The 130017-nt window shown below is 31.4% G+C and overlaps 1 protein-coding gene and 1 long non-coding RNA gene across 3 annotated transcripts; one reads left to right on the top strand and one right to left on the bottom strand.

Annotated features, from left to right (window-relative positions):
• Positions 1-37637: 37637 nt before the first annotated feature.
• On the top strand, positions 37638-126672 carry LOC136981111 (neuroglobin-1-like). 2 transcript variants are annotated; one of them, XM_067277387.1, is made up of 4 exons: positions 37638-37740; positions 120711-120986; positions 122366-122597; positions 126129-126672. In XM_067277387.1, exons 2-4 carry the CDS (start codon positions 120787-120789, stop codon positions 126303-126305), a joined length of 609 nt encoding a protein of 202 aa, XP_067133488.1. In that variant the 5' UTR covers positions 37638-37740; positions 120711-120786; the 3' UTR covers positions 126306-126672. The 2 variants fall into 2 exon arrangements, with proteins under 2 accessions (XP_067133488.1, XP_067133489.1); XM_067277388.1 differs by lacking the exon at positions 37638-37740 and adding an exon at positions 111068-111083.
• LOC136981114 (uncharacterized) lies at positions 43518-87819 on the bottom strand. Its single transcript, XR_010881647.1, has 3 exons — positions 87745-87819; positions 48862-48941; positions 43518-43950 (listed from the first exon to the last, which is right to left on the bottom strand). It is a non-coding gene; the product is annotated as an uncharacterized lncRNA (long non-coding RNA).
• Positions 126673-130017: the final 3345 nt, after the last annotated feature.

The following is a 130017-nucleotide window of genomic DNA, read 5'->3' as shown; positions in this document are numbered from 1 at the left end:
ATGGCATACCGCGCATTCTTTTATTCAGCAGTGCGCTGAGCAGTTGCTACCGGAAGTGACGTTTTTGCTGCTGACGGTCGAAAACACTTTTGCTGGAGAGAAAGCTATTTCAAAATGGCCGATGTAAACGATGATTCTCTTACTGCTATATTTACGCGCGTTTGTTCAGTATTATTAGAAGAAAAGCCATTAAGTTCGATGTTTTTTATAAGAAAACGTAGAAATGATGATTTATTTGTGTCATTGGCGTTGACTGATTCCCAACAACGAAGAAAGCGTGCAAAAATCGTTGGTTACGTTCACGTATCGTACCACGATATTCGAATGAAATTTTTAAAAGCCATTTTCGCGTGTCACGATTAACAGTCGAGGTAAGTGATTATTACTTGTGATTTAGCTTGTTACGCTGCACTAATTTTTATCGAAATATTCAGATTAGATATACTTTTAATAATAATAATAGCATTGATAATGAAATAATTAATGAAATAATAATAATAGCATTGATTTCGGCTTAAAATGATAATTTTAAGCCGAAATCGATGCTATTATTATTATTATTATTTCATTTGAATTCTTAAATTTCTTTAACCGATTTCAAAATAATTTACTGTTATTTAATATTTTTATGACTATTTTTTAAAAGTGTTTTCTATAATGTCATTTCGTTCAGGAGAAACTGCGTGTTCCCCATCCTCTATATTTTACCATATCTTATACAAACTACACAGTTAAGTATGAATATACAATACATGATTTTTTCTTTTCGGATTTTGATGAAAATGCTACCGACAAAAATATCTACGAGAAAACCGTATACACCAAAAGAAAATATAGTGCTCGTGTGTCTATGGTTATTAGGAAACCAAGAGAGTTTCCGTGGTGTATCAGATCGATTTGGAATGTCCCAAAGTCATGCAAACACAGAGTTCACCAAGTTTTGTTATCAACTACTAGAACTTGCTCCACATATCATAAAATGGCCAAAGGGTGAAGCAGCCCAAGAAGCAATTAAGGAATTTGCTGATTTAAGAGTTAATAGTTTGCCCAATACACTTGGTTGTATTGATGGAACACATATTCTGTTTTCTGTAAGAAAACATGAGAAGAATGCTCATTTTAATAGAAAACAAGTGGCAAGTGTGATTTTGCAAGCTATTTGCACTGCAGATTTAAAATTTATTGATGTATTCGCAGGATGGCCAGGATCAGCAAACGATGCTAGAGTATACCGTAACTCTCCAATTGCTCAAGCCATTGCGAATGATCTAAACCTTTTACCAAACGATTCACACATTTTAGGTGACTGTGCTTACCCACTCAGCAGACACCTTCTTACACCCTTTAGAGACAATGGTCATCTTGGAAGAAAAGAAAAAATTTATAATAAAGTTTTAAGCTCGACTCGAGTTGTTATTGAGCAGGCATTTGGTCATCTATTTGGCCGTATGAGGAGACTAAAATATTTATATATTTTAAGAAGGGAGCTTGTGCCTGTCGTCATTACATCAGCATGTGTTATACACAATTTGTGTATTATGTATAATGATGGTCCTCCACCAGAAATTGATAATGACTATGAGGAAATGAACACATTTCCTCATAGTCATTATCCTGTGGACTCATTGCAACCCTGTGAAACTGGGTTCACAAAACGAGCAAGGATAGCTGAAGAGGTATACCTGAATTATCAACTTTTTTTATTAAACAACAGAAATTAGTTTATTTTAAATACTGTAAAGTATTTTTTATAAATTTATAAAGCAAAAACCTTTGTAAATTTAATTTCAATAAATATATAAATTTTAAAACAAATCTTTATTGTTATTTTCTTTTTACAAGCTCTTTTATTGCTTCTGTTAAATTTTCCAATGCTTGTACTCTTCTTTCCTCTAGCATCTTCATTTCAGCCCACATCTTTTGATCAAATTCATTTCTTTTTTTCATTTCTTCAACAAACCAAGCTGGTGCCTGTGCAGATCTGTCTTGCTTTCTTTTTTTCGGTGGTCTTGAAATGTTTTCTGATGAGTTAAGGGAAAAGGGATTATAATTTTCAGATGGTACATTAGAGCAAGATGAAGATGGGGATGAAGAAAGTACAGAAAGAGACTGTGAAGGGGTAGAAGTAGGCGAGGATGCAGAAAGTACAGAAAGAGACTGTGAAGGGGTAGAAGTAGGCGAGGATGCAGAAAGTACAGAAAGAGACTGTGAAGGGGTAGAAGTAGGCGAGGATGCAGAAAGTACAGAAAGAGACTGTGAAGGGGTAGAAGCAGGTGAGGATGCAGAAAGTACAGAAAGAGACTGTGAAGGGGTAGAAGTAGGTGAGGATGCAGAGGACTGTGAAAGTACAGGAGAGGGTACAGAATGATTGAAAGATTCGACAGAAGACAAGTATGGGGAAGGAGCTGAAGAGAGGTTTGACTGTAAATAGTTATCAGGAGGTACATTGTTACATTTCTTCCCAAAAGCCATTGTAAAAGTCTCAAAATAAGGCCAACTAATACTGCTTTCACCAGATTTTCTTGCTTTGTCTACATTCTTTCTATAAGTTCCCATTAAATTTCTCCACTTATGTGCACAATCTTCACCAGTGAAAGAATATCCTTTTTCACACATAACGCCTGATATTTTGTTCCATAATTTCTTTTTTATTACAGGCTTACAAAATTCTTTTTCTAACTCGATGCGCTGAGAAATTAATAATTTTGTTGCATTATCTGACCACACTTTCTCTGTAAATTATAAACCACATGTTTTACAAGTTACCATCATTAATTAATAGCAATGACTCTAAATAATAAATTGTACTTACCTGCAGTTTCTTTTGGTTCACATTGTTTTGTGCTATGATGCATATCATTAAATGTGAATTCTACTCCATTATCAACTTCTATCAAAAAGAAATAAAAAGTTATTTACGGTGCTCCAAATTAAATTGACAGTTACTTTAGCAGAATATAACTAAAAATAAAGGTGAGCCCATGTATTAAATACAGTTAACTTTTTAAACTGTATTTAAAAGTTAACATTTATTGTCAAGCTATAGAATGTTTATTTTCAGAAGCATATAATAATAAAGGACAAACTTCTAAATAATTTAACAAAATAAAAATAATAATCTACATATGAAATATGATAGAATGAATCCTCAAAATGTCTTTCTAATAGTAGTAAATTTATTTATTTTGAATGCCAAACGTCCTATAATCAAAATGATAATTATACATTTAATAAGAAGTTACAATTTTAATTAACACGCATAATACAAAATTAAGGTTACAGAAGAATTTTATATTTTACATATAAATAACTAGGACAATAATGAGTAAATATACACCTACCTATGGTATCCTTATCTTCTATTAACACTTTATGTATTTTTAAATGATTTAATGATGATAAGTCTACTTCAGAAGGCAAAATTTTATTCTCTCTCAAATATTGCAGTAAATTGCTAGAATCTGTAAATAAAAATTAGAAACAGTATTTCATAAACCAACTTTTAACGGTAGGTTTGACTTCATAAACAAAGACAATAATAATAGATTCTTATATTTCGTTTTGTTATTATACATTTCACATTTATAAAAAGATACTTACTTGAAGCAAAGGAGTTAAAAATCTGCTCATTTAATGTAGCAAAAAACTGTTTATCGTTTGGTAATCGAAAAAGATACTTCTTCACGGAGGCGTCCATCTTGTAAGCAGTATTTTTAGCGTGGTCGAGAGGTGCTGCCAGTGCGCTGAAAGCGCAGCTTAAGCGCGCTGGCAGTAGGCTTAATAATTGAACACATGCGCTAAAAGCGCTGCAAGCGCGCTGAATAAAAGAATGCGCGGATAGGTAGGGCGAAATATTTTTTAACGGCATAAGGCGAGATGGTAGGGGCAAGACGGGGTACCCCATCTTGCCTCTACCATCTCGCCCAAGGTTGGCCACGAATTCTGCCGCTGGCTAGAGGCACTGCAATATAGTGCAATGAACTAGTTTTAAATTCGTTGTCATTGATAATTCTATATTACCTTTTCGAATATATAAAATAATAGTTTTAAAAAGGATGTTTTTATAGAAAATGAAATATTCCATTTTTAAATCATATCTAACAGTAATAAATCTATACAGTATATACTGTATTACTTTATTATTTATGAAAACACTTTTTTCATTTAAATACTATCTTAACAAGAAATAAAATGTGAGATAACAATCGAAAAAAAATATCGTCTGCTTACAAGATAGCTAAACTGAGCATACGCGAAGTGACACTCGTATTTACTTTACCAGACGATACTAAGTTCAAACTTTTATATTTATTTATTCGGAAAATAATAATAAATGTAGCCGTTGCGATAAACGGGCACACTGTGCCAATATTGAAGAAAACGACAGTTTAACCATTTTAATTTGTCCTTCTCGTCTATAAAAACAATATCCCCATCTTACCCCGTGGGTGAGGCAAGATGGTGCATTTACATATCATTTTAAAATATTAAATTTTCTTGTTTTTAAAAAAGTTTTTCAAAAATTAAATTTTGTATTATATATTACCGAATGTCGTAGTTGCCGAGAATAAAAAAAATATTGTTCTCATTAAAGTAGTTGCCGTCTTATGACTTTTCAAAACTTAACTTCCTCATCCTGCCCCACCTTCCCCTACAGAATTAAACAAATGGCTGAAACACTAGGATATGGAACTAGCACGATAGACTGTCTGATTAAAAGGTTTGAAGATAACGAACCTAGGACAAAAAAGAGCAAACCTAGTGGAACCACGAAATTCACCTTTAACAGAGGTTATGAAAGAAATTGCAGAACGTAAAGGGTCTAACACGATTGTAAAAGAGACCCAACTATGTATCGAATTTTAAGAAACGATAAGGATAGATTAGAAACAGAAAAGATGGCAGATATGTACTGTACAGGGTACCGTACGAAAACATGCGTTTGGGGATAGACAAGAATTACGTCGGTGTCACCACAAGGAGCTTGAAAATTAGACTTAAAGAAATTCAATATAATGTGAGAAAGAGACGCAATAACACGGTACTCTCCAGAATAAAACAGGAAGAGACAAACGTGGTTAAGTCTGTATAGTCCCCTACATTGGCACAGAACGCTGAAAAATTGATATATACGAAAGCGGGTCGAAGGATAAGCGCATTAATGCGAGAGATGCCGACAGCTTAGCAACGACACGGAAATACATTGCGCGGAATAAGTTTGTTACAAGGTCATAATTGCTCATTTCTACAATATTTTTCTATATTTTTTAGTTATTTACTTTACATTTTAATGTTATTTGTTATTTATATTAATTGTTAGTTCGTTTAGCTTTATATTCAAATAGTTTAACGTAGTTATTCTTTTTGTTTTATTTTGGAACGATATTTAAAGGTAAAACATGTTCCAAGAAAGATCGTTAGCCTAAATATGGCCTATTAGACTAGGTAAAAGCGAATTCCAGCAGCCTAAAAGGTGTTTGTTGATTTATTTTGAGTACATAAGACTATTCATATTCTTGTTGGCTGAAAAGGCTTCGTTAAAAACATATTGAAGTACAAAGAATGTCGATAGTTCTATATCGGTTTTTTAAAAATATGTTTCTTTTTATTAGGGAGAGTATCTCAAAAAACTAATAAACTTCGATAAGCACAAACCCAAGCACGGCTTTTTTAGCAGGGAATCTCGAAAAGGTATAGGCAACAACCGCGTCACGTTTCTCGCCGAATACTTCCTTATCATTTATTACAAATTGGCTACAGTTAACGGACACCAAAGACGAATTCTGATGGCTGGAAACGACGTCGTGTATTCCAAGTAGTTACGGTATTTTATATTCTTAAATTACCATATATTTCAATAAAACATAACTAAAATATCTAATTGATATTTTCTCGGAAAATCTGCAATTGCTTGATTCGACCGTCATACATTTTATAACTGCGTCTCAATAAAACAATTTATGATGATAATTTTCTTTTGTTGAGACGCGTTTTTCCGTAATCCCGTGGGTACGAGTGTTTTAACGGCTCTTTCGGTGAACGAGTAGTCCCCCACTTTGGAACCTTTACTTCCTCTGATATAATAAAGAAAGTACACAATCAGAGAAAACAAAGGTTAAATTCTAAAGTTGCGAAATGTCGATTTACCGAAAGAGTTATTAAAACACCCGTATCCACGGGATGACGGAAAAACACATTTCGAGATAATTGTATCCGATGTTCCCAAAACGATATTATCTTTATATAAATAACCCATATAAGAATAATTCTGTAGAATTTCCGAAAAAAGAATCCTTGGATATTCTACTTGTATAATATTTTATAATTTCTACTGCATGTACTGTACCTAATAGCCGTAACAGATGTCTAGAGATTTATTTAGCAGTCGAATGCGACCAAATTTGCTACGGAGGCGAGGAAGAAATTTCTGTAAAGAAAGTAGTACAGAAACTCACTACTTCGACACTTTTGACGCTGTCGGCAACAAACGTGTCGTTTGTACAGAACGCTCGCCCCGTACAGAGAATTTATCGATGCGGTCCTCACTCCGAAGGTGTAAATTCTGAAAATGGTAAACAGCGTGCGTTCGACGGTCGACCGTAATAGATCTACGATAGTGTCTGTCGAGGCTGCCAAATCTGTAACGTGTTTACGACAAACCATACTCTTTAAGTGTTCCCACAACCAAAAATCGGACGGATTCGCAGCGACGAAATTGGTGAGTTTCGGTACGAATCTTTTTACACAAATGTCTTCCCGACGTCTCGAAATGTCACCGTACGAAATTCGGTTGCATTTGGATTGTCAAAAATTTCTGTTGGCGGCGTCGAATCGTAATCGGCGGGTAGATAATTGTAAACATTTTACACTATAAAATGTGTATTGAAATGTAAAATATAATTGTAGCAATCTGATTATAGAGCCTACTCGTAAAGATGATCGGAATCATTACGTTAGTGCAAACTGTTGGACTTTTCAAAAGCTCTCTACGCCAGTTCGGCAGACCTTCGATTTAAAAGACAGAAAATTTAAAACCTTTTCACTCGGCGAATGGAATATGTCGAAAGGTTGGATCGACCAGTCAACGAGTATTATTACTCGTATTTCGTATATTATTGTTTTATTTGTACTTATTCTTTATAATAATCTTTTAACACGTTATTAATATGTTTTTACAACGCATCGGATTTAACGGCTTTCGGCGACAGCGGACACCCCAAATACTCCGTTAAAACCAGAGTCTACTCAATATATAACTTATTTATTTCATATTTAAACTTAGGAAATTTCTGATCTTAATAAAATGTTCGTGTTATAAGTTTCGTTTTTTCTTTTGTCTGAAGCACGTTTACTCCTTTATCTATCTTTTATTTATTCTAGCATTTCTATATATTTCTACTATATTGGCCGAAATGATTTTCTTTATTTTCTCTCGACAATCCCAAATTAAATACTTAACCCAATAATCCATAAAGGCCAAGTATTTCTTCTCTATATGTATTGTCTTTCCTCTGCAGCCGTACGACATTCTGGACACAAAACTTTTCCGAATGAGCGTCTCTTTTTATTTTCGGGATTTTGAATTTACTGGAATTTTTTAATTACGTTAGATAATAAAAGAAACCCGGAACGATATTATTTATTTATTTATTTATCTGTTCGTAGTTTCGTTATTTTCCGACCGGCGTGGCTTTATTGGCTTCCGATATTTTACTATAGAAAATCAAAAAGAGGAATTCGATTGGTTTTATCTGGCCGACGATTGTCAATAATATAAATTTACCGGGTCGACCTTAAACTTCCAATCCAGAACTTCGCACGCACCCATTTTTCGGAAATTCAACCGACGAAAGTCGGCAAACGAATTAAATGGCTACGGAGAAGAAAAGCAATAAAATATTCTTCGGGTGGCCAAAAATTCGAAATAGAAACGAAATTCTTTTAACTTTAAAAAAACGAGATAAATGATTCGTTTCGAAACATCAAAATTTATCGATCGAAACGTTTAAACTTTAAAGAAAAAAATTATAAAGTATAACTTTGCCATTCTTCACATCTTCAACTGTATAAATCATTCATTATCTGGCTCTTAGAATCTTGAAATCCTCATTTACTTCTTTTTGACGTCTGCAGTATATCCAGAAAAAGATGTACGGAACTACGCAAAAAGCTTTCTAAAAATATATATATACAGTATATATAAGTTTTACAAGAATTCTGGGACAAAATGTATTCCGGGACGTGCATTTAATTTATGTATAGTTATACAAACATTAATATTTTATTTCCTGTACACGTATTATTAAATATTACGAACGACTTATATACTCCATTAAATTTAAGATTATTTAAAAATTATAAAAAGAAAGGAATACGGTAAAATAAAACTTGTCGAGAACATTTGTAAATTAGGTTTTACGTATAAATAATACGCTTATCGATTGCCACGAACGAAGAGCCTATTATTCGTATGGGATTTTTTTCATAAAACCCTAAAAGCCAACATATATAATTAGTTAATTAATATGTACTATTATTTATAAAAGACTACGCGAACAAATTTAAAAATATAAAAATTTACTGAATTCGAATGAACAATTTATTTTAAGAACTTTATTTTTTAATTATTAACAGTCTTTTTATTATTATCATTCATCAACGTCATAATATTCATTTTTATATTAATTTTAATTTTCACAAAAGGACGCAAAAAACTTCGACAGATCGACCAGCCAGTGCACGTGTAAACGGAAACTTCATACAAAATAAAACAAGAGAGAATAGAAACCACATTCCGTTGCCATATTGGTCACATCTTTGGCTAAGGCCAAGAAAATGTGCTAGGTGCACCGGGGGACTAAATCATAAAGCTTATAAAACTCTATATATAATGGGGTAATACTACCAATGCTACTTTACGCGGCATCAAGCTGGGGTCACGTAACTAGTAAGTAAATTACTCTCTTTTCAAAGATAGTTTGCCATCAGAATTTCAATGTGCTGCAGAACTGTTTCTACTAATGCCTCTCTGATTCTAGCGGAGCTCCTTCCTTTGCCACTATGTATCGTAGGAAAGGTTCTGAACTATTACACCAGAACTACAAACATCGAGGCTCGACAACGGTTTCTACTTCTATCTACGGCTGTTCAATGCTACCGTATTGCAATTACCCTATCTCTGATTACTGAAGAAGCTGTTCGGTGGGCCACTTCACTACCAAACAAAACTCTGTCTATCGACATTTACAGTGATTCTCAGTCTGTCCTAAAAGCTCTATTAAATCCCAATTGCAATAGCAATAAAATCACATATATCCAGCACCATATTAAAAATCTTGTAAATAAGATAACTTTTATGTTTGTTCGTGGCCATACTAGCATACTAGGAAACGAAAAAGCCGACTTTGAGGCTAAGTCAGCTGCGAAGGACACTGACTCGGACTACACTCGCATCCCACTCTCACGCAGCAGCCTTAAAAATTATGTTTGTGACAACGCTATGCAAAAGTGGAATCAACAATAGTTGAGCAATAATAATAAACAACGCTTTTAGCCCACGACTATAAATTGGATAGAGTTAGAAAACCTAAATAAATAGGACTTAACAATTGGAGGGCTTATCGCACCAAGGCCGACAGAAAGAAGGACTAGATCTTTAATAAGAACGTTAGCCTTTAATAATCATATTCAAATTTAGGTAAGTATGCATTTCGGGTACAGGACCCCTCATCAGCTTACAAACACATGGCACAAACATAATAATCATAACACCGATAGTTAACCGATACAAAGTGTTATCTAATATATACAGCGCACTGTATTTACAGTATTTAATGTAACCCATATACTACAGAACTATAACAATCAAGCATAAATTTTAATACAACGACAATGAGATATATGATATTATTTGGGACCAGTAAATGCCTTATTTTCTCCCACGTTTTCCAAATTCTGGTAGACGGTTCAACTATTAATAATAAATATTGTTTAATTATATTAAAAACATAACGGGAGGAAAACAAACCAAAGAACTTACTATTATTGATATAATTGGTTTCTAAGCTTTAAACAAAAAGCATTTTTTTTTTTTTTTTTTTTTTTTTTTTTTTAAATTAAAGATTTAGTCCTTCTTTCTGTCGGCCTTGGTGTAATAAGCCCTCCTATTGTTAAGTCCTATTTATTTAGGTTATCTAACTATATCCAATAGTTGAGCAGTAAAACTGGTAGAATAACAAGACTTTATTTTCCTAGTGTTGAATGCGGGTTCTCGTCACCACTTAGAGATTTAACGTTTGCTACTGCTCAACTACTTACTAAGCATGTATAACCGGGCAGAAACTGCCTCTCGCTTTTGCTCTACAGAAAACCTAAACACCGTCGACCATATGATCTATTATCGTCCAATTTACGATCAACATAGACTTATTCAGAAATTAGAAATCTTTACGCTGGGTTTCGGGTGGCCATATCCACTGGATAAGCTTGTTCGGAAGCCACTGTTTGATGCTTTTTACAATTATGTTCAAAATATGGAAGATAAGACTATTTATAATTTCTAATTTCTAGTTTTGTATTTTAGTTTTCACTAAAAACCTAATACCAATTTTATGTTCAGTTTGTATCATGTATTTCGGTTTATGTATTCTTAGTGTTATACACCCATAGGAGTGGGGCACTTATTCTAATATAAAAAAAAAAAAAAAAAAAAAAAAAACAGAGAGAAACCACCACACGGCCTTTCTTCCATCATAAAAATGTGTCTGCTAGCGTTATTATTTTATCACGTCACACTTGATGGCGTTAGTACAACGAGCGTTCTTAATAGAAACTGCCAAATTAAAGCCAAATTGAAAACTCCACCACTCAACGAGATCAAAAAATAAAAATAAGAATATTACGTAAGACGAGATCTATTACCCCTCTACCCCCGAGTAAGAAATCGTAGGAAATCCTTGACCCCACCCACCCCAAAATACCTTACGTAATTTATGGACGGCCACGAGATGTTAGACTATTCGCAATTTAACACTCGTTACAGTTCAGAAATGAACTTGTTATAATACACATCTTACGTATAAAGTGGATACATTCTTTTAGTTTTCGCATTTTACCTAAACGGATTACGTAGGATCCACGTATTAAGGCGAGGCAACCATCGGCAGATCCGCCGAGGGGGCCGCCTCCCGGGAGGACCCCTATTTAGACGTTAGACACCGGAAGGAAACCCGGAAAACAATAGGCGGTCGGCAGTCTACGACAAATTTTATAAATTATATAAGTAAAATAAAAATAAAAAAAATACGTTTACGGAAAATCGTAATTATTTCCAGGCGACGAATGACAATAATTGAAATATCACATTTAATTTACTTTGACTTCTATTAGTATAATAATCTTGGAAAGGAAATATATAATTACTTCGAAGAAAAACTTTCTTAAATTTAATTACTTAGTAGATTGATAACATAACCGTAAATTGACGTTTTTAAATTTCTAAATCGCTAACTCGGTTACAATTTTGAAATTATTATTATTATTACGGCAAATTGTAACGAAATCGTTAGAGGCAAAATTATTTTAAGCTCCGGCAGCAAAACCGAATTTTGTGTAAACGTAGGGAAAGAAGAAACTATAAACACTTGGGATTAAAGATTTACTTTAGTATCCGCTAGTTTACCTTCTATGGCCGGGTCTAAATAAGATATCAAAACTAATCTGGAGATTGCTGCAGGCGTATTTACACGACTGGCATTTCCAAAGCAACGTTTAGGTAATAACCGAGAAAATTCCCACTCTGTTCGCCGTTAATTTCGTACCTAATTGTTTTCGTTTTCATTGTTTACGATCTATTTTGTACGTTATTAATTTTTTCGACTTAAATTTTGGATATACAATATTAAATACAATATTAAAAACTTGCATTCCTTCGTGGAGCGAGTCTTATCGATATCGAATGTTTCGGTTTGGCGCCAATGCAATTGTCGACTGCACAAATCACTTATATTTTTAAAATGAATAACTCGTAAATAAATTAAGTCCGAAGAAAGAACGACGGGTTGCCATGGTTGGTCCGTATCGTTTTCGACGTGTCTAATCATTTTCGTAAAGAACAGTTTTTAATCTATTATTTTTTGCCAGGAATTATTCGATTTTATTATTGTTTTAATATTCTAAGACAATTTTTCACTTTCGTTATTAGAAAACTGAAGAGGGGCAAATTTTACATCCAGAAAAATCCCAAATTGGATACTTTGTAGTAATTGGGAAGGCGAATTTACAAACGGTAATATATATAAAATAAATTAAGTCAAAATATATAAACCCGCGGGCGAACAATTTCGATAGAAGAAATAAGTTATTTTGTACATTAGTGCGTGAAGTAAAGATCTATTTCGTGACTATTTAACACGTACTCGTATATTCGCCTTATAACTTATAACTCTTTACAAGATTACAGTTCACGCTTGTAATTTTTTAGGAACGGGGTCTGAGCCGTACGATTATTATTATATAAATAGCGCTTAATTGTTAAAATCTGTTTAATTTCTCCGCATGGCGTAATATATTAGGATTTCAATTATTCTTTGCAAAGACTTAATTCTTATTTTTCGATGGCGTATGAAACAACAATTTTATTGGTCGAGTGCATTTAAGAAATCCTTACTTCGCGCACTATTTTCATTGTACCGACTGCAAATAATTACACCGCATACAAAATATCGAGACACAAAAGTCTTCGAACTGTTAATTCGTGGAATAAAATATCTGATAAAACAAAAATAAGTTTTTATAAAGATTAATTTATCACGTAACTGACGAGTTAAATATATTTTAATAATCGTACAAATTTACGCGCAATTTATATAATAATACTTGACAAATATCCGTATATTTGTTAAACATTTATACTTCGACTAGATCTTTAATTCGTGCACCGAATATACAAAATAAGTTATTTCCGAATTGCAGCACTTCGACAGTAAACAAATTTTAACCAATAAATAACGATTTTATTCTACGAGTAAATCGTTTGTTACGCTTTAAACATTATTAAATTGTTTGCAGTATTTAAGTGTACGAGGTAAAAATAATTTAAACCAGGTTATTGTCGTAACGTGTAAAAGCCGAAAGACTTAAGAGCGGATGATGTGTCTCCACTCGTAATTATTTACGAGAGAAACTGTACGAATGGTCGACGTGTCGCCATATCGGAGACAGACGAGCGCTGTGTTTGTTTGCCTTAGTCTCGGGGCTATTGTGCCTGGGCTAAAATTTCCCACGCGTAGCCATTCATCGTCACTGTACAGGTACAGTACAGGACGTGGAGTGCAATGCAAATACTCGAATGGTACGATGTGTCGTTTAAGACCGCTTCGTTTGCCGACACAAGTTTAGTAATAAAGGAAAGTATAAACGGGTTAATCGAGTATTAGACAAACAATTAATTTTCGGTTTAGCAGAAAAAACATTTTATACCGAAGTGAAGAACGAAGTGATATAATTTTCGTTCGTCCTAACTTCGACTGCTTTTTCGTTTGTTTGGTGTTTTTCTTTATCGCAATATAATCTGTAAAATGTTATATTTATCCATTCACCGTTGAAAACAGAAACGTTTACGAAATTAATAAACCGAAAGAAAATCTGTAAGTTATATTCGTTTTTGTTTTATATACATATAAAACGAAAATCAGCACGCAATTGATGTAAAGTTTCTTATATTTATATGTACGCAGTATTGTATATTTATATATATATGTTTTTATATATTTTGTATATTTATAAAGTATTCAAATACTTCGTTAGAGTGATAACACGTACAAACGAAACTACAATATCTTTACACCAAGAAGCACTCGTTCGACACTTTAAAATTTCCGAGTTTTACACGTTTATATTTGTATAATGCACTAGATAGACTATATGTAAAAGATATCTTATCAATTTTATAATTTTATTCGATTTATAATTAATATTATAAGTTTAACAAATATTTATTTTCACCGTATAAATCTCGAGAAAAGACTTATTATTTCTTTAACAGCTAAATAAATATTTTTCAAAAAGAATTACCCATTATTTTTCGGAGAAAGAAAGAACCGAAACAAATGAAGAGTTGGGAGAGAAATTCTTTAGCTAACTGCAAATAATTATCCTCTAGCAATTTTATAAAGATCAATATAAAGCGAATCATAATTATTGCTTAGGTTTCATACCATTTCGGTAAGACGAGCTCGGCTCGTACCGTCCTCGTATCGATTCGAGGGATGCAATTTCCGCCTGCATCACACAATAATAGAAGCCGAAGACAATGGCTATTGTCATAGGAGGCCTACTCACTCATTTTGATTGTTTCCGAAACTTCACGTGGTCGAGCCAACGACATACTTTATCGTTTGGCAGATATCCACTCGGTTAGAATTGTATTTTGTTTTTTAATCTTCTAAAGACCAAATTCGAAATTAAATTATAAACTGTAATATTATAAAATGATTAAAGTAAATGGAAGGATGCGGTGGTGTCTGTATCATTAGCTAATTGTAAACAGATCACTTTCATACGCAGTAGATAAAATCCGATTTAATTCCGACGAGGAAAGCAAACACGGTCACGAAATAAAAATTTAATTTATAGGGTTTTAACCAGCCCATTTCAATGACATTTAATCGAGTAGAAAAAAGTAATTTCATTCGATTCTTTTAATAGAATTTGCAATTAATTAACTTCTCTCGACTCTATCCTTTTCATTTAGTTTCTTTAAATGAACGACTAAAGCCCACCTTGGAAATTCTTTCATTTTTTCCTCTTAGTTTTTTGCTTTTTAAATAACGTTATTCTCTGTAGAAAATGTTCAAATGCTAGGATTAAATAGTGACGTAACGAAGAGGAAATTTAAATATATTCTTTACATAGAATACATTAAATACTTTTTAGAAATTTTGCGTTAATTTCTATTCATAAATTTAATATAAATCATTATTTGAATGACTTTTTACCGACTTTATTAATTACACTTATATTTACAGTAATAAACTATTCGTAAAAATTTACACGAAAGTTAATTAAAATATATCCCAAATAATAAAAATTATATTAGGCGGAGCGTTGTTAAACGGAATAATACAACGAGCTCAATAAATGAATTAATTAAACGAAATTATAATAATTTTTTTCGAGACAATAATTACTATTAATTAACTTTTAATAAAGTGTACGAAATATTTTAATTTTCTTCGATTGTGTGGCATAATATTTGTCTTTTATAAAAATATGTAATTTAGTTGTCGTTACCGTCTCCCGCACGTATACAGTAGTAATTCATTCCGTTAACGACGTCTACAATACCGGGCAAAACCTCATCGATGGTAGGCCTACATTTGTAATTTTAGTGTATTAACAATGTGGCGAGAAGGAGAATAAGCTCGCGCTTAAAGAAAATTTTATACTTAAATCTAATAAAGCCATTAAATGCAACTGTGATTTAGCTATTAAGAACTGACCAATTTTTTCGTTAAAGAAAGAATATGTCAATGTTATAACTTATTCGTACATCTCTTTCTTCGTACGAGTACTTCTAGAAAAATATTACACACAGACGTTTTTCACAATTATATCTTAATATTTTTCTTTTTATATCTACATTAATTTATAGACAATAATAACACGTAGATCATACCATGGTATCGGTATAGTATTATACATATATATTCATTTATTTATAATAATATACTGACGCAATAGTATAGTTTCTCTTCACAGACTGTTTTATATAAAAATGGTCCCGACATTCTTTATTTCTTTTCGTTCCTAGTAATTGCTATCGTTACGTTTCAATCTTGGGATTTAAGAAAAATTACTAATACGAATGATTACGAGTAAAATGGAGTTCCTTTAACTATTTTAAGAGTATTATCTCCCCTACCTCTTCGACGTATAAAGATCTTTCGGTCTAATTTCCTTGAAAATTACATTAATAACACAGAAAATGATATTTATTTCAAAGAATTTCATTTAAAAAAATAGTTTTTTATATTTTTATTCCGGACCTAGAGTCGGGGATTGGGAAAATATCAATTTGTTAAAACTATTTTACTAATATAGGCCTATATATATTAAAAAAGTTAGAATTCGATCGGAGAGTTATAAAAACAACATCTAAAAACATTAATATTAAGAGTGAGAGTGGTTTTTAAGAAAAATTTGGAATCGAATGCACTTATTTTTGGTAAACTACAAATTTGTACGAGGGAAAGGATTTTAAGATACGATTCCGACCCCTTAATATCTCCCGATGCAACGATCTTATTTTTTATGGAAATTTCTAAAAACATTGCCTCTAATACGCAAACCTCCGGGCAGAGTTTCGGAAATCGTCACGCCAGTTATTAAGATTCAAAAGGGGTGAACAAAAGCGTGCCCCACACAAACATCGATACGTGCGGTAAAATCCCCAACTCTTTTTTGTGTTTCTCGGCATTTCAATCTTCCCTCCAATCCAAAAATGTAAAAACGTTTATCGACCGATGGCCGTACTCTTCCTCCGTTATATATAACAAAGGCGGGAAAGTAAAATGAATATTTAAAAATATTTTTCTCGATTTCAGAACCGCACTCACAATTTCATAAAAATAAAATTTTTCGCGTCTGGTACGAGTCTATTTACAAAAAAGAAATATATCGAAATAGTCCACTCCATTTTCTCTATTCTTCCAGCAATTTTTAAAAAAATAAAACTTAGAAATTATATGTATTTTAACTTTGAAAATAATGAATACGAATGAAAAAGGAAAGTTGCAATCGTTTTTATTGTGGAAAGAAACTTCTAAATTGGTTGGTCTTCTATAAGGGAATTCCTTTATTGATATCGAAGATTACTACGACAAGGAACATTCTATCATTTCCGAGAATCTATTATTATACTTGCCCATCGAAAATCATTTCACCCAACCTTTTCAATCGTTCGTATTTCAATTCTGATTAAAAAAACATTATTATTATTATTATTATTTTCCTAAGTATTCATTACATATTATATTATCGCGTTTTCTAGTTAATTAGAAAAATAAACTTAAAACATTTAATTACCTTAAGAAATTCATCAAAATTAAATATTGTAAAAGCCACCGTCAATTTTACTTCTTGGGTAAGGAATTTCGTGGTTTCAATTTAGAAAATAATACCGCGGGAGATTAGAAATCTAAAAAAAGGATAGACGAAAGCGGTTCGAAGCCTTTTCTCTCGTAAGATTATACGTAATTTTTATTCAATTTACAATAGTCGATTACGTAAATACGTCGAGTTTCGATAGAATATCGTAAGGTCTTTCAAAATTTAAAAAAAGGAGCGTTAATTACAATGATGGAGCGATGGTCTTAATCGCTTCTCCACGGAGACGTTCTCGTCATTTTAATTACGTCGGGGTGATTATAGAATCGTGAAACAGTGTTTTTAAATTAACGAAACTGCGTAATTTTTACATAGGTGACGCCGTTAGCCCGGCGAAAGACACGATTTTACAGGAAAATAATTCTACAGTTTTTTACTACTTCAGTTTAATCGTAAGCTTACGTTTTCTCTAAAGTAAAAATGTATTATTACTACTTAAATTTACAAACTTCGGTAACGACGAGCTCTTTAAGATAAAAATTGAAAATTTAATATATGCTCGATAAATATTTTAATATTCTTAAAATAAACTTCTTTACAGCTTATTATTATGTTTTCTTTAAGATTTTAGAATTATAAAGGAAAGCGACAATAACTTTCGAATCGTTCTTTTTCTGGAAATCTTTGTTTAAACAAAAGGAAAACAAAAACAAAATTATAGAATTTTAATTAAAAACTCTTCATTTTTTTCAAATTATACAATTAAATATTTTTAATTTGTTAAAATAAATATAAGAAAGTATTTTCTTTATTAGTCAGAAAAATAATTTACTTTCGGTACAATTATTTAGTTTTTTATTTTCTTAACTTTTTAAAATTTAATCTCATTTAATTGCGATCGAACCGTAGAAGGTCAAAACAAGAAAAACTCTATTAACTTGTGCCGAGTCGTAAGTAAATCAAATTCTTTATTTCTTACTTATTTATAAAACTATTTCAAAGACTCTGCGTGATTATAAAATATTAAAACGAGTAATTCAAACTTTTAAAAATTTAAAAAAAATTCAAGTTTGTCAATTAAAGAATGACGGGTTAATCTGTCGGGCAAAAATTCTTTGATAATGGCTGGGAACTAATAAAGGAAAGTTTAGAGATATTTTTTAAAATCAAACTTCCTTTTACGATTAAGTCCATTCTTCAATTTAATTCCGAACGAACCAAGATGTAATTTCGATTTTAAAACGCTCGTTATTATCGTTGTGTTAAGATAAAATTCTCCGGCAACTTCTTTAATTTCGCCTCCTCTTACTTTTAACTATTTTTAACTTTAACTATAAACGCCACGAATTCGTCGAGGTGACATTTCGGAACACGTAAAAGACATTTCCGTAAAAAATTTGTACCAAAACTCGCCATTATGCACTTTTGACTCCGAAAGCGACTAATATTTCGCTGGTACGAGACACTGGTAATATATAGAGATCTTAGCGGGGAATATTACTCGGAGTCATTTCCATTCTTAACCTGTGACGTTCGAAAGACGAGAAGGGAATGTATAACGACAGACCGCAGTTAATCCCGCGCTTCTCGCGCGGCGTGATACTTTTTTCTAGGCTCTCGAATTTGCAACGTATAAAAAGTGTTCTCGTAACCGAAACGCCCACCCAAAGCGCCAAAAGTGCCGCAGTGGCGAGTTTCGGCATTAATGCTTTTCCTTAAATGTCTCGCGCCTATCCCGAAACGTCATTCGGTTTCGTTCGGACTGCCGAATATCTCTTCGGACAGCGTGGTAGGGGGTACTTTAATTACGATTAGCCGGTATTTAAATACGCTCGTAAATCATTCGAATAAATAAATTTCTTACATTTCCTCCCGCTTCGCATCTTTAGTCATCGTGGCGGTGGAAAAGAAAATATATTTATTAATTCTAATAATCATAAAATAAAATTTTTTATAATAATTAAAAAAACGTATTTAACGATAATTTTGTATTTTGCATTTAAAGAAAGAACAGAAAAATTATGATCGACGAAAATAATCAAACTCATTAGCGATAAATAAATATTAGAAACTTAATTACGGTTGGCAGAATAAAATAAAAATTCGTTATTCTTATATTCGAACCTTCACAAATATATATATTTTTTCCATTGCAAGTTCCAATTTACAATTCGTGTACTGGATTACAAAGGATAGGAAATAAATCACCGAGTCTAAAAATTAAAAAAATCATCCGCAGCGAATAAAAACCGGCGTGAAGTTCTGATAATCAGTTTTGTCTGATTGAATTTTATCAATGGAAAGGCACATATAATTTGATTTTTGAATAGGGAAAATCGTGAAAGAAAATATAAATTCTACTTCTGTATGTGCCTGTATATGTGAGAATTTAGAAAAAAAAATAATAATAAATTTTAGTTAACGAAAAGTATAAGCAAAATATTATCTGTATCAAATGTCTTTATTTTGATTAATTCTTTTCCATCCGCTATCGATTGTCGTATTTATAAGACTGTTACTTCGTACAATTTGAATAATATTTATAAAATGCTTTATAACTTTTTCCTGCTGTTGTTTAATAGCAAAAAACAATAATAATAACGCGACGTTAGTTAACAATGTTACTAATTAACGTAATTGAATATTAAATATTTGTAATTTTTAAATAAGTTTTTTAAAAATAAATTTTAATTGTCACCGAGTAGTCGAGTAGGATTTTTTCTGCCATTTTTTAAATTCCTTTCGAACGTCGACTCCGCAGAAGGAAGGGTTACGTTCAATACAGTGAAATAAATACGGAGTCGAAGCAAATTTCATTTAAACCTTATACAATATAGTATTAAATGTCAGTATCGTTTTTATAATTTTTTATAATTAAAAAATTATTAAAATACTATTGGAAAATTTAAGCGAAAATATTCTAGAGAAAGTATATTATAAATACCGACAAAGAATAAAATTTTAATAATACATTAACTTCTGTTAGAAAGCTGTTTTGACTAACAAGTAAGTCAAAATTTTATATAACAGCCTGCCATCTGGCGTGAAAAATTATATTTATTAATATTTTAAAGTTTTTAAAAATATTTTAAAACTAAAAATTTTTAATATAAAATAATGTAAAAAGTTACGCGAAAAATTCGGAAACGTAAAAAATTTTCTTTGCGCTAAAGTTAAAAATATTTTTGTCTAATTTGTAGCGTAAGAAGTCTATTGTTTAAATTCTCCCCAACTCGAAATAAATTCATCATATAAAATTTGAATAAATTGTATACGATTATTACAATATAAATTTCTTCTTATCGTATAAAGTAAAGAAATAACCGGAGAAAACGTATTCGAGGCGTAGAAATATATTATTTAGACTTAGAAGTTACTTCATAAAATTTTTATACCCGATAAAAATTCTTACTTGGGTAGATTCCGGCCATATTTTAAGTAAAACCGTGAGAATAACACTTAAAAAATTACTTAAGTTTTTAATTAGTAAAATTTGAATTTAAGTATTAAAAAATACTCCAGGCAGAGGTAGAAGATCCCGAGTCGGAGAAATAATTAGGGTTTAAACAGATAATTAATTAACTAAGAATTTTAATTTGATATTGAAAATAATTAAAAACACGGCTATTTAAGAAAGCCAAACGTTTTCCAAATCCGGGACACCGACGATAAATAAACCAGCAACGAGTTGCGCGACTTTCCCGGCCGCATTTAAAATTTTGGTAACGCCACCCGTTATCGTATTTTATTAAAAAATTTTTTTATAATTTTAACTGTTATAAAACGGCAAAAAGCTTGATTTTGAAAGTAGGGATAAGTTTTATTTAAAAAAATTATAAAGGCTAATAACCAATAAAATCGCAACTAAGTTAGATCCTACTGGAGATACACACGATCCCGTTATCTCTCCATCCCTCCACCTTTAACCACCAAAATTTACTAGCATCAATCCCCCTAATAAATAAATATCTCTGTAAAATTTCAGAAATTTTCGACAAAAAGCGCGAGATTTATCGAGGGGTGAACGAAATCGTGTCACACCCGCCGATATCCATACATACAGAAATTATTCCCGAATTCTTCGCATTTCTCGAAGTTTCGAAATGTACCGAGCCCAAAAATGAAAAAATTTGGAGGACATTTTTTACGGTCATTTTATACTTTCCCTCTGTTATAACAGCCGGAAAAGTAAAAATAAGTCGAAAACTACGAATACCCGCAATACGAGCCGTACTTCCGTCACATCGGCTGATGCGGAAGTACAGTAGAAAGTCGTTAATCCGAACCCCGGTTATCCGAATCGCCGTTATCCGAACGATTTTCGGTCGGACTGCGTCGTGCCGAATCGAACGTTTTTGATACTAGATTTACTTCTAAAGTACAATTTTCATGTTTTTATATTCTTCAATATATTTATTTTGTTTGTACAAAATAAAGAAATAATTTTTAACGATACGATAGCCTCGATTATTATTATAAAAAATTTTCCTTAGGCTTAAAATCGACGAAAATTCGACACGAAGCGACACTGCGACGGAGAAAAATTTCAACATCGGACGGGTTAATATATTTTTTCGTACATAATCGGTAATCCGAACAAATCACTAATCGGAACAACCCCAGTCCCCAATTGATTCGGATTAACGACTCTCTACTGTATCCAAAGGAGAGCTAAGTCAAAGTTTTTATATATATTTGAATAATTAACGAGAACTTTTAACGCCCACCCCACCGTGGTGCGACGGACGGTGCTATAAACCGCGGTAAACATTTTTGGAAAACAACGTTTTTCGGTCGAAAGGAGATTTTAATTTTTTTCTGGTTTCACGATTACCTCCCGACATCCGCCACCTTCCGGCATTTCCGGTTAGATTGGTGAGCGTTTTCCAATTTTTATTGTGTTAAGTAACGACCGGCCAGAACGAGAACCGTCAATTTTTGGCGGAGACGGCAGAACCGCAAAGAGTTACTTTAAAATTCAGAGTTAAAAGTTCGAAGTTTTCTCTTAAAATTTAGTCGAGTGTTTTTCTTCGTTTTATGCGATTATGCAGAAATTATGCACAAAACAAAACTTGCAGAAAATCTACGCAACGGCGTATTCGTACGAAGAAAATTTCCAGCAAAAGATTTGTAAAAACGTTTTTAACCACGGTTGTTTGCAAAAGAGTCGAGAAATCTTACGCGTCGAATTACTATAAAAAACAAAGATATAGAAAGGAAACTAATGTTCTAAGACGACGTCACAGCGGGCATTTACCCAAACAGAAAAACTTGTATCGATTAAAAGCGGGTAACGACGAGAAGTGTACGACGTATTGAAAGTAACTGATGCGCATCGAATATCCATCAAAAAATAAAAGAAACGGCAGATCTCCGTAGAAGCGAAGCGATTATATAAAGCCGGGCCGGGATGGCTCGAAAAGAAATTTATGCCGTGTCCGGTTATTCCCAGACGCGCCAGTAACATTAAAGAAAACTTATAACGACTAACCACCGTATTAATGGCTTATAATTCTCCATTAGAAAGAAAGAAAGAGATAAAGCCCGGCTCTCTATATCCGTCTATTATCGAATATCCGACGAGTAATCATTGATTTGCAGGGCGGCGAACTAGCGAGCGTGCAAACTCTGAAATTTATGCGTTAAGTGGTAGTCGCATTGGCTATTATCCTCGGCAGACGTCGGCGAGTCGATAACCGCTCGTCGGCCGTCCATATCTTTGCACAAATATATGTAATTATATCGTATGTTAAAATTATTAATCCCAGCAACGTCGAAAAGCGTTTCCGTCCTAAAACTTACCTCCGTTCATTTTTAAATGGTTCGGCCAACAATAAACGTCGTTTAATCGCCTTAAATTCGACGAAAAGCAAATCGGCGGTAAAATGAAGCAAAATAAGCAAACTCCGCTATTTAAATTCTCTAGCAAATTTACACGTTTTCCGGAATTGTTATCGCGTATATTAAATTGTCTTATTTCCGATTACGAGCGATTTCGTTTAGAATTCGTTCGTTGGCCGACCAAGTTTTATAATTGGTTAAACTTTGGATTTAAACGAGAAAGCCAATTTGCGTGTAAAATATATTTTCCTCCAATACACTAATCGGCAATGGTCCGACTTCATTACCCGCACAAACAATAGCAATTATCTTTAACACTAATGCGCAAACTTTCCAGACTTTCGTTACGTTTGTCCTTGGATAGTTCGCATTTACGAGTTTCGTTGGCTTAACAAAGACATTTAGATAGGAAGATACTAGGAAACTACGGCCGGTCTCGGCCTATGCTATTAAAATAAAGCATTAAATGTTGCTATAAAAACACCGATTAAATTTTAAAATAAATTCGCTTTTATTTTAAATTAATTTCTCGACAAGTACTTCTTATTAAAATTTTCACAATATACGGAATACGAAAAACACAAAACGTTTTTATCACTCGAGTATATTAGTTTTGTCGATTAGGAACAGGTTTTTTTCACTTAGGGGAGGTGGAGATGCGCATTCGGACTTTTCAGACCCTATTCGATCAGATTTTTAAGAAATTCCCATTTAACATTACATTCGACATAATACTTGGCAAGAATAACGGATCATATTTTACATATTTGGGCGTAGTACCACTATAGGGTTGCCCCTGTCGGAAGTACAGTACTGTACATATCCCTAACTAAAACAAAAAAGAAAAAAGGAGTTCGAGTGTGGATTCTTAAATAAAAGATAACTAATGCGTAAGTTGTGAAAAATAAGAAAAAAATGTGAAGGAAAAGAAAACTAAGGGAGACAGAATATTTTAAAAATCGCTGGTAAACTAAGGCATTTAAAATAATTAATTTACGTAACACAGTTTCGTATAAAGATTAACTTCTTTTCGAATTAAACAAAACTTTATAATTTATAAAATATATTTTAAGTAATTAACTTACGTTTCCTCGTTGTTTGTATTATTCACGCTATTCAATAAAGAATTAACAATAAATTATCAAAGTATATTTTATAATAAACGGAATATTTAAAATTTTTTTATTTTATGGAAAATGAATTTTCCCGTACTCGTAAACTTATCTTTAGAAAATGAGATATTTCGTCAACTTACGATAAATAATCGTATTCTTTTAAAATAAGAGCTTTAAATTCTACGAGTTTTCGACATTTCGGACTAACTTGTAAGATCATTTTTGGTGGATTACGTACTTAAAATAACTAGAAATACACCAGAGGTAGCGTGGCACCGAACACCACCGCCTCTGCAAATGTTATACAGAAAAAACAGGCAATTATAAAAAAGAAATTTACAAAAAACACTTTGAAATTACGAAACACAAACGTAACACAAATTTAACTAATAGTATAATAGTTAATGCGGATCGGGGTAGTTGGGATAGTAAAGCGTAGTAAAAAGAACCGTTAATCCAGTTTGCCGCCGGCTTTGCGGAATTACGCGCGGGTACGTAGTAGTGTTATATTTTATGTACTCGATGGTTCCGTTTATCGTATCGTCGTAGAACGTATCCCGGTAGCCACGGGCTAAGCCCGAAATGCGTATACACCCGGGATTTTAGTAAAATACGTTAGTACTATCCTCGTCTGCCTAGTCTGAGCTATTCGGAAGAGGCCTTGTCTGTTTACGGAAGGAATAGGTAAATACTATATTTGGTTTTACTAAATTTATCGAGTGTCGGTGGATTAACGAAAACCTCTCGTTTACCGGTTCTTTTTTCTTTTGTACCGCAAAAGCGAATGGATAAGTGTATAAAACTGTTTACGTTTACGGCGGTACGGCTTATTCGGGCACCATTTACTTACCTCGATTCGTCGACAAAAGCATAAAAATGTATAAAATTACTCTAAAACGTTGACGACCCGGTCTTCGTACTTTGGCGGGAATTGGAAAAGTGCCTTTTTGGCAGGCGAGATCTCGAAAGCCGAGTGGAATTTGAAAAACAGTAAAGGATTTTCGGCTCGTTTTTCATCCCAGAATATATCCTTAAAATATCGGCCCGGAGATGGGTTATATCCCGTACGTCCGGTGCCCGGGTTATTTATTCGAAATTGCCTATAGAAAAATCTGCCCATTTAAAAGGGTTCCTCTATTCCAGACGCCTTCGTGCCTGGCCAGACTGCCCTCGTCGCGGCACTCGGGAGACGTCTCACCATTTCCGGTCGACGCGCCGGCAGTATAAGGAAGCCGCCAAGACCTCGGCCGTACTCCGAGGATCGACTTCGCAGCCGTCCAAAATATAACACCCGTATACTGGGCGAGAACGGACCTCCCGCCCGACAGCGCACGGAGGCCCTCGAGCGCTTCGTATATCGCGCGCACCGCTTGGCCTAACCGCGGAACGGCGCGCATCGGAGGAAAGGCGATCCGGCTAGAACCTCCGTATAAACCAACGAAGAAAGAAGATGGAAAAATCTAGCGACGAAAGCGACGTAACTTTCCGGTCGTTACGAAATTTTATTTTTAAAAAACTTTTATATTTAAGCGGAAATAAAATTGTATGTGGCGCCATCTGTTATTAGATTCCGTCGTAAAACCTTTTATGTATTTTTACTTACTATAATATGGCAAAAAGCTTAATTTCGAGAGGAGAGGCGAGTTTTATAAAAAAGTTTAAACGTTACTAACGAATAAAATTTTCATTAAGTCCTACCCTCTCGAGATACGCCGCCCCTCTATCTCGCCACCCTCTCCGCCTTTCACCCCCAAAACTTAATAGCATCGATGCCGGCACATTCGAGCCAACGTGCCAATTTTGTTTCTTAACCTTTGCCCCGTCCCGAAATATTTGCGTGGTTAAAAATTGTCGATATATTAATCCCGATGTTTAATTTTAATCGTTTCCGTACGGTAACCAGGGAAACGCTTAGATTTCCAAAACGAGAAATGAAGATAATTGATTTTTAGAAGAGGAGACGCATCGTCGAAATCGAGACGAATGACATATTAATCGCGCATCTGCGCGACGTCGGCGTTTGTCGATTTAATTACTCGGACGGACCTGCCAATTATCCGTCACTCGACAGAAGATTTTCAATTTTAACATTTTAGTTTAAATTCGTCTACCGATAGCTCCGTCCGGTCGATACTTTTAACACGCGACCGACGCGTTAATAAAACAGTGATATAAACCTAATAGTTACCGAAACCTTACGGAGGCTTTTGACCGACGAGGTTCTACCCGCCACGTACGCGTACGGGCACTGCGAGTGAAACCTCGTTTCTTTCGAAAGCCAAATAAATAAATACAAATAAAACCAGATTTTTGCCGTTTAATCGTTTATAAACTATTTCGTTAGGCGGAAGTCGAAGCAAAGTTTTGGAATATTTCGAGGAAATGCGTTGCGCCTACGGAAAATGGCTCTTTATTGGGCGGTTTCGGAAAATAACTTTTTAACTGGTGAAAAGTTCTCCGAACTTTGCCCGGACTTTTCGCTTAAAAAGCGAGAAAGTGGATTTTAGATAAACCGGTCCCGCATCGAATTTCCGAATCTCCGTCGTTAGGGATTTTTCTTTATTTTCAAATTGCCCGTTTTCCGGCTTTCTTTCTCGGTAAAGAAATTTTGTAAAATGTTTTAACGGCGTACAATTACGTCAATTATTCTTCTTTGACTAAATCGTTTCGCTCCCGTACTTTTTCGATACGCGGCCGTACGGCGAATAACTCGTATAGTGTCTGCCCAGATACGGGAGAACTTAAAGAACGGTTAACCGAGATATTCTTTTTTTCAAATTATTCTAACCCGGGCTAAAACAATCCGGGTTAACCGCGTTTTCGACGGCCGGTACGTTCTTCTTTTATAATAAATGGCTTATAAGGTTTAAGTACCCCGGACGACGCGAGGTTTCCGGGAATTTAACTACGAACGTGTTATAGAAACTTGAGTTTAATTTCCATAAACAAGATGATAGCGTCGAGTAATTAAACATTTCGTCGCGAGTTTTTAATAAACTTTTAAAAACGTATTTAAATAATTAGCGGTTAATCCGGCAAAAAGATCTTTAACTCTTAAAATAAACTCGTTGCGATATTGCGATACGGGTCCATAAATAATAGATTTTGTATAAACTCGAAAAATTACATTTTGCCGTTAGGTTTTATTGGGCGCGATTTGAAAAAATACGGAAGGGACGGTTCGCCTCGGTGGGAGGCGGACACTGGCTTTTCCCGCGACTGGGTCGGGACCGGGCGGAAGCGGACCGTACGTACGTACGGGGGTAGCGGCTGCCGGACACAGAGACGCGCCGATACCGAAATGACGAAATTAATGGCGTTTAATAAAATGAAGGAGGTACTACGCCGTCTGGTCGAAGAATGCCGCGAAAAGCGAAGGAGAATTCGTCTCGGATAATATATTGTCACCCAAACGGAAGTTCGTCTACGTCCGTTTCTGATGTTTCTGGAGGTTGGAGAGAAGAAACGCCCACGCTAGGAAGTTCGATCCCGAGACGTATTTCGCGAGTCCACCTTCGAGTCTCCTAGTCCTCGCCGTATTCGTCCGCGTTTCGGGTCTTCTCTTCCGTCTCCGGTAACTTCTTGGGCGATCCGGGTGGTCTTAAGGACTAACCGTCTCGCCCCCGACCTCTTCCCGACCTTGTAATTTCGGGTTTTTATACCATCTTCGTCCGAAATCCCGCTTTTTGTCGGTCCGAAACGGTCCCACCAAAAGGCGGTCCGCCATCTGTCGCTAGGGGCGCGATTCGGGCCTCGTCCGGATCGCTCCCCCCGGGGTCGAATCGTGCTCTTCCCCCGGCCAACTGTTCCGTAAATTTTCACCGATGTGTTTTTCTGTTTAGGAGAAGACGCTGCTAGGTTCGTACGGTTTCCGCCGCCGCTCCTCCTTCGGAGGGATCGGCGGCGGGAACCGTACGAACCTAGCATTTCCCGCTTTGGAACTCGGCGTAAGGTGACCGTCGAAACTTCCCCGGTCGTCCGTCTCTCGCTCTACGATCGGAGACGCGTCGATTAAATCGTATCGCACCCCGTTTCTTCGCGGTCCCGGTTCCGTTTACGACGATAAGTCCCGGTTTTTTGATTGCTTCGACGGCCGGTTTCCCGTCGAAGGGTGAAGTCCGGCCCGACAAATCGTAGACCTATATATTCCCACCGTCGTCCGTCCGTGCGTCTTTCCTTAATCTCGAGAATGGAATTATCTAGACGAAATCCCGATTGACTACGTACGGAACTTCCGGTTTACGCGGGAAGTTACGTTGTTTCGATTCGAAGGTTTTCCCCGAAAGTAGTTACTAAATGACCGGCACGAACTCCATTTTAAAGGAAAAGTATGACGTACGGAGTCGAGCCACTACTAATTTTGATATACTTTAAATGAAATAAAATATGATTAAAAATTGCAATTCGGCATTGTCACCGTGTCACAATAAATAATATCCGGTTTAATAATTTATATACGTGTTTAAACTTATTTATATACGCGTGTGGGGAACGGGGCGCGCAAGATTTTGCCGGTAGCAGACCCATTACGGAAAAATTCGACTTTTTAAAAATATAAACCGACACTAAAAATCTGACTAGCTTTTTTGCTCAGAAAATAAAAATCTAGTCAAATAAGCAATATTTTCCCGCCACAAGGACAAACAACTAGAAAACAAACAAAATTTTGGGGATAAAGGGAACAGAGTAATGAAATATAATTTATTTGGGGCCTACACGCATTCGTTACGAATGGAAACAACAGTAACGGTCGGTACATTTTTTTCCGAAACAGTTAGAGACGGAGCTAATAACCAAGTTTCGCTCATTTTCCGCGACTGGAAAATCGGCAGTTTTTGAGACGGGGAACAAACGGGCTTTTTAATTGTACACCTTTTGTAATAAGTCACAGTTTCTTAAACCTGTTTTCGACACGCGGGTCAGTTTCTTGTAAAAATCCGATTTGTTTTTGCCCGAAAGTTTCCTCGTGTCTCGTCCCGTCCGATATTTGGACCGGAGGTTGGCAATAAATTCAATTCTTACTTTTCCGAAAGCGTGTCCTTTTTGCGGCCATCTCTTTGCGCGTGTATCCCACCGGTTTCCCGAGTTTTGGTGAAAACGAGTTATTCGATCCTTCGACCTTATCGGCTTTAGGAGCGTGTCACCGAAATTCTTCGCAGGCTGCAAATCTTTACGCCGGTCTTGGCCGAAACGGTCGGCTTCTACGAACGCGTCGACGTCCGTGTCGGGGAACGTTTTCGTAAGATTATTACGTGTGAATTACGAGACGTATTAAACCTCTTTCCTAGACGAATAAACGTCAAAAAGGTAGATATTTTCGACATCTAATTGAAGTAAATTTCGGAATTTACTTTCGTTACTATCGGTTTTCTGCCGCGTAAAGCTTTTTCGTAATTAAACCGATAATAGTTCCCGGCGCGGGCGACCGCGGCCGCGATCGCCCGCGCGGTTGGAAATCGCGCGGTGTAATCGGGACTTAAGAAAATGTCATCCATATTGTCGCCCACGATTCGTATAATGGCTAAAAACACCCCTTAAAAACCTGTTTTGTTCCGTATCTCAAAAACCGGGGGTTTTCCGGGTGGCGGAAAACTGTCTCCGTCTTCTCTACTAGTCCCGTCTTTCTGTCTCTAAGGGTTTCGGCGAAAAAATTACCGAACGCCACCTGTATATAAAAAAGGATATCCGCGATCCTAAATCGCTAGAACTTTGGATTGCCGTTATCGGGACCCGCACCCCACGGCGGAGACTCGAATATTAGAGTATTACGAGAAAAAGCCATTAAATATACCGTAAAGTCGGTGCCGTCTTTAGGGCAGGGTCCCTTACGGTCTAGAGACGGCACTGCTAAAGCGAAATCCCGGGAATACCGTAAAGCTACGCGATTGCTCCGAAGAAATATCCGCGGTCGTTCCGAATCACCGGGTTCGATTCTAACCGGCTTTGGAAGGAGAGACGTTTCCCTATCTACATTTCGATGTATGGTAAATAAATGCATTATTATCCACTTTTATATAAAATCACAGGCCATACCCGCGACAGGCACTCGCCGAAAGAGCGGCGATGTTTCAAAAAGAAGAAATTTTCGGCCGCACGAAAAGTGGACGAAAATGCCCCAGCGCGAAGTAAACGGCGCTACTGACCTTTGGCGGATATTTCGCGTCCGGCAATATTCCCGTATCATTTGCGCAAACTTATATAGGTTTTACGGATAAAATTCTTTTTTGTCCCGTTAAATATTAACGCTTAAGCGGTTAAGCGGATGGCTTAATAATATAACGTAATAAGCGACATAATACGAAAGTTTCTTTTGACGAGTATCGAAAAACAATGGTTTTTATACATTTTTGTTAGTTTTATTCGTATATTTTTTAGCGCTTTCGAATAATCGATAAGTATACTCATTCGGCACGTAATATTAAATACGACTTCGCTAACGTTTTAAGCAAATTATCATATTTCTTACCAGAAAATATACGTCGGTTTAGTGTTTAAGAGGCGGCGTGTGGCTACAATAATGCAATTTCTAATCTTAATCGCGACTCTTAACTCAAAACGCGTGTTCGTTCCGTTCGAACACGGTCGATAAATATTCGTTCGTTCCCTAAATATTTAAACGAAGCGTCGGCGTCGGTTACTGGCAAATAATTAAGGCGAATACGATCGATATTTACAAATAACGTCGGGCGGATCAATCTTTCGAGCGATCGATCCGTCTCGCGTACAGAAATTAGGCGGATAGTCAATAATTCGTAACCATTACGTAGATGCGACCTCCCCGGGCGAAAGTATCCGGGTGATAAATTACGAGGAGGAAACGACTCAATTAACGCGGTGTCGGAGCGAAACGAATGCGCGGTCGTATTTACAACTCCGAGAAAAACTAAATATACGGATGGCGTAAACGACTCCCGGCTTTTTTAGATAGGATATACTTGTCTATATTTATAACCCCGTGTTTGTCTAGATAAGGCTACTAATCCGAGGACACTCGCTTATCTAATAGCGCGCTTCCTATTTCTTTTTCCTCCCGGCGAAAATAGCGTAGGTTATATCTAGGTCACGGTGGTGACGAAAGTACAGAAATATATCGAAGATTCCTAAATAATTAATTTAATCGCTAAGGGCGAATTAATTCGTTTTAAACGGCGCGAAACTCCAAAAATTGAACGGAATAACGATCGAATAGCGGTAAAACTCGGAAGCACGCGATTAATTTGCATTACGCCAACAATAATTTATCCAACACTTTCGATTTCTGCGGTAGATACTAATTACGAGCGGAGAGCGGCGGCGATTAAAGAACGTCGTCGACGACGAAAATGTCGAAAATATTTAAATTAATTCTACTTTAATTTTTAAACTATTCGAACCGGCGAAGACGTACTTAATATTATTAAAATCGAATTATTATAAAGTTTGTACGGCCAATTCGAGATAAATATAATCGTTTTACCGACGTAAAAATTATAAAGTATATTTCGTAAAGTTTACGGTTGTAAAAAACCGTAAACTTATAAAATAAAACGAGTGCTAAACCGTTACAAAAGATGGCGCCACGAGATAAATTTACTACCGCGGCCGTAATGCCTTTTAAAAGTACTTTTACCTTATCCGTTCTACTCTGTAAATTTCCCCCGTCGTCCATTCCGTTCGTTTTCTTAACGTTTAGAAACTGTACGAATAAAATAGCAACCGACGAACGACGAAAAAAATACGACTTAGCCGGCGCTTAGTCGTTCGGGGACCGTTTCGTCTTCGATCTAAACCGCTTTTTCCGCATTGGCTAATTTCTATTCTTAACCGGAATATCGCCGGGCGACGTAAATAGCGTTTTTGCCGACACGCTCGACTCGGCATTTAAATTACTAACGTTTATTATTACGAAACTAGTGCGTCTTTTAAAAGAGAATCGACACGCTTTCTTTAAAATACACCGTATTAATATATTAACGAGTTATTTTTATAATTCCGGCAATTTTATCTACGAGTCGTCTTTCTCCACGAATTTTATAACGGCGTTCGATTAAATCGTCCGTCCCGTAAAAATTTTAAACGCATTATTCCGTACGAACGTAATAATGTTAAAATTAATTAACGTAACGACTACTGATAACTATTTTCTACGGTCACTTATTCGTCGAGAAACTTAGTTAACGCGGAAAATAAAAATCCAGCCGGCGGTCGCGTAACTTTTCCGGCAACGTTTAAAATTTCGGTGGCGCCATCCGTTACGATATTTTATTTAAAAACTTTTTATATTTTTAATTACTATAAAATAGCGGAAAGCTTAACTTTCGGCTTAGGAACAAGTTTTATAAAAAATCGTAAACGCTAATAACCACCGAACTCTTCGTTAGGTCCGACTCCCCCGGAGACGCGATACGCCGTCCCCCTACGTCCGCATCCCCTCCGCCTTTAACCTCCAAAAGTGAACGGCGTCGATCCCCGATACACAAATTTCCCTCAAAATTTCGAAATAGTAGAATTAGACGAAAGTTTTTCGGGCCCCGTCGGCGGGAGCCCGGACCTTTTCGTCGAAACGAATTTTGACTTTTCGCGTTACGTTTCTTCCGATCGTCGACAATTATTTTACAAATACGAAAGAAGTGGCTTAACTTATACGAATAATGTAGGCCGTACTTAACGCGAAAAGCCGAACCGCTTACTTTTCTACGTAAAACAGATAATTTACTATTTTACCAGCGGGAAAGACTAGTACGAGTTGACGCGTACGAAGAAAAACTACAAAATAAATGGCCACGACCGTTTCGAATTTTTTTTCCGTCGAACGGTGTTCTCGGCCCCCGTCACTTTTCGACCGGTGTACAAAAATCCGATTAATATCGACGTATAAAAAGAGTAAAATAGTTATTTTACGCAAATAAAAGAAGCGGGTCTCTTCCGCGTACAGATACGCGAATAATAGTTTCGATTAATGGGTAGAAACAAAAGATAAGTATCCGGATGGAAAAACATAACCGCGCGCTAAATTAATATTCTAAAAGTATTACTCGTATGATCTTTTGGATAAATTCCGAAGGACCTATCCCACCGTTTTTGCCAATTGACATAATTACGAACAGAAAATCCCACGCGAGAAACGTCTTTAAAGCGAAAGGTTTGCCTTTGTTATTAATTTTAATAACAGAGTCGTAATTTTAAAAAATTAGTAAAAAATGAAATTTATCGAGTAACAAAGAGCGAATTTTTAGCCGGTCTAAAACGACTCTCGGAAGAAAGAAATTTTCATTTATAACTTAATAGGATTATTTTACGAACGAGATTAAAATTTATTTAATTACGAAACTTTCCGAAACTTCGTAATAACATTATCGACTTTCGAAAATTGTTCGATAAATAAATTACAAACGGAATAACGTTCTTATTTTTTCCGCAATTGTTATTCCCCGGAAACGCGGAGGAAATTATTACAAAACAATTCGCTTAATTAAATAATATTTAAAAAGAAAGAATCCGGCCTACGAAATTCGGAAACGACGACGATAAAAATCGAATCTATCTACGCCGGGCGCGTCGAATACTTCGATTTCGTGCCGGTACGCGGGCACCCGAATGGCGCTTAACGACTGTAAATATTGCGTCGTCCCTTATTTAAATACTTTATTATTTATAAACTTTACGAAAACGTACGAAGGTTGTAAATACTTCGACTCGAATCTCGCGCTGTTTGTGTATAGTTGTCGAGTAGCCGTCGTAACGACGAATTTTTACGCGAAAGATTTCCGAGCTCGGCATACTTTAATTAATAAGATTATTCGAATATTTTAATACAAACTTTAGAAAAATACGAACCGATGTCTTTCTCGTTCCGTTTATGAACGACGATGCTTCGACACGCTTCCGCCACTCGCCGACCTTCTTACAAATAATACCGTGTTGCCGGCGGAAATACTCGCTCCCTCGACTTTTGGGTGGCGCTTTATTCCAGATTACCGACGTAAATTAAAACGAAATAAAAATAATTAAAGTTGGTCGAATAAAACAAATTCGAGCTAACTCGTCCGACGTTAACTACCGGTCTCGGACCGTACGGTGGCTTAAGAGACCGACGTTTTATTCTTCGGCCACCCGCGGCGAGAAAAAGTGACTTACCTAATTAATTCGAGAAAAACAACGAATACTAACGCGTTGTTTAAATACAATTTTACGATATCGAATTAAACTTTTTATAATTTAGCTATTCCGGTACTTTTTATACCTTTTTTTATAGCCGCTTTTTATCGATGACGCCATCTATTTTATATATCGCCTATCGAATTTTTAAAAAATAGACATATTTGAAAGGAACTATTTTGCCTTTATTTTACGGGCTTTTTCACTTATCCGGTTGTAGTTTTAGGCCTTTAAGTCGAGTAATTGGTTAAGTATACGGTTCGTGTTAAAGTATTCGATTATTAAATGTCTACAAATGCAATCGCGATACGACCTCTCGACTAAACATTAACAATTATTTTTTAATATTTCCGTATTGATTTCGAATAAAAAAAAATGATAATTTTCGCTTAAAAATAAAAGATTTTTTAAATAAAATAATATCTAGCTGTAAATACTAAAAGTTTAATGTTATTTGAAATAAATTTATTCGAATAAATCGTCGCTAAACTTAATTTCAAAATGCCGAGCCGAGTATATAAAGATTAGATACTCGAATCGTCGCGTACGTAAACTTAATATATATTTTTTAAAATAAGTGTTCGAGATCGGATTTAGACGTGGTAATGTTCTAAGTTGTAACGCGTAACAGATCCTCCCCTTCACCAATTAGTACGAATGCCAACGTACGAATCCCGAGTCCTAGCTTACCCGTAAACTCGGCCCGGCGCGTGTTTCCGAATAGTAACGACATACCGGCACCACCGAACAATTACGAGTTAAGGTGATTTTAATAACTACGAAATCCGAAGACAAAAAGTTACGATTAAATATATAATTTTAATTATTTAATAAATTTTTAATAATTATAATTTTCTAAAAGTTTCCTTTATCTTACGATAATCGTCGATTTTTCTTTTTGTAAATTAATATAAAGTCGACGGGCTCGAATAGTCGAACGGCGGAGAAAAAACCGAGAACAAAAAGAAACGAAGAATATTTGCGTAAAAGAAACGACACGAGACTAAGAAGATGCCGAAAAAGACGGACGGACGATAAAAAAAGAAAACCTAGAAAACTAGGAATAGGGAAATGGCGAGAGAAGACGAGAGCCTCCGAGGCTGGTAATGCGGAAGAAATTAACGCAATTACAGTAACGAGAAGACCCGTAGAAAACGAAGATTTCTTCTACGAATTATAATGGAAACTGGTTTATTCCTCTCGTTAACGGTGTTAATCGATTAATAATGCGCGTCGTCCGTCGACGCGCATTCCACGTATTTGTCGATTGTAAAGTTATAAGGCCGCCGTTCGGTTCGAAAGGCGTCGGAAGCCGACACCCGCTTAAAATTCGACGCGTCGATATGATTTGGCAATTTTTCGAAAGGTCTTTGTCCCGTCGCGAATCGCCGTAACACCGAAAACAGCGTTCGACTTATTCACGATGAAAAATGTTTTTTAACGTATCGATCGCTTTCGGTACACATTTTGTTATCGCTATTCACTCCTACCGTTTTCGTATTCGGCTCCGGCCGCAGTTTTCCTCTTATAAAAATGCTATTTGTTTGATTTTAAAACACAAATTTTTAGGTCGAATTATTATTAAAGGAGCGATTGTAATTCTGTTTCGTATCAGACATTATTACAGAAACGAAACTTTATTCTGAATATTTTTCTTTGTATCTATTAAGAAAATTAGGAAAAAATCCACATTCTATTTGGTCTAACAATTTCGATGTTAGTTAAATCGATAAAAGGCAGTTGTTTTTTCCTCTCTCTCTCTGCATTTTCTTTAATGAAATGGGTTTCGCAGCTTGTTGATCTTTATTTTCGTTCTCTCTTATTTTTTATTTTTCTAAGCTAATACCAATCGTGAACTCGAATCTAATTAATTCCGACATACGGTATAATAATAATAATGATGATAATAATAATAAAGTATAATAATATAATATAATAATATAAAGTTCGATACTTCCGAGCAGAGAATTGAAAAATTAGACTTTGTTTGAATAAAAAATTCACTTCTCGTTTTAACTTTGTTTTCGAATCCTGGTTCGTTCAAATCTGGAAATTTGTATAAAATTCCTACATTACAATCAAAATTTTATTCATTTATACGCGTCATTATAAACTATTTTAGATAATAAACAATTCAAAATGCGTTTTTCGCACTGTCACTGTACTCTTCGCTTCTTTTAAATTAATTGATTGTGACGTAAAAGAAACTTACGAATAACAAAAAGAAATAATTAACATATTACAAATTTATTTATTCACGAAAATTCTCATTTGCATTCAATTCTAATAGTAGAATTCTGGAATATTTTTAAACTAACTTTATCTTATTCGACAGACTGACGAGAGAGACGGAGCCGCTTCTAGGTGCAATTTCTACTCGTTTGTCGTTGCCAACACAATCGTATTTTATCGTAAGTTCGGCGAGTTTAGACACTTTTAGTCGCCAAATATTGGAATATTTTAAAAATTTGGCATTCTGTAAATATTTTGCTAAAAATCTTTCACCAATAAATTTACTGTAACGTGTACGATATTCAAATATAGGCCCTACATATATGCAAAGTGATGCGCACCGTACGGCGAATTTGCAGATTTAAATATATACATATATATTAAAAATTAATTACTTTCGAAGCGTTTTTGTTCTTAATTAAAAATGAATTTGAAAAATAAGCTTTACTGCGCTCGTATATCGAATAACAAGAAACCGTATCGCAGAATTTACTTTTACTTTCTGCAGCTTCTTTCCAGCTATTGTTTCCCTTATCTAATTTTTTTCCTCTTATAATTTTTCTCTACATTTTCAAATTTAATCTTTCTCTCTCTCTTTTATGTTTAGCAAATTGCTTTTTATGGCCTACACACTTTCTAGAAAGCGCGTAGGAGAACGTCGGTACGTAAAATTGTTCCTGTACTGTACATCCACAGAACGACTTTCAAACCCGATTATACTTAAAATTTAAAAATTACCAGTAATGAATTTGCATTTATATAATGACGGTAGCCGGAGGGTCGAGTGTGGGATGAAAACTACTTTAAAAAATGTCCTCGAGCAGTCAACGACCTTCCACTCGCGATTCAGCTTTAATAAAATACATAATTGTCGTTCTAAACTTAAGGAACTGTTTCGTATCGATGCGCCTTATACGTTTGAAAAATTACACTCGACATTTTTATCTAGACGATTATTTAAAATGGCAAAGGAGAAAAATAAAATCGATATCGATGTGTAAATAAAGCCACGCTTGTAGCTTACAGTTTGTAGTTATCGATTTTCGTGCCCTAGCATTTGTTGCCAATAGATACAAACCGACTAGTTTTGTAAAATGTATCATTAAGTTCGACTCGGGTTTCTCTAATTATCCAGCTCTTTGCTACATCATTAGTGTACGACGTAAATCGTCCACCTGAAGCCTCTTATCCAATCGGATGCGAGGAGAAGAATCGAAACACTCGAGTGCGGGGTTACTAGCTCACTCTGTCGGTACGAACAGTCGTGGAATGTAGCTTACTCTTCTTCAACACGTTGGAAATTAATAAGGTAGGTACTGTACTTAATATTTATATTTGTAGTCGAATCGATTACGTCGCCAGCCGGCCGACTTAATGGACGATCTAAACACCTAAATGCTTAATGACCTAATGTCTTAATGATTTTTTTCATCTTTAAAGTGTATTTACTTATAAATTATAAGCTATAATATAAGTTAACGATAGCCGTAATCTTATTACCATAATATAAAAGAAGTCGAAATTATCTACAGCTACGAGAAACCTTTTAAAATGTAAACAATTACGAAGGGAATCGTACAAGAGATTGGCACTCGAAAAGATAAGAAGCCGAGCGGATAATTTATATTCCTATACTCCAGTTACGTATAATGTTGATACACGGATAAGAAAGTACTAAACTATATTTACAAAGCTCTAATTTAAATGTAACTCATTTTGATATATTAAATCGGCAATAGGAGAGATAAAGTGGGCGAAGTTGCTCTTTCAAATTTTTAAAATATTTTTCCAAAAGAAAAAGCCAAAATCGAAATGTCTCTGGCATCTTCGCACGACTTTCTTCAGCAATCTCCACGATTTACGATTTATTATCGTACTTTGGAAAAAATATACGGGTTACCCTTACTATCATTTTCCTGTATTATTTAGAATATATAAATCATCCTCGTCACACGTACTAAATTATCTCGCTAGTTCTATCGTAGTCGAATTAATCCGATTCGGTTTTATTACAATTAATAATAAATAAGAAAATAATTGTTCGATTGTATCGTTTAAATTGGCCATTCCTTACGCCAAAACTATACTTTTTATTCTTCTTTCTGGATGTATTTAAAGAAAATTTTATATTTCGATGCCGATAAAATTAGAGGATTCGAGCTCGAAGCCGATATTTAGAAAAACGTTCGATCGACTTCGTCGCTTAAATTAATGCGTTTGAGAAATTACGCGCGTGCGGACAGAAACGGTTGAGCGTGTCAAAGGAATTACATTAGAATTTTACAAGTTCTAAAATTTAATTTAAAAAGCTGCGTTTATTTGAAGGACACTCCTCTTCTACACACGCGCTTGTGTGTGACTGGCTTCCTAACGAGAATCTCAATATTCTTAATGGAATGTAATGTACAGTACTTTGATAAGTTTTAACGCGTTGCAATACTCTAACGATCCGAAATTTTCTCTTGAAAATTTTTCTTATTTTTTTTGAATTTTAAGATATAAAAACCAAACTCGAAAATTAAATTTTTTCATAAATATCGTGCTGTAAGTATTGTACAATTCTGTGGAAGAAAGGTTCTCAACCTAACTTTGCTTCTCTTTTTCCAAAACAATATTACAGATTATATTACGAAAGAATAAAACTCAATTCTCATTCTATATTTAATACGAAGTAAGAATAAATTGTAAATAGGACGAATAAAAAACAATTACGAATTAAAAATACTTTTTTTTATTAAACATAGATCAAAGCGGATTTTACTGAAATGAAATTTAAAGCTATATCGATATAAATATTGTGCACCAATCTCCAAATGACTCCTCCGAGATGGCCGGTGATTAGATCGAGAACTTCACTTTAGATTTTTTCTAATTTTTTGATATATCTCGAGATCGACTCATTTATATTAACAGTTTTACTTACGGCTTTTCAGTTTTAGTATTTTGAAGGAAAATATCTGTAAAAGAAATTCATTTTCTTTCCACAACGGGAGATTAATCGTAAATCCACCCGCACTAAAAGTTAATAAAACGAATAGAAAATCCACCCAGAACGGCAGCAAATTTTTAATATATCTTCTTTAGTACGTTGATGAAACGTCTCGAGCAACTGCGATTCGATTTAGAAAACTGAAATATTTACCGTCGATTGTATCGAACGAATTACTGGCCGAGGAATAAAGTTTCGCACGGTTGAGCAAACCGCAAAGTTATTTCCAAGATATTGTAATATCATTTCTAAATTTAGACGATAAAAAGCCACGCTTTATTGCCGTTCGGATGTAAATAATTCAACTTCTCTATCGACGTCCACAGAACTCCCAAGCAGAAATTACTACCGTAAATAATTAAAATAAGAATAAATTAACGTAATTAAAAATGATTATTTTCAAATAGCCGCCGAAGCTAACATTTTTTAAAAATTTAACATCTTTCTTATATAAAATACAATAAAAATACCGTAAAAAATTCCAAAAATTTAATTTATTTAAAATTTGCTTCGTAATCATTTTTAGTCGAAAAATGGAATATACATTATCGTCGTATCATTCGGTTTAATGTCGACTCGAAGAATTCCTGTCTGGCTGCTTCCGGGGGGCTACGGGGACTTAAGCCGTGCCATTGACACAAAAGACTATTAAATATTTGTTTGTTCGTAAAATTCGTACTCGCCGTCGTAGGTGAAAACCCACGTTCTTCACCTACGACGGCGATTGTGATTTGTCGGACCGTCCGCGTACAGTACGCGTTAATAAAAGATATATATGAATTGAGATATTTTAAATTTTTGAGTTAGGTAGGCCTACTGTACGAGTGTACTGTAGGTCCTCCTTTAGGTGCTTCGGGATCCGCTCCCGATTCGAGTATACGACGAATGTACGTTAAATGTAACGTTAAACTCCCACCCTCTTTAAGGTAACGACGATAATTTAAAACTTTATTTATATAAAGAAAATATTTATATGGAATACGTTCGGTATATCGAACATTTTTTGTTTCTTTACGTCGACACAGATTTAACACGAGTCTTCTTATTTCTTCTTATCTCGTCCAGTTTTCTTTTTACCGTCACTCTATATGCTTTTATGTTTCTTTCCAAACCGCTTCGCCATTTATCCGACTCGTCTTTGATCCACTACCAACCTTCTATTTTCGTAATTTGTTGTTTAACAACCTTGTGTAATGAATTATCTTCTTCGTCTAAGGATTTCTTTATTCGCCAAAAAATTTTTTCAATCACAACATTTCTATTTCATCCATATATATTTTTCTCGTTCTCTCCTTTTCATTTCAATTTGTAAAGCTTCGAGTCGAATGCCAAATATATGTTTCGCAGTATACAGTAAAATATTTCAAACGTTCGCAAAGCGTGCGTTTTAAAAATATTTTTTCCCCTGCCGTATATTAAACTTTTTATTTTAAAATTTAAATTGTAGACTTACTTATAACTTAAAATATCGATAGAATCGTGAAACTTTTAGTTTCTTCGGCTTGTACGCCTACTCCAAATCTTCTAGTATTAGGTATCGATTATCTGTGAAATATTAAACAGATTTTAGAAGTAGACGGTACAACGGTAATGCGAAAGAAATGTCCTAGAAATAGTATGTAGAAATCCAATATAGATAAATGAAAGAGGATATTCTTTTCATAATTTATATTTAGGTTTTGATGTATGCACAAATGTAAATGAAAGAAACTCTTAAACTTCTCTTTTCTCTTAAACTGTGAATATATACTTTGAAATCTTTTAAAATAAATTTTTAATTAAATATTTTCATACCAGAATTTGCCCGTTAAACTTTGTTTGCCTAGTGACGTACAAATCTCGGTAGTAGAACCTCCGAGCAATGAATACATATACTAAAGTTTAATCTCTAAGTTTCTGCTTAAAATTACCATTGAAATTATTAATAGATTTAATTAATAAAGTTGGAAATAATCTAAACATTAAATAACGTATAAATGTTCCAATCGGTTTTTTATAGCTTTAATTAAAAAATAATATCAAATCTTATGGAATATTTACGATTAAACTAAGTTCCGTTGGAACGTTTTCTACTTGTAAAGTAAAAATTGAAAAGTGGAGCATTTCAATTGCAAATTAGAATTATTTTACTTGAATTTTGTACGATAAATTTTCGTCCGTCTCGAGATACTAGATTTATTGATCATTTTCTCAGATTTCATGGAAGAAAAAATTGGTCACTTCTCTTTTTAAAAAGAATTTTCCAGTGTTTCATCCAATGTTCATAAGTTTGGAAGATAATCCAATAAATTTTAAAAAAATAAGTTTCAATCTGATTTATTCACAGATTAAAGTATGTCAAATTGTGCATAAAACTGTAAAACAGAACTCTTATATATTACTTTCTACCTTTAATAATACTTTAAAATAAAAATAGATTTATAATTACAATGCGTTAATATTTCTACGTAGTTTCTTCACAGCGTAACGAGGGAGTTATCGAAATACTCTGTAACGGGTTTTTTCTAAAACTGTGTTTGAAATTTTCAAATGGATTTTTTTCCAAAACCGAATCAAATGTTTTGCATTTCTACTCAAAGAATTTTTATTTCTATTGTACAGAACATACAACATTATTAAACCGACAAGTTTCTTTATTTTAAAAAATTGTTTTCTAGATTTGCTTTTATAGTTTTTTCTTTACCGCGCAAGTATAAAATAGCTTATACTTAAAATATATAAAATTGATCGAAAAGGATATAGGCCTACATAAAAAAGATTTTAAAAAACTGTTTTATTTTCCGCACAAACTGCGTAGATAAATTTTACTAATCACTCGCAATAAAATCAATTACGTGATTTAATTAAATTAATAAAAAATTTACCCTGTATAAATTCTTTAAAAATAAAAATAAATGATTCACAGGAGAATAGTAATTATCGTATTAGTAATAATTAATTTATTATAACAACGTACGTAACTTTCCTATTGTATCTGCCATAACTATAGCAATATAATTTATATTATAGCAATTATTGTTTCTGGGACCCCGAAAAAGTTAAGTAAACTAAGCCTTTCAGAGGTCGAGAGGATCCTGGGCCACTTATCTTTTTCTCTCGGTATATTAAAAAACAAAGCGGCGTTACAGAAGTATATTATGTATTTTTATTTATTTGACTTTTAAAATAAAGATGTTTTTCTTAATACACAACGAACAAATAGTTTGTAACATTTTTAAGGCTCTCGTAGGCCTATGCAGTGGTTTTGTTGGTCTTCCCTACGATATCTGTCGTAATGTAATTTATCTTTTATAATAAATTATTGATAATTGTTCGAATGCTAACTACAAATAATTTTTATTAATAATTTATAATGTAATTAATAATCAGTAATTTACACCATATTTATGTTATTTATTTAATCAGATTTTATAACTGGAATGTAATAAATGATAATCTAATTATAAAACTGATTAAATAATAAAATATACGGACGAATACCGAAAATATAAAGTATTATTTTCTATATATTCACGTAAAATGTAAATTTCAATTATATATTAATATTTATAACGTATTATAATAACGTATGCATATATATTAATATATATGCATACGTTACTTACCGAAAAAAAATGAAAAAACTGTTATAAATTTGCAATAACTTTATTTATTTTTCACTAAAATAAAAAAAAATTAATGTTGGTTAAAGCTAATAACTCAATATTAAATTTAAATCTATAAGTAGTTCATTAAGACTTATAAAATATTATTATTAATCGAACTTAATTTGTATACTTAAGAGAAATGGCAGAATTGCCAGGGTTTCAATCTTTAAAATGAAAAAGTTTAAAGATTTAACTTATTAAGTAAACAGTAATGAGAAATTCTGTAATTAGATTTAATTAATTATCAATAATTAGGCTCGTCAATTATACTGATGAGTTAAAAAGTAAAGACAAATCGCCGACTATCTTTTCCCTTCTTTTAAGATGCTTTAATGTCTAAATTCTCCAGCCATTAAGATTTCAATTAAAAGACGTAAGACAATTTGCAGTGAATTATTAAAGTTTCTTTATGAATGTAAACAAGATTACTTTAAAAAAGAATTAAAAATGAAGAGAAAACTCAGTTATTTAATCAATTCTAATTATAATTACGTTTTTAGGTTTATAAAGACAAAGTAATAATTTTAAATGAAATTTCAAATATGTAAGTTTAATTGATTACTCCGTAACAAAATTAAGCATAAAGCATTTTAATTGATTACTAAACAAATAACACAATAACTTTTAAGAATTATATTTTAAAAATACAATAATAATTTATCAGAATCTAATATAAAACGTTTACAAGATGCGAAACTTCGAGTTAAATTTTACTGGTTTAATTATTCAGCTCAATTGGGTTCTTTCAAACATAAACATAATTTATTCAATTCGGCAACTTTATCCAAAGATCCACATCTTCCAGCCCAGAAACCATATTCTTGGCAACGGGTATGACATTTATCTTGCTCTTTTGGGCAAAATGTCCATATGCTTGCATAACCTACAAAAAATGAAGAAAAAGGATAAAATTCTCAACTATACCATTCATATATCAAAGGTATAAAGAAACTTTTAAGGAATTAATTAGTTTTTTTTTCAAATATGAAAGTAACTAACTAAATTACACTTAAAAAATAAGCTGCCCCTTATTCTATAACTTTTTTTTTACACAAAATGCGTTAAAGTAATGATTTTTCTCTATAAATACGCTTTAATTAGCCCGCAGTTGCTCCTTTCTAAAATATAAAAATATGCTAATAACAATTACATTTTTTATTGATTAAATTTTTCTTTTCAATCTTTTATCGATTCTCACTTTGTTTCTAACCATCCGAATTACTGGAATATTTCTTAAGAGTAATATAATTTAAAGTATAAAATTTAATATCCAGTTCCTTTATACAATATTCCAAAATTAAATTTTCTAAGTCTCAAAAAAATGTTTCATAAATACTAGAAGCCCGGAAAGCTTCCCGTCTTTTAGAATTCTGCTAGACACATCCTTTACAAAAATGCCATTAGCTTTTAAAGCAGAAGTAATTGTGTTCTGGGCAACTGTATCGCTGTATCGGTTAGAACATTGAAAATTAATGTTATGTTACGTCATAGGTATATGGTATATGATTTATTGCGTAGAAACAATCTTATCGGCCTACTTAAAATGAATTGAGAGGCTTTCGAGGTCTTGAAACTTGTTTCGTTTATAATGGTCTTAGCTATAAATTAACTTTTCGTAATTGAGGTTATGAAAATTAACGGTTCCGTGCGGATTTTAAAATAGAAACACGAACAGCTGATTACAAAATAAAACTAATTGCAACAATTATCGTCATTAATTATAAGAAATTAGCAATTCTTAACAAAATTATCTTAATAAATATAATTAATAATTGAATAAATAACAAACATTTATTATTACTCAATTATAATGAATACTAGTGAACTTCCTCATAAATATTAGAGAATCCTCTAGTATTTGTGAATTACTATACGCACGATTTTACACCGAAAACATTGTTAATCACCAAATCACACGGCTTTGAAACTCGAACTCGGACCTGTGTTGGCCCGATTACTATAATGCTTATTGCGCGTTGACTTTGTGATAATACTTATTGTTTGAGGTACAGTAATTCAGTTTACTTCTACGCTCGATTTAGTACCAATTTCATAGGCGAACAAACAATGGTGATAAGTTGTGGAATTAATGTATTGTAGGCTATAATGCAACAGTCATCATCGTTATCGTCGTCGCTGATTTACTTTCATCAATGTGTATGCGAATACAGAATAAGAAAAAGGATCTTCAGAAAGTAAAGAAATAAAACATCGGTCTAATGATTTTTGTTTAAGATAATCTGTCCGTTGATCCCTATCTTCGGCCAACTGTCTCGCTACAGTAAAAATTCTTTACAGTTACTAATTAAACTTTACTAATATATTTTACGAATTTTCTCTTAGGAGTGCCTTTCTATTGAAATCCACTTTAAGAATGTAATGTTTATTATTAGAACCGCAATTCATTTCATAAATCGATAAGTTTTCAAATATATAAATTAATTAAATAAATTAAACATATTATATGACTTGTTTATAATACAATATTTCCATAAGAAAAATTATAAAACTAATTATTTATTTATTACTTTAATTATTACTTATTTATAATTATTTATTTATTTACATACACATATAATTTTATATATAAGTTTAATTTATTTAACAAGTATGAACAAGAATACCGTATAGGGCCTAATAATGTTATACAGAGAGGTGCTACTGCAGTAGCGCAATTAATTATAAAAAACGAGTAAATGTGAGGCGCAGTTAAAAACACGAATAAAAATGAAAGTAAAATTGAATGCATAATTACGTAAACGAAAATGATAGAAATCAGAAAATTTTGGAAGGTAATTTCATAAAAGCAATTCTGATGAGAAAAGCAGTAAGAGCCGGGGGAAAAAAGAGCGAACTTAATAACAATAGATAATTAGGAAATACGAGAGAACGGTTTTATATTTCTAATCTTTACAAACATTATTTCTTCATTACGATTTTTGCAAGTCCCCGAAATGCTTTTTCATTTTATCTAATACATACCGTAATAAGTAATCAGATCGTTCTATTTCTAATATCGCCCGCCCGTCTATAAAAATACAAGATTTTTTTATACGCAAAGTTTGATTAGTATTACTCAGTACACATCAGCTGTAGAATATATTTAAATAATACGATCAATATATTTCGTCTAATTAGGGAAACAAACTTGTAAAATAATCAACTTCTGAGAGATAACGATTTAAAGGAAGCGTGAAAACAGTGCATTTGTATTAATTAAAAGATGCTATCCGAATACGTCGAGCATTTCAAATAATTGAGAATATGTTCTCTTAAGATTAAACAGAGTCGCTTTAAACATTTGAAAATTTAGGTAAGCAAATATTTTTAATTAAACTGGGAAGAGATATAATTGATTTCTATTTTAATCCATTGTTTCGTTAGGTAAATAATTTGTATTTTAAAAATATTTGGCTTTTATACCGAAATAACGCAGTAATCAATATTTTTTACACGTTTTGCTTAATGTTACCCTTGGTGGCAAGATGGCGACCAGAGGGATTTTTTCCTACATTCTAAACGGCGACGGGAAAAATTTTCCCTACATTCACGACTGCTACAGGGAATTTTATTTTACCCTGCGTTCGACGTGGCTAACGCGTTTCCGGTCGCCATCTTGGTCTTCTATGGAGACTGCGCGTTGCGCACTGTATCGTAATAACGCGACCTAGTAACTCCTATACTATAATAAGCTACTGTAAATCCTATTTTAATAGAAAAAAACATTTTTTTACTCACGTTGATTGTCTGTCATTTCCCTTTTTTACATTTCTTCCCGACTTTCGAACTTTGATCTTCGTTTATTATAGATTCTTTCCCCCCTTGTTTTGCGTCGGCTGCTACTGTCGATGACTTCTTATTTCTTCTTTTTTTACTCGCGGTGGTTGACGTTTCCTTATCCCGACCCTTCTTTGATTTCTTCTTATTATTATTATCGACGTTTTGAACGGGTGCAGACGGAACTGTCTCGGGTTCTACACTAGCTTTTCGAGATATCCCGGATGCTAAAGCCGAAATCGTCGCACCACATTCTAGACATAGGTAGTGCCATTTGAATGACAAGATACATCCCCAGGACAGACGACCACATTTGCTTTTAAAAGTTCCTTCGTACACCGAATATTTAACTGCACACGAACTGCATCTAAGAAGACATTCATTTCTTTCGCTTCTGTAATATAATTTGCATGTCTTATCGCACGTAGAACACGTCGACTCTATCTGCTGTATACCTAATTTGGCCGCAAATTTGAATGCATTATCAATTGCCGGGTTCAATCCCAATTCCGAATAATCTGTTTCCATCATTTTATAAAACTTCCTGGTAGTACATTTGGCCCAGAATTCCTTCGAACTCAAATCAACGTCGCCCATGACGTGCACGAAATTTCAACAAAAAGAACGCAATTTTTTTTTGTTTTTACTCGTAAAAAATATAAATTACCTTTTTAGCAATTCGGAAAGAACAGATATTGTAAAAAAAAAAATTCGATGCCAACACCGAACATGCAACACACCACTGTCTTCTAAACGCCCTGCAAACGAAATTTGCATAATTCGACGATCTCGGCTCCAACACATTACGTCACAACATTTCCAAAGAGCTCCCTCTCTCTCTCGCGTCACAAACGCGAAATCGCGCGTCTCCGTTTCGAGGTTACAGGAAACGCGGCCGCTACGTCGAACGCAGGGAAAAAAATTTTCCCCGTCACCGTCTAGAATGTAGAGAAAAATTTCCCCGTCCGCCATCTTGCCACCAAGGGTAACATTAACCCGTTTTGTTTAATGTTCCTAATTTTTTCGAAGTAATTAATTAATTATACTACCGTATTTATTTTAATATTATGTTATAATACCTTATACAATTATAAAAGGCTATACTACTGTGATCGAAAATATCGGGAATGGTTCATTTAAACTGCTCGCGTGCAAGAGTTTTCGAGTGGTGCGAGATATTGGAGGAAGGCGGAGGACGGGTGGAAGAGGAACCACGTTCCGGTAGAACAACACGTAGCTCGAGTCGGAGATTTGCCGCCAACGATCGTCGTTCAACAATTAGGGACATTCTCGAACACGTTCTGGTATCATTTGGATCTTGTCGAGCAGTTTTAAAGATCGTTGGGCCGGCGTCGTTTCTGCAGTCGCCCCGAAAACGACGACTGTTCGAGTGGCCGAAAAAAGCTTTCTCCGAATGAATCCTTAAAACGCGTCACTAGGGTGACGAAACGTGGATCGACGCTTTTGACACTCAAACGGCTCGACAGTCGAGAGAATGGCGCTGGAAAGGTGAAGTGAGTCCGAAAAGACCCGTCAGTCGGTCGAAAATGGAGATCGTGTCGACTGTTTTCCTCGATTGCCGTGTTGCGTATCGCGAATTTCTTCCGACTGGCCAAACTGTGGACGAAGAAAATTACTCCAGCATTTTGCCTCCTTTGCGCGAAGCAATTCGTAGAAAACCACCCGATTTGTCACCAGAAAACTCGTGGATTTTGCGTGGCGATAATGCACACGTTCGCAATGTTCTTGTCGTTGGTGAATTTTTGGCCGAAAAGTCGACAAATATTCGTGGAACTAAATTCGCTGCCGGTACCAAAGAGGTTTGGCGAAAACGGCTTGAAAGCGTGTTTTGAGGATTTGAAAACACGTCGCGTAAGTGCATTGCAGTGGGAGGGGATTACTTTCAACGGGACGAAATAAATTTTGATAAATAAATTCAAATCTTGAGTTTTATAGAACCGTTTCCGATACTTTTTGGTCACAGGGTAACATATTAAAACATTTTAAAGCGACTTACTTGAAAAGGGACATAATACCAATGCGAGCACTAAAATGAAGAACTTTAGATGCAATCCCTCCATTTCCATTACTTTAAATCTGTAATTAAAACTAAATTTATTATTATTTTCAAAATAAATTTGATAATGTTTTACTAAAGTATTTTTAAACAGGTTTCACGCACTTCTCGGCAATTCGTATACCTTTGTTAACAAACGCAGTATTGAAACCGCGGAATACTTTAAGATCCAGTAATTTTAGTGGAGTATTACGGTATTTTAAATTATGACTTTAAATCAACTCTAAACTCCTGCAAGTTCAAAGGGACCCTTTTTCATTCCCATCGTGGATTCGGCCAGGCCTACGAAAAGATAGTGAAGCGATAAAGACATCGGTTTACTACTCTAGACTCGAACTTGAGTCCAGATTGGTGAGCTTTTCGCGATTTTTCGTGGATTCGGGCCGACCCGTAACTCGGTTGGATGGAATCGCCGAAGGATCCACGATCTATCCAATCTGGATTCCAGTCCGGATCCAACAATCAGAAATTATCAAGGATGATTTGAACCGCATAAATCCGATTCTGACACTCGTCACCCGGCCATCCCACCGTAGCCTAGTCGAATCTATAACAGAAGTGGAGAAGACCCTATTGGTGCATATAAAACGAAAAGTAAAAAAAAGTTTTAAACATAAAAGGTATCGCCAAAATAAGTACATTAGTATTATATTATTATTTTATATTTTTGAATAAATTATTTTGTGTATTTAAACTTTCATAATTAAGAATAAAATATATTCTTTAATATTAATTAATAAAAATTCTTTTGATGTTTCAATTCTAATTAGCATTTCTAATTTATAATATTGGTATGTTTTAATCAATCATTACTGATTTGCTCAATTAATTAACATTAATTATAATAATATAAATATATGCTGTGGAAAACCGCTTAAGAGTCAATCCATATTAAAAGATTTATAATATAAATTATTCCAATAGACTTCGTTAAATGTCCTGTAAAATTTTACTTTTATTGTAAAATTGTGAAAATAAAGAGGCAACAGTAGATTATTCTCAAAAAAATGAAGTTGAAAAATTTAAAATGTCCTCAAAAATATCTGAAAATAATACAAAAGGACTTTTACCACCACTTCTCTCACACAGAAACTTGCCTTAGTTACAAACACTTTCTATAAAAGTAAGAAAACTGACAATGAAAAGTGTTAAGAACTTTGCAGTTTCTGTAAGTGAAGAAATGCCGGTCAAGGTCTTTTGTGTTATTTAAAGACATTTTTAAAAGTAATTTTGTGAAACATTTTTAAGTTTTTAATTTTAACGTTGATTCAAAATGTAGTGCCGCTTGGTACTTAAGTTTTTAATTAATAACCAATATTTCAGACCTCCGTTATAATTTTATAAATAATTTCTTTCTTATTGAAGAAATAAGACATCATCAATAAACTGCTGAGATGTCTTAATAAAAATAAAATTATACGATTATTATTTTACTAATGTTGCAGGTAAATTTCGTATCTAAACTAACGTTTTCACCTTTGTTTTCCCATTAGTATTAACAAATCCAATAAGACAAAAGCTCTATATCTTTCTTAAATTTATATCTGCTTTGCAGAATAGTTTATAAAAAGTTATCCAATAGTAAACATCTGTAATCTTTTAAAAAAATTACTTATTAATTTTACAAATAGACTCTACTGCAGTGAGCATTTAATTAAAACATAATAGCATTTATAGCATTTTCAACGAACTGTAGATTATTATTATTATTATTATTATTGCCACCGTATCATCTATATATATATATATATATACTATCAAATGAGCCCGGCGTTGCTCCGGCAAACGATTTGGATGATTTGGTAAATATTGTACGTTTGGAAATTAAGTTACAACTATCAAAAACAAAAAATTGCATCTAAGATAGTACAGTAGAAGCCGTTCTTCAGTTTAAGCCTTAATCCTTTCCCTCTACCCGCTGGGGAAATTTTCGAAAAATCCCTTCTTAGTGTGCATTTTCATGACGTATCCTGTGTACCAAATTTCACCTCTTTAGGTTCAGCGGTTTGCTCTGGGCGATGATGAATCAATTAGTCAGTCAGTCAGGAGATGTAATTTTATATATAGAGATAAATGAGGATATTTGTTTGTTAGTTCGCTATATACTCCTAGACCGTTCGACCAATTGCTACGAAATTCGGCAGTTACATTCAAATACTCGTAACTTAAATGATGTCTGCATCTCACTCCAAATTGTCGATTGGATTTGTATATATCGATTAATTTCTGTCTACATTTGATTGCTGGCTTTACATGTCCCGCCATCTGGTGGAAAATAATTAACTAAATATAATTCTTACAAAATATATATATATATTAACTGAATTACTGCGACAGGGAGCACATAGCACTGCGTGGAATGTGGTAGTGTGTTGTCTCTGTACATTGTACTTTTCCTGTTAGCAATAGAGTCGCGCCGGATATGTATCTAATTCCATTCAGAGGGAAATTTTTGAATTGAAATAACGTGACTCGCAGCACAATCAGATGCCTGGAATGTTCTTTTACCGTTAAACTGGGCTTCTTTCTCTTACGATTTGCATGTTTGGTTTGGACTTTCATCTAACTTCGTTCTCGATATTAAGGAAGGAAAAATAGATACGGGCGACAGTGCGAGTTAACATTAAAAAAAATTATGATATCTGAAAAAAAAATTGAGATATTTTCATTTCCTGTCTACCTGCCCATTGAATTTATGCCATTTCCTACCATCCGAGTATCGCGATATACGTGACAATAGTAGGCTGAAATAACTCAACTCTGTATATGGTTTTCGTTTTAATATTTGTTATGTCATAGTATTTGATTTATGTAACTACAAAGGTTATCTTACGCAAGCGTTTATCACACCGAGTGACCAATCTAATACATTTTCAAAATTTTCTTTTTCTACTGTACACAATTTAAAAAAAATTTTAAATGTGTTAAGAGTTTATCACACCGAGTGCCCACTCTACGTAAGATAACCTTTGTAAATATAAATCAAATACTATAATATAATATAAAAGGAGGGATTAGAAATACGAAATAATCTTAATATTTGCTGTTGTTATTTTCTGCCCGAACAACGCCGGATTCATCTGCTAGTTTCCGATAATTACTGTCTTTAGCTACTTACAAATGGCTAAAATGGAAATACAGTAGAGCGTCGATAAGTGGAACGTCGGTAAGTGAAATGGCCGGAAAGTGGAACGATTTTCAGTCGGACTGTGTCGTGCCGAATCGAATGTTTTTGATACTAAATTTACTTCTAAAGTATAATTTTCATGTTTTTTATATTCTTTAATATATTTATTTTGTTTGTACAAAATGCAGAAATAATTTTTAACGATACGATAGCCTCGATTATTATTATAAAAATTTTCGTTAGGCTTAAAATCGACGAAAATTCAACACGAGGCGACACGCAACGGAGAAAAATTCAACAGGAAGCGATACGCAACGGAGAAAAATTTGAACATTGGACAGGTTAATGTATTTTTTCGTACAAAGTCGGAAACTGGAACAAATCATTAACTGGAAGGACCCCAGTCCCCAATTGGTTCCACTTATCGACGCTCTACAGTACAAATGATATAGAAATATAATTATTAATATGTTCAACCCAAGATGAATTGAAGATAGATATTAATCAATAATCAATAATAAAATATATTTATAAAAAGTCTGAATTATTATATTTGTTAATCTTTGATAAATCAATAAAAGTTGTATTCTTCCACCGAATCCACTCGAACGCTAGTTGTAAAGTACTTTTCATGGTTGAAGAATTACTAAAATACACTGAAAGGTATTCTAAAAAACTTTAAATTAAAATCCAAGTAAAAAACTACTCTTTAAATCCGACTTCGAGTGAGTTAATAAGACAAAAAAATAACGAAAAGATGCTATACTTTCATAAATTTATCAATTTTATTTCCCATATGCATTTCGCAACGCCTCATCGGTGGGAAGAATTTAATTTTTTAATTTTTTAAATTTTTTGAATAGTTTCAACACTGAAAGGTATATTTTATATTAAAAGTACTGTACAAAAGAGGATGATTTTAAGGACACTGTAAAATATTGAAGGATTCTTATTCTCGATTATATTGGAGATATATAATGATTAAAGGCGTTATAATTTAAGAAATTGTGATTTTAGGAGATTTTTACGCGCTTTTTAATATAAATTATACGAGTAGGCTTCATTCAATGTTCTGTAAAATTTTACTTTTATTGCTATACATAAATATTACTTTTATTGCTTTTATTATTTATTTATATTTATATTTTTATTTATTTATATTTACTTTTTTTGTAAAATTGTGAAAATAAAGAGGCAACAGTAGATTATTCTTAAAGAATGAACTAGAAAAAAATTTTTAAATTTCTTTAAAAACATTTTAAAATACGAGGCGTGTTTTTAAAGTAAGTATCGCTTTAATATAACGCCGCTGGAGCGCTGCAGTCGGCACTTAGTGTGTGCGCGCTGTGTACCTACATCTGTTGGGAAGCCACAAACGCCATTACGGAGTTAGTTGACTGTGTTTACTGTTGTTTGTGTGTTATTGAAATGCCGCCGCTCATTGAGAATCCCGCCTCGTAATACAAAAGGACTTTTACGTAATACAAAATTAAATAATATTAATCTTTTAATCTTCTATTTGTACCATATCAAATATAGCAATAAAAACGTTTTCATTGCCAGTATATTAAATTCTTTTTAAAAATCTATCTTGATCTAATTTTTTTTTTTTTTTTTTTTTTTTTTAATTTTAACAAAATTTCAGTACTTTCGGTAGAATTCTATAAGGATAGGGCAAAATTATAAAAACGTTTCAGATTTCCCAACAGGCACTTGATGGAACTTCATTTACAAACTTACGAATAATTTCTTTCATCCCAAATACATCAAAAACCAAAAGCTATAGATAAATTAAGTTTGTTCAATTTATATAATGCAGATAGTGTGATAAATACGAATCTTTTTCTTCGAAGCTTTGATTTTTGTTCTTACGAAAGGATGACAGGAAGGCATTAGTTTTTAAATAATGATCATTATGGCAACATTGCTAATTAGGAGAATGTGAGCGAGAAACATTTGTTTAATCGTTCTCCGATCAATTCTTAAATCGTTTGGTTTCGTAAAAATTTACAATGTACTGTAACTTCTTTCTGCTTTTCTTTTTAGCTAAAGGAATCTGTTTTTTGTACGTAAGTTTTAAATAAACGTTTCGTAACATCATAAAAAATACAGAAATATGTTTAATACTCTATAATGCTCCTGACTAAAATATCAATTTAAATATTAAATTTTCCTCGAGACTTTTTTGAATTTATAAAATAGAAAGTTTCGGTTAGAAAATGCAGTAATTATCTGCATTTCTCCGAAGGATGAAGCTTCTAAGGTAACTTATCAATTGTTTTAAGATGCTTTTCAACCAATGAAATTTAAAAAATTTCCGACTTTCAATCGAGATATTCTATTCCTCTTTCTTATATAAGCGCCGAACAAAAAATTTACTTCAAAATATTTAATTATAGTTCTATACAAATGCGTAAACGATTCTAGAAATTTATTCATTGCTATATCAATCTATTTCGTAACAGTCATCCGTAATATCTACAATTCTAGTTTATATATCTGCACTAATTTGTAAACCAGTCTGCTACACGACCGTTATCGTTCGCCGTAACCAAATCGATAAAAGATGTTCCGTGGCAATATTCACGCTACGTTGCAAATTGTGCCATTCTTTCTCTGCAGTTCCAAATGCGTCTTCATTTCGACCACACATTTCTTTCTACTACGTTAATAAAGGACAAATTCGTAACAATTAAGAAAATTTTCGGATTTGATTTGTCCTAGATACTTTCATTCTCCAATATAATCGAGAATAAAAGTCCTTCAATACTCCGCAGTGACCTTAAAGTTATTTTCTTTTGTACTTTTAGTATAAAATATACTTTAGTAATTCTTCAACCACTAAAAGTACTTTACGGATAGCGTTCGAGTGGAAGAATACAACATTTATTGATTTTAAATGGATGGAACTGTTTTATTTCTTTTGTGTGATTACACGTTTCAAAAAGAATTAGTTTTATGGAAGAATTAATGCTGCGTTTCTTTGAAATTGATAGCGACGGAAATATCGATTAATTTCGGGAATAATAATACTAAAATTTACGAAATGATATTTTGCTTAATAAAAGGAAATTTTTGTGAGTATCTGAATTCTTTCTCTAACAAATCTTAAGATTTAAAACGACGTCTACGTTAAATCACCTTTACTAATTAAAAAGGAGAATTTTAAAAGAATCGTATCGCACATCCCAATAATTACCAGAATCAACATCGAAACACTTAAAAACACAAAACAAACTAAACCTTTTTTTAGAAGCGTCTTCACCGCCTATAAAATGCCGAAGCGTTTTCAGAAAAAAATGATCCATCATACACGAAATTTTTATGGCAGCTTCTCTTAAGAAGCCTATCGACGAAAGTCAAGATCACCTTAGTGCTTTTCAACGTTTCTTTTTCGTATTGATTTTGATAATTATGTGAATTTCGAATTCTTTTTTTTTATTTTAAAAAATCGATTTTTCAGTTTTTGAATAAAAATTCTCGTAACGGAGAAATTTTTTCATAAATGCAACTGTCGTCGAACAGTAATTTTACTAGACAGTCCCCAACTTATATATAGAAATAGTCAATTCATTATTGGATTATATCTCGTAAAGACGTCAAAACAAACATAAAATGTTTCGTAATCATTAAATATTAATTATTAATTCGCCAATAACTAATAATTATAATCGTCCCTATATGTAATTCGGCAAAATTTATGAAATCAAGCACTTCGTTTATGAATATTTTATTTGTTTATATATAATTAAAATATTTATAAGAATTATTTTAAAGTATTCGATAAATTCTACTTAATGAATAAAATCTCCCTCTATAAATTTCTCGCGGTGATATAACTTTTCGATAAATGCTTAAATATAAAAAATAAATTTATATGACGTATAAAATATATAATAAACATTTTCACAGAATTTGTTATTTAAATAAAAATTTTATTAAAATGCGTTCCTTTAAATTTATTAAATAAATAATACATATTATAATATATATTGAGGTATAGCAAAAAGAATTCAAATAATCAAAATTAATTCGCATCTGGATATTTTTTAACAAATCATTTTCCTTCTTATAAATTCATTTCTTTTTAAAATACTATTAATTTTATTCAATTGATGAAAGATTCATATCGCAATATCTGTTAATTAAATAAAATCAAAATTATTTGATTTAAAACTTTATTTTGAAATGATTTTGATGATTAGATATATTAATAAATATTGAAGAATCAAATTGATTTTTAATGTTAAATTCTACCATTGGAAAGTTCATTCATTCATTTATTTTTTCACATTTAACAAAAGTTAACGTTGTTTTGTAAAAAAAATCATTATTTTGTTATAATTTTCTGTAATTCAATATTTGTTTAAAAATTATATTACGCATTATCTATTTAATATTTTTTAGCATTTTGAAGAACAAAAAATAAATACAGTCAAACGTCGGTTTACGAACTTAATTTGTTCCTAAAAGTTGTTCCGAAATCGATTTGTTCTCCAACCGAAACAAACTTTTCCATAAGAAACAATGTAAAAAGGATTCGTCCGTTCTCCCAAAATAAAGCCCTTTTTTACCTTTTTAGCCGCATTTCACGCATAAAAATGCCGACAAATGCAATATAATATCATCTGTATCTATTCTATATATGTTTGGCTGAAAGACCGAAATCGCTCATTGAGCGAAAAACGACCACGACGCATTGTGGCTAATTTAAAACGATCACAAAGCGAAATTCGCGTCGTGGCTTTCGAGACATTTGACCACAACGGGTGGCGGTGATTAAGAAAAGCCATAACGCGTTCTGAACGTTAGCCCACGCAACCACCGTACGACGGTCAGGTTGAAATTGGTTCGAATGTTTTAGTTAGGGTGCCCGATGTTGATCGGGGACGTGCAGCTCCCAGAAATGTTTTCGTTGTTGTTACGAGCATTAATCCGTCGGGTCTGTATCGGGGAACAAGGTCTTCTAAATCGACTTTACGCTCGTAACGAATTTACAATTTCTGACAGTAACTTTATTAACATTCGGTACGTAGCCTCAACTTCGCTCGGCATCCATCTTAAACATCCGGAAGTAAGCGAGGATTTATAATGACTCACTGTAAAGGATACTGTATTGATAAAAAAATGGAAATGTCGCCGAAAGAACGTAAAATGCCACTGGAAATATCACGGTAATAGTTCTCGTAAAAATAAATAACTCCGCAACGTTCTCGATTGTCGTAAAAAAATAGCGATTTATTAATAAAAGTTTTCGACAAAGTAATTATTTTTAGTAAATTAGTTGTTTGAGAATGTCGACATCTCGAGCAGCGCAACAGATTTTCGGGAATGATTAAATGTTGTCGAAAAGTAACCGAGTTACATTTCTGTACGTGGCGAATAACTTTGTTACCTGCTTATACAAAATGATTAGAGATAAATAAATCGTAATGAAAAAAAAGTTTTATTTTCTTATCATCGCCTCTTTATTTGTTAACATCCAGAACTTGTAGTGGCTTTTAACCGTAATAAATCCGTCCCGCAGTGGTTTTTAACTTTATCAGCTGATATTTATGTCTTCGTGTAGACTACATCGAGCATCTACAAGTACAGTACGTGTAGTTTGACCTTTAACACTTTTAAGCAAAACAAAAGAAACAAATGTGTATTTTGCTCCACACATTTTATTTCTTTGAGATTTTCTTAAGTATGAAAAACAAATTTCTAGGAAAACTCGTAGAATTAATGTTGTTCGGCATTAAAAATTGTAAGTAAATCGTTTCGAGGCTCGAACTGATATTTTAAAGTTACGAACCACTGCGCGTCGTATGGTGGTTGCATCGGATAACGTTCAGAACGCGTTGTGGCTCTTCTTAATCACCGCCACGCGTAGTGGTCAAATGTCTCGAAAGCCACGACGCGAATCGCGCTTTGTGGTCGTTTTTTTCGGTCAATGAACGTTTTCGGTCTTTGAGACTCAACTCGGACTGTCTGGATGAGATGTAATCAAATCAACCAAGACGGACAACAACAACTTAATCAACACTTTCTCAAATATTATCTTTCAATTGATTTGATTTCAATTTTTAATTTTACTTTGGTTTTTACACCGAACTAAAACTAAGAGTTTTAATTATTATTTTTAGTTTATTAATACTAAGTAACCAGTTAATTAAAATATTAAATTGAATATTAATATAGACCTGTAATATATTCATAAATTTTTATTTAGTTTGAATCACGCATCTTTAAACACGGATTCGTGGATGTCATTCATATTATGCCAATGTCGATTAAAGCGGTTTTCATTAATTAATTGGGCAGCAATTTGAAAAAATTGTAGATCCGTAAATTCCCACTATTGTCAGTTTGTCTTTCTTTTTTTAATCTCGAGAACGGAATTAGATCCGAGATATGGAAAGCTTCGGGGCAGGAGGCCCCGATTAGCTATATATGAACTTCCGATGCAAATCGGAAGTCATATTTCAATTCAAACATCCCCCTGAAAGGACTTAGATGACTGCCGCGATTCTATTGCTAATGCTATATATGATGTACAGGGACAAGACACTACAGTACTAATTTGAGGTGGATAGCATATATTTTAAATAAAATAAATTAAAAGCATGATTAAAAATTGCAACCTGGCATTGTGACGATGTCACAAATCTCGATTTAGTGCCTCCAATTGTTTGCCTCGGAAAGTCATATTAAATCGACCGTGGCACTAAATTTAAAAATTCTCAAACAGTAAGAATTACATATATAGTAATACTGTAAATTAGTGTTCTGCCCCAAGAATCCCGGGATAAAATATCCAGAAAATTTTGAAATTTTTCTTGTTTTGACTTCCGGAAAAAGCTCAAGATTTCAAACCATTAAATAAATTTATATAATACTAGCAGATAGGCCCGGCGTTGCTCGGGCAAAAGTAACGATAGCGAAGATTAAGATTATTACGTTATAGTCACAGAAGAAAAAGTAATTTCATCAACAAACTAAATATTTCTAAAGAAAAGTCGAATTTAAAAATCGAATATTCTAATATTGTTCGATTTTCACGACGTGTTCTGATTATATCGTTCAATTTTCATCGAATGTTCTAAAGAAGAAAAGTCGAGAAAAACCGAACTAATCTGTTTAAATTTGAAAATCGAATATGCTCTAACATATTACTCTATTTCTTTTTTTTTCCTCCAGCGCCAGTAAATCTTGCACGTCGCTTTCTCTTGTTTTCCATTGTTACTTAACACTTCTATTGATACTTAACACTTCCATTGTTGATGAAAGTGTTAAGCCTTAATCCTGTCCCTCTCCCCGTGGGGAGGAATTTCGAAAAATCCCTTCTTAGTGTGCGTTTTTGTGACGTACCATAACTATGTACCAAATTTCAACTTTCTACTCTTAACCGTTTGGGCTCTTAACATTTCCATTGTTACGTAACACTTCCATTGTTGACACTTCCATTATTACTTCATACTTCCATTGTTGCTTCACACTTCCATTGTTACTTAACACTTCCATCGTTGTTGGAAGTGTTAAGACTTAATCCTGTCCCTCTCCCCCGTGGGGAGGAATTTCGAAAAATCCCTTCTTAGTGTGCGTTCTCGTGACGTACCCTAACTGTGTACCAAATTTCAACTTTCAACTCCTAACCGTTTGGGCTCTGCGCTGATTATTATTATTATTATTATTATTATCAACTCGTCTCGATTATATATATAGATAATAAATTTAATTAAATAATTTTATTAAATTTTATATAAATTTAAATTTATAAAATTGAAACAAAAAGTAAATTTGACTTTAAATTTACTTATAATTTTAATAATTTTTCATTTTAGTAAAAATGAGTTTGTATCATATTAATAATGAATATTATATTGTTTCACTCGTTTCTTCTCTGCTTTACGATGAAATTTTTATATTGAACTTTTCCGTTCAAAAATTGTGTACAGTACTATTACAGATCTTGAAATTTCATTTTCTTTTCACGCGCTACATTAATAAACACCGTATATGAAACACGCACGTAATTAATCGCACATTGTTTTCTCGCTGTTTTTTGTTTACTTCTTGCTTAGAGTTTTATTTTGTAAAAATTTAGTTTATAATTTTAAAATAAAATTCGTTATAATAAAAACTTTTTAATTTAAAACTTGTATTTTATTCATTGCATAAATGCATGAAAATATAAAATGCGTTAGGATATAACAAATATATTTTTAAAAAATTTTTTAAGATTGAAATTATACAATCTCGGAAATTTCTGGAATTGAAAATAATGTCTCGAATCCCTCGAAACACAAAAACAGCTATTCTGTATTTATAGACTGGTTTATTTCTATGTTTCGACTTAGGGTTTGATGAAACCAAGATATGCTAATATGAACCGACGAGTTATTCTTTTCCATCAAAATACAATACGCTGTATAAACATGGCTCGTTAAATAAGTTTACTGCTAGTTACACAGTTATAATTGATTTAATAATTCAATATCTTTTGTTTCCTATATGTTACAACTAACACTATTTTATTATAAGAATTTCTGATCTTTTGAAACACTTAATCTAAAGTTGATTTCGAAAGTGTCGCAACTACATCGAATGTACATTAAATATTTTATGTAAAATAAAACAACAATTTTGTATTAAACGTTACTATATTTTAAACAAATTCTGATCCGTGCACGTAACACTGAATAACGTTTTACGAATTTCATCAATGATAAGACACGCAAATTAATACCACGTTTTGGTTACTGAAAATGCAATAGAAACATAACTTTATTGTATATAATGTTTTGATAAGAAAATAAATTTAAAAATTGAGAGGAAACTTAACAATTACAGTGCACTCTCACTCGCTAATCAGTATTCCGCTTAATCCGAACCATCTTTGTTCGTTTTTTGGCAAATGCTCACAAAAAAAAATCATATATAAATATAATCATATATTTCTTTTGAAACGTCTTGCCAATATTTAGCGGTGTTCTACGAATCATAAAAATGAACAAATTCCATACAAACACAAGTCCAAAAATGCTTCCTTTCCACGTTACAGCAGTTTGAAAAGTTCTTTGTATTGTACAGTATAGTTGCTTTAGTGCATTGGCATTGGCTCGGCCATACACAAAATGAATGTCGACTATTTCTGAGTTAAAGTAGCGGTTCATTGTAAAGAACAGTGAAAACGTCGCTTGGAAACACAGATGTCAAAACCATTGTTTGTTACTACTTTGCATTACGTAAAAATATCTAATTACAGTTAATTTTAGAATTGCTATAATTTCGAAAGGAATTATTTTTGGACCAATATTTATGTGCAATTTTTATTTTTATGATCCATAGAACACGCTGTTAAAATTTGGCGAAACCTTTCAAAAATAAAAAAAAAAAAAAAAAAAAAAAAAGAGAGAGAGAGAGAGAGAAAACCCTGAGAGAAAAACTGTTAAAATGAATAGTATAATTATTAAATACGGCATAAAAATCTATAAATGAATAAATATACATATATCTAACTATAGTCTCTCTTGTTTTTCTTTTCCTTATACATAAACTCCTAATCTCAGTACAACATAGTGCTTAGTTTTGGTGGAGAGTGTATTGTATTTGAATTTCGTAAAATTTTCCAGATATCAAAGTACCATATCTGACAAATCAAAAATTGCCAGATATCGTAAATAAGAAACAATTCGGAAATTTCGTTAATTCAAGATTACAAACTAATAGTTAATACATTCATTTACCTAATTATAGGTTAGTCGCAAATTGTTAAAATTAAAATAGCTGACGTATTCTGTCGTCGCAATTAAGCACACGATTAACGGAATAAATGTAGCTTACGTTATTTTGGTTTTAGTTAAACGTACAGCCGGATCTCTTTATGTGGTATATACGTTCCACAGAAAATCGCATAAAAAACTTACGTTGAAAAATAAGACAGGTTCCGTAATTTTCGAAAATCGAATAAAACCAATGAAATGAGCTAAAATGAAACTAAAACCTCATAAAAGTTTCTAGAAATTTAAGGAAGTGAGAATGCTTAATACATTCTTTCGAAAATCTGAAAGAAATTGATATAAAACTTAAAATAAATTCGTTTTCAATCTTTATTAATTTGATTTTATTAAAAAGTAGCAAATATTTTTACGTTGAAAGTATTGCGGCTATTTGATAATGGTCTGCATGATCTGCGAACTGGTGCCAAATCACTTTCACCACTACGAGAGGCAGTCTCCGCGCCAGAGCTGCGCGGTAAAGGCGATGGATTTTCACAAACTTTGTTCTCGTTCTTTGTAGCTCTTTCTTTTCTGACAATATAATCGGCAATTAAAGTTTGCGATGATAATTCTACCATCTTTTTATTAAGTTCACAATTTCCACACATACAGTTCTTCTGTTCACGTTGGAATTTGAAGGCTCGTTCAGAATTTGGGTCATTAAGTTAATAAGAAAATGATTTTCCAATTTATTGCAAAGTTGAAGCCTTCTCCAATTAATTTTGCAGTTAAGGGAGCTGGTTTTTCTTCCGTAACATTATCGATTTCTGGATTTTAGACGATATCTAAAGTTATACCGATATCATCATTGTTTTTATAAGATATCATCCACAAGCGAATTGCTTGCAACATTTCCGGGCCAAACCGTTTTCCAACAGGCATTTAAAGTTTGTGGTTTTATTTCGGCCATAGCAGATGCAACAGGAATTAATTAAACAGTCAAAATTTGAAAATTTTTTCCAAACTCCAATTACTGTTAACGACTTATTTTGTAGTTTATCCAATATAAATTAATAAGTGCGCTTAACGTATTTTTTTTCTTTAAACTGCAATTATGCCTTGATCTAATGGCTGAATAATGCTTGTCGTATTGGGCGGAAAAAATACTACTTGCACATCTGGACGTTCTAACTCAGGGCGAGATGGTACATTGTCGGTAATTAATAAAACTAAAATCGAGAGCTTTTTGCTTCACATAGAATTCCACTTCTAGTACAAAGCAATTATTGAACAATTCTGTAAATACAGCTGTTGTCTTCTAGGCTTTTGTATTAGCCGTCCAATGTACCGGCAGATGTTTTAAATCTTTGTCCTTTAGAGCACGTGGTCTAAGACATCGATTTACTAGGAGGGTTTCAACATCCGATCTCCTGATGCATTGCTACAATGTAATAATGTTACTTGACCTTTATTTGCTTTAAATGTTACTTGACCACTTGCTTTTTTCTCAAATTTTGAAATGTATGATCAGACATTTTCTTCCAAAACAATTCTGTCTCGTCAACGTTAAACACCTGATCGGCACAATATCCCCCATCTGCAATCATTTTCACTAACTTCTCTAGAAAATTAATTAGTAAAAAAGAACTACGAACTCGCTTGCCTTATTGTTATAAATGCATGCAGATTCATCACAAACCTTTCCGATGTTTACTCATTAGCGCATGATGTCCCGGAATACATTTCAGCGGCTGGGTTACATACACAGTAAAACCTCGGTTTACGAACTTCATTTGTTCCTAAAAGTTGTTCGGAAATCGATTTGTTCTCAAACCGAAACAATTTTTCCAATAAGAAACAATGTAAAATAGATTAATCTGTCCCCAACTCTCAAAACAAACTCTGCTTTTTACCTTGTTAGCTGTATTTCACGCATAAAATGTCTATAAAAGCAATATTATGTTATATATAATATTACTTCATCTATATCTATACGCATATTTATTCTATATATATAGTATTAAAAGCAAAATGTTTCCTCACCGGAGATAGAAACCAAAACTAAAACTTTTACAAAGTACTATAAATAGAGATTCGACTGTAACTACCAAAATGAAATATAACGAAATCTATCAAGACCGATAAGTACTGTACTTTATCAACGCTTTTTGAAAAATTGTGTTTCAGTTGATTTGATTTCAATTTTAATTTTAATTAATTAATTAATTTTATTTTTAGTTTTAGTTTCGGTGTAAAGGCCAGTTTTAATTAATTATTTTTAAATTTAATTACTAATTTTAGTTCAATTAACTGGCTACCTACTATTAATAAATATTAAATATTATTATATACATTTTTATATAAATAAATTTTTGTCATTTAATCTAACTTAAGCATATTTAAACGCGAATTTTTGAAGACCATTTGTATTATGTGAATGTCAATTAACGCAGTTTTTGTTAATTAATTTGATTTAAATTTGAATGGGGGGGACCGAAAACGAAAACAGTATCTTTCCCATATGCGCATTGAAATATAATTTAAATAACAACGTCATCGATGATTCGTTATGTGAAGCGAGGCGATCTCGGCGCCACTACCTTCTGAATCGTAGTCCTGTCGTTGATTGGTCGGGCTGTCGATTTTCTTTAATTAACACAGAATAGCGAGGTTGAGGCCGAAGTTTTAAAACGCGAAAACGTGTACGTCAGACGTTCGGCGCCGCTTTCCTGTAAGCCTAGAAGTTTGACAATGGCGTTTGGAAAGTTAGTGGAATCGTGCTCGACATTCCAAACGCAATTGTCAAACTTCTAGGCTTACAGGAAAGTGGCGCCCAACGTCCGACGTACAAATTTTGTTCGTAAACCGAATTGTTCGTAAATAAGGGCATTCGTAACCCGAGGTTTGAGCATATACATTTTGACAACATGGGATTTAATTAAAAACGTACGAAAGAATCTAATAAATGAAAATACAATACAGTAGACCCCTCTATAACACGGTAGATATGTTCCGTGTTATATGAATCCGTGTTGTACCAGTCACTTAGATACGTGAGCCAATCACAGCCCGGCACGTGTGCAGTTAGCGGCTACGGCTGTTTGAAAGGTTTTCTTCCATAAAATTAATCGATTCTAGACTAATTTGACTCAACATTTCCAAAACACGTTTTTTGGGAATAATCCATATAAACTATCCTATGAACAAAAAATTGTAGGATTACTTACCGAGTGCGCACCGTTCGACGACGCCATTGCTTAAGCCGGTTTTCGTCGCGGAGCGGCTCATCGAACGGCGGGAGCATGTTTCCTGATCAGCGAATTTTCCACAGAAAAATAACTTAACTTTAGAGACATCACTAATAAAAATATAATTTTTATGGCCGTTGGATAATAAATGTTTTTTAGTAGGTCCAGTGCTCGTTTAAACTCAACGGTTTGTACAATATCCGCTATTGGTCCAGAGTCGACCAATCCTGTCGCGACACGAGTCGGCGATGATGTTTTACCGTGTTATACGAGTCTCTTTTAGCGTATTATACAACACGATCGCAACTTTTTCGCCGTGTTATACGAATCCATGTTATATGAACCCGTGTTATAAGGGGGTCTACTGTATACATATAAACTGACATTTATATTACTATATAACTAACCACGTTCAACATTGTAACAACAATCATATAAACATTCATAAAAATTAATGTTAAATTACCAAACATTGTAACCACATTTAAATTTACTTCTATACCTTATAAATACTATTGTGTAATATTAAGTTCTTGATGGTACTTTCATTTTGGTATATTCTTTCTTTTTTTTTTCAAGTCTAATACACCATGAAATCGAAACCATCATATTTCACAAACTGTCTGTTGACCTTTTTGCATCGGTCATATATATTTATTTTTTCCCTTTAATTATTATAAGAGTAATACAATTAACATGACAATGCTAACTATAAAATAAGGTCTAAAATAAGACTTAAAGGATTACATACATTTTTTAATTTGTATAAAACGGTTGGTAAATTCAATCATAAGATCGAACCATACTACATCGTAAAGCAGATTAATCCTATCACACGAGTATTTATAGAAACATCTACTGTTTAAAATTTATGTACGGCCACCATAACACTTTCAGTTCTCTTCCTAAATTAGCATTTATTAACCGCGCAACTTCAAAACCGCATAAAAAGAGAACCGACTGCATTTATTATCCAATTAAAGATCATGAAATTCAATTACAATTATCCAGAAACAGAAGTGAAATTTTAAAGTAAAAAGAAAAGTTATTTCTGATTAACTAAATGCAATTTTTTACATTCTATTTAAATAATTATAGTGATGCTTCGTACTTCGAATTTAATTCATTTCGGGAATCCATTCAAAATCCGAATCATTGTTTACCACTAGAAATAACGGAAAGCGAATTAATCCGTTCCCAGATTCTAAACGATGCCCATTTCGATAAACTCAAAAAGGCAAATATAGGCTACGTAATTTAAGAAGAAATAACGTAATCAAATGCCTTAATAATGAATTAAAACTGCAAAATAGTAAATAAAATACCTAAATACTGTATAATAAAGTGAAAATTGCATTTACTGCTCGCACACCATCGGCTTCGGCATTGCCGCCATATTCATCATAAGTGTGAGGCTGAGTTCATGCAACGCGACAAATGCGAGAGAAAAACAGAAGGAAAACCAAGAGAAACAAGGTTACGCGCTACAGGATTATTCTACTGTTTTACCTATAGTTGAATTCTGCAAAAGCGGGAAATCCGATAAACTTTACAACAAAATAAAGTTAAAGAAAAATATGTCGAAAAATAGACGAAACTACTCTGTTAACATTTCCATTCTTTCATTCATGGCCACCTCGTATTTTTGCAGCATCTCGGACCATTGCGTTCACCTTGGATGGATTGCCAGTGTTTTCTGTCGTCGCCATTTTATTGTCGTCGTTGCGCGGAAGCCGGGATGCCCAACAACTGCACGTGCGCCTACTCGGGATAGGAGAGAAAACTAGGCGAATAAGTTCAACGGGTTGAACTTTCGAAGATGAGGAAAACTCCTGCATTTCTCTCATGCAACGCGCGAGAACTCTCTTCTCCATAAACGGCATGGCCAATGCGAATTCTAATTCCAAAAGTTATCTTTCGCTTCTTTTCCCTCTTCTCCTGTGTGCATAACACACCGTTCAGTTTTCACGTTTCGCGATACATTCCTTTTTCATCGCAATCAACAATACTTCAACCTTCCTCTTAGGATTCGTAGCTTCCCTTGTTCTTCATTAATGTCATAGTTAATAAAATTATATTAAAGTTTCAACAGTTTATAAGTTTAAGGTTAAACCAAAAATTATACTATAGTAAAGGTATTGTATTGTATTGAACAGTTTTTGAATATTTTTAACAGATGTCGTGACTGTTAAAAATACGCGTAATTTAATTATAAGTTGTGAAATTTATTACATTATTGCTAATGCGAGTTTGCATTATTCGTTTAGAAACTTTTTTAAACTTTTGACTTGGTATTTTGCTGGAATAAAATGGAGTCGAAATGTCAGGATAAAAATGAGTATCCGGCATATTTCGCTTTATGAATTTTGGAAAGGATAAAACATTATACAAACAGTAAAAACAAAAAAAAAAATTGTAATGTATGGGGTTTGATTTGTTTGTATACGGTAACGCGACACGTGTGCGAGCTGTCGAAAGAACGCCTCTCGGGAGGTCCTCTATATGAAACTGGCCCCCATTTAGGTGTTACTAACGTAATGAAAACCCGAAAAACTCCAAGTGACCAGCCAGGCGCAAACCCACGACTATCAATGTTCGGTGGTTTTAGCCACTCGGCCACTGGTGGACCGTGTTTTGTGGAGATGTTCCTAAACTTCGAACGAGTCAAACGGTTTAAAAAGTTCGGTTTGGAAAAATTTTGAACTAAAAAATACAAACCGTAGGGGTGTCTAAAAGCTGTCGTTGAAGTTAAATTGTGGGAAGAAATTGTTAAAAATCGACGAATAATACATATCGCTACTTTGGAAGAAAACCGGCACAACTCAAAATAACTAGTTTTGAGAAAATCCCATTCAAAGATTTAACTGAATATCACTTATCACTTATTCAACACTCACATAACTGATTCGTAGTGGCCAAATACGCAAGTTACTTTTATGACACTTTTACACATCAAAATTTACTACATTTTCGTTTTGATTATGACATAATCAAAAAATTGCACTTTTTTGCATTGTGCCGGTGTTCTTCCAAAGTAGCGATATGTATAATCAAAACAAACCAAAAATAAAGTGAAAAAACGTACGAATGAAATACGTTACAAACGTACGAGCGAGAGGCGATTCGAAAGCGCAACACATTGCGTTTAAGCTTCGAAAATATTTTTTCATTCCATGCGCAGTTCGAACTTCGAAACGATTTTTGTCCACTTCGTGTTCGAAGTTCGAACTATGAAAGAAACACTGGAAGTTAGAGTCGCTTAAAGTATGAGATACTACTATATATATATATACATACATATATCGTGGTTATTAAAAGTTTTAATACCGAATAACAGACGTTTAGAGTGTTGTTTAATGATTACTTAGCATTTATTTCTTATAAGTTTATAAATATTTTAGAATTATTAAATTTTAACAGTAAAATTGCACCTATAAAATATTTAATTTTGATTTTGAAAATTTCTGTAAAGTATTTCCATCAGTTATTATATAAGTTAAAACAGGGATTGCGAACCTTTTTGAGTCCGCGTGCCATATTGTAAGCATACTTAGCTTTAAAGATGTTAATGCGTGCCAATGTCTTAGACTTCGAATAATGATATTTAAAGAAATTAAACGAATACGCTTTAGTTTGAATAAACGTAAAAAATCTGATTGAAAAAAAGATGATCGGGTGATAAACAGAAAGGATGATTGAAAAAGACAGAAATCATACGATACATTACGTGCCACTTTGGGCACGCGTGCCATAGGTTCGCCACCCCCGAGTTAAAACATTTTTGAAAGATAACACTATAATTATAACCAACATTACCGGTAATTATATATTTAATGTTTATCTAAATAATTAATCCGCTATTTCGTATGACATCAATTATTATTTAATACGTAAATAAGACATCAAACTTTAGCATTTAGACTATGTAGTTTGAAAAAACACATATAGGCTAATTTAATTTACATATTAAAATTATATAAATTATCCTTTTAAAAACTTTCGAAAATTCTGAAATATTGCTATAAATTTTTATATTTTCATATTCAAAAATACCGGTAATTATAAAAATTTTAATATTAACTTTATATTTGACCTAAAAATATAGTAAATTTTACATGCAGATTGAAAACAATCAGTTTAACTCGCTAAAGTTGCCATCATAAATATATCTGAGCTATTTTATTTTTAAATTAAAATGATATAAATCCGACAGAACTTATATTGTGAATTTAATAAATTGCATAAGAGCAAAATTATTCAATCACATCTTTTAAAGCTTGAATGGAACTTCATTCCATTTAAAGATAATCAAAGAAGATAAAAACAGTAAATGTTTCAATTGAATTCTATCATTTAAATAACGTTGGAAGAATATTTTCCAGACGGCACAAAACTTGTAAAATATTCTAGTTTAAAACAAAGATGCTGATTGTAATTCCAGATTTATAATAAACCCTTTTGTAAAAAAGATAATTTGAAAGTGTTTACATAATAATAGATTATTATTTTAACGTTAATTAAATAAGTTTGGAATAAACTCCACGTGTAAATAGAATTAATTAAAATTTAATATATTAATAAATAAATTTTAAAAAACTCTTAAAATAAATAAATGCAAATTCTTGAAAACAACTTGTCAAATATAACAATTCAATAATGTTTTCATTGTTTAATCCCAAAGTAGACAAAACCTAGAAACACATACGAAACGTCAGTAACAGTAATTTAATTAATCAGAATTACATCACTTATCACTTATTTAATTTATTGCTTCATCAAACTGTTTATGTTTGATGTAAAACAGTTGCGTCAACTATTAAAGTTGATTGAAGCAATGATTTTACCGACACATCAAACAACTTTCTTCACAGCTTGCAAAAATTACACACGTTTATAAGCGTTTAAGTTTTAAACGTAATTACTTTATGGTAATCAATAATAGCATTCTACCAACTCAAAAATAATTTAATGCAAGTTTAAATATTCGACTTAAAATGATAAAAAGGACTCATAAATTGAAGATATTAATTTCTAAAACAATTATTATTAAGTTTTATTAATTAATAGAAATTTTCATTAAAAGGTTAATGTTAAAAAAATACGTAATAGCTGGGCCTAGCACCAGCTATTACGTATTTTTCTAATTATGATATATTAAATGTTGTTAATTCGATCAATAATAAATTACATACTGAATCAATTAGGTAGCAATAAATCATTAAATATAATAGATATAATTTTTATTACACCGAATGATCTAAAGTCGTTCGACATAGCACCCAATTGTGCCTTATACAAGTATAAACACGTGTTAATAATTCAATTCAATCAATTTTTATTATATTCACGAAAATATCTTGTAACAAAGGAATGACAATCTTCATCATTAAAACAGGCGAAATAACTTAAGTAATAATTCATATTAACACCCACTATTTGATATTTGATATAATTTTCGAATAAATTATACAATCTAAATATTATATTAGTGTTGTCAATATTAAAAAAATAATTTATTTTACACATATAATTTAATAAAGTTGTATTTATCAACGAATACTTTCTTGCATAAGTAACAAATATTGATGTATATATATTTACTTATGGTGCGGTTTTTTAAAAAAATTTTTCCTTTTAAAAAAATTGATTTTTTTTTTAAAAGAAAAAATATTTTTTTCTTAATCTCTTTATATATTTTGACTTTCTACCAATATACAAACTACCGATTTTTCTCCGAAATACACCACTGACAATTTCTCATTATATGCCTCATATTATTATGTAACTCTTCTTATTAGTACGAATCTGAATAAATAATTTTTAACCCAAAAATTTATGTCTATATATGTTGACTAGGGATTGCAATTGCTGGATCCCTCATCCAGCAATCCAGCTGGATCCAGCGCATTCTTCGGCCTGCTGGATCCGCAAATACTCAATTAACTTTCTAAATAATTGCGAAAAAGTCTACGTCGTCGCGTTGCCGCTTTGCTAACTACTAGACTGCTACTAATTACTTACTCACTACTTTACTAACACTAATAATTAAATTACTCATAAATAAACTATACCTTAATCAATCCAGAAAAATTTAATAAAATAATAACGTATTCAATCGCTTTTAACGATCTTCCTCAGTTACAAAAAAATACACTAACTATAGAACATAAAATGTGTTTCGAATAAATATAATAAGAATAGTGCTTAATTACATCCCAATTTTTTTAAACAAGATACATAGATGTACTGCCAGGTCTGATAATTTTCGTATTGTATACCGACGTAATCCCACTGTTTTCAAACTTTTAAGAAACGATAAAAAGAAAAAGGATCGAAATTCAACAACGGGTATATATTCGGTGCCTTTACACAACCAACGTTTCAATTCCAAGCTTGTTTATGTGGGTGCAACGATGCGCAGTTTAAAACAAAGGCTCAAGAGCACAAATATATAATCAGTAAGAACCTTGACAACACTGCGCTGGCATCATACGCAAGACAGAAGGATGTTAACGTCCAATGGGATCAAGCGGCAATTATAAAAACGACGAAGAATAGGCAAACGGTCAAACATCTTGAGAGATTGGAAATCTGCAAGGCGCACATGACAACTGGTTGTATAAACCATAGAGATGCGGACTCATTGTCTACCGTGTGGAGATCCTTTTACATTAATTAATGTTATTAACGGACAATGCTAGTTTCATTGGATCTTACATACAGAGTGTTTTTTTTTTTTAAACTGACGGTACTCAGAGACATCTGTAGAGCAATCTAACAGCCAAACTGTCGCCAAATTTGGGAGAGTGACTAAGGACAACATGGAAAAGAGATTCCGCGAAGAAAAAAGTAGTACCCAAATTTTGCCGGTAGGGGTGGATTTGGCGCTGTTGTAGCAAAACAGCTAAGAATCTGCATAAAATCCAGCTGCAATTAACAAACACACGAATGAATAATCAGACAGAAGTTTCAGTGTAATAACGAAAGTTTAATTAATCAGCAAATAACCTTCTCCTTTCTTCAATGTGATCATTGTCCTGCTGGACAACTCATTGCACACTGAACACCGTGTTCTCTATGGCCGAACGTAACATGGCCGTCCGCAGGAATGTTCATCACAGTTCGAGAAATGTTGTCCTTCAAAGTCATCAAGTTTGGGACACTACTAAGATAGACCTTGGACTTTAAGTAACCCCAGAGGAAAAAGTAACATGGGTTAGATCCGGGAAACGAGGCGGCCATGCAAGTGGAAAAAAGCGACTGATGACCCTTTCTTCAGTGAAGTGCTGGTAGCTTTTTCGCTACAACAGCGCCAAATCCTCCTCTACCGGCGAATTTAGGTACTACTTTTTTCTTTGCGGAATCTCTTTTCCATGTCGTCCTTAGTCACTCTCCCAAATTTGGCGACAGTCCGGCTGCTAGATTGCTCTACAGATGTTTCTGAGTACCGTCAGTTAAAAAAAACACCCTGTATATATTTTTTCCGCTATTTATTTTGTTTATTTATCTATATTTTGTCCGTTTGGGCGTTTTCCGTTAATTTTCATATTTATTCCGAACACATTTTATGTTCTATATTTAATGTTCTATTTTTTTGTAACCGAGGAAGATCGTTAAAAATGATTGAAAACGTTATTATTTTATTAAATTTTGCTGGATTGATAAAGGTGTAGTTTATTTAACTTATTCTACTTCCAGTACATAGTTTTACATACCTATAAATAACTACAGACTAATATGTAGAGCCTATATATATGAAAACTGGTAAGACTGATAGCCACTTAGCCACCGATTATCCGTCCTTACATTATTATAATATATTAATATTAATTAATTAGTAGAATTACCTTTGCTATTATTTAACATAAAGATTACATTATAATTATAATCTAACTAAACATTTAAAGTTAATTATCTCTATCTCAAGTGTTAAACCGAACCAAAGTTAATTTTACTACCTAAATGTGTAAGAAGTTTTACTGATTTATAGCGACCAGTCTAAATAATAAAAGCTTTTAAAGTATTTTTTAAAATGTTTTATTTCATTAAAAAAACATAAATTGCAGGATAGATAGATAGATAGATAACACTTTATTGCACCAAAAATACATCCACGCTGGATCCGCGCTGGATCCAGCTGGAATGATTTCAATCCAGCAAAAATCGAGCTGGATTCAAAACACTGCTGGATTGCAATCCCTAATGTTGACGTTTGGGAATAAGACAATTTTTATGTAACAAGCATGTGGAACCAACGTAAAAACACAGGATCGGCATCGAGAAGATCCAGCCGAGAGAGGCTTTGAGCCACATCTGCTGCACAAGACCGTTAACTTCGGTAACTTCACGAAGGAACTGCTACTCCGACCCAACAATGATTTTCTTTTGACGGAGCTACCGGAAGAATAAGGTCGGCTTCCACTGTGAAGGTCTGATACTAGGCGACCAGCAATTTGCATACTTCTCACATCATGTCACAGGAGGAAACGTTTAAAATGGGCACAGATGTACTGTACGTTAACTGGACTGAAAGCCAACGGATGTCTGTACTTTCCACGGATAAGTCCAGATATTGTTTGCAGAGTGATCTGAGGCGTTGTTCGATCTGGAGGAACCGAAGACCCGCTAGCATTCACGTAACATCTGCGAAAGGAATCGTTACGGTGGATGAAATGTGTGTTTGGGATGGCATCTCTTTAGGATGCCACACAGATCTCTAAGTGCCGCTAAGTAAAAACCTCAATGTTCGAAAGCAGAGAGACGACATCTTATATCCCTACGCACAGTAGGTCCTTATGCAAGTGCAATAGGTTCTATACGACGATAACGCTCGTCTCCACAGAGCTTGGCTGATGGAGCAATTCCTTCGGATGGAGGCTATTATTCGCTCGGAGTGGCCAACTCGATCTCCCGATCCCATGTGTGGGATGTTCTACGGAGACGTGTGGTGCCCTCAATCCGCATCGGAAACTTGGAAGGGACATGTAACAGCTTCGAAGGATCATTGTTCGATGGTCGTTACTATCTATTGAACTTACAGACAGCATTATCAATAGCGTGGAAGCGTAAAAGCGTGGAACATCCCTGTCGATCCTGCATTTCTGTGCGGGTGATCATACTCCATATTGAGGTACTTTGCCAATTTCAGTCAGACACCTTATTTTTTGGACGTTCCTGTGTTCGAATTTTTTGACGGTAAACTAGTATCTCGTAAATGGTTTTATGTTATTCCATATAAAACACCACGTAATTCACGCTTTCACTAACTTTCATAAAATTCCACTTATTACTTTTATTTATCATGAATTTTCTGTTTGTTCATTACTTTATAGAAACTAGTGTAGATTGTTCTTAATACTATAACGTTTTTTTACCATTAAATTTGAAATTATGTTATATATTGACACATATTTCTTTCTTTACTATAGCCAAACAAAAACATCCGAGATGCAAAAATTTATGACAATTTGGATGATAGTCAAATTTTTATTTGGAGTTTTCTTCGGTAAAAATGAGCTTGACGTCATCAAGCGGGTACTCACAAGATTTTTCACATATTATCTATTTCGCTTCCAAGCGCCAAGATCATTTTTTACTAACGAAAAAAACTTTGAATCATCTAAATTGTCATAGCTTCTTACTTGGCGCAATTTTCTTACATCTCAGATTTTTTTTTGTTTGGGTATGAATTTTTTTCGTTAATAAATTTCTGTTTACGTCATGACCATAAATGTCTCATTTGTACTTATGAATTAATGTACTGTACAGTACTGTAGTTTGTTTTAGTTAAGTTATGGCAACGCAACACTTGGGCGATCTGCCTAGGGGATGCCTTCCGGGAGGTCTTTTTAAGGATAATTGGCACCTATTCAGGCGTTACAGACGTGAAGGAAACGCGGAAAACTGCACGTGGCTAGCCCGTATTGGCCAGGCCGAATTCCCACGACCGAATTCCCAGTGTTCGCGGAACGGAACCGCTAGACCACTGGTTGGCCTAGCACTGTAATTCGTATTGTTATTACATCAAGATCTAAGACGACGACGGGTTCGGTCGGCGGTCGGCCATGACCGCCGACCAAACGCTTTCGAAACGCATTAGTAAAATCGTTCTAAAAAGAACACTCATGAGTACTAATTGCTTATTAAAAGTTTTCATTGGCATAAATTTGAGCTTTTGCTATTCTAGAATTCATTTTAAACCAAGTTCAAAAATCATTCCTTAAAAAATACAATTTTATCTTTACCAGCATAAAGTTAAGCCATAAATGCAAAATAGCTATGAGGAATCCCTGTAAACTTATTTTTAAAACTCTTTCCGCCCTATGGGCACTAAGGGAGCCTCTTTTAGCAAGTCCATTATAGGTTCGGTCAGGCCCACAATGGGGGGAGGCCGGGTGGTGAGGGACGGGGCCGACGTATTCAGTCGTGCCATCCCCGAAAATTCCTGGGGATTTTTTGACCCGTCCCAAGTCCCCCAGAGCGATAGGCTGCCATCCTGACTGCTCGGTCATCTAGTCTTCAATTCCCATGAACTTGGCCCAGCATACTCGGGCGTTTCACTGGCACCAAACTGATAAAGAAACAGGTTTAAAATTTGAACTCCAGAACCAGCTGTTTTTTCTCTAGGAGCGTCTGCAATACCGAATGAACAAGAAAACAGCTTTTTTGAGATTTTTGCAGTTCTCAATTATTTATATTTCGGCAACCCCTTTATAGAAAATCCTGAAATTTTGCATACTGCCTAAGAAATCAAGTATCCTTCGAACGAGATATTCAGAAGTACTTTAGGTGTTTGAAGGACAGAGATAAACTCCCGAAAATCGGTAACTCTAATTCATGTATATATAGAGGAATCAGAGTTACCTCTTATTTGGTAAGAAGTCAGTGACGTGATTCTCAGTTATCATTTAAAACTTTCAAATGGTATCCCATGGCCCACCAGTGGCCAAGCGGTTCCGTTCCCCGAACACTGGAAGTTCAGTCGTGGGTTGGCGCCTGGCCAGGACGGGCTGGCCACGTGCAGTTTTCCGGGTTTTCTCCACATCTGTAATGCCTGAATAGGAGTCAGTTACCCTTAAAAAGACTTCCCGGAAAGCATACCTCTAGATAGATCGCCCAAATGTTGCGTTGCTGTAACTTAACAAACAAACTACAGTTGACTCCGCATAACTCGACACCTCAAGGGAAAGTGGAAATGTGTCGAATTATCCGATGTGACGACTAAAGCGAAGTTGGAAAAAAACCACAAAACTACAATTAATAAAATACAGTAGTGCAGGCTTACAATACATTGTGTCCTCAGTTTACAATTACTCCGTAGATGAAAAACTGAAAAATTCGTTAAGTGTTGTTTGTTTTCAGCACTCAACTGTCTCGACTTTCTTTTTCAACGAACACGAACGCCTCGAAAACATCATCATCTCAATTGTCACTTGTTGGCAAGTAACGTCTAAAGATTCTTAATGCCTCTAGCGTGAGAAAATGCAAAATTGGATTCTGGTGTGACGTTGATGTAGATTGTATATTTTCTTTTTGTTTATGTTATTATTTTATACATAAAAATACATAAAATGTTAAGGCATTTTTATTAATATGTATATATATATTAATAATATTAATATATTATTATATTATTAAATATAATAATTATATATTAAATAAATAAATCGACTCTCCCTCCTGAAAAAATCAGTTCGCACCACACGTGCGAAGTGAATTCATTTTTTTGGGAGGGGGTGACGACTTATCGGAGTGTGGGACGGCAAAAGTATGTCGACTTATCCAGTGGTGACGAGTTAAACGGGTGTCGAGTAAACCGGAGTTTTTTTTAACACTAATGCCTATGTAAGTCGGCCGGAACCACAGAAAAGTGACTACTTAACCGACGGTGTCGAGTTATCCGGGTGTCGACTTAAGCGGACTCGACTGTATATTCATTCATTAATTTTGTCAATTACTAGTTCCAATTACTGATTTTATTCAAGTTATTTTTATATTTTATAAATATTTTATTATACAGGATATTACGAAACTCTGTGCCAATATTTTTGGGGCAGAAAAGTAAGAAAATAGGCTTACAATTATAAACGTTTATCAATTTTTTTTTGTTCTGGAGTTCTGGCGTGCTAAAAAAAGAAAAAAAGGTTCGGTTTGGTTTAATGGGATACGGCAATACACAAAATTGAATTTTTTACCTACCGGTATTATTCTTTTTAAAAGCAATGTATTTTTCACATCTCAGAATTATTAAATTAACTTTGTTTTATACCGTAATACATATCTGAAGTGGACTTGCAGTTCCAGGGTATCAATAGTTTTCTCATAAATAACAACTGAAAGTTTAATTCATTTCAATTCCCAAATCGGAATGGATAATATCCGTGATCAAAAAGTATCGGGAATGGTTGAATAAAACGCAAGATTTAAATTTATCAAAATTTATTTCGTTCCTTTGAAAGTAATTCCCTCCCACTGCAATGCACTCGTGCCAACGCTCTTTCCAATCCCCGAAACACTCTTTAAAGTCGTTTTGGTGAAACCCCTTTAGGAATCGCAATGAATTTTGTTTTGTGGCATCAAAGGGTGAAGCGGAAATTTTGCGCCATTCATTCGATTGTCGAGTCGTTTTGATGTCAAAAGTGTTGATCCACGTTTCTCCACCCTAGTGATGCGTTTTAAGGATTCATTTAGAAAAGCTTTTCCTCGGCCACTCGAACACTTATTTAGTTTTGGAAAAATTCAACGTTTTCGGGGCAACCGGAGAAGCCACACGCCGCCGGCCCAAACGATCTTTAAAATTGCACAACGAGACCCAAATGATACCGAAACGTATTCGAGAATGTCCCGGATTGTTGAACGATGACCGCTCGGCAGCAAATCTCTGACTTGAGCTACAACCGGAACGTAGTTCCTCTTCGACCCGTTCGCCGCCTTCCTCCAACATCTCTTACAACTGGAAAACTTGCACGCAGTTTAAATGAACCATTCCCAATAATTTCGATAACAGTAATATATCGCACTTGAATACATTGAATCATAAATCGTAAATAAAATTTGCATATTATTAATTTTTAACTTCGCAAAAATTATTCTTAAATTATTCATACTTAAACTTATTTTAAACAATTAAGATTGCTTTAAATGATATAAATACCTAAATATTTAGTTTCAGATATGATCTCAATTTTGCTTTTATCAATATAAAATTTTTCTTTTTTACTTTTTTCCTCGTACCATTTCTAAAAATAATTAGTTGTGCCTCGTACTTCCAACGATTCTAATTTCGAACGTTCCAGAGTGCGAACGGTACATTTCGGAGAAATTCGATCCAGTGTTCGAACGATGTTTCTATGTTTGAATTGCACGCTCGGCGAAAAATGTGCTCGCTGCCTAAACGCCATCTGTTATGGTCCAAGTAATTTGTCAATTTCTCTGTAAAATCACCTCTTGCGTAACGTAACGCTCGTGTTTTCAGTTTTTTTTTCTCGTTTTATTTTGATGTATTTTGTTATATATATATAATACCTATCTAATAACCGTGCCATCCAAGTTGAACAGCAAGATTGTATTATCATCGATCGAGGTAAAAAAGGATTACTGCGAAGCATGAAAGCGATACGCCTGTGGAAAATCTGAGAGCCATATTTAAGATGCTAAAATCGACTCTGCGCACCATTCTTAAGAACAGAGAAACTATAAAAGAAGCAAATATGGCTATGGCAGTGGTAGATAGGGGCAATATCCTGTTCAATGACAATGTAATGCCTTCCTTTAGTAACATCCAGAAAAGTCGTCAACACCAAACTACATTGGAAAGGGTCGTCTTCGAAGAAAACAGGGAAAGTAAACCAAAACCCTCAATCGTGCTGAGATGCCGAAGAAATACAACCCTAGAAGTGTAATTATTCAGTATGAAAAAGTGACGCCAAAACAGTAATCTTTCTCCTCCTCTACCATCTTCACGGGACACCACCATTCCTAAGGTACAGTACTTTTGGTTTTATTCGATTAAGACTTCGTGACATATGGGCGATCTGCCGAAGAGGAAATGTTTCCCGGAAGGTCTTTTAGGGGAAACTTGCCCCTATTTAGGCGTTACTGACGCGAATAAAACCCGGAAAACTCCACGTGACCATCCCGTTGGCCAGACCACGATCTACTAACGGCGTTCAGTGGTTTTGTCCACTCGATCACTGGCGAGCCCTAAGGCTTAGTAAATACAATTTCTTTTTATTATAGGCCTACAGTATTTACGAATTTTATTTATTACTTTTCACGTTTTAATTGATTATTCAGGGCTTTTAATTGTGTTATTTTTACCTTAAATTATGTCTGTTTGCTGTTTTTCAAAAATGGGTATTGTTTAAGGTCTGGAAACGAATTAATTCACTTTCAATTATTTCTAATGGAGAAAACTGATTCGGTCTTCGAACAATTCAGAGTTGGAACGGTTTTCTGAAACGAATTAAATTTGAAGTACGTGGCACCGCTGTATCGCAGATCTACTCGGATTTAATTTTAAGTCGTTTTCTTTCAAATAGTTATGAAATAAATTTATTTTTCTTTGTAACCATAGTTCTGTTGGTTCAAATACAATGTTACAATATTATCTGCATATTGTATGTGATGAAAAATCCTACCTCCAATTAATATATCATTCGTATCTGTTATGAATAGCAAGCTGATAAATATCACTTTAAAAAAATTAAACAAATATGATTACAAAGTATTTCCCCGCAATAAACCTTCCTTTACCTCTATAGAGAAATATTTTATACACCCATTAATCATATTAATTTTGTATTTACCAAACAATATATTAATCAATCAAATAATTGTTTTATTAATTGAATAAAAAGTTTTATTTATACAGTAGAGCATCGATTATCCACCCCCGATTAACCGTACATCGGTTAACCGACCGCGTTCTAGTCGGCAAATTCAAATGTCCGCTAGTAATGTGGCGCTACAATATTTGGCTATGTCTCGGGTACTTTAATATTATTTTTTGATAAATTTTTGCGTGTTTTAGCTGGCAACACTGACTCGACCATGAAAAGGAGGCCAGTATTTAAACCGGGCTTAATTTTATTTAACGACGCCATCCAATTGCCGTTTTTAAAACGTGAAGGAGATTTAGCGGCAAAAAAATTGTGTCAGCTGAGAAGCAAAAGAAAATTTTGGACTTCTTTTTCTAATGTATACGCCTACTTTATGTAAAATATGTAACCCGAATATATATTTTTTTGTTTTATATTTTTCAATATACAGTACAGTACTGTATTTATTTTGTGCAAAATAAAGAAATAATCTTTAACGATACAATAGCGATTATTATTTAAAAAAAAATTTGTTAGGCTTAACATCGATGAAAATTTAACGCGAAGTTGGTTAATAGCGATGTACTAATATACTATACTAATAATGTATTTTTTCATACTTTTCGGTTATCCGACCAACCCCAGTCCCCGATTGAGTCGGATAATCGATGCTCTACTGTATTAGCAAATAAAAACGTACATTTAATGCTTCTTTTCCGTTAATTGCATTTTTATAATTAAAAGTAACTAGAAGAATGCGTTTTCCGTGTCTACACATAAGCAAAAACCAAAAACAAATTCATACTAAATTAAAGAAAAAAACCAGTTTTTCCGTTGCTACAAAATACAGAAAATTTATATTCTTGTCATCACAAATTGCTGCTACATCCAAGCGCTACTGAATCACCCGGTATTTAACAGTCTTTTTAAAATTTAGCATAGTTATAATTAAATGTCGATTTAATCTTTAAATTCTTTATCTTAACCAATAAATGAAAACAAAAGAAATTCCAGTATCGAAACATTCACGTCCGACTCGTAATATTAAATGTATAAAAATATATAAACAGCGTATGCTACTAAATTATTAAAGCTCTATAGAAAAATATTTATCACAATCACGAGAAGCAAACATTGCTTAATTAAAATATTTTAACATTTTTATAACAGTAAAAAACTTTACACGAATGTTAATTGAAAGTTCATATGGAAAATTTTTCAAGAAACATCTTAAAAGTCATTTTTAAAATTCCTGTAGAAAATTTTACACAGAGATCTCTAAAAAACAGATATATTATTATTCGTTTTTAATTTTCCGAAAAAGAATTTGTCTAGAATATTTTGAAATTAATGTAATAGCAATTTCATCAAATACTTCATAAATATATCTTCAGAAACCTGTCAGAATCTCAATAGAGAAAATTGAGACTTTATATCATCATCAATATATAATATATATATATATATATATTATATATATATATAATAGGGTATATGTATATTCAGTCAACCTTTTCGATTACCAACTATTTGCATTGCTGATTTTTAAATGAGATTTACTTTTCGTCAATCATTTTTTGTCTCTTGAGAAATTTACTTTTAGGATCTAATTCTTTGGCGGAATTGAACTTTATTGTAAAGTATGACGACGACCGAGATTACGTAACTTTATAACGATCGATCCAGAATAACACAGAATAATCATTGCGCTATTTTTGCTTCTAATGAGCACAGTACAGAGTTTGATGTAATTAAAATAAAGTATCAGTATCATTATCAGTACATATATATATATATATATATATACACTGGACGACAAAAAAAAATAACGCACTATGAAGGACTTGTTGGATTTGAATAAAAATTGGTATGTGACATCGTCATAGCTAGACAGGTATATGATTGCAACCATAAAGCAAAAATATACTTTATTGTGCAGTAATGTTCAATACAGTGCAGGCACTAATATCCCGTTGGGCTGCCTCTAGCGCGGATACAAACTGTGATACGCCTTGGCATGGAGGCATAAAGGTTGTGTATAATGTTCTGTGGCATATCTGTCCATGCGTGATGCAACTGAGATTCAAGATGTATCAAATCTCACGGCTGTCGCAGCTGGCGTCCCAGGTTGTTCCATACATGTTTGATTAACGATAAATCTGGAGACTGTGCAGGCCAAAGAAGTGTGGCAATGTTATGTAGGCATGCTTGGGAGACCACTGCGGTGTGTGGTTGGGCATTATCCTGCTGGAATATGCCTGTTGGAAGCCTTGCCATGAGGGGCAACACATGTGGCCAGAGGATGTATTGCACATATCGTTGGGCTGTGAGGGTAGTACGCATGACAACTAGAGGTGTCCTACTGTCATATGTTACGGCTCCCCACACCATAGCACCGGGGGTTGGGCCTATGTGCCGCTCCACAGTATAGGCTGGGTTGATGCCTTGACTAGCAGGCCGCCATACCCTCACACGGCCAACGTGAGCCCCCAAACAAAAGCGGGATTCATCGCTGAAGACAATACGCTGCCGGTCGGTAGCTGTCCATGATTGTCATGCAAGACACCACTGCAGACGGAGGCATTGGTTGGTGGCTGTTAATGGTAGAACACATACTGGGCGTTGGGAGACCAATCCGCCTTCTACTAAGCGCCTGGAAATGGTGCGGCTGGATACATGGTTCCATAACGCAGGTGCTACTGCTGCGTGAATGGTAGACGACGAAGCTGTAGACGCTGTTCGTGCTTGACATACAATGAGACGATCCTCCCGCTTGGTGGTCTGTCGATAGCGTCTGGAGCCTGTTTGCCATTCATGCGTACCCGTACGTACCCACTGCTCATAACACATCCTAACAGTTCCATCAGAACGGTTCAGATGGCGGCCAATCTGGCGGTATGACAATCCATTTCCTCTCAATCCAACGATGTGACCTCTCTCAAACTCACTTAACTGAGCGTAAGGCCGTCGAATGTGTCGTAGAGGCATGTCTATCACTCAACGAAGTCACAACCATCAACACAAGTGCAGGACATATGCACAAGTCATCACAGTGTGCACCTTTATACCAGACAGAGGAAGCACTTTTCTACCCTCTGGTGGTGATACAACACAGGAACCTGATCCCAAAAGCTAATCATTTACATATCTAGCTATGATGATGCAACATACTAATTTTTATTCAAATCCAACAAGTCCTTCGTGGTGCGTTATTTTTTTTGTCGTCCAGTGTATATACCCACACGCACTGATATATACTATATTCTAATGAGTAGATAAATGTAAATTCTTTTAACTTCTATAAATTAAGAGAGAATCTACAATAAAAATAACCCTATGTTTAGATTATCTCTTAATTTACAAAACTTTACCCGATTACAAAGCTAAAAGAATTCACATTTATCGACTCAATTTACTATCCGTAATCATTATTAATAGGCTACATTATTGGACATTTAAATAATTGTTACGTTTCATTTAAATCCCGCTCTACATATTATCTTTATGAGGATGTTCAAAATAAATGTTTAAATATTTATGAACATTAATTATATAGCGATTTGTATTTACATTGTAGATATAGGGGAATACACGCGTCTTCCTATTCAGTTCTAGAAGTATTTATTTAAAATAAAATAAATGTAATAATTAAACATTATGTAATGATATTAAACTAATTTTATTCGTTTCAGTTTATATTCCATTTTTTACGATGATTTTTTACTCGTGACACAAAATTATTCGATTTTGAAACATTCTTCATTATCCAATAAAATTAATATTCGGTTTTAAAAAATTTATATATATATAAATAGGGATCAATAGAGATAATTAAACGAAACAGAACACTTTAAATATTTTAAATCTAAAAGGATATGATTTATCCATCCGAATCTTATTTATTTTTAAAAAGCAAAACCTTTAAGAAGTGAACAATAATTCTACCGCATAACGCTCTGAATTTTAAATGTTATACTATTACCATTTCCAATATAACAGAGATTCCGCAATCAAATTAAAATCTAAAAATAGATTTATTTAGGACCGAATATTTTAGTTTTCACATAAAAATAAGTCTCTTCCGAATATAGCTGAAGTACTATATATTTATAGAAAATATTTAATAATATTATGTAATTGAAAGTCTTGTCAATGGATTTTTTTTTTTTTTTTTTTTTTTTTTTTTTTTTGAAGACGCTGTAAAAAGCTGTCTTTTTCTACCTTACTTTATTACGAATGGAGAATGCAAAATTAAGAGAGAATGCTACAATTACAAATTACCTGTATATGTAATTAAATTATATATGTGTAAATATATTACTCTGTTTTTTATAATTACATTATTATTAGAAAAGTCACAGAGACTATAAATGTCCCTACAGTTGCAGAAAGTGGCCGAAAACAATAAATAGAATAAACTGAACAATAGACATTCATCTTGACGACAAACAGTCGAGGAATGTGGAAAATATGACGACGCTGCGTAATCAAACCTGGATAAATGAAGATAAGGTAGATTAAAGATACATTAAAGTTTTACGTGGGTTTTGAATGGATGAATTAAGTTTTCTACGTTGAAGACGGATGGGTAAATTCGTGCAAAGAAGAAACGGTGGAAACATTTAATCGTCTGTATGAGGTGTAGAGGCACGATCTGTTACGGACGAGAACAGCGGGAGTCATATACAGTCAAACCTGTTTTTATGCGGGGGATAGGGACCGCATTAAAAAAAACGCATTAAAAAAAATCTCACGAAACTTCACGAATGGCTGTAAATAATAGTTTTCGCAACACAATTAAAAATATTTTTTTTATGCGGTCAACAGGGACCGCATAAAAAAAGTCTCACATAGAAAATAACTCAAAACCGTACGAAATAGAATTTATTGACAACAGATGTCAGCACTTGACTGCATCGTCTGGTCTATCGTCTGTTTTACATATTTTTGTCCAGGTGGTGTTTTGTTGACTTAAAAAGTAAATTATTTTATTTTTCGCATATTCGTGCAATAATATTACTATAATAAGTGCATTTATGCTATAATAAGTTTATTTAGCTATAATAAGTCAACGTAAGACATGACGAATCGCACGAGACTAGTCGCCAACTATACCGCACAAATTAAAAATTCGCATTAAAAAAATCGCACAAATAAAAATCGCACATAAAAAGAGCGCATAAAAACAGGTTTGACTGTATTTATGTGGTCTGGTGGTAATAAACCACGAAAGTATTTATAGGAAAAAATATCATTAAAGTATGTAATAAATTTAAATATATCTGAGACGTCGAGACGAATTCTGGCAACGGAGGCCGAATCTGTAGACGGGAGACGAAAAAGGTTGTTTTGTAAGAGATTTTTTGAAAATTCTGATTTAAATTTATCCAGCAAAGAGAAAAACAGCGATGGCATAGCCTACGAGTGATTGAATGTTAGCGAAAGACGGACAACGGAAAAGTTTTAGAAGAAATAAGTTTGCAATAACGAAACATAACGCGGCGATAGGCCTATATCACTGATCAGAAGCTGGATGTAAAAGTAGAAAATTACTTCTTTACAGTCAAAGATTACGCCGAAATTCACTACCTTCTATTTCCTGATCGTTAATAAAGATTTTTATATTAGACGGAAATTTGATTAGACCGCGGAACATTACTCTGGTCTTTACTATTGATTGAGGGGTTAATTTTACCGAGAACTTTAACCAAATTAGTGAAGCCCTGTTGTAGATATGTGACAATTGTTGATTACTTTAATATTAATGCAAGTAACTTTTGAGAGCGAAGAGTAGAGAAAGTTTAGTTGATTAAGGCTACGAACAATAGAGTTCTTAGTACTGATACTTGAGGAGTACCCGAAGTGGGAAAATTCTTGATAGATAAAATCGGATAATTTTAAAAACGAAAACCTTAAAACTTGGTTTGTTTTACTTGTCGATTTTATCAGAGACAAAGAACTAAGTAAACTCGGAGCGGAACAATATTCTTTTTATTTTTGAAAACGAGCTATACATTTCGGGTGGTTTTACAAAAATTTCTTTTACACCCGTTTAGGCTTTTTTACAAATGTTCCAATGGAACATCATTTATCCGGGAGCAAAACAAATCAATAATTTTAAGGTTTTGCCCATTATATATTTTGAAAACGGATATTTTTAGCTCCTATTTGCGTAAAAGCCAGTTATTACTGAACCAGTTTAAGATAAAGTTATCGACGGCCGGATGGCGAGCGGTAAAGGTGGCAGCCTACCGCTCTGGGGGACCCGGGATCGAATAATTCCCAGGAATTTTTCGGGGGGTGGTCCGTTAGGATATGTCGGGCCCCGTCCCTCACCACCCGGTTGCCCCACTTGTGGGCCTGGCCGAACCCATAATGGGCCTACTAAAAGAGGCCCTCTTAGTGGCCCACAGAGCGGAAAGAGTTAAAAACAAAAAAAAAACAGTTATCAATACAGAAATCATATAATAGGGTTTTGATTGGTAGGCTGGAAATTACAGAACCAAATGCTTTAGCTATGTCAAGATAGACAATATACATGAATTTTCAAAATTTTTGCGAAAAACATACTGTGGTTCCGAAAGATTAGGAGCTGTCGAGTGATGTCGGAGATGTTGAGACAGTCGAATTTTAGAGGAGATTGAGAAGTAAATTAACCGATACAGACAGTTTTCAAGATTTTTAGCACGACTAGGGCAAAAGTGATCGGACTAAAAAAGACGGGATCTTTTTATAGATAAAACAGAAATAAATAATGCGGTCCATTGATCACGTATGAGGGACTCTTTTAGAAAACGTAAAAAAAAAAGGTGAAGAATCAGATACTGCTTTACGCTTGTAATGGAAGAGAGAAAGTATAAAATCAGGTATAGAAGGTATCGGGACTAAAAATGCTAGATGATAGGGAGTCTACGTCACGCATTACGCGAGAGAAAGAAAACTGGAGGATAAGAACAAAAATAAAAATATTTAGATAGGAGACGGTGAAAATACAAAAACAGAAAGCGGGAAATGGTTATTATAGAATTGTTCACGTAAATTTTATTCCTTAGGTGAACGAAACCGGATTTTATTCTTTACTTGTCACTGCAAAAAAAATGTGAAATACGGGATTCCGCAGTTTTCGTTTTCCGTATGTATTTTACATTCCAACGTTTGCATTAATTTCAGATATGACAACGATGCGGTACGAATAGAGAATTCTGTAAAATAAAATTTCGACTTCCTTCCGCTTAATGCTTAATTCGATCACTCCACATATATAAGCGGAAAACAATGCTTCGACCACCCCGGCTTTTGAGTTTTGGGTTAAAATCTCCAGCATAATTCGTATCGCAATTTTTCTTTGGAATTTCATCGAAAGAAGACTCTCGTTTCGTTTATCATCCTTTATACGCGTATAACCGGTAATTGTATTAATATTATACAATGTACTGTACAGTACAATATAATTGCAATTATTTGTTTGGCGTCTTTTAAAAACCTTATGTTCGCGATAGTTTGACACTTAATAATTTAAAAAGTATTAAAAACACAAGCTTATATTTTTCAGATATTTTTGTATTTGTATATATTTATGGATATTAACGAATTCATACACTTAAAAACAAGTTAATTAACATTTTAAAAATTTAATTTTAATTCATTCGTAAAGTTTTTAACTTGATATTTTTAAAGATCCTGCACGGAAGGTGGGGACAAAATTTCAATTTACCAAATTCTCCACGTTTGTCTTCGGCAAATACAGCACGTGGTCGAATTAGGCCTAAAAATGGAGTTAGGCCTAATTCGACTGGAGCTTACTGAATTCTTGATGAAATTTAATCGCATCTATTGAATCTATACCTATTTATTAATTATAACTTTACTATTATCTATTATAATGATGATATTTTGACTGTTAATTTGACACTAATTTAATTTACCTCCAGACAATTCACAGCCGAAATGTTCGCTTCTTCCTTCCGATAGAAAACAAACAAGTCCCGCACTCACTTTTGATTCCTTTGATGTAAAATATTGATCGTAAGTTGCAAATACATACATATTGAATTTAAAAATCACAATTAAATATAGCAAATATAAATATATCTGTAAACTCCGATTAATTATTTTTACCCTATCAAAACCAAATTTTAAAAATTTCATATTATACATTTAGTATATACAAAATTATAATTATTTTTATCCATTGTAAATTCATTCATTTAACGATTATAATATTAAAAAATTGAATATTTTTCGATAAAAAGTGACGTCATTTGTTTTCAAATTTAGTACTTTTAGTAAATTTTATTTTATTTTCTTTTAACGATATAAATTTTCAGTGGTGTGTTCATTTATACATTTACATTATCATTAATAATTACACGAATATAATTATTATAAAACCATTTTGAAATTTCTCATAACTTGCAGCTTTTTTTTTTAAAATTCTTTCCGCCCTGTGGGCACTAAGAGGGCCTCTTATAGACGGCCCATTATGGGTTCGGCCAGGCCCACAATGGGGCGACCGGGTGGTGAGGGACGGGGCCCGACATATCCGAACGGACCACACCCCGAAAAATTTCTGGGGATTATTCGACCCATTCGGATTCGATTCGGGTCTCCCAGAGCGGTAGGCTGCCACCTTGACCGCTCGGCCATCCGGCCACTAACTTGGCAGTTAAAAAGTATTAAAATGACATTATTGATCCTCACCACTTAATATTTAAATTATATAAAACTTTATGGAAATACTTTTCAATTATCTGGATAAATGCTTTATTCGAATACAAATTATAAAAATTTATAACAATTAATTTATAGTAGGATAATATTTCCGGAATGAATTCGGCCATTTTCGAAATTTAATAAGCCATAAAATTTCAAATATTTCTTTACGGCACGAAACTAGAGGCCTAAAAATTAAAAACAGTTGCTTACATACAAATTTCATCGTCGATAAAGGAGAATATTTCAATATCTTCCACCGCTTTCACTTAACATTCTTTTATCAAAAGCAAAGTAGACGGATGTGACTGCACACGTGTAAAGTCGTTCTAAAATTTTAATTTAAATAAAGAAAATTTTCCAAGGATTTTAGCCTCTACTTTATATAATTTACTGTTTATTTCAATTTTTTATTCGACGAAAACCGTTACTATATGCAGATAATCCTATTTCTATTTTTTCCACTGAAAGAGAAGCGGCAGGATTATCCATTTTCAATAATAACTCCATTTGCTGAAAGGCCAGTTGATTGTTCTTGTAGAAGAAAATTAAATGTAGAAAAATCATTTTTATTGATTATTTCACCTATTCCTTTAGAATAATTGCATTTTTTTTTCTTCTTGTGTTCTTACTTATTCTTTCCTATACGTGTTGTGGTTGCTACGCTTAACGATATTTAGTTTCATTCTTGTAACGTTTCATGTTCATTTTGAACACGAAGTAATTATATAAGTATGGAAAAGATATCAAATAGTTTCTGCTGTAGCATTTTCTTCGACATTCTATAGTATTTTCAATTTATAAAAAATTTCTATTCACGATATCGGCATTTTCTCCTCACAATACTTCTACATCCTACGGTATTTTCCTATTGATAACGTTCTCCGCGTCATTCTTATGACGTTTCTACTTATAAGAATCTACTGTATATCCTTGCATATCTAATACTGTATTTTCTATTCACTACCGGAGGATACATTGTATTATAGTATTGCATTATATATACATTGTAGCCTTATAGAAAATTAATACACGTTAACAAAATTATTAATTATTTTATTATTTTTTATTTTCTTTTTTTTTATTTATTTATAGCTATAAACTATAATCAGCCGTGAATTATATTCAAAGCCACGGAAAGTATTTTCTCTCTTTCCTTTCTTTTCCTTTCTCCGAATATTATTCATGAATGATGAAGACGAAATTCATTCATACATAAATGTATGTTATCGAGTAACAAGTAAGTCAAATATACTCAAATATAAGCTGCAGAACTGCATTATTTTTGCATAAAATATTTATATAAATCTATTGGATTTTTATGGACAAAATTTATGCTGTTAAAGATGACAAGATTTTTAAGTTGCTAGTTGAGAAAGTGGTTGTATTCTATTACATTAGAGACTGTAATCGCTATCGACCATTTAGTTATTGTCTGTTTTATACGGATATAATCTATTTTGTCTTTTTTCACGACTAATGTTCTCCTACAAAATATGTATCATTTTACATTCTGAACAATTATGTAATAATAAATATAATAAAATTATTGTATATTTATTATTTAGATTATTTAATTTAAGAACATTTTGTTTCTTGTGTAGTATTTGTTAATAAGTCAGTTCGTTCGTTAAGTCCACATGTAATGTATAACTAGGAATATCGGACAGCAAGAATTTTCATCTCTTGCAGTCTTTCGAGACAGAATTTGAGTCTTTTCACTTCTTGTTGGCTATAATGGATCTTTGGATGTACCGCGTCAAATATTGCTTGGTCTTCCTCTTTCTCGTTTTCCATTCGGAGTATACATTGTATAGTAAAGGTGATAAAAGTCAACAGTACAAAGTAGGTGAACACTGACGTTTTGATCACCTCGGAGTATAATTCTTTAGATGTGATACTCGAACTTACTTTATTTGTATATTTCTTACGGAGTTCTTTCCTAAGACTTGAAAATATTTTTTACTCTCATCATCATTATTTACATTCCTATGATATTTCTTATTAATAAACTTGGTAAATTTTTTTCCTTAAAAAGGCATATTTTTGTAACACAGTTAAACATTCTTCCACATCGAAACAGTATGCCTATATTCTACACGAAATAGGCTCTATCACAGGGGAGACCAGCAGGCCGGTCTCAAAAACATTTGTTACAAATTATTTATTCCACTGTATTAAGGGAAAAAACCAATCTTTATTTTGAGCCAAATGTTATTATTTAAAAAATAGAACAAAATTTTTAATAGTGCTTTCCTTGGCTTTTTCCTTTAACTTTTTGCAATATTCTTTACCAAACGTTATTAATCTTATATTAAAAAAAAGCATACTTCAATAAACTTAAAATGTTATCCGAATAATCACAACCTAAACAGATACACCTACTATAAATATATACATATTATAATATTAAAACATTATCTACTTTGTTTACGCTAATTTAGAAACTCATTTGATAATAAATTTTAATAAAATTAATGAAAAAAATTAAATGTGAGAAGATAGAAATTAATCACAGAATTTAAGAAAATTTTAAATGATATTTCTAGATTAGACTTTTCAATAAAAATAAAATTGTTATTTATTTAACTTTTATTTTTTATTTATTCATTGTTTTGATAAAGCTTTATAATTAAATCATTAATTTATAAAACTCAATTATTAAATAACTCAGCGGCATTTGTTTTAATTTTCAATAATTTTTTAAATACAGTAAAATAATTTTAAAAAATTAAAATTACTAATGAAAGTAGTAAAAAATATACTCTATTTATAATAAATTTGCTTTTAATTGAACAATTTAACATGAATGGAAATTACAAAAATATCTATGAATAAATCTTAAAATTCAAAAATGAATTCAAATTTAATAATGGCATATTTATTTTTTCAATTAAAAACATTTAATTGGGATATATTAATATATTTATACATGTTTCCAGGATAGAAACTGTAAAAGTTATCTTTTGCTAAAAATAATTTTTAGTTTGTTTCCTGGATCTTTTACTTTAATCCTAAAATCGATTTTTGTTTTTTGTCGTTTCAAATTGGAGACTTATTCAATTACTCTTGTCAGACGTCCAAGAAGAAAATCTTTTCAAATCTGTGGTTACACAAAAATATAAATAAATAACACACACACACACACATATATATATATATATAATATATATAATATATAGTAGAAATTCTTCCGTCGAACATGACAAAATATTTTTTATGAGAAAGTAGAGATTGAAGAATTGAGGAGCTTCGAGTCGAGCTTGACGTTGTGCAGCACTCGACAAAGCCATTCTTACTCGACGTTGCTCAAGTCGAACTTCACGGCCTTCGGGGTCTCAGTCGTTCGTATTCTTTTGGATGTAGAATTTACCTGATCAATTTTACTCTTACGCTTTTCCCTAGACATTTTTGTTTCGAGAAAATAGCCAGTCGTTTTAATTTCACGTTGATAAAACAAAGATGAATTGTATGTAACCTACGTTAGATGAGCGATAACACTTTCTAAATAACGGGCTCGTTAGATCGTTACTTCCGATTGGATAATAGATCGTCACGTGGTAAAGATTAAAAAAAAAAAAAAAAAATGTTATAGAAGTGGCCCGATGAGGCTATCGTTTTTAAAGGTTAAATTTAATGAAGTTTAAAATACACCACTTCCCAAAATATTTAAAATGGAAACTTAAGGGAAATTCCCGTGATGTCACGGGGAATGAACGTCACGTGGGCACTGATGTCACTGCAACGTAAATGCCATTACCCATCCGAAATCGATAAAACGTTTATTCTATAGCTAATATTTACTCAAAATAAGTAGCCTATATTTTCCGTCTGAACATAAAACGAATATAACCAAAATTTCATCCGCATTGGAGGAGTTATAAGGAATTCACACATAGACGACGGTTATTATATTAGTTATATGTTGTATTTTAGTGTGTGTATATATATATATTTACATGTAAATATTATGTCATATTTTTATATGATAAATATTCATAAGTTTTTATAAGTTTTTTTGATACAAAATACTCTAAATAATTTACTTATGAATTACACACAATATTTTAATTTGTTTTCTAATGTTGTAATGAAGTTTATATGCACGCATGTATTTATTTTATCGTTAAAAACAGTAGAAATATTATAAATATAATATAATCTTTTATATATTATATATTTTAAAATATTCCTTATTTGTACCAAATTTTTTAATACAGGTATATATAATTTATCACATGTATATTTGATCATTTTATTTTATCTTAATTTATTGTCATTTTTAGTTTTTAGTGGCTGTATTATTAATATTATTGTAAACGGGAAACGTTTTTCTCGCCTTATGACATTATCTATTGTGTAAATAAATAAATGAATAAACTTTTTGAATAAAAAGTATTACTCAAATACATTATTTATAACTGTGCAACTTTACATTACATTTTATCTAATATTATAAGGAAGATTATGTTTTATGTATCGTATATTCTTCTATTGTATAAAATAATTACATTTAATTTTATTTAGTATAAAAATTATTTTATATAAATTATACAGTACAGTACATTTTTCTTAAACATCATTATATATAAAAATTTCATAAAAATTGCATGCAATTTATAAACTGCTCAGTTTTATAATTATTTTTATATTAAGTATCTTCTTCTTATATAATTAATTCTTGTTTGTTTTTGTTAGTTGTATTTAATTAAATATTTAAATTTGATTCTGTAAAATTATAAATATCAATCAGTAGTAACTATTAAATTAAATTAAAATATGAAAGAGCAATTTTTATAAAATTTTTGTTAGCATTAATGTAGTATAAATTGACAAATTATTCTAAAAATATATTGTGTAAAAAATTTTTAAACATTAATTTTTTTTAAATTTTTACCTAAATTTTTTTGAATTTTTACATTAAAAAGTCAATATTTGAATATTATTTTCACGATTTCTATAATAATTTTATAATTTATTATAAAGAAATAAATAAAAATATCGAGCATATGAAAAATAGGAGGGGAAAAGATAAAAACATCATTTATTGGTTTTTTAAAAAATTCATTGCAATTTTAATTAAGATTAATGAAGTATAAATTCATACATTTTTTAAAAAATTGAAATTGCAAAAATTTATACTTTTTATTTACTTTTCTGTATATTTATTTACATAAACATTTTTATAAACACAAAAAAGTGAAAAGTAATTTAATATTTCAAAGTAATTTTAATTTTAGATTTTAGAATTGTTTTAATGTTTTATTTAAGAAAGGAATAAAATATTTCAAAAATGAAACAAAATTGCATCTTTTTAGTTTGAAATTTTTAGGTTTGAAATATTTTTCATAAATAATTTTTTTTCTCAAATTTAATCTATCAAAAAAATCTTTTTAAGTATATTTGATGTTTTCGCTTAGAATATTTATTATATATATATAGAAAAAACTTTTCTTTTTTAAAAGTAACAAATAACATATATCTATATATTACATATGTGAGAGAAAAATCTATAAGAACAGATATATGAAAAAACACATTTATTTCCATCATAAATCACCGTTTGATGATTGTTATTTTGTGATTTATTGCTTTAAAACTAGACGTAAAAATATATTTATATAAAAGAAAAAAATAAAAGCAATTTCTGTTGCACTATATGGTCTCGCCATGTGTCCGCAACATAAAAAGTGCAAATTATTTTCAAATATTTATTATTTTTTACTGAATTTTTGACTATATAATTATTTGATTTTTTGTGTTCCGTGATAAAAATTGTTTCTCGAATTCTATATTGAATTTATGTATCTATGTATAAGGTGTTCCAACAGTTAACCGAAATACATTTAATAACGGTTAAGAGTGGTTTTCGGTTAAATGGCTTTTGGGCCAAATTGTATGCTTTTAATTTTTTCTAGTATATTCACTAATTGCTTATCTTTTAATTATTTTCTTGTATATAATTATATTTATATATTATAATTAAATACAATTAAAATATTTAATGTTTTAAATATAAAGTTAAATTATTCATTTCCAGATTACATAATACGTAACTTCCCACTTGACTTCTATTATAATTCTTAGGTGTTTGATAGTATATTGAATTAAACCGTATAATTAGATAAATATTGTATATAACTAATGTCTAACTATGCAGCTTTAAAATGCATTAACTAAACAATTACATAAAGCAAAATATAGTCTGCTTCAGTTAGCGACAGGCTAAACGACACCTTTTATAAAATCATCTTGACGTCATAGATAGTAATATCGATGACGTCGAGTGTAGTCACCAAATTTTGTTGTTACGTGACGCAAGTCCCCTTCGTCTTAGTTGCTTCGGTAGCAATCGATATTCCACTTTCATAATATTTGTTTAAAAATATCCGAAAGTTAACTCGTGCGTAAAATATTTTTCTAATTATAAGCTGCAAACGCACGTTATTTTAACTTTTACAGATATATGAGAACATGTACTGTACAATATAACGCCTACGTATAATAGTAACCACGACGTCATTTACGATGTTATAAACATCGTCACCATGACGTCAATGTTAACACGTTATGTTAGCCGTGACATTATCTGTTTCCTTACTAAACGAAATTGTATTAGTCATACACCGTATTACTAATACGGTGTATGTTATTAAAGTAATCAATATTAAGATGGCGTTTTGCTTCTTTTAAATAGAAATTTAATGTCTACGATACATATTATTTTTATTTCAAATAATTTCTCTGTCGTATCGCAGGTATAACAACCGAGTTTAATCGTTTCTCGTGCTTATAGTTTAGTAAATGATAATAAATTGGCCATTATAGAATCGATTAACTAAATGTACATAGGCCTATATTATGAAGCTCTGGATCTATTTATATTATCTGTAGGGTATTCCTGCAATTCATTACGCAAACCAACAAGAAGTAGTGAAAAAATATTTTAAAAAAGCGAATATAAACAAAGTAAATTGCTCCAGAAACAACGAAATGCTGTTTAAAAAAAGGCTTTAAAGTAAATTTAAATCATTTTTAATGCTCTAGTTTTCAAATTAATTTCTTTTCTATAACAAATTTCATTTTTCATATTAAAAAATATCCTCATAATATTACGTGTAGTATTCAGTAAAACACGTTTGTTTGTCTATCTGTATAATTTCACTACTTATATTATATAAAAGTAAATTTTTCTATTGATTAAAACTGCGAATTACGAAATAATTATATAACTAAAAGTTGATAAAGTATCAATTTAATTATTAAATATATATTTTGTGTTACTCATACATTATAAGGATTTTTCTTTAAATAAATTTGAAGAAAACTGTCGTAATACATTAATAGAATTATTGATATGAAGCGTAGGAAATCCACAAATAATGATCATACATAATTACAATTAAACCTCAATAAAAATTTGTGTATTTTCACTTAAATTTACTTAGTGTAAATATATTTTTATGTGTATTTAAATTATTTTTGCGTTGATTAAATTATGAAAATTGCAAAATTTTCTTGTCACGCTTTTTATTTTTTTCGCCACTGCGGTGAAATTAATTTTTAATTTAGTCGATAAAAGATTTACATCGTGTATTGATTTTGTCAAGAAAAATACAGATATTACGAACACAGAAGAATTTTTTATTTATTTTTAAACAAGAAAAAAATGACACGGTATTTATCACAGATGATCAAACCTGTCAAGGAGCTGCAAAGGAGCTTAACGTTCTTTGTATACTTAGCGTACTATTTATACTTTTATCTTCGAGTTTGTTCAATCAGAAACAAAAATAAAAATATTTCGGCAAAAACATTTTAAAAATAACACGCTAATGAACTTCAAATCATTCAATAATAGTATTCGGGGTAGCCCAGAAATCAGTTCGCCGAGTTTTTCTGGGTGTACTTACGGATATAAGCTATACATCGAGCTAAAAAGCGCGTTATTCTTTGATAAAATTGCATTTAAGTAATCATCCAAGTCAGTAAATTACTATTTGCCATCGTTAACCGACTTTTGACCATTTTATAACGAAATAAATAAATAAAATTTAAATGCTTTTTAAGTGCATCTACGTTATATATATATAATTTGAGTATGTCGAATAAGATAGTAATAATTAGGTTTTGCAACGGTTAACTGACTTTTGGACCACCCCATCTTTAACATCAATTAAAACTGTGATAGTTTATGTACAAATTCCGAAAATTTACTATAAACATTTTAAAATTTAACAATAAAATATATCAATAATAATATTTTTAGAAAGGAATACGATTTTCCCTTGTCAAAACGTAGTATTTTAGATAAATAAAATTATACTTTAAACTGTTTTCATACGGGATAAAACGATTTTGATGGAAGAAAAAGTAAAGAGAGAGACTAGACGGCGCCTCGGCATGTTTTTATTTCGTTTTTATCAACTATTTGTAAGAGGAAATGCTTAAGTTTTCATACAGCGAAGTTTTATTTATGCACAACAGCAAACTGTTCAATTTAGATAATATGTTTTTTTTAAAATTATTTCATTTATCATCATAAAGTAACCGGGTCAGAACGTTCTCGTATCTAACAAATGTTAAATTTTATCTGTAATTGCACCTTGCACCCATTGAAAGATAAGATTTATAAATTTAAATTTAAGTTTATTATTATATATCTTTCTTATCAAAATAAACTTTAAATAAGTTACTTTACTATTCATATATTCTCGAGTAATTTATAAGAATTTAAACTTACATCCATTTAAAACAACATATATTTAAATATATATAAAACATGAAACAGGGTAACGTATGACTATTGAAATTTTATTTATTTAAATTATAGGGTAGCCTAAAAATCAGTTAAAACAGTACGAGTAATTTAATCTTTATAATGGTTATTCTAATACTTAAAATCTTCGGGACACAGTTATCGCGGTTTTAATTCGTGTTTAAAGTTTCTGAATGAATTAGTGTGTTAAAAATGTTAGAATAATTTATATTTGAAGTTTTGCATATAAATTAAACATTTTAAATTTTATGTATGTGTATATAGGCCTATGTATATTTAAATGGATATAACATTTTAAATATTTTATTAGAAATTTATGAAATCCTAAATATTATGTTAATGATATACAAAAGTTAAGAATTTATAACTGAACAACATTTAAATTTTAAAATGAAAACTTAATTACTATAATTAATTTTAACAAATAAACAAGTAAAACGGCGAAGTCGTTCTTGGGACAGACTGTCTCGAAGAGCGCAAATCTCGCACTCGCGCTTGTTTGTAGAAACAGTCTCACCTTTTTATATTATATTTTGACCCGGTTCTCGGTCCCCCGACAACCTACGAGGTTTTCTTTATGTGCGCATGATTTGAACACCAAATACTCTGTGCCAAATTGCAACTCCTGACATGCACTCCTTTATACCTCTAAGGTTGACAGCAGCACGATTTTAGAGACGAGACATATCTCGTCAATAATATTGTTAAAAGTTTGAAAAATATTAAAAAAAACTGTGCTCAAATTTATTTTCTATAGAAATATTGTATATTGTTTATATTCTATATATAATTTATTATTAATATGACCTTAATTTCTTAAATATAATTATAATCATATAATTTCCTAAAATTTTCTATAGTATAAAATTAATTTGGAATAGAAGATAACAACATTTAAATTTAATACGATGTTTAATTATTTAATTACTAAATTTAATATTAGTGGTGTACAACTAATACAATACTCCTAATATCGGGGAAATTATCTAGGAGAGTAAATTAATTTCTCTTTAAGTTCCTAAAAAATTCATTTCCGAAAATTATAAAAATTCCCTAAACAGGAACATTAGTACATCTTTTAGATAATAATGGGATCATTTCCTTAAAAAGCATCCTTATTTCTAGAGAAGTTTTTAAAAGCTTTTTAAGTTTTTTTAAAACAATCGACCATTTCAATTCTATTTTCTAAGTACTATCATCTTAATAATAATTATAAAGTAATTAATAAACACTTAATTTATAAAATAATAATTATTTTTTGATAAATAAATTTTTTTTAAATTTATTGGTTAAATGTAACCGTGAAAGTACATTAACAGATATTTTGACAATAAGAATATAGTTTATTTTGAAAATTTTTGAATTTTTTTACTAAATTTAGAAAATTTAATATTGACTTTGTTAAGTAAAGTCAATATCCGAAGTGAAAAATGACTTTAATTGTGGAAAAATAAAATTGAAAAAAGATTTTATGCACTTTTCAAGTGGCTGTTTACATGATAATGTGAATAACCTCATAAACTTTCCAGCGAGTTGTTTATATGATTTTAATTATTTAATTTATAAAAATAAATTCAGGAAATGCCTTAATTAATTAATTATTTTTTAAAATATTTACTTTTTAATCTATTGAAATAAAATTTTCAGAATAAAAAATTTTTTCTTCGTTAAATTTGAATTCTAGTTTAACTATAGGGAGATTCCCATTGAAATCCTCGTAAAACTTCTATTTAAAGATGTCAAAGATCCACGTCCCTCGTATTTCATCACCTTTAAACCTATATTTAAAGTGTAAATGTCTTTAAAATGTTTATTTTTAGTCAATTTAAAAAGTTTTATTTACTTAAAATTTTTTAAACATCAAAAGAAATTAGAATAAATGAGGATAAATTTCTTTCTATAAGTATCAATGGCATTTTATTACATTAAAAAACCATAAAAAGCAATTAAAAGTAATTATTAAGCATTTAAATTAATATTTAAACTTATAAAATATTTTTATTTTAGATAAATAATATTAAAATTATTTAAATTTGTATTTTAAAACTCAGTAACTCCTTCGTACCAACCTACTGCTAATACGCTAGGTTCAAGGTTGGTCATATCGCTCTTAACAAATTTTTATAAATTAATTATTAGTTACAGATATAATTAAAACTATAATAACATAATTAATTTATAGTATATAATAATTTCCGTCTTAATTTAATTAATTAAGCCGAGAGAATATCAACCGCCCACCAATATCGAGTTACAAGTTATATAATTAAAATCAATTGATCACTTCGTAAAGTATATACTTTAAATTTTTAAATTATATATTTATTAATCAACGTAATTTATTTAAATTTAGAATATTTTGTAATTATATATTATATTGTTGTATAAAAGTTATGTAAATCATCCCGAATTATTGAAGTTGTTCATTCTTTAACTCTCGCTGCCATTTTGAATTACAGTAAAATGTTTAAAAACTGAACTACATGTGTTAAAAAGAAACTATTGAAATTATTTACAAATAAAATGATAACGTAATTAAACTTAGAATTAACGCCACTATTTGGCATTAAATCGAGTACAGCGCTAAACTGAAAGATCGCAAACAATAAGAATTATATGTAACTTTGAGTTTGAGGGTCTGAAAGTCACGTAATTTGGTGATAACGATGTCGTTCATAGTAAAAAATCATATATTTAATGGTCTACAAATATCAAAGGGGTTTTACTTAATATTTACGGAAAAATTCGTTTATAAGCATTTATTGGCACTTTACGAAATCTCGATATTGCGCTGGCCTTACTCGCTATAAAGAAGGCTGCTATATCGGAATTTTGACAATAATTATTTTGAAATAATTACAATTGCAAAATTAAATAATGCGGTATTAAAAGTAATTATTAGTTATAGGCCTATTTAATTATATTTAATTCGTTTCCGTTAGCTTCAATTTTATTTATATTATATTTTAATATTTATTTTATCTCTCTTAAAAGGTTTCATCTCACTTTTCTTCCTTCCTTTTTACCTTCTTTTTCAAGTGTTTACCTCTATTTTACGCCTCTTAAACATTCTCATTTCTATTTTACCTCCGTTTCGGCTCTATTTTGCTACTAGAATTCCTAGAAGTGTTTACTTCTGCCATACAACTCTAAAGGATTTCATCTACACTTTTCCTTTTTTCTTTCCGTTTTTTTCTAACGTTTTTTGAAGAGTTTACTTCTCGTCCCTATTCTACTTCCCTTCTTCTATAGTATACTCTTTTTTAAACATTTCCATTCTGAATTTACCTCTATTTTAACCGCAAGTTTTTATTTTTTATTTATATTTTGTAAATGTATATATACCTAATTAAAATATTTTTAATTATTTAACAATTTTTATTATATTTTATTATTTTAAAAATATTTTGGTAGATAAAATTATTGCAAATAATAGAGTAACTTCTTCGTAAGATCTTCAAACATCATTTATCATCGTCTAAAAGTTTTTATACTTAATAAACAGATTGATTAATCTGCATTTCTATAAATGGTATTCTGAATAAATCTAAGTTATTTCATTATTATATAATTGCTTTAAAACAGAATTTTTAATTTATAGAAGGTTCAATATATTATGTTAAGTTTATACATTATATATATAAGTTATATTAATTAACAAAAATTAAGGAAATGTGTAATACGTGTCAATCTCATTTTATAATAACTTTATAACCGAAAAGTTTCATTTTCATCTATAAAACACTCCAAAAATTAATAAAAAATGTAAAAATTTCCTACACAAATACATCCTTGCTACAGATGTACTGTACAGTAAATTAAATACAGGATTTGAGGAAGGTGAAAATGAGACTGGGGCCTACTTCTCTTCGAAAGCCTTAAAAATGTATGAAAAAGTTAACAAAATAAATAAAAATGCATTTTCTACTACTCTCCTCTTAAGATTTTACGTGAAAAATGAACTTTTAGGGCCTTAAGTATTCGGCGTCCGAATCAAACGGGCCTTTCGCCATTTTTTCTGTTCCCTACTTCTACTGTACAGTGACAGTGGAAATTTTGTATAGATACAAATAAATGCGACTAAAATGACGATAAAAGCATTTCTTACGTATTAAGTAAAAATCTTTATGTTTAAAACTAAATTTTATGTTTTTTAACATACCAAAGGCCTTAAAATGCGAGTGACGGGCCTTTTAGAGATCCGGAAATGTCTTGATGTATTCCATTGTGTCTTTATTTTCTAACGATAGTAAGTTGCTATGACAACATTTCATCTCACTAACGTAATAATCTCTGCCTAGAATAATTTATACCTCCAGGCAATACAAAAATATAAATAGAAATTGAATTCTTTCGACAAAGAATGCTATTGACTGGCTACGCAGATAAATAAGAAAAATATGAATATATATTTAAAATATAAATAATTAATAATTTGTCTTTGAAATAGTCGAATTAAATAAAATTTGTCTTATAAAAGCGCTTTGGATGAAGATAAAAAGTGTGTTTTTGATGTTTATATACGGACGAGCTAACCACAAATTATGGATGATGATCAATTAGATTCGTACGGATGCCCGACTGTCAACCTTGATTTATGATAGAAAAACTTACTGAACTAATTTGAAAATACCGTCTAATATTGATGTTTTGTTCAACTTTTCGGACAGAAAAATGAGTAAAACATCGTCGTAAAGATATTTCACATTAGAAAATTTATTGTAAAGCATTTTACACCTTTATATAGAAAAAATCCAGCAACGAGTTGCTCATCTTTCCCGGTAACATTTAAAACCGCGACATCGATTACGGCATTTTATTTAAAAACATTTTATATTTTTAATTATTATAAAATGCCAAGATACTTAATTTTGAGGATAGGGATGGATTTAAAAAAATTAAAGGCTAATAACCAGTAAAATCATCATTAAGATCCATTCCCCTCGAGATACGATACACGACCCCCACAATCTCCCATCCCTCGATCTTTAATCGTCAAAATTTAATAGCATCGATCTCTTAATACACAAACCTCCCGGCAAAATTTCAGACATTTTGGACAAAAAGGGCAGGAGCTATTAAGTTTCAAAGATCGTGAACAAAATCGTACTCGCACAAACACATACTAACATCCAAACAAACAAAAAAAAACCCGAATTTTTTTTATTTCTCGACGTTTCAAGGTGTCCTAAGTTCAAAAATGTAAAACTCTCGGGGAGGGGGTCATTTTTAGACCGATGGCCAGTACTTTCTCTCTGTTATATATAACAGAGCGGTGAAAGTAAAAATAAACACCTATATACTATAGATATTCTACTTCTACATACGTTACATTTATAATTTACATTTTCGTACGAAAAACATTGCCGAAACACAAATAAAGAGGGCATTTTACGGTAGAAAATTTATGAGGGTGTTCGATGGGATAAAGCAACGCAACACGCGGGTGATCTACAAGGAGAGATGCCTCCCGAAAGCACTTTCTATAAACTGGTCCCTATTTAGGTGTTACAAGCGTAAGAAAATCCGGTAATGTGTACTGTACGTGGTGCAGCCTCTCGGTCGGGAGCAAACCCGCAACCGAGTCTTAGTGTTCACGTAGAAAAATTGATAAAATACTAATATAGGAGGGTATTTTCTATTACAAAATGAATTAATGGAAGACTTACTAGGTGTTTTACACTATCAAATAGAAAAATTCACGAATGTATACACCGAATGAAATATTTTACCCTCGAAAATCTATTATTGGAAAAGTAATTACAAGGAATTTACAGTATATTTTCACATAAAAAAGTTAAAAGTAATTCAATATTTTTTCGTTTTAATAAAACTATTTAATATCTATCTTACAAAAATATGCATGTAGATATATACATTTATATATAAAGACACTTATATAGAAAGTAATATCAAATTTCCGTTCAGGAAACTAATAACCGTATAAAAACAATTTTTAATTGTATCATAAATCATGTTTTACGAAATGTTATAACTAAAATTCTTATAAAATTAATTATTTTCCTGGAGTTATTAATATTTTATAAGTTTTGTAAGCATAATTTTGGCATTTAAATTTTTAAATTATTCAGCTACAAAAGTGAATGAAATAGCTCCTAAAAGAAATTTAATATTGAACCATAAATTTGTAAGAAGTTTCTACGGCGTCAAGTTCGTATCTTTATATAAATTATTATTTTTTTATAGAAATATAAAAAAAATTTATTGTGTTTATGTATGAGAATTTTAAAGCTGTTTTGTGTCCTTTTTAGCTTTTATAAAGTGTATTTTCGTTCACACGACCTGCGAATTTTAAGCATTCCCTTAAGCAAAAAGGTAAAAGTTATGGATATAAAATCTCGTAACTCGCGTAAACTATGTTCTTGTGTCTGACGCACTCTGACTTTTACTCAGTATACACGATTTAGATTTACGGAGTAAAATAATATTTAAAATATAACAGTATTCGTAAATATAAAATAACATCATAAAAATCAAGATGTAAACGTAAGAAATCCAATTCGAATCTTTATTTTCTTCATTTTTGTACGAATAAATCATAAAAATTGACATATAATCGAGAAAATTATAGTCAGAAATTCGAAATTTACTTCCATTTTGTTACCATAATAGTATCGATCGTGTACTGTACAGTACATTGAGGTTGTAACTCATCCATGTTATTTATAAAAATGGATATATTTTTAAGTAAAAAGTTGACCTAGATATGCTGTTAAATGTGAAAGCTTAAGATTAAAACGTCGCATTCAATCTACTTACTTATCTAGAGTATGGTCATTCGTCGAATTTCTCGAATGATGTCTTTATCATTTGTTACGGTCGTCAATATGGCGCCGAAGCCTTCTTTTCCTTTCAACTTTACGGACGTACAAACAGACTTATGCTTGTATATAAATTTAATTATTGCGAAAAAAGTCGATAATTTCGCGAGTTAAATAATATATTTACAAATATAAATAATCTATAAGAGATATTTCTACTTATAGATTCGTAAATGCGTGCCAAAATTGCTTAACAAATTACTTCTGGAAACAAATTATGTTAAAATTGTGTAAAAATATATTAAATCTTAATCAAGTTTTCGAGCGACATGTTTAATCTGTAATATTACTTTTTGCTACTACGTGTTAATAAATTATTTCTTCGATAAACATTTGTGTTGGCATCGTTTTATAGTTTAAATATATACGGGGTGGACTAAAAGTCGGTTAACTGTTGTCAAGAATAAATTTCTCTCCTATTTGAATATTTTTACATTATGTTTTTACTTTTTTATTTTGTACTTTTGGAATTCTATTGTTTGTGGCAGTCTGTTTAGAAAGGGGCCGATATGGACTTTACTGTTCTAAAAATTGTTCGCAAAATTGCTTGAAAAAACACGGTTAACTATTAGGGTACTTTCTATATATTATTTTTATAATTTTAGAGAAAGAGTTCGTCTGTTAATTGTGTTAATTATTTAGAAATTAACAAAGCATATCCATTTATGTAACCCGAAACAGAAATCAATAGGGCCATTTGGTTCGAGTCATAGACACAGAGGAATCTCCAAAATTTAGAGTTTTATATAGAAAAATCCGATGCAATAGTTAAAATCTATTTTTGTTTTATTGATTTTTTAAATATTTCTATGGTTATCGAAATAGATAACGTCCACATTTATGAATTATCTGGATTTCATTTTATTCCTTTTATTGGATATATACAGTATATAGTTTTAATTAGTTGATAATTATTTAAGAAATGCGCATTAATAGGTAATTAATAATTATCAATATGTTCATTTTAATAAATAAATAATTTAATTAAAAATAATAAAAACAGTTGATTGAAAATGGATTTATAGCTACGAGGCCCTAAAAATCCTTTTATACGCATCCTTGTATTAACGTATGAAGAACTTCGTAACTCTAAGCGTGCTTAGTGCCTGATACTTTTATTATTTACAGAAAATTTTTTAAAAATAAAAAAAATTATTATACAATATTTTATTTATTTAAATTATTGATTAATTGAATAATTAAAATTTTTATTATTTAATTTCGAGGTTTAGTTAATAATTATTAAAAGATACCAATTCAAAAAATTGAACTAGAATCCAATATTTTGAAATTTTACGAAACATTAATCGGGACATTTGGACACGTCATTCATTATCCGAAGGATAATTATTCATCGAGAATAGAAATTCCGTTAATTCACTTATATACACATACGCTTCATAGAAATTTTTCTAGTTTAATTGATCTTATCGTAACAGATGTCAACATTATAATGATATCATCCTTATTTCTAGCGCTATCTTTCTTGAGAGCTATTTTAATCTTGACAAAACATTTGGAGAAATTTGTTAGAGTGCCAAAAATCTGATATTTTTCATATTCAGTTCTGTCTGAAGGTCTTTTCACATAATCGAATTTCCTTTCTTTCGTGTTCTTCCCTTCCCGTCGACTCACGGAAATTTCTAAAAAAACTTCGTTTCTCTCCCCGAAGAAATATCTCCATTTTCACTATCTATTTTAAAGCAGACTTTTCCTTACTTCTACGCCCATCAAATATTTTTAGAGATGATAGATTAATAGAAAAAGGCCTCGTACTTTCTACGCGATAACATAACCCAATTCTTTGTATATTAATCTTAACAACTTACATCTTGTGAAGCGTGTAATTTTATTTTAAATAATAAATTATATATATATATAGGCCTATATAGAGAGGGTACGGTAGCCCAAAAATTAGTTAAATATTGTAATGACTAAACTGCTTTTATTCAAATAGTTCCAATAAAAACTTTCAGAATTGTATACAATTTTCTGAGGTTTAAGACAAATACACGGTGGTTCAAACGTCAATTAACCTTTATAAGAACTATATTTCTATTTTCCTGCCCGTGAATAGATTTTTGAAAACTTTGGTTTAAAATCACTTTATTGTATTAATTTTTACTTTTCCTCTGTTACAACAACCGAGAAAGTATAGCGATTCGGCTAAAAATGACCCCCGCCAGATTTACATTTTCGGACGTAGAACGCTTCGAAGTCGAGAAATGCAGGAAAGTTTAGAAAAACCTGGGGTTTTTTTTCTGAATGGATGGATGTTAGTTTGCGTGGAGGAGACCATCTTATTAACTCTGTTTGAAGCTTAATAACTCCCGTGCTTTTTGTCGAAAATTTCTGAAATTTTGCTGGGAGGTTTGTTTGTCAGAGGGGTCGACGCTGTCAAATTTTGGTAGTTAAAGGTCGAGAGAGTGGGAAGATAGAGAGATCGTGTGTATCAACAGTAGGGTCGGAGTTAATGAAGGTTATTAGCATTTACAGTTTTATATAAGATTCATCTCTACCCTCAAAATTAAGCGTTTTGCCGTTTTATAATAGTTAGAAATAAAAAAAAATTAAATTAAATAACAGATGGAGCCACCAAAATTTTAAAAATTGCCGGGAAAGTTGAGCAACTCCTTGCTGGTTTATTAAAATAGAAATATATAGTATAACATAATGCAGTAATAATGTAAAGCATCGTTAAGTAATTTAATGTATTAAACTGTATTAAATTCTTAATTTCTGTTTTCTGTATTAAATTTTTTATTTTTTCGAAATTGGAAATTAAACTATCAAATCCTCGTATGCCTTGCTTTGCCTATTATATTCAAATGCTTTATTACATACAATGTGTAAAATGAGATTCGTCTCGTTTTCTACAAAACTTACAACGCCTTTAGCAAATTATTTAAAATAAAAGTTTACTAAAATCCTTTGATAGTTTGCTCCAGCGTGTCATAGTTAACTGATTTTTGGCCACTGTATATTTCTGTAATTTTCTAAATGCATTTTCTCTGTTTATTCATCTATTTTTAGAAACTTATATCTCGTTAAATCTAAAATTATCTATTTAATAAAGAAAAAATGATGATATAGAAATCAATAAAGTGAGTTAAAAAAACTTAATGTCCAAAATAATTGAATTAAATTAGGGAGAAGTTGGTGGAACAAATGTTTTTAGAATGGAAATTAATAATAATAATTAAGAAATGCGAAGAATTATAAAAGATGACGTGTTGAAAAAACATTTGAGATTGTTTATTGTCGAGAGGACGGAAATAGTTGTGAAAAAAATTTGAAAACGTCACTTATTAATGACTTTTTAAAATTTAACAAGGAAATAATTTTTTTGAATTATAAAATTATTTGAATTTTATATTTTGCAATTCATAAATTTTGAAAAAATTAACAGAATTATAAAAAATTTAACGTAAAGAACAGTTCTTAACCTTTTGTTTCTAAGTAAACAAAATTTTTGGCACTAAAAGGAACAATTAAATCTGAAGTTGTCTTTAAAGTTAAAGACTATTCGAATATATATTTTGAAATATTCGAACTTTTCTCTAAAATGTATACAAGTTATATTATATCCCAATTAAAATTATTAAGTTTCATTAAAACAGCACGAGTGAGATTTTTGCTCTGAAAAAATATTATAAATTTACAAAGTCCTTCACGAATATAAACAAAATTAACGAAAGACAAATTTAATAATTAATATTTAAATAACATTAATCAAAATTAGATTTAAAATTAATTATGAAGTTTGATCGTCGTAAGAAGTTACAAGGTAGAAGACAACTTGTGACTTAAAAAAAGAAGGAAAAGAGATATTCGACACAACTTTAATTTTAAAATTTAAAATTAATATTTCAATTAATTAAAGCAAACAACGGTTGACAGTTTTGTTTAAACAAAACTTAAGAAAATATTTTAAAAAATTAATTCGAAATATCAAATATTTTAATATAAATCAATTGTGACAACATTGAATAATTTACTCCAATTTCTTAAGAATTTCAAAATGAAAATTTTATATAATAATTTATCACTCGATGTTTAATTATTCACGAATATTTTGTTCTTATTTTGAAACTGTTTTATTCTATTTATCAATGCTTTTTTTCTTAGATTAATTATTCACACGAGTTAGTAGTTATCACCTCGAAACTCGAAGGAAATAACATTTTTAAGTTTCTACTGCATTCTTATATAAAATTTAACAGAAAAAATCGATAAAAATCGTTATTGTTCACGTTTAGATAAAATATTTTTATATGCACGATCGAATTTTGCACCTTAAAATAATCATTCTCTTGTACTTTCTAAAGGAAATATATAGGCTATATATATAATTTAATTTGTAAAAAGTAATCTGTTTTATGAATTATATAATAGTCAAGTTTCGCTAGAATAAGAAGAAAAAACTGCATTAACTAAATAAGTCTTTTTATATAATTTTATTTTCGGTCGTGACTTGTGAAAGAACCGTCGAATGTGTATATATATATAAAGTAGTACTATAGTATATACTCGTACATAAGCAGTATATTGAATTTGTTTGTTTAAGACTTATGGAAGCAAATTTTTCTTTGAGAAAATTTGCTTTGTAAGTAAACTGATTTTGTACTTTTTCTATTTTAACATCTACACGAACAAGTAAAATGTCTTGTTTTGTCTCTGGGGGATAAAAAATAGCGCACGGACAGAATAGAAAAAAACCAAAGGATGCTCCACAGCGATTAAAGATTGATTCGGAAATGTTTAAGTTTCGAATACATTTCAATATATTTCGGTTTTACCAAATATATAAATTTTTACGTGAGGAAACGAGGAAAATTTCTATTTTTAAATTTCGGGCGATTCAAAAGTCGGTTAACGGTGTTTTGTTTTGTGTTTTAAAGTGCGTTGTCTACGCGATATAAAAATTAAGTTTAGAACATGTTTTCCTTTTATGAAAAGTATAGGCGCATTGGAAAAAATAAGATTAAGCTAAATACTATTATATATTAAAATAAGACGACAATTTTTAACGGTTAACCGGTTTTTATGTTCTCTGTAGCTAGAAATATTAATTAAATCTTGTTATAGCCTAATTGTATGCAGCTGGTAAAAGTTTCTTTATATTGTTGTAAGTATGAGAATTTAGTCTTTAATTTAAAATGGTTAACTGACTTTGGAACATCTGTATTTTAATAATTTTATGAGATTTCTAGCGCTTTTAAAAATATTGCTGTTACGTTATTACTTTTTCACGTCTTACATGATAAAATCGTCTCTCTGCCATTACGATAGACTTAAATTTAATTCTTCGCTCGGTTATATTTAGATCAACTTATAAGTTTTTATCATCGACTGTTAGTAAAAGAATTATATAAGAATAAAAATTTTTTGTGATAATTTTTATTCCCCGGACAAATAGCGAGACGAGTTACGTGATTAGGAGCGCTTTCGACATCAACTGAAGATTTTATTGATCGAATGTACTTGTTTGTCTTTAACATTTATCTTTGATTATCGATGTATAAATTTATGTTGGCAAAGAATAGGACTAATCGTCACTAACCTCGGTAAAAATTAAAATTTTGTTGTAAAATAAGAAAAAGTATCAAATCTCTTCGTCGACATTAAGAAAAATTTTAACATATTAAAAATTACATTCAAAAATATAAATTCTGAGAAATTCTCATATTATATACATTAAATATTTAATATTAGTATCTTCGTTATAGTATAAAGTCTAAAATTAGTGCATTTCTTTCAGTAAACAGTCCCAAATATATTCTTTATATTCAAAATTAGGATATCCATCACCGACCGGATATAGACCGAAACTAGCATACGTTCTACCGTACATCATTAATTTTTCCCTAAATAGCAATAAAATTAGCATAACGTTTACACTAAATGGTCCCTAAAGAAAAATCTATAACTTCTACTTAAAAAAAATCAATAGAGGTATAAAAATTGTGTAGTCAGTAACTAAAATCCTTCCAGTGTTCTGTTTGATTATCACGTGTATATTTTTATCATTTAACTTTTGGCATTCGGTTAAAAATATAATTGAAAATTATAATTTTTGATAAGTTTTTTCGTTCGAATGTCTTCGGGATTCCGGACACATCAATTAACTTTTATTATTGTTAATGGTCACTTACCTTCGAGTTCAAGTTCAAGGTCAACATACCACTCAATCGTATAAAATGACAACGAAGAAAATGTACTTGGAAAAAAAAGACGGGATCGATAAGATTTTTAAATCTTTTGACTAAATTAATGTCAAATTTTTTTCTTTATTTCACAAAAATCGCTCGATTTGTTTGCGCTTCGAATAGGACATACTTTGAAATGTCTGATTAAAATCTTCCACTCGACAGATCTTTATGATTTTTAAATATATTCGTGTCGTGTTCATAGGACTGAACTTCAATAATTTATAGTTACGACGGCATAAAATTTATTTTCATTTTTTCAAAATTTATATTCGGTCTTCGGTTGCGCTGTTTCTAACCGGTTAAAGGTGCTTCGTTGAATATTATAGTGCCTGTGACATTCCGCGCAAAGCGTGACACGAACTTAAAATGTAAATATATTCGACGTGTCCTCACCTAACTATATAATTACGCTATAAACCGTTCGTGCGGATAAAACTTCATAACGTTCGAAAAATTACTAATTCAATAAACCTGTAAGCGAAAATTAAACCGTAGTTTTGTAAGGCATTGGAGAGAAAAGGCAACAGAATTTTGAATAAAATTTAATTGTATTATTGTGCATTTAAACATTTATTGATTATTACGATGAGAGAAGAGAACGAAACAATGGCTGGAATGAAGAACGAAGATTGTAAACTGCATGCCGTGCAACTTCGAAGATTGCATAAAAAATGCGTCGGACCGGCGATTCGAAGATTGCTTACGTTTGATGTATAAGTGTAAGTTTATATATTCAATATTACCAACTTCTAATGTAATCCCCAGAAATTTGCAGAGAATTTTAATGTCAATTCTTGCATAATTCATTTTCTTTTATTTATTTTTATTTGCAAGGATCTATACTAGAATTCGCCGAATTTCTTGCATACAGAAATAAACAAGAATTTATTGCCTACATTTATTTTTATTTGCAAGAATACTTTGCGGGAGAAATTGCCGAACTTCTATTAAACAGTAATAAACATAAAATTTTCTTTTCTCTTATTTAGTTTTATTTCAAAGAATAATTTTTGTAACAATTACATTAGAATTTGCAGAAATTCGTGCAACAAACGTAAGAAATTCATTTCTCGTATTTACTTTTGTTTTATTTTCGAGAGTAATTCTGCAAAACCTTTAAATTAGAATTTCTCGGGCTTCTTGCAAATAGAAATATGAAGGACTTGCTTGTTTACATTTATTTCTATTTGCAAGAATAATTTTATAAGACTTTATATTTAAATTTTCTTGCAAATAGAAATACACGAAAATTGATTTTCTCGTGTTTATTTCTATTTGCAAGAAGTTCATTGGCAGAGATTTGACTGCACAATAAACATAAAATTTCTCAATTTCTTATTCTTTAAGGAAACTTTAAAAAAATCGCTTCCTGTTTAATCTACACGGGACACTAAAGAAGCCATAAAACAATAGTATTTTGCCTTTTACGTCGATTTAAATCCTGCTGATAGTATTTTCAAATCATTATTCATTTCAAAACGAAGGTTTTATCTTTCATTCGAATACTCGCTTCTTAAAATATTTGCCATAAAAGTTTTTTTATCATTATAGCAACATACCAAAATAAATATATTCATAGAAAAATTAGAAAAATACGGGAAACACGCGAGAGAATTTGCATCGAGAATGATTTTGAGAAACTCGTTGCATTCTGTAAGCTCTTTATTATACGAGTAAAAATGTATTATACATTTCTGCGTGCGTGTAAGGAAATTTTTATCGAATTTTGATTTAAGAATGACTTATTGTATTGATATAAAAGATTCATCAATAAGTAATGACCATTCTGCTTGTTCGGTTGACGAAATTATTCATTAAAAGAGAAGATAAACGAAGCGACTCGTCATTAACAAATTTGACTTTTATTTTTGTAAAAAAATAAAAGTCATTATTTTTCTTAAAATGAATAAAACTTTTATATCGCAGGAAACAATATTTGTTACGTAATGCGTATCTGCCAGGACCTGTCAGAAGAAATATGGGCCGTTGGAGTGGTGTTTCTTGAGGAAAAGGATCGGCCTCTTAATACACTCCTTTATATACACTTTTTTGTTGATGCAGAGGCCAGAGATGCTACGAATACTCGAGATCTTTCTTTTGGACTAATCGCCAGCCAAACCAACACTTTCTGAGGAAATATTGTCTGGCGTTTAAATTTTACATGTGGATCATATATGGACACTGCATTGGTCAAAAAATGATTTCCAAGATTTTTACAGTTTTGAACTCGGGGACCTCGAAACGTCGAGAAATGCAAAAAATTCGGGTTTTTTTCTGTATGTATGGATATGTATGGAATCACGATTTTGTTCACTCTCTTTGAAGCTTAACACCCGTACGTTTTGTCAAAAATTTCTGAAATTTTAGAGGGGTTTGTGTATAAGAAGATCGATGCTATTAAATTTTGATGGTTAAAGATCGAGGGATGAGGTGCTACAGGGGAGTCGAGTGTCGTATCTCCAGTAGAGTCAAACTTAATGACGATTTAACTCGTTATTGGCATTTACAATTTTTTTTATAAAACCCATCCCTACCCTCGAAATTAAGCTTTTTTCCATTTTGTAACAGTTAAAAATATAAAAAGTTTTTAATAATAAAATACCATAACATATGGCGCCGCACGCAGTTTTAATTGTTGCCGAGAAAGTTAAGCAACTCGTTGCCGGATTATTATTATTTATTTTATTTATTTATTTGTATATTTTGGGACTGACTTTCGCTTCCGAAGGAAGACATCTCGCTCGACTAGAATGTTTTTAACATACCGATGACATATTTTGAACTTTTTTCCAAGTTTTCTTAGTGGTACCAGAATCGTTCTTTTGCGGTCGTTCAACTTTCTCTCGACGTCTCTTTTGCTATCTGCCATTTTTAATTGTCTTTCGCCCATTCCTTAGATATCTAGCAACAGTCTTACCACTTTAGCCTTTCTACGATGCTGTGAACTCTCCTTGCCATTTCCATATCTAGAAAATTGTGAAGCATCTCTCCTTTTCCTCGTGTTAGTAAAATTTGCCAACTACAGTTTTTTTCTCTTCATTAAGCTGCTCCATTTTGTTTACGTTTGGAATGTTGTTGCCACGACAACGTAAATTTCGGTTCTATGCAGTATGAGTAGCAATCCACGCTAGCGAGTTCTCATATTTATTATTTCAAAAATAATGTGCAGACTTTTAGTTTACATATCTATATAATAAAATATAATACCCATATAAAAAATTTGAGTTGAACTTACCCTATTAAAAGACATATTTTAATTTTAAGGAATTTTCAGAAAAAAGTAAGACGATAATTAGAAGAGATTCATCGAAGAATACTCTAAGATCTTAAACGTGGGATTTTTTAATCTAATTTTTTAATTTAATCGAATTAATCTAATACTAATTTTCTTAGTAACCCGTGGTAAGTGGCGGATCCGGAAAGCCCCAAAGGGAAGCTAACTCAAAATTTTAAATATTTGAATAATTAATAAAGAACTTTTGTTAACGTGTGTAAGACAACTGTACAGCCGTAATAAACCACTTGTTTATTTTATTTTATTTTGTGTGCCAATGTGAAGGACAAGCGCCTGTAATCTCCTCGGATCCGCTCTTGCTTCTGGTATAAACATAGGATAAACAATATCTTATGCTTATATCAGAAATTACAAAGAACACTTAGGTTATACTTTGTTTTAATTAAAGTTTAAGGCTCTCAATTTTATGATCGGAAATGTGAAAAAAGTAGGTCTTAAATCCAAAACAACAAAATATCTATGGAAAGAAATAACATAAATTACATAAATTTAAGCTACACGCTAAAAGGTTATTATACTCATTTTGATAGTTTGCAATTTTAATTAAACCTATTTTAATCTTCAAGTAATGTCTGTAGAAGGTAGTCATAAAATTTCATTCGATATCATTACAGTGGAGCTTGCGTGAACGCGACTTCCTTCATTGACACTTTCAAAAATCGATAAATTGGCAGAGGATGACCCATATCTTGAAGTGTGTAGAAAATTCTACTGGCTAATTTCAATGCTTCGAAGAGCTTCGTGCATGTACTGTACAGTACAAGTTACACGATAACTCGATGTTGGTGTACGTGCACAAAGATTTAAATATTTCCGAGTGGCATATACTTATAGATTGAGGACATTTAGAAGTCGTTAAAATTATACAGTTTTTACTACGAAATAAAGTATTACTTGAATACGTATACCGTTTCCGAAGAATTTAACTTTTAAAGTTATAAAAATAATTTATAGATTTTCTCTGTACTTGGCAAGCGATTTCTTGTTCTTCGAGGCACAAACTAGACAAACAACATAGATTTTGGTGGTATGGTAAAGCTAAATTTAGCAGTTATATTATCAATATTTTATACAGAAACTAATCCAGTCATTCTTATAGCAAGTACTTTGTGACTAGTTGACAACCGGATGCTGATTTTATTGCCTCGTTCTAGCAATAACAGAAGAGGAATATCACTTACTTGTCATGGTCTTGACCACAATGACACTTAAGCAAGTAACTTTACTAAAAATGCAGCCAATCTGTCTTTCCATTTACTATTTACGAGTTGCAAAATCGATATTTCAACATTTTCATTTTTCGTAATTAAATGTGTAAAAATCGATTTTACATGTGAATATTTCGAACGAGAATATTTACCGGTTTCCGTCATCAATTTGCATCGATTATTTCTACTACTATAAATATTAACTCGCTAGTTCTTGGCAATTTCATTTATTGCTCTGATTGCGTGTTTGACAGACACGAATTGGACATTTTGCTTTCCACGCATCGTAAGTAACTCGACGATTCAAAAACCAACTTTTCTTCTGTCTTTTGTTTCTATATAAAGACATAATTATTAAATAAAGTTTGTAATTAAAAATTATTATAAACATAAGTAGTTCACCGCTGAATTTCTTAGACGAACAACAGAAATCTCTTAGGATGATTGATCGCAGAAGTAAATATAGGCGGAGATAGTCTTATTTTTGAAATTTTCAACAAATTATTTTTAAGACATAATTATAATTAGCCAATCTTTTCAACGAAGCATTAAAGAAGCATCTAAACTTTTTCAAAAATTACAGGACCACGTATATTTACAGTTAAACTCCAATTATCCGGATTTTCCTCCGACTTTGTTAAGAAAGCAAATAGGCATGTGTGTATACGTACTGTGTAAGCATGAAAACTAATTTTTTTCTGAGTGTGGAAAATAAATTATATTCATTTGTGTCACATGAAAGATATATTACGTACTGTACGTGTATAAATTAAATGCGACGTTGAAGATCTAGTTATTATATATATATATTATTCTTTATTCTTCAGTGCTATAACACGAAGAACAATTTTTTTAGTAACATTGTGAAGCTTAAACATCCAATGACGTTTAAACTCTAAATGCTAAGAGAAATATGCAAGCACACAATTAAACGTTAAAGCTTTAAAAAAATGTAGGGCAAGACCATATACGAGCATAATTTACTTTTTATATAACTTATATAACATCCGCTATTACTTGCAAAATATTTTAGAATTTACGTATAAGAAACAGTTTTAAAGAGAAGACGACAAAATAATTCCTAACGGAAAGATAAAAATAATTACTAGGAAGTGATAATGAGAGCGAGTACTTTGATATATTCTGCCATAAAGAGCCGATATAAAAATAAATGTCTAAAAGTTAAAAGTAGTTATTAAAGTCTTTACACGCAACTACAAACGAATACGAGATGAAAAATTCGTGGTAAATGACAAAACAGGAAGCAACTAATGAAGTATTCTATATAAGTTTTTGTGATTTTTATCGATTAGTTCTCATTTCAGGTCAGAATTAACTGGTATAATACAAATAAATTTTCAAACTGCAAGAATAATTTAATCTTTTAATTAAATGTTTTAACAAACATTTTTAATTCGTCAAAAATTAAAATTTGTATAGCCTACAGTCAACCTCGAAATAGCGCGATCGTAAATGTATCCTTGCAGAAAAGAAACTTGCTCGTAAACAGATTTACACCATTCGTATTAAAGAGACAATTTTTCAATATTTGTCAATTACTAAATGCACGATTTTGCATTATAAACGACATTGTTATTACTAAATCACGTGATTTTCAAACTCCCAAAGTAGCTTAAAACTTGTACGCAAACTTAACCTTACAATCAAATTTCCACTTAGCGTCTTCCTTTCTTTGTTTCTAAAATTGGCCCTAAATCGAGTATTGCGCTAAACTGAGGTATCTGAAACAATACGAATTATATGTAGTAACAATATATACACACAAGTTGCGGGTTGTGTTACGAGTTTCAAGTCACGTGATTCGGTGATAGCACTCCCGTTTGCAACGCAGAATTATAAATTTGATAATTCGCAGGCACAATGCGTAAAGATCCTTTATTAAATGCGGCACCGTACAGTTGGAGGAAAATTCGCTTTCGAGTATTCGTTGGTACTTTCCGAAGATGACGCTATATCCGGGTTTGACTGTGGTTTCAGAGTATAACTCTCGTTTTAGAATCAATTTTAGAAGCAAACAAATGATAACACAAAGTCGAGGTTTAATTGTATATCAAATTTTAGGTGTTGAAAAAATATATTAATTACATCATACAAGTTTAATTTTTTGCAAATTTATTTATTTTAATAAATTTAATTATTTATTTACCTGTAAAATGAAATTACCTAAATAAAGTAAATATAGTGAGAAAGTATTGTTTATCTTCTCGTTTTTTTTCATAAGAGGTTCTTGTTATTATATTTTTATCATTTTATAAATTCATTAATATTTTATTTAAGGAAGTATATCGAGAAAACATTTTAATTTAAGCTTGTTTCGAAAGATGTTTTCACTCGTCTTCATTGATTAAATTATGACTGGCAAAAAATTAAAGGGGGAAAAACCCACTTTATGTCATAATAATTCACTAATGATGTTTCCTCAAAAGAGTGTTTTTCCTTCTAGTGCATGTACTAAATAAATTTACTTTAGCTTTATTTAGAAACGAAAACATAAATTTATATTTTTCATTATAACTAAATATTATCTAACCCTCCAAATGTTGAAAAATCAACATAAATTTTGTATAGCTTAACAAGGAGTAAGTAAAGTATAAATATATTTTATCTTTGAAATGTTTATTTAATTCTTATTTTAAATGAAGAAAAAAATGTTAAATGAAACTTTTTCGTAAAAGTTAATATAAAATGCATTAGCTAAAAGCATAAATCGTGTTTATTGCAAAAGTACTTAGGATAGAATCACTAAGGAATTAACAATTAATCGTAGGATGTGCCGTCCAACAAACTACAGCACCAAAAATACAAATAGAAATGCATTGATTCAATTGTCTATCTATTTCAAAAATGAAAGAGGGAAAAACAGATTTAGTTTTAGAAACTGGGTAAAGAAGTAGATAAGAGTTCCAGATAGATCGAGGAAAAAATCTCTCTATTTAAATCTCTACCGTGGTAATAGTTCTTAAGTCCAGATAGAATGCATTTTCACCCCTCTATCTTGACTTCATAACGCATTAAATCTATTTTGGTTCGGACCACAGACAGAGAGAGACTTCAAAATTTAATCTTTTCTTCGGGAAAAAGTTTCTAAAGCTAAATATTTGATCAACATAGAGTTCTTTTTAATCCCGCTAACTAGACCTCGCCCCTGATAGTAGCTACGAAGTTTACATAGAGTTTTTCACCCCGTTATCTGTATTTTTTAGTCTAGTAACTTATTAGAGCTATTTTGGCTCCGGTCCCAGACATAGAGGGGTTCCCAAGATTGAGTCTTTTGTGCAGAAAACATGATTCGAAAGTGATAAAGATAAATGATGAAAAAATCTGTTTTAGCTTGTTTTGTTGAATTTATTCGTATATATTTTTTATACCTTTCGATAAGAGTTGACCCCATCTCATCTCTCCAAGATCTTAATAATAATATATTTTAAGCTAAAAGAAATATTGGAATCTATAAAAATTGAAGCAAAATATTTCAAAAAAAAATTAAATCTTAATTATTGAAAATAAATAATTATATTTTCTAAATTTATATGTAAAAAATAAACCTAAACCTTTTTAATTTTATTAAATATTAGATTTTCTTCTAATTAAAAATATAACAACAGTTCATAAAGTTTTTCTGAATGTAAAAATTTCTAAATTCAAAAATACATAATTTTAAGATATTCGCTTTTTAAATTAATATAACAATGCATTTTAAAGTTCTGCAATTAATTGAGTGATATTACTTATTTGTGTGCGCTGTTTCTTTAATTTTATAAAAATGAAACTCTATAAAGTTTATATTAAGTATTTCTTTTTATGTCAAAAATATCATAAAGTACAGAAGCTAACAACAAAGATCAATTCTTTCACTTGTTTTTTTTAAATAAAAAAGCATTTTTATTATTTTTTCGAAAAAGATACTTTAAAGAAATTTAACTTGGTCAAAATTATAAAGATTTCCAGATTTTTAATGAGCAATTTTTCTGGTTTTTATTCTTTCTTTAAAGAAAGAATAAAAACCGGAGTAAAATGGCTAATTAAACTACAAAAGCAATAAGATAAAAGAATCTAACAAAATGGTTAAAACAGAAAGTTTATCATTTTGTTTCATAATAAATAATGATTTAAGTTATCAGGAAACGTATTTCCTTTATTTACTAAGTCAACTTTTATTGCTTACTGTTTAAATTTTCAACGCCAAATTCCAAATTCTTTTTATTTTTAGAAACGTCAATAAATATTTATTTGTCTTATGTACTGTACACACACACACACACACACACACATATATATATATATATATATATATATATATATAAACATACTTTTTCTAAAGGAGCTAACTAAAGTTCAATCAGTAAAATTTAATATACCAACATCCTATAAAACTTTCCATTAAAAGAAATTCTTCATAAATCCTATCTCGTATGATTTTCATTTCAGCGTTTTTTAACTATTATTAATGCTTTTTTCCTCCTATTATGTACAAAACGACGAAGATGTCGCTGTATACTCACTTTATATAGCGTGTAATATAGGTGCAGAATTACTTTATGATCACTCTATATACACATATTTGAACAAAAATAAATTTCAATTTTAAGTTATAGACTATCTATTTTTTATAGTATTGACCGTGTTAATTTAAACTATTATACGTAGAATAATCAAAAAGTCACTAATTAAACCATACAATATAGGTACAGTACTGTAGCCTATGTAACGACTTTTTGACGATCAAAAAGTCATTACATAGGCTATGTGTTCAATATTTAATATCGAACATATTTTGTCATAAAATAAACGATTAAAATTAAAATTTGGGACTGTAATATCTATAAAAATTAATTAAAAGTAAAATTTAAAACATTCGTTTATTCGCATCAATAATTTAAAAAGTGTTTTGCTGCAGATAAATTTAATTGACAACAAAATAAATTTAGATGATTTTATATATCGTTGTTTTAGTTAATAAATTTAAAAGTTTTGCACAAAATAAATAAATTATGTCAAAAAGTAAATTTTTTTCTCTAAAATGTATTATGCAGGATGTATCCAACAACTTCAAAATTCTTTAAAAATTAATAAGAATAAAAAAGAATCACGAAAAATTTCTAAAATTTCCTTAAAGTACTGAAATCCGATTAAAATAAAAAAAAATCAATAAAAAATATCTATAAAAATCGAAGAAATTCCTTAAAATTCCCTATATTTGCAAGGAAAAGACATTAAAATAAATATATTACGTGTTTTATAGTTACAATGTAATATAATGTTATTAATTATTGTATTTTGTAATACTTTGCATATATATTTTATGTTTAAAGTAAATATAAGTTATAAAGCTAATAGTAAATAACTACGCATAATAAAACATCTTGTTATCTATTTACAAGGTGAACAACTTATATTTAACTCGAATGAAATCTTGATAATTTTTTATGCTCATTCTAAGTAATAATCGTGTCGTAGAGATAAAAATCTTATTTGGCGAGTAATCGACTTTAAAAATAAGTCCTCTATACAAATTCCTCTGGAAAGTTTAGTAAATTTATAAGATATAAGCGTGATTACCTTAGTTATTGCTTGTAATCCAGCTTGTAACCCAGACTGTGCACTGACACAGAGGCCATAGTAAATATTACGTTCGCTACTATAGTAGTAGTACGAGTGTATGTAGTACTTTATGAAAACGTTGGTTTTTACTTAGGCAGGAACAGAAAAAATACAACGTATTATAAACCCATTAGGCTGTATTGATGTAGAAATTTTCATTGATGCTAGAGTTACTATTTGTGATTGACCTTGTCATTCACAAGTACATTCTCCTTTCGTAGATACATTTGCGCATGCTTCGCTCCAAGCCAGACAACAGTTAGATATTTGCCCTCCTCAGACAGACCAGTCATCATCATGGGAACAAGTCTATCCAAAGGTTCCTATGGTTCCTCTAAGAAAGGTCAAGATGGTATTTCACCGTTGGATGATCCACCCATACCGGCAGCACCCGATCCTCGTCTCCCTCTCACCGCCAGGCAAAGGTTTAGCATTTCCAAATCGTGGAAAGGAATATCCAGAGCAATGGAATCTACCGGAATCAATATGTTTATTAAGTAAGTTGTGCATTATTTCCTCCAGCGGCATTCTAATTAATTAATATTTAAACCTTTCGTTCCGTGTCTTTTTATTATTTATTTGTTTGACTTATTTTCATTTAATATTAAGATGGTAAACAAATTCTGTTTAAAATTCTAGCAATTCGATGTAAAAGATTGCGTATTCTTCCTTTAATTCTGCAATTTTTAGCTTAAATATTTATTAAATTATAGGTATATTTTAATCTACGCTTGTGAGCATATTTTGTATGCTAATTTAACATAATTCGTTAATAGAACGAATATAAATTTATCTCCAATAATAACAAAGGCCTTTCTGTAATATTTATTTAAAGTAGATGCAAATTTAAACCTATATTAAACTCATTATATGCTAAATAACTAGAGTAAATGTGGGGACATGAATTTCCTTACAAAGCACTTCCAGTTTATGTAATTTGTTAACCGAGCACGTAAATATAGAAATCGCCAATTCTTCATTGAGCAATTTGCGTCCACAAATAGAATACTGGTTTTTAATTCGAAAAAAACCAAGTGGAATTTGCTGAAATAATTTTATTTTTTCACAGTTTTGGTTCGTTTTAACGTCTATTCTACACAACACTTTAATGATTTCCATTTTCATATATCAAATTTTAATATTATTGTTCAATGAAAATCAATTCTTCAGAAGCAAAGCCTATTCAATCGATAAATGAGTCACCTGTCTTACTGATACAACAAAAATGACAGGAAGAATCAATGCCCTACATCTACAGACTTACTTAAATTTCATGACAAATTTCTTTTTTATTCTATAACCAAATTATGGCGTGACGTCATTTTTCAAATAAGTAAGTAAAATATATTTAATCCGGAGTTTCCTATAACGTGACTTGTTTTTAAGACTTTAAATGTTATAAATTGTAAAAATTATTTTTAATTTTTGGTTCTTTTATCGTTTAATGGTCTAATTATTCGATTAAAAGATAAAATTTCGCTTATTGGATAATTTAAAATAAAAATATCGTTCATTGGTTTATTTAAAAACAAAATTGACTCTTATTGGTGTATTTTAAAAATAGGAATATCGTTTAATGGTGATTTTAAATTGAAAATATATCTAATTGGTCAATTTATTTTAGAACAATTTAATACTTGCCGGCGTAATTTAAGATAAATATTTACGAACTATACCGTAATTGGTCGAGTACGATTTCAATTTTATTTATCGTGTTAATTATAACAAATTATATTTATAGAAGTTTACTCTGTTAGTAATTTTACATTTCCGCTAAATTCCAATTTAACCTAAGATTAATTACATTAATAGTCTAGTTTTTAAAACACATCGAATTTTCGATATTTAATTGACTTATTTATTTAAATTTTTTTAGATTATTCGAAGATAACGAAGACATTCTACATCTTTTTAAAAAATTTCAATACTTGAAAACACACGAACAACAAAGAGACAGTATGGAGTTAGCCCAACACGCTTCTGTTGTTATGTCAACTTTAGATGAAGGAATAAGATCTTTAGACAATATGGATTACTTCTTAGATTACTTACATTCTGTCGGAAAGCTTCATCGAAAAATTCAAGGCTTTAACAGAGATTTATTTTGGGTACTTATTTCTTATTTTTATGATCATAAGGATGTTATATAATATAATTATTTATAATTAGCGTTTAGATTTATTACAGTCATTTGTATTATATAAGAATGAAAGAATATCTGGATGGATTCTATATAAAAATATTACGTAAATCATTTTATTAAATATAATGATAATTTAACAATGCAATAATAAGAAGTAAATCTGCGTAAATGTTCAGAATATCGACACTCTAAGATTTATTCATTTTTATAGAAGATAAAGCGATTTCTTATTCATTTAATACTTTTTCTTGTAATAATAATAATATTCTTATTTATAATTTTATTGTTTCAATATATATCAATATTTTTCGCTATCGATTACTAGAAAAATGAAAAAACTCCCTTTTTAAACTGCAAAGAACCTTCTTCCTGTTCTCTTCTTATCTCTACTTTTTTAAAGTCTTAGAGTTATTTTCTGTTGAGAGCTCAGTCCAGTCGCATATATTATTCTTTCGTTTTTAGTTTTATTTTAATACATTTATATTTATTTGCTCTTAAAGTGTGTAAATAAATATAATTTCGTGTAAATTTCGTACCCTATACTTCAAAACATTCTAAATAAAAATAATATATATAATATGTTTGTTTTCTCATTATCGATTACAGAATTGCTTGAAAAACTTTTTGTTGTTCTTTTAAGATTCTAATACTGATTCATTGCTATCTCTGCAAAAAGCTTTCTTCCTGTTCTTTTTTCTGTTTTCTAAAGACCCGGAGTTATTTTCTGTCGAGATCTCAATCTACCTGTCTAGTTTATTCTTCATTCTTTAGCTGGTTTTCGTCTTTATTTAGCTACTGCTAACGTAAAAATAAATACAATTTTGCACAAATTTCGTACTGCATGACTAAAAACTAACACATTATATCATTATCCAACATCAATTTTATTTCTAACATCAGGCGACTTCAAAAATCGATAAAATTCTCATGTCCGAGCATTTTTTCCAACGTCTTACACGAGTTTTTTTTCATCGACGTGACGTGTTAAAATATCCAATCTTCTAGCTAAATTAAGACAGTTCGAATAATTTCTCCGCAAATATAAATCAATTAAAAATGAGTTAAATACGGACATATTATATGCAATTTTCAATTAGAATATAAAATTAAATATGAGATATTCTTAGTTTAATTTATTACTTTAGTCGAGAGGGATGCATTTATTAATAATATATAAATCGGCAATAAATCATAAAAATTTATGTAAAAATTATTCAGTTTTATTAAAGAATAAATTTATTTCTACAGTATTAATTATTTTATTGGAAAATTGCCTACGATAAATATTAAATTAGCTGTTTTTTCTTATTTTTATATTAGTTTTTAAAATATATATTCATTTTTTCTAAGATGGAAAATAAATGTTGAACTACTTAACATCATATTTTGCATAATAATAAAATATTTCTTAGCTGAGTAATGACGATGAGGGGGATAAAAATAAATCTTTTCTTTAAATAATATTAAGCATTTTATGACCCAATTAATATGCAATTCTTTAACATTTTCTAGCATTTTTTTATTCATTTATTTTCTAAAAATTACATTTTTTATGTTAAATTAACCTCATTTTTATCTAAATATTATTTATTTATTACTTAATCTAAGCATATTATTAATTTTTAACCCATTAAAATGCTATAAATTATTTTTCACTTTACTTTAAGTGACGCTTTTTACATTTTCTGGCTTAATAAACCTTGAATTTTTTTATTTAATAACTTTAATATATTTAGAACAGGAAATACTTAAAATAATGCTAAAATTTTATTAAATAATGATATAATATTCGTATATTAAGTGATGACTTATTTTCTTCCTTTAAAATCGTGTTTTATAGAACGTAATAAAATTTTTATGACGTGTCTTAGTATCTTTATTTTTTATTTTATTTTATTTTTTCTATTCGGATGATTTGCCACGTCCTAAATTGGAAATTTTGACACTAAAGTGGCTCTTAAACCTATTTTTATATCGATGTTTTTTCGAATTTCTCACAAAGTATCGATCAATAGATAATACAAATAATTTGTAATACACATTAAATACACATTGTAATTTTAAATACGCATTTAAATTAAGTTTAATAAATTAAAAATATTTTAATAAATAAATGCTTTTATGATAAGTAAATCGTAAGAAAATTATTTTTTGTCAGTTGAATTTCATTATAAAACGATAGTTAAAGTAACTAACGTTCACATTGACTCTAAATAAACCTAGTTACAGGAGTATAAAAATATAGCTTATACTCCTGTATTTATAATAAGATATATTTTTAAAAGAAGGATAGAGGATCAGAAAATAGTAAGAGTAAAATTTGGATATGGCTTATCAGAAATAAAGGAGGAAATTAAACTTCGGCGTAAGATAACTGGAAAAGTTAATGGATTTAAATAATTAGAATCGTGTTTACAGGAAGATGAAGATGTAGCAAATAGGATTAATGCAGGATATTAAACGTTGAGATAGGCTAGTAGATTTCTTAAAATTAGATAATAAAGAATTTTGTAGGACGATATTTAGGTTGTAACTATATTACCTGAAATTAAGAACGTTATTGGGGAGTAACGAAAGGACAAATTACGAAGATGCAAGTAACAGAAATGAAACTGCTAAGGTGGGCGAGTTGAGTAACATTGAAAGGTAGTCGGAAATAGTTTGATTAGAGTTAGTTTAAATGGCAAACTAAAGAAAAAAATACAATGAAAACTAAGAGGTGGTCAGACTATGTTGTGAGAAGAGATAAGACCGAGTTAGTAAGAAAAAATAAGGGATTTAGATGACACGGGTCAACGAAATCTTAAGAACTAGTTACTAGGATAGATAAATTAGAGTTAAGCATAGAGGGAGGATTAGCTAGTAGTAGGATAGATTAGAAGGCAAGAACAACAAAATCAAATCTACTCGGATGAGACAGGAAAATGAGAATGTTGTTGACATTTTCTATTGCTAAAATTGTTTTAGAAGTCTACATCATTATCATCATTCGTTTTTTATAAACTATGTAGGCTTGTTGCTCGCTCGTCCCTCTATCTTCCAGTCCTTCGCTCTTCGTCTTTCGACACAATTCCTCATTTCCTTTTTCTATCTGTCCTTCGGTCTTTTCCTTGTTTGTAATGTCATTCTGTTGTCAGTCTCATCTTGTCCATCCAAGTCTATAACTTTATGCATCCAACGATCAACGGTTTCTCAAATAGATCATAAAGTTCTTTGTTTTTTCTGCTTTTCTTGGTGTCAGAATCTCTCTCTCATAAAGTAGTCTATATACTTTGCCAACGGTCCAAGTTTTACCAATGTAAAGATCCATAAAATAATTTAGAACTTTTATGCAATTAAAACCCGCAAGTTTATAGTTTTAATGCAATTAATATTACTAAATTAGATTTAACAATTCAAATATTTCGAAGAGCTGGATATTGCGTTATAATTACGTTTAAGAGTTAGATTTAATTACTTGTAAAGTTAATATTTATCAAATTATTTATCTTTATAGAAGATCGAAAAACCATTCCTATCAGCCGTACAAGAAACATTAGGAGATAGATACACGGATAACATGGACTCGATTTATAAAGTCACTATTCGATTTATTTTAGAAACAGTAATCAAAGGCTACGACATGGCGGAAGAGGAGACAAACGGTACACCAAGTGAGGAAAACGACGTTTGACAACACGGTTAAAAAGAAGATGAGGAAATCCATCGAAAGCCTTGGAGATGCCGTCCCAGGTGACATTCTTTGTCCATTCGTCGCCATTTGATACAAATGTGTACGTGATACATGTTCGAAGTGACTGACATCGATATCTTGTATACAATGAACGTAATCAGTTGTTAGTTGTATCAATGACCATGTTCCAGACGAACGTTTCTTCTTGGATGTCGGTGGTGATTCTTAGTACCGAATGGACGGCCAAAATATATATAAATAAATATATATATTAAAAAAACTGCAAAAAACTTCGATGTAAAATTCAAATTCATTGTGCCATCTATTTCATCACGTTTAAGAAAATAAAGGAATTCCATATAGTGTCTCCATAGTCGAATTCTTTTAATTAAATTATTTTAAACTTCCAAACGACAGTTGAAAGTTTTTATGTAAGAAAAATCTACATTTGAAAAGACTAAAAAATATGATTTTTTTCTTTAAACGAATTGCATAGGTTTAAAGCAAAACATTAATAATAAAAAAAGACATATGCTAATGTGCAAGAGATAAGTGATGAATGAAATTCCTAAATGAATAAAATCAAATAATATGAATAATTTAACAGAGAAAATTTTATTACATTTACAACTTTAATAGAATTTAAGGAAATATAATAAATCAACTAGGAAATTCAATAAAATCTTAACGCTGATTTAAATATTAAATTAGAAATCTTTCTGTAAATAAATGTTTTATAGTTAATAAATAATGAAAAATACATCGAGCAGTTCTTCACTACCTCAATCGATACTTTCTGATTAGAAAATGTGAAGGATTCATGAATAATTAGAGAAATTATCCATTCAATTTAACCGTTCGGCATAATTATAATTATCGAAATAAATAAATGGTATTGATTCTAACATTTAGATGAAATAAGGCAATATAAATTTAAAAGGTTTAAAATGTATTTTAAGATTAGGAAAAAATTCGAAAAATGACCCGTTTGAAATATAACTGCTAATTATAAATATAATTATAATTATCAAAATAACTTGACAAATAAGTAAACACATTAGATTCTTGATGCATCAACAGTAACCATCCGATATAGCCTACCGAACTTTTATATAGAGAACAATTTTATTGGCCTTTACTATTCTTTTCAACTCTCGATATAGTGAATGATTTAACTCGGTCGTTATATCGAATCGAGTCTACTGTAATAATATAAATGTACATTTAAAAATAGCGCATTAATATTTTTTAAATAATAATAAATTATTTATGTTATTTATTCTACTTTTTGTATAAATTGAGATTTAAAATGTGGAATTTAACGACTAAAACAAATTTAAAGTTAGTCGATTATGATAAGAATATGGTCATTTAATCTTTTTTCTCCTCGTAATTATCATTAACGTGAAAATATTCTCTACGGAGAAAGGAAGAAAGAAAATAATCTCCAGAGGATATTTTAGTGCTATTTTCTGCCTCTCTAATGTAAGCATTAATAATCTTATGACGTTGTGTTTATTCTCGATATTCATATTATCGACTTGGAATGTTTTCAAGTACTGTACATTTTAAAACATTTAAGACGTTAAAAATATTTTTTTAACATTTAAATTCTTAAAAAGTTGGTAAGGATTTGAATAAAATTGATATAGGCCGAGTAATCTCTTTTTATACGAGAAGATAGACATTCCGTCACGTTATCTTTGATGATTTTCGATCAAAAGATATATTTATTCGGTTTTGAAGATAACACGGCCATTTGTGAAAGGAAATATTTTTCTAAGAAGCTCAGGAAACTTTCTATAAAGAAGGATATCCCTAGGGAAGAATGTCTTACATCAGAAATGCATTCAAGTGAGCGATGTTGTTTGAACATGTGACTTTTATTCTCCTTTGACAACCCTCGGCCGAGAAGAATTAAAAACTTATGACGCTTTCATCGGGGTTCTTAGTAAAGCAATACTGAAGTATTACTGTATAGACTTTAATTTATAATCTGAATTTAGCTCGGGGCATAAATAACAGAGTATTTCCAAACAAGCGTTTTAAAATCCCTTCTAAGCTACTTATCGAATGTTTCCTGAAATTCTTAACAAGGAATTATAAACAAAATTCGATATTCTAAATAAAATTTCAATAATATCTTTCGGCGGTATGAAAATGTTTGTTTTCATTTTCATTTTAAAAAGCTTTATTAAGTTAAAATTGATTTTTAATCTTTAATTTATCAGTAATTTAACTATTATAAAATTTTATAAAAGTATTAAAATTTTTATTTTAAAAATTTCTCTAATTTTTAGTCTTTTTTATTAAAATAATTTTATAAACCAAAATTAATATCAAATTAAATTTTATGTAATTTATCTATAAGTTTAGAGAAAACTAAATTCGTTTATAAAATGCACCGTGTTAAAAAAAAAAAAAAAAAAAAAAAAGAGAGAGAATGTAAAATTATTTTAAATGGCCAAAATTCTTTGGACAAAAGAAATAAATCAAGAAAGTTAGCACAAACAAACAATTTCATTGTCAACGAGAGCTCTTTCTGACAATAAAATTGTTTCTGATGTCAGCAAAATTGTCTTTACTTCTAGTTTATTGACACCCTTGCGGTTTAGAATCGATGTTTACACATGTAAACAGCGAAAACTCCCGAAAACAAACATATCATCTATTTCGACTTTAATATCGTCGGAATAGAAACTATATGTAATATAACTTTACAAATAATTGTTTACGGTCTATTATGTATTCATAATAACAACCTTCAACCTGTTTGCAACCGCAGCCTGTGTAGTATTGTAACTCGCCACGCAAGCTTCTGAACGTCGAGAGCCTTCAAATAGTTTAGATTCTATGTAGCAACATACGTACAATTTACGTATATTCTATTTACATATCTAGATAATAATATATAAGCACACAGGTAGCTCAGAAATTACTTACCAGTGCTTCGTTTTGTGTCTTCCCGGTACACTCGTGTATATAAACGTACACTGAATTTGCATTTATGTATTGAATAAGAAGTATTTCATTTTGAACAATTTTTGTAAAGTTTGCAAATTGAAAAAGTATTCGAATAAGTAGCAATTTATTCTTTACCGACCTTCGACTGGCTTTTGAATCACCCTATAGGCTATATAACATAATTTACTAACCTGAATTTATTATATTTCGTAAGTGATAAGTTGGTGAAGGTCTAGGTAGCCTATTTCGTATAAAGTATAAGTCTCGAAAGCTATCTTTTAGGAAAAATGTTCAATATTTCGGCAAATAAAAACATTTTTTAAGTTTATGGAACAGTATCGCAACATTCCTCGATTATTTCTTTCATAAAATCGCCTAAAAATATAATTTATGTTAACTAAAACATCGATCATATCTCTCTAATACGACCTTAAGCCTACACTTTCTGATGTACTCAATAAAGTAAGCTATATATAAATAACGCTATACGATGCTAAAGTCTAATATATTTAAACTTATTTCAAATAATTACTCTTATTACTAAAGTATCACGTCTTTATTGGCTGGGTCTATTCATTAATTAAACATAGAGGAAACCGACGAAGGATGTAATTATAACGACAGAGAGAATTTAACAAATTTTTAATTATAAAAGCTTAATTGCCATCTGTGGATAAATCCATTATCTTTTAAACACAGAAATTAAGTTATTTTTAGACCCCACGGTGAATATTTTTGCACTTAAAAC

The sequence above is a fragment of the Centruroides vittatus genome, unplaced genomic scaffold (genome assembly GCF_030686945.1).
Source record: "Centruroides vittatus isolate TY-2023 unplaced genomic scaffold, ASM3068694v2 contig_743, whole genome shotgun sequence".
Classification (NCBI taxonomy): Eukaryota; Metazoa; Arthropoda; class Arachnida; order Scorpiones; family Buthidae; genus Centruroides; species Centruroides vittatus.
This window is presented reverse-complemented; position numbering and strand designations above follow the sequence as displayed.

Bases quoted from the DNA above. Each gene is read 5' to 3' on its own strand.
- LOC136981111 (XM_067277387.1), top strand. From the start codon at position 120,787: ATGGGAACAAGTCTATCCAAAGGTTCCTATGGTTCCTCTAAGAAAGGT. The intron at 120,987-122,365 runs GTAAGTTGTGCA...AAATTTTTTTAG, and splicing joins GGAATCAATATGTTTATTAA to ATTATTCGAAGATAACGAAG. The intron at 122,598-126,128 runs GTACTTATTTCT...TTATCTTTATAG, and splicing joins TTAACAGAGATTTATTTTGG to AAGATCGAAAAACCATTCCT.